Source organism: Triturus cristatus, chromosome 5_2 (assembly GCF_964204655.1).
Source record: "Triturus cristatus chromosome 5_2, aTriCri1.1, whole genome shotgun sequence".
NCBI classification, from domain to species: domain Eukaryota; kingdom Metazoa; phylum Chordata; class Amphibia; order Caudata; family Salamandridae; genus Triturus; species Triturus cristatus.
In genome coordinates, this window is record NC_140588.1 from 311,924,546 (window position 1) to 312,068,724 (window position 144,179).

The window sequence follows — 144,179 nt, forward strand, 5'->3', positions numbered from 1 at the left end:
TGGGGGAGGCCGAGCTCCCTTCGGGTGACCAATCGCGGTCGCCCCGGGTGGGGAGGCTTCCCGTCCCCGGGATGTGTTTGGCCCAGGCCCCCATTGGGTCTGGCTTTGCCTTTCCGGGCCAGGGCTCCAATCTGCCATAAACGATACCACTCATTAGCACGACGTCAAACTTATAGCCCATCTCTTCCAAAACAGTCAGTAGCACCACTGGTGAATCATGCGGTCAGTGTACATGCACAGATGTTATTTTCTTTTTTAAATATTTTTTTATTAGCATTTAAACATGTGTTCAAAAAAAGAGAATCAATAAAGTTACAGAAGCACGGTAAGGAGGCAGTCGGTTTAGCATATCAAGAACATCATAAAAATAACGTTACCGGTGCTTCCTCCAAAACAATATATATTCCCAGTCACAATATCGCTCATCAATACAGTACTACTTAACTGCGTAATTCCCAGTAGATACCGGTTCTTTTCTAATAATCAAGTTATCTAATAGCTCTATTCTCGTGGGGGGCGAATGAGCATCCTTTTTGTCTATTGTTTTTTTTTTTCTATCTGGTTGCCCATAGACATGTCATTGCTGTCTACAGTACCTACTTCTGCAACAAATAATCCAAGAATGTGAACACGACACATCATACCAATTCAAAAAAAAAAATCATAATGAACAAACCTGCAACAAATTCTAAATCCAAACCACCAGAGGTCAGCTCACCTAAGCGTGTGACATTAGTTTAAAGCATCCAATCAAAAGTCGACGGGGGGTGAAAAAGGGGGGGGGGATGCCTCCACCTTGACAGGGAAAAAAGGAAAGAGAGACAGAGTCATGATACCTAACGGAACATCTTTAGCTACCCCTCAGAGTCGGTAGAAGAGGGGATCTGAGTTTGTTCCGGTGTGTGCCGTTGTTCCCACATTCTCACCATATCTGCCCAGGGTTCTGCCAGCGGTTTACGTCGTTTCATAACCCTATCCTCTCGTAACAAGGCTTGTTCCTCCGCTCTGACCCAGCAGGTAACGTCTTCCTCCCAGGTCCCCACTAGCGGGACATGCTGTGATTTCCAACCAAGAGCTATCCATCTACTAGCCTGGATGAGAGCCAGATCTATAAACTTATGGCCCAGTTTTTGCGGCTTAGGTCTCGGAAATAATCCAAGTAGAAAAATCTCTCTAGAGAAGACCTCGTTAAGCATATCTATAACATTAGACCAGTAACCTACCAGCTGTCTGCAAGACCAAATCATATGGTCAAAATCTGCGTCCAATTTTGAGCATCTAGCACAACCCTGATCTTCCCTGCAATATACCACATTTAACCGGTGGGGAGTAAGTTAAGTTCTATGTACAATATTAAATTGAATTAATTTAAAAGCTGCATTTTGGGATATCTTTTTTGGACCACCCAAGATATTTTCCCACCCCTTCTCAGTCAATTGTCTATTTAGTGTGGTCTCCCATCTCTCTAGCAGGCCAGGCAGGGATGGAGGTGTTAGTTCCCTTATTGCCAAGTACAACCATTTCACCAAGTGGCCTGCTGAGCCCAGCGTCAATAGCGCAGGATGAGTGCCTGGTTCATTCTCCGTTACACCCCAAAGCTCTGTCATCGCCCTTCTAATTTTGTGATAGTTTAAAAACTGTCCTGGTGGGAGTTCATGATATTCCAAAAACTCGTTCAATGGCAACAGTTCGCCATCCCTGCAACAGTCCCCAACTGTCTGTATACTCACCTCCTCTGATCCCGCAAGTTGCCTGCCAGGAAGGGGTGGACCTCTTCCCACCTGAGGGACACCTGTGAATGGTATGCTGGGTGCATAGATCAATGTTTCCTTGGAACGTGCTACACATCGATCCCAACAGGTCACCGCCTCGGAGAGCAAAGCCCCCATATTATTACGTTTCTGGTGACAATTAAGCAATCTACGGAGCAGTAACATGCGTAGAGCATCAGGGGTAAGCGATGTTGTAGACAGGTCTCTCCCATCCAACCATCTAGCAAGCCACTGGAGCTGGGCCGCCAGATAGTAACCCTCAAAATCCCGGGGCCCCCAGCCCTCCGTTCGCCAACGGGAGCCGCATGGTCTGCAGCGATATTCTATGCCGGCCACCATCCCACACCAAATCTCGCAGTATCTCATCGAGAGTTTTGAACCATTTTTTAGGCACCACAACCAGCAGGTTGACAAAAGAATACAAAAGTCGTGGCACTATGACCATTTTGGACAGCTCTATCCTAGCCATGACTGGAAGTTTGAGCGTCCGCCAGAAGGCCACATTCGTCCGAAGTGATCTCAGGGCCCCCCCCAGATTGCCGTCAAAAAGATCAGTTTGTGAGTGATTAATCCATATTCCCAGATATCTAAAGGAGACCGGTGTCCATTCTAGGCCAGGTGGGAAATCCTGTGGCCATGGAAGCACAGGCTGCAGCAGGAACACAGAAGTCTTCTGCCTGTTCACGCGCAGCCCAGAGAGTTCTGCAAATTCGTCAAATATGCACATCACAGTATGGATCCCATTGAGGCCATCCCGCAGATATATCAACACATCTTCTGCGAAAAGCGATATTATGTGTTCGGCCTCATCAAGAGGGATCCCCAGACCACTCCCTTCCTGTCGACATCGTACCGCTAATGGTTCCATCGCTAGTCCGAAAATCAGGGGTGACAGAGGACATCCCTGATGAGTGCCTCTATGAATAAAGTACGGGGTCGATATTACGTGGCCAGTACGCACACGGGCCTTAGGCTCTGCGTATAAGAGGCGAATTCACATCCTTCACCCTTCCCCCAGCTGCATCTTACCCATTACTGCTAGTAAAAAGTCCCAGCACAAAGAATCAAATGCTTTTTCTAAATCTATTACTACTACGTCAGCATCAGGGAAATTTCCTATATCGGGGTAGAACATAACGTGATATAGCCGCTGAAGGTTGCCGGATGTAGACCGTGCGGGGATAAAGCCGTTCTGGTCTTCTGTTACCAGAATCCTCATGTGGGGCAAAAGCCTAGTCGCCAGTACCTTACTCAGGATCTTGAAATCCATATTCAACATGGATAATGGTCGAAACTCGGTCAAGTGAGCATGTGTGTTTTTGGTTTTGGGTAGAGGGACCACCAGTGCCTCTCTAATTGTAGGTGGTAGTTGCTGTTCCTGAAGAGCAATGGCATACACCTGTTGTAATTTTGGGGCAAGAATATCCACGAAAGTAGCTTAAAACTTGGCCGGGAGGCCATCAGGTCCCGGTGTTTTTCCTCTAGCCATATCTCTAATTGTCGCTCTAATTTCTCCCGCTTTAACTGGGAGCGCCAACAAGTCTCCAATCTTGTGATCTAAACTTGTCAGTCTCAAGCCCTCAAGATAAGTGAGTAGGTCCTCTTCCAGATTCACCCCCGGCAACCCATACAGCATCTCATAATATATTCAAAATGCAGTGTAATAGCCGTTGGAGAGGACAGTATCTGGTCTTGACCGTCTGTTATACTGGGAATAGGCATACCCCTGCTTTCTGGCTTAATCAGCCAGGCCAACAATCGCCCAGCCTTACCTCCCTTACCAGCCTTACCTCCCTCCATATGTTGGCGTGATCGATAGGTTTTGAGGTCGAATGCCCTCAATCTGTCCCATGTAGCATTATAGAGACTTTTTACATCCGCCAGCCTACCCTGCAAACCAGACCCACCTGCAATCTCTCTATCCAGTGTCAGAATTTGTCTTTCTAAATCGTCCAGTTCCTGGGTCACCATCCACTGGAGCCCCACCTTCTGACCCAAACAGTGTCCCCATACCACCACCTTAAACGCTTCCCATTCTACTAATGGGGAGCTGGCCGTCCCCTGATTCTCCGTAAAATAGTGCACCAGCTCTGCAGACAGTAGCTGTCGGAAACCATCATCCTCTAATAGTCCTGGGTCTAGTCTCCAGAAGGGGATGGGGGTCTTCTCGAGAGTGGGCGAAGAATTGCAGGAGCAAGGGTCTATGATCCGACAATGACCTACCCAAGTATTCAGCCCTCGTTAGCATATCTGACAATGCAGCAGAGCAGAAGAACATGTCCAACCTGGTGTGTAAGTCATACAGGTACGAATAATAGGAATATTCCCTGCGTTGTATATTCTGCAGTCTCCAAATATCCAACAGATCCCAAACTGTTGCCCAATTCCTAAGGCCTTTCGCCGTATTAGCAGCTAAAGTACCCTTCAGTGGAGGAGTCGATCTATCCCCTTCACATCATACACACAATTGAAGTCTCCCCCACCACCAAGTTTCCATTTGAGATTCCAGCCAATTTACCAGATAAACGTTCAAAAAAGGGGAGTTGTTTCCCGTTAGGTGCATACACACAACATATCGACATCTCCTTCCCATTCAACATACCTGAGATTATCACAAACCTCCCGTCCGTGTCAATTATTTTCCGAGTGAGGGAAAATGGAACCCCGGGGCGGATCCATATTAACACGCCTCTCGCAAAGGCTGAATATGTGGTTGCAAATAGCTGTCCCCTCCACCTACGTCAGAGTCTAGTAACCTCTACTTCGGTAAGGTGTGTCTCTTGAAGGAGGACCACATGTGCGACCCTGCGTCTGATATAATTCTGTATCTTATAGCGTTTCAAGGAGGAACCCATACCCCTGATATTCCACGTTAGGAATTTATATTCTTCGACTCGTTCAGCACTGTTAGCCATTATTATATACGGTAACCCCTCGCCACCCTCCCCCCGCCCACCTGCAAAAGCACGCTAGATCCTCTGGTGTTTAACAACAATCCCAACCATAAAACTCCCCAACCCACGAGTGGTCTGACAACCGTCAGCTGCCCAAACTCGCAGTAGAACTGCATAACAATTACCCACAACAGGCAGTTAAGGCACCAGGCTACAGGCACCAGTGCCTACAGGGGAGCGTGGTCTCCTCGTTCGAAGTGTTCAACAGTGTAAGAAGCAGGTAGCCTTCACAGCCTGATGGGCCGTTCCAACCCCGCCCAGACGCGCCCAACCAGAGGCCTGCCCAGCCATTCCCCAACATCATGATACCATACAATGTAGGAAGAAAGATATATCACCAATCACATACGTTCATTTGCCGTTTGAGGGCTTACTACCGGCATGGAGCCACTATCGACTTGGGAGCCATCAGATTCAGAGTTCTCAGTTCCATATTTCGCCTCCGAGTCCCTGTCCATGGAGGTGTCTCTGCTACACATCGTGACGGACACAGCTTTTAGTGCGTCTGCCCTCTCCTGCGCTGTCCTAGAAGGACTCGGTCTAGTTGTGGTCTTACGTCTCTGACGCCTCCGCAGTCGTTACCTCTGGGTTGTTTGTTCGGGTCTACGCTCCGTACTTAGTTTAGAATTACCTTCAGTTCTATAGGCCTCGACCCATTCCCAGGTCGACTTGGGATCTTCACAGAAATGAGTTTTGCCATCGGGCATTATTTTAAGTCTAGCCGGGAACATCAGGGCATACTGGATCCCCTCATCTCGTAGTGCCCGTTTCACTTCCAGAAAGGAGGTACGGTGCCTCTGGACTTCCATTGTGTAATCCGGGAATAGGGACACTTTGTTATTATCCACCATATAGGGCTCCGCTGTACGTGCTCTCTGTAACAGCAGGTCCCTGTCCCAGAAGTGAAGCAATCTGGCTACCACAGCGCGCGGTGGTTACCTAGGAGCCGGTGGCTTCGCCGGCACCCGGTGCGCATGTTCCAGGGTATAGAATTGGGAGAGCCCCTCTGGCGCTACCACCTCTCGGAGCCACTTCTCCAGGTATTGGACCATGTCTGCCCTTCCACTCCTTCCGGAAGCCCAAGGACCCTCACATTATACCTCCTGTTGCGTCCTTCTGCGTCCTCAGCCCGCCTCTCTAATGTCGTAACTCTGGTGGTCAGGTCCCCGACCTGAGCAGCGTGGCCCTGATGCGAAGGAGTGAGCGTTCCCAAGGACTGTTCGGTTTGTTTCACCCTCTCTGAAAGCTTAGCGTGTTCAGCTCTCAGCAACCCCAGGCCCACAGCCACCGTACTGATGTCTTGGTGCACGATCTCCTTTGTGTCGGCGTTAGCTTCTAGGATCTTAGCGAATTGTTGGTGAATGGGAATTTCCGGTTGGTCTCCTCCATCGTCAACCACAACAGTGTCAGTCGCAGTCTCTTCTAGATCCGGGGGAGTTCCCACCTGCTTCCCTCTAGGTTTCCCCATTTGCAGCGCTACTTGGACTCTTGTGGAGGAACGCAAGCGCTGCTCCCCAGGGGGGTTCGCCGCAGACGCCAGTGTCCCCAGGTTCAGCCACTCAGTTATCTGACTAGGGTCACTAGGGCTCCGTGCACTGCAGCCAGGCACCTGCTAAATATGATTGCGCAAAGACTGAGGAATGCCATTCTGTAATATACAGCTGAGAGATTAATATGCATGCAATTAACATACTGTCTGTATATCATTACTATTGCATTGTGCAATTACAATTACATACCATTTGGTATGCCCTTAATGTGACCCTATGTAGATTCTGCTATAAGATTAGCCGCTTTGAGACTGTTTGGAATTTCTCCTGACATGTAGTAAATTCTAAATATAACTTTTTGCAGTGAAACTGTGTATAGTTTTTCCTTGTTCTGTATCTTCTTTTTATTCTGGAGTAATGTACATATTCGTTTTATAAATTGATGACAAATATTTGGATGTTATTCTTTGTGCTTGATAGTTGTATATTCAGCCCCCCTTTTTTGTAGGATGTATATACATACCATACCATTGTAAAGGTTCCTTCGATATGAAAATGCTTCTTGCTTTCTCTTTCTAAGGTGATGGATCTTTCTTATTCTTCTGCTCTTTTAAAAAAGCATCTTACAGATCTCAATGATTTAGATTTTTCTTCTTTAAAATAGATTTTTCTTCTATAACATAGCGCTCGGTTGCATTTGGACCATTTTAAGATGGCGCTTGTGGCCAACAGTCCATGAGCTGACACTACACCGTTACAAGATTGTCGTTTTGTTTGGACGTTGAAGTGCATCCCCCTTTTCTAGGTCCATGGATTAATAACGTGGGACACTATATCGGCAGAGCCCACATTAAACTAGTGTATGCGGACCGTTTGCCCTTACTGCCGATTCAAGGTATTGCCCGGTAAGCATCTATGTTGGCTTTTGACCGATGTTGGAACGCTTTGAACACGTGCTGGATGGTTTGCGGATGCATGCCTGCTCGTATATGCACATATACGAAGGTTGAACCTGATTTAACTTTGAATATACGGCGATTTACTTGCGCCCTACGATTTTATAGGCAGTCCAATCTTGTATATCTGCCACAAGAGCGACATGACTCCCACCTTGTAGTGTGTCTAATAGATGTATGTTGTCTCTCTTTATTTATGCGCCTTCATCGGCAGCAAGCTATTTGTAATTTTGGCCGCATAGCTACAAACATAAACATAAATAGGTTTTCTCTGGCCTTTTTCATAATTTTTCATAATGTCTCTAACACGTGCTGGATAGCTTTCGCATATGTATATATGCGATATTTGAAAGTGATTGAATTCCGACTATATTGCAGCTTACTTCTGTAGGAAGCACCTGTTGTAAGAGCTATGCGACCTTTACTTGATTTTACGTCTCACAGATGTATGTTGTTTATTCTGAGTAATGTTTTTGCCTTTATTGGCAGTAAGACATCTGCTATTGTGGCTACATTGCCATGAATATTAATATGTTTTTTTGGTCTTTCTCTGTTTTTTCAGTTTATGGTTGTGCGCAAGCACATTGGTGTTTTGTTCACCAACCTTTGACACCACTCCTTTAATTACATGGATTGATGCCATTAAACTCAAATAAATTTGGATTCTTTGAGACGGGCTGAAGTTTCCAACTTTTGACTCTTTGAGGCTGGTTGAAGCTATATTCGGCCATTTTATATTCCAGAAGTGTATATAGAACGTTTTTCGTTTCTTTTCCTTTTCCTCACAATAGTTTATTCCTTTCAGTGATTTGATGAAACTGTTTTTGGACCTACTGAAGTAATTAAGGTTGCAATCCTCCGTTTTAATAGGTGACTTTTCCTTTTTATAATCTTTTGACATCTTGGTATATTTTTTATTATGGTTCACTGGGTGCTTACTATGGAGGCAAGCTCAGTTCCAGTGCACGGCTTTTTCTTTCTTCTTTTTTCTTTCTCTTCTCTTCTCTTTAGTGAGCCTTTTCTTTTGAAGGAGCTCACTCTTTACAACTGTAACACATATGTATTTTTCAGATATTGAATGGTTTGTGATGCTCAATGGAATTTTTAGTCCTGAGGATGACTGTGTAATTCTACAGTGGTCGAAACGCCGATGACGCTTTTGTGGCCTAAATCTATGATGGACACATTGATTTTTGTATATGTTGTACCCTTGTTGTAACATATATTGTTTTGTTTGCCACTTGTCTGGTTTGTGATTTATATTGTTTGTTTAAGATTCACAAATAAAGAATCGTAAATGTGTGTGTTCCTAAATGTGGCCCATAATTCGATAATTCCTGACATCATAAATTGACAAAAAGGAAAGTAATGTGCAAAGAGTTAAAGAGAATAATTGGTCATACTTAATTCCAGCTTCTTCTTCGCAGTGGCCTTTGAAGTAAAAAAAACAAAAAGAGATACAGACTTCTCTCAAGGGCTCAAACGCTGTAATTTCTACTGCAGCTGTGTGTATCTTTAAAGAGGACATAAAACTTAAATTCAATCATGTTTAATATAAAATTTCACGAAAGATGGATGAACTGAGAGTTTCTTTAAGTTATTCATTTTTGTTTGAGATTTCTCTTTCGCCCTTGCTAAAAAGAGTAAGGAGACACTGAAACAAAACATAGTAATTGAACACAAGAATGAAATGCATCTTCCATTGAAAGATAGTTTTCACTACAAACATCAACTAAGATGCAAATCCAAGACAAAAGAAAAACCAGAACGCCTCATTACAGAAACTGACATAGGCCATGGTAGATTTGAAAGCAACATTGAAAAGTTTATAACAAAACAAAGTGCATTTCACACAAAAAAAAACCCAACAAGAAACGGCCTCAACGAAAAACAGAATGACATGGAGCTGGTAATCACATAGCACACTCAGCTGAATAAAACTTTGCATTCAAACTCACGCCATATAAAAAACCTCGGGTTTGCACAATGAAATCAACACAGTGCCCACAGTGTAGGATTCTATTTTAAAACTTACTTCAAGCTGTAAAAGCTTTGTCAAACACAAGTACCAAGGCGTCCGTGGTCACTGTGCTTTTCAAACCACTTAGCTCAACAGATGGCTGCATGGCTGCATGCATGACACACACAGCTCAATGGCAACAGTTTTCCATCAGTAAATGGTCACCCTAGAACAGGCGGTTCGAGTAGCATTTTTCACTGGCTACTGTTGAATTTTCCGTTTGGCCCTAAAAACATGTACTAGCGGGAACGCAAGGTATTTGCAACCGTTTTACACCTATTAATAGTGCCTTATTATTAGTCTATTTCCAGAACTTCGTCCTCACTTAAACCACCAGTTTCTAGGTGGTGTTAAATTTGAGCATTTAACCAAGGTGAGCTCTGTTAGCAATTAACACATAATTGTCGTCACTGCAAAAACAGACACAAAAGTCCCGGATTAGTATAGTTTAATTGCTTCGGCTCAACCTTGCACTAAAGTAAAACTGATGGAATCTATTTCCCATGTCATCCAACGGCTCTATAAAGAGCCAAAACAAATCAGACACTGCAGAGGAATACCTGCAAACCCATTCACCACATAGTACACAACACAATGCTGCTGCCCCACTAAAGCGCAAGATTGTAATTGTAATTGCATTGAAATAGTGTTTCAGAGCTATTACCTAGCGCCAAAGCACATTATCGGACAGGAAGCATAGAAAAGCGTGGAATAGGGGTGGGCGGAATTTGCGAAATTAACTTTCGCAAATTATCGCGAAAATGTTTAAAATTATCGCAAACAAGCGGAAATATCGCGAAGATGCGGAAGTTTTTTTCTTGCATGTTCGCGAGATTTTCTGCATGGTTGCGGGTCGCCAACTTACCCATGTGGTTGCTTGCGGGCGCGGCCATCTTGTTTTGAGTTGTCTCACGGTGCATGATCGCGAGAAGAAAGACGTGATCGCGCGACGCATGACGTCATTTCGGGCGCGAACTGTCGCGAGACAGCGCAAATGGCTAAAAACAATACAACATCTCATGGAGAACACGACCGGATCAAGAAAACTTGTCGGCGAACGCAGGGATTCAGGTAAGGCGATCGCGCGCGCGCGAGAATGTATTATTTTACAGCGCGAGCAAGAAACAAATTATCGCCAAGCTGCGGAAACCGGAAATTTTGACATTTTCGCGCTCTCAGCGGAACGCGAAAATGTCAAATTATCGCAATTTCCGCGAACGGAACAAAATTTTCGCCCAGGCCTAGCGTGGAACTGCCTGGTAAAAAGGTGATGTATGCAGTGAGGTCTGTGTGGGAGGGATTTTGGTGTTGGTAGAGTGCGACCACAGTGGTGCTTTTATCCAGTCTTGCTTCCCAATGCATAATAGTGCAGTGGAGGGAAGAGGACTAATAGGGGTATTCATCGGGTCATGTCAGTTACATTTCAGGTCCATTATACTATTTGTGGGTAACAGCCGAAAACTAACTACTCAGATATTGTGCTGGATACAGCAGTCTAGACATGAGGTCTTTATAATATCAGAAGAACTGATGAGGGACAGGCAAGCCACAGGGATGGACTGCATTAAAGTCCATAAAGGAAGCTGTTATTGTAACTAGAGTATTTATAAGGCTTTAAAGTATCTAATTGTAAGGAGGGATGCCAGATTTCTTCATGTACTCTTTGTATGTCTCATGAGTAAGGGACAATGGTTTAGGAGGTCTGATGGTGGCTACCTAGGTATGTAGGTGTTTTCTGTGGTTTGTCTTGTTAGTAAGTAGCTTTAAACATGAATTTTCGATGGGTCACCTCGAGAGGACAAAAGAGACACCCTTGGGCTGCATTGATTACAAGAAGCTAGGGTAAAGGTCTTATCAGTACAGCCAGAATAAGTGTAAGTGCAGTCAAAGGCCTACACTGATTACAGTCAGCCGTGGGAGCACACAATAACAGTCATTTGTCGTGCTTTCCTTGAAACTCACCTCATTTTTGGGTCTGCTTTGGAGCTCTCTTGAGCAGAGTGGACTGTTCTGACCCCATAGTATATATGAACTGGCAATGAATAGCCATTCATGTTAAAAGGGATATGAAGTCTACCCAGGATCAGAGGTGACCCCCCCAATGGTGGGGTTATGCTAAAATAGAGCAAGGAGCTTAAACCTATCGAAGGAATGCATTGAGATTCTCAACAGGAGATGGGGAGAAGGGGTGCAGTTCTAGGAAGGACTCATGGGTGAGAAACAGGTAAAGATTCAGGCCCAAAGTCCCTTCCCATCCCTAATAGGCCCAAACAGGGAAGACACCACTCGAAGACACCTTTAATCTTTCCGATCTTCACCTGGACGCCCTCGCAAAAAGCAGCTAAAAGTAGTCATGTGTAGGTAGGAGTTCAAGATGGCTCTCTTCGTCACTGGAGAGAGACTGGGGCAGCGGGTTACAATTTCACAAATTGCAATGTATGAAATTGTAACTCACAACTAACATACACACACACACACACACAAACACACACACACACACACACACACGTTTTAAAGGGACACTTCTACAATGAGGACAATGACAATGCAGTAGAGGAGACAGTACAAAATGGACTGTGTGCAGAGCAGCTTTTACATGATACAACAGAGTTATTTACATATTAGACGTAGATGTAAAATATATATTTTAGATGAAGATTTAAGTATGATTCAAGTCCGGGGTGTGACCTCGGTGCCAATGATGATGGCCGTCCTGAAGCGGAGCTCCGTGACGGGATGAGGATGCGAACTCTCTCCTGGCGATATCCTGCGTGACTCGGACCTTCCAGCTGCAGGAAACGTTTTATGAAGGTTTACGGCGTATTTTTGAAGTTTTGCCACGTTACTAGGTGAGCGCTAAAGACTCTATTTTTCATGACCTGACGCCGCAATAATACTTGCGGCCGCCATTTTGTTTTTCAAATCGGCTGACAGACGCTCCCCCCATGCTGCGCTCTCTATCCAGTCTTGTGCCTCAAGTAGCCAGAGCGTCTTTAAGGCTATTTTTCAGTTTTATGCCTTACACATCCTTTGGTGGTTAATGGCCTCATACTCTGCCTCATAATGTGACTTTCTCCTTCCCCTCATGTATCCTATAATATATAGCGTTTTCTGGGGAGTAAACTACTACAATTTTGTTTTCTTTTTAGCCTCTGAACTTTTTGGTCTATATTTTTTTTTCTTATCTTGCCTTTTTGCATTCAAGGTGTGCCTGCTTGGTTTATAATTCATGGTAAAACCACACTCCACTCGTGGCACTATTACTCCCTCTAGTTCTACTTCACTAGAAGATTACAATCCTTTTACCATATTGGGAGCCAACATGGATGAATTGGACTCAGGCTCTGCTGCCACAGGAGGTATGTCACCCTCTGTGCCTCGCAATACATCAAAACAATCTTCTAAAATTCCTGCTGCCTCATTGTCTGTAACAGGTAAACGCTTCAAGAAAGACCCACCCTCTCCTTCTAACTCTTCTGCGACAATCTCCATGGAATTGCTGTTGGAGGAAATTCGTGCTCCCAAACCTTATATGGAAGATACAAATACGCGTCTCCAAAATCTTGAGTCCAAATGGTCCGCTACTGACCAAAAGGTTACTCTCATGGAGCAACATGTGGACTCTATTTAGGGTCTGACGAATCAAGTTCCTCCCTTACAGTCGGAGATTTTGGATCTGCAACAACAAGTGGAAAATTTGGAAAACTGTAATAGGCGTCATAATCTGCGCATTTATGGAATTTGCGGAGGGTCTTGAAGGTACGGATCCTCTCTCCTTTTTTCAATCTTTTCTTCCGAAACTTCTGGATCTTCCTGAAACTCCAAAATTGATTATTCAAAGAGTTCACCGCTTGGGTCAAGGTCCAAAAACGTCATCTTTCTCAACGAAACCAAGAGGCGTTATTCTATATTTTTTGGAGTATAATGACCTACTTAAGGTTTTACACGCTGCCAGACTTTAAGGAAAAATCTCTTGGCAAGGTTCCAATTTATTCTTCGCCCAGGACTATGCTAAAGCAACAGCAGACCGAAGGAAGAAATTCTTGGACATGAGACCTGCTCTTCGTAATCTGAATGCTACATATGGTTTGTTTCATCCCTGCCTTATGAAAGTGATTTATAATACCAAGACCATCACCTATGAAGATCCAGCTCACCTACAACACTTCTTGGAGTCCTGCAGAGAAGAAAATATGGAGATTCCTCGTACATCAATGTTTTGATTGTCTTCTTGTTATTTATTATGTAAATGTATTTTAGTCGTATTGCTTCTTTGTTTTTATTGGTTTTTGTTCTACCCCATATAATCAATTTTCTTCTCCATTGTCAGGTGTGGTTTATCGTGGTCCCCTGCTACAAGGTCACCCCTTTTTCCGCCTGGAGGATATTTCCTTTCTCATTTTCGTCCTGGAGTTTCCCGCTTGGTCGTGCCGTCTTCCTTATGTGGCTCCACCAACCCCGTGCTCAGTATATGTTCGTGGTATGTTTTTTTGTCCCTCTTTTGTTCTTCTATTCTCTTCTTTTCTGTATTACTCTCTGCCGATGTCTCTCTCCTCTTTCTCTTTCCTTATTTGCTTTGTTATCGCCCCCTTTCATACATATTTTAATTCACTTTTACATCCGCTTCTTCCTCTCTATTTATTTTATTGCTTCTTTTTCTTTCTTTCCATTATTGATCATCTTTTATTTCATTATAATATATTTTTCCTCCTTTATGTATATTCTTAATGTTGTTTATCTTAGCTTTACCTTATTGAAACAGTTACTTATGTTACATTATTATATTATGCTATACGCAGCTCTAATTACGTTTTCCTTAAATGTTTTATCTACATAGATGTCGTTAAAAATGATATCCTGGAATGTTAAAGGTTTGGGTACCCCCATTAAACATCAACGGGTTTTATCGCATGTTGCTGGATTAAAAGTGGATATAATTTTATTACAAGAAGTACATGTGACAGATAAAGAAATTGCTAAACTTCACCGACAATGGGTAGGTCAGGTTTATGCATCACCGGGTTCGGGCAAATGTAATGGTGTAGCTATCCTTTGCCATAAACGTTTAGATATCCAACTTATACATCAGGATGCAGATTCTGAAGGTAGATGGGTTTCAGTTTTGTTGCTTGTTAATAAAATCCCTCAGACTATTTTTAATTTATATGCACCCACCACCCCTGATAAACTCTTCTGGCCTCAGGTCTTATCTAAACTGATGTTATATTCTGATGATTATTTGATATTGGCGGAGACTGTAATATGAATATGGACCCCTTTATAGATAGATGCTCTAAATCTAAATTTATCCCTTCCTCCATACATGATCAATTTACCTCTACTATAGCTCAAAGATCCCTTGTTGATGCGTGGAGATTATGTCACTCCCCACTCTTTGTGAGTATACTTATTTCTCACCAGTACATTCTTCACAATCCCGTATAGACTATGTATTTATATCTAAAGCCCTTACACAACACATTTCCCTCTCTGACATAGGATCTATATTAATCTCTGATCGTGCTCCTGTATCTTTAGATCTGGACCTACACCCTCCCATTGCAGGAACCAGGAGATGGAGATTTAATAATGCCATTTACTACTGCTTTTCAAAAATTTGCAGAAACTTTCTTTTTAGAAAATGAATCCTCTCATCCCTCCCCTCAATTTATTTGGGACACCTTTAAGGCTGCTTCTAGGGACTTTATTATTTCTTTTGTATTCCAGAAGACTAAGACATTCTCCCAAACCATACAATCAGTTAGTTTACGTATTAAGCAATTGGAACACTCCTACTACTCTACAAAATCCCAATCTATCTTGACTGAACTTGTCCAAGCCAAATTTACTTTTAATGAACTTTCCACTGAATCTGCCAACCTATACTAGCTTAAATCTAGTGCCAAATGTTATAGTGCACAAAATAAAGCTGGTAATCTTCTGGCTAATTATCTCAAAATCAAAAACGAACGTACTAAAATTGAATCCATTTTAACTTCAACTAACACTACAGTTCATAAATATGAGGATATTCTTTTAGAATTTACAAACTTTTATCAAAATCTCTATACTCCTGAATCTCCTTCTCCACTGTCTGATATTGATATTTATTTATCCTCTATCCCTCAACCCTCTTCTTCTCTTAATATAGATTTCTCTTCCTTATACAAAGTTATTCATATTAGTGACATTCTTATCGCTATTCAATCTATTAAAAAAAGGAAAGGCTCCTGTCCAGATGGTTTTACCATTGAATTTTATTCTCACTTTTCCGTACTCCTTTTTCCCAAATTATGTAATTTATTTACGCATTTTATCTCTTCTCAAAACTCAGGAGGATCTTTTCAGGAAGCCCTGAATTTTCTAGCCCAAATGAAAATAAGGACCATACTTTTTGTAGAAATTATAGACCCATTTCTTTAATTCATTTAGATTATAAAAGGTTTGCAAAAATTCGTGCCTTTCGCCTAGACTCATTCTTTCCCCAGTTGATTGGGAAGGAACAATGTGGTTTCATCAAAGGACGTAATTTATCTGATAATACTAGATTCTTTTTTAGTGTCCTAAGTAAATCTAAATCATATAAACATTCATTAGCAGCAATTTCTCCTAAACTGAGAAAAATCCTAACTTTCGGTATTCACAGAAGGCATTTAGGAGTCCTAAAGTTAGGAGTCCTAACTTTATTACTCCTAAACTGAGAAAAATTGTAACTTTAAGACTTTCGGTATTCACAGAAGGCATTTAGGAGTCCTAAAGTTAGGACTCCTAACTTCTGTGAATACTGAAATGAGTAAGTGCCTTCTGTGAATACCAAAATGATAGTAAGTTTAGGATGTTGTCTTAAGTTAGTTCTGTGAATCAGGCCCATAGATTAGATAGAGCCTATGTACATCCGCACACACTTGCTGCGAAGCGAGAAATACTTTGGACACCTGTTACAGAATTCTTAACTACTTCAGCTAAAAAACTATCTTTACATAACCCTTGCATTGAAGAAGTACCCAAACCCCCTTGTATTTTGTAAATACTTTTGTTCTGCTTACCTAATTAATGTTTATATTATTACCATAGAGCAATTTAATGCAGTAGGTTATTTATGCATAAATGTCATGTTTTGACTACATTGACTAATATGGATGTTATATTCTCTCTCCCCTCTTTTTATCTTTCTATCCACCCTTATTTCCTCTTTCTTTTGCGTTTTTTCCTGTTTTTCAAATATTTTACCTGTATTTTTCTACACTTATGTACTATTTTTTGATTACTGTACTATGTTTAATTCCTTAACAAATAAACATCTTTTAAAACTTAAAAGTATGATTCAAGTCCGCGAGTGAATGCACAAACTAAGGGAAAACTGCCACAGTTAGCAACATTTCAACTTTGTCATATAATCAAGGATATATGTCACGACATGACATTTCCTCAAATCATCTCTCAACAACAATACCCACCACATCACATGGCATATGTAGATAATCAGTCAATTGACAGTGTATTCCAGTCAGTCCATGTGCCAAAGTGCACGCATACACAAAAACAGGCAAATAATTTAATTGACTGCACAGATTTAAGTAACAGAGTAACTGTTCAGAATGGAAACATTACAGTCAACCACTCTGCACAGCAAAAACCTAGCAAAGTCAAACCCCCTCGCAGGCGGCCAGTTGCCCTTCCCCCTCCCTTAGTCCTTTTCCAACTACGCCCTTTAACCTCTACACATACCATGGACAACTTGCTTGGTGCCAAAAAAGGTCACAGTTTATTAAAACACGTAAACATTTTATACATTTTGTTTCTCATGGCGATACCTAACTTTTTTGTTGCCTTGTCTTAACGATTTTGACATTGTGGCTGATTCAGTCAATTTGGTTGATATCTGCTTTTCAGACATATCACTTTCTGGAGGAGGCCACAATACCACGGCTACTGTTGCCAAGGAGTTAGGCTTCAACTTGCTACCGACTTGGTGGGTGTCCATCCAGACTTGCCAAGGCCAAAGTGCCATGCCGCTTGCCTTCAGTGCCAACTTGGCCCATACCTGCTCTTCCGGGTCCCTGCTGTGTGGCATCCCAAGGACCCCATGTGAGCATCTCATTTATCCAGCCTGCGGATGAGTTCTACCTCTCGCTCCTTTTTTGGTAGCCCTGCCGTGAGGCATCCCAAGGGCACTGCAGGAGTCTTCCATCTACTCAACCTGTGGCTACTGGCCACTGTTTGCTCCCTCAGTGTCCCTACCATGAGGCATCCCAAAGACACTGCGTGAGCCTTCCATCTACTCCTATCAATTTCTCTTCCTTTACTATCCTTCTAGGTTGTTTTCCCCCACGCTACCTACGGTCTCACCGATCAGAGGGAACTCCCCCCCTGCTCCCCTATGCTCTCCCGTTGCTTATGAGAAACCCATTAGCTCTAACACCCCCACAATGTTTAACAGGAACCTATCCATCCCCACCCCAGTTAAGTGCACACCATCTTCCAGGTGGTAGCCTGGCAACCTAAGATTTATGAAGCCGTGCCTTACAAATCCCCAGCCATTGGCCCTACATATCTTTGTCATCATAATGTATAGATTGTGTCTGGATCTCTCTCTACCGCCCCCAGATCTCTCGCCCCCCTCCAGGACTTCTGTACTATTATTTCCGATAAGATTATTTCTGCGGGGCGCACCAGTTTTGCCAAGACAGCTAAGTCCACCTGCATTTTCATTGGCAGGGCCCTGCTGCCCAGTGCAGCCAGGTTGTTCCCGCCCCTGGTTTGCCACCTCTCCCTAGCGCTTCTTGCACTGCGGGTAGCAGTTGGTCCCATTTCATTCCAGACTGGCCCATCCAGACCACCTCGGTGTCCCGCAGCCAGATCCCAGTGCCTTACTCATCACTGCTATAAATTGGAAACAGCTGAGGAATGTCCCCCCTTCATGCCTCAACAGCGGCCCTTCTCTGACTACGGTTGCCATGTATCTCTGTACCAGGCAACCGGCAGCACGATTTCTCCCTTCTGCAATGCAGTCTGGTCCATCTCCCTTTGCCTGACTGGTCTGTCTTTGACCTTCGCAGCAGGATGTCCATGTGTCCCTCCCCGAACCTAATGTTGGATCGGTGTATGCATGCCGTTCCTGCGTCCCTTGCTGCTGGGGCCACCAGCTCGCTTACCCTGTATGCCCCAAAGAAAGCTAGCGCGAATGCTGCCATGAAAAGTATGGCCTCACTCTCTCATGAGCATAAATCCCCAAGGGCCCCTAGCATTTGCCTCAGTACTTGGAAATTAATGGGCCTTCTTGCTTCTCTACTTGGCTTCTGCATTCTGCCCCACCCCTTCAAGGCCATCCTGCAGTGGAAACCCCTGGCGGGGTCCTGCCCCGATGCCATTTTTGTGTAGTGTGCCACTGCGCTCAAATGGGTCTAGGTCCAAGATTTTGTCCTGCCCGTTTTAAAAGCCCAATCAATGAAACCCAGGACCTCGCCCTGCCCCGCCAGTTGGTCATCAGTGAGCCCAGTAGCTGCAGTAAATGTCGCTCAGCACTTATGGCGTGCTAGCGGTATCCCTAATTCCTGTTCCAGTGTTGTGAAACTCTGCTGGAGGAGGGCGCAATCGCCTGTGTCTGCCTTGCCGACAAATAGGAAATCGGCCAAGTAATGCACCAGACCCCGTAGCCGTCGGAGGGGATGGGATGATTGAGTGGGCTGCTTGCACCCTTCTTTACTCCCTCTGCGGCCTGCGGCCTGCTCCCCTGATTGGGGGAGGCCGAGTTCCCTTCGGGGAGACCAATCGCGGTCGCCCCTTTTTCCCAGGCTTGCGCCCCGGGTGGGGGGGCTTCCCGTCCCCGGGATGTGTTTGGCCCAGGCCCCCATTGGGTCTGGCTTTGCCTTTCCGGGCCTGGGCTCCAATCTGCCATAAACGATACCACTCATTAGCACGACGTCAAACTTATAGCCCATCTCTTCCAAAACAGTCAGTAGCACCACTGGTGAATCATGTGGTCAGTGTACATACACAGATGTTATTTTCTTTTTTTAATATTTTTTTATTAGCATTTAAACATGTGTTCAAAAAAAGAGAATCAATAAAGTTACAGAAGCACGGTAAGGAGGCAGTCCGTTTAGCATATCAAGAACATCATAAAAATAACGTCACCGGTGCTTCCTCCAAAACAATATATATTCTCAGGCACAATACCGCTCATCAATACAGTACTACTTAACTGCGCAATTCCCAGTAGATACCGGTTCTTTTCTAATAATCAAGTTATTTAATAGCTCTATTCCCATGGGGGGTGAATGAGCATCCTTTTTGTCTATAGTTTTTTTTTTCTATCCGGTTGCCCATAGACATGTCATTGCTGTCTACAGTACCTTCTTCTGCAACAAATAATCCAAGAATGTGAACACGACACATCATACCAATTCAAAAAAAAAAATCATAATGAACAAACCTACAACAAATTCTAAATCCAAACCACCAGAGGTCCGCTCACCTAAGCTTGTGACATTAGTTTAAAGCATCCAATCAAAAGTCGACGGGGGTGTGAAAAAGGGGGGGGAGGCCTCCACCTTGACAGGGAAAAAAGGAAGGAGAGACAGAGTCATGATACCTAACGAAACATCTTTAGCTACCCCTCAGAGTCGGTAGAAGAGGGGATCTGGGTTTGTTCCGGTGCGTGCCGTTGTTCTCACATTCTCACCATATCTGCCCAGGGTTCTGCCAGCGGTTTACGTCGTTTCATAACCCTACCCTCTCGTAACAAGGCTTGTTCCTCCGCTCTGACCCAGCGGGTAATGTCTTCCTCCCAGGTCCCCACTAGCGGGGCATGCTGTGATTTCCAACCAAGAGCTATCCATCTCCTAGCCAGGATGAGAGCCAGATCTATAAACCTATGGCCCAGTTTTTGCGGCTTATGTCTCGGAAATAATCCAAGTAGACAAATCTCTGGGGAACATGCCAGGGATCTAGAGAAGACCTCGTTAAGCATATCTATAACATTAGACCAGTAACCTACCAGCTGTCCGCAAGACCAAATCATATGGTCAAAATCTGCGGCCAATTTTGAGCATCTAGCACAACCCTGATATTCCCTGCAATATACAACATTTAACCGGTGTGGAGTAAGTTAAGTTCTATGTACAGTATTAAATTGTATTAATTTAAAAGCTTCATTTCGAGATATATTTTTTGGACCACCCAAGATCTTTTCCCACCCCTTCTCAGTCAATTGTCTATTTAGTGCTGTCTCCCATCTCTCTAGCAAGCCAGGCAGGGATGGAGGTGTTAGTTCCCTTATTGCCAAGTACAACCATTTCACCAAGTGGTCTGCCGAGCCCAGCGTCAATAGTGCAGGATGAGTGCCTGGTTCATTCTCCGCTACACCCCAAAGCTCTGTCATCGCCCTCCTAATTTTGTGATAGTTTAAAAACTGTCCTGGTTGGAGTTCATGATATTCCAAAAACTCGTTCAATGGCGACAGTTCGCCATCCCTGTAGCAGTCCCCAACTGTCTGTATACCCACCTCCTCTGATCCCGCCAGTTGCCTGCCAGGAAGGGGTGGACCTCTTCCCACCTGAGGGACACCTGTGAGTGGTATGCTGGGTACATAGAGCAATGTTTCCTTGGAACATGCTACACATCGATCCCAACAGGTCACCGCCTCGGAGAGCAAAGCCCCCATATTATTACGTTTCTGGTGATGATTAAGCAATCTACGGAGCAGTAACATGCGTAGAGCATATGGGGTAAGCGATGACGTAGACAGATCTCTCCCATCCAACGATCTAGCAAGCCACTGGAGTTGGGCCGCCAGATAGTAACCCTCAAAATCCCGGGGCCCCCAGCCCTCCGTTCGCAAACGGAAGCCGCATGGTCTGCAGCGATACTCTATGCCGGCCACCATCCCACACCAAATCTCGCAGTATCCCATCGAGAGTTTGAACCATTTTTTAAGCACCACAACAAGCAGGTTGTCAAAAAAATACAAAAGTCGTGGCAGTATGACCATTTTGGACAGCGCTATCCTAGCCATGACCAGAAGTTTGAGCGTCCGCCAGAAGGCCACATTCATCCGAAGTGATCTCAGGGCCCCCCCCCAGATTGCCGTCAAAAAGATAAGTTTGTGAGTGATAAATCCGTATCCCCAGATATCTAAAGGAGACCGGTGTCCATTCTAGGCCAGGTGGGAAATCCTGTGGCCATGGAAGCACGGGCTGCAGCGGGAACACAGAAGTCTTCTGCCTGTTCACGCGCAGACCAGAGAGTTCTGCAAATTCATCAAATATGCACATCACAGTATGGATCCCATTGAGGCCATCCCGCAGATATATCAACACATCTTCTGCCCAGCTGCATCTTACACATTACTGCTAGTAAAACGTCCCAGCACAAAGAATCAAATGCTTTTTCTAAATCTATCGCTACTACGACAGCATCAGAGAAATGTCCTATATCGGGGTAGAACATAACGTGATATAGCTGCCGAAGTTTGCCGGATGTGGACCGTGCGGGGATAAAGCCGTTACGGTAGCCCCTCACCACCCTCCCCCCGCCCACCTGCAAAAGCACGCTAGAGCCTCTGGTGTTTAACAACAATCCCAACCATAAATCTCCCCAACCCACGAGTGGTCTGACAACCGTCAGCTGCCCAAACTCGCAGTAGTACTGCATAACAATTACCCACAACAGGCAGTTAAGGCACCAGGCTACAGGCACCAGTGCCTACAGTGGGAGCGTGGTCTCCTCGTTCGAAGTGTTCAACAGTGTAAGAAGCAAGTAGACTTCACAGCCTGATGGGCCGTTCCAACCACGCCCAGACGCGCCCAACCAGAGGCCTGCCCAGCCATTCCCCAACATCATAATACCATACAGTGTAGGAAGAAAGACATATCACCAATCACATAAGTTCATTTGCCGTTTGAGGGGTTACTACCGGCATGGAGCCACTATCGACTCGGGAGCCATCAGATTCAGAGTTCTCAGTTCCATATTTCGCCTCCGAGTCCCTGTCCATGGAGGTGTCTCTGCTACACATCATGACGGACACAGCTTTCATTGCGTCTGCCCTCTCCTGTGCTGTCCTAGAAGGACTCGGTCTAGTTGGGGTCTTACGTCTCTGACGCCCCCGCAGTTGTTACCTCTGGGTTGTTTGTTCGGGTCTACGCTCCGTACTCAGTTTAGAATTGCCCTCAGTTCTATAGGCGTCGACCCATTCCCAGGTCGACTTGGGATCTTCACAGAAATGAGTTTTGCCATCTGGCATTATTTTGAGTCTAGCCGGGAACATCAGGGCATACTGGATCCCCTCATCTCGTAGTGCCAGTTTCCATTCCAGAAAGGAGGTACGGTGCCTCTGGACTTCCATTGTGTAATCCGGGAATAGGGACACTTTGTTATTATCCATCATATAGGGCCCGCTCTACGTGCTCTCTGTAACAGCAGGTCCCTGTCCCAGAAGTGAAGCAATCTGGCTACCACAGCGCGCAGTGGTTTCCTAGGAGCCGGTGGCTTCGCCGACACCCAGTGCGCATGTTCCAGGGTATAGAATTGGGAGAGCCCCTCTGGCGCTACCACCTCTCGGAGCCACTTCTCCAGGTATTGGACCATGTCTGCCCCTTCCACTCCTTCCGGAAGCCCAAGGACCCTCACATTATACCCCCTGTTGCGTCCTTCTGCGTCCTCAGCCCACCTCTCTAATGTCATAACTCTGGTGGTCAGGTCCCCGACCTGAGCAGCGAGGCCCTGATGTGCAGGAGTAAGCGTTCCCAAGGACTGTTCGGTTTGTTTCACCCTCTCTGAAAGCTTAGCGTGTTCAGCTCTCAGCAACCCCAGGCCCACAGCCACCGTACTGATGTCTTGGTGCACGATCTCCTTTGTGTCGGCGATAGCTTCTAGGATCTTAGCGAATTGTTGGTGTATGGGAATTTCCGGTTGGTCTCCTCCATCGTCAACCACAACAGTGTCAGTCGCAGTCTCTTCTAGATCCGGGGGAGGTCCCGCCTGCTTCCCTCTAGGTTTCCCCATTTGCAGCGCTACTTGGACTCTTGTGGAGGAACGCAAGCGCTGCTCCCCAGGGGGGTTCGCCGCAGACGCCAGTGTCCCCAGGTTCTGCCACTCAGTTATCTGACCAGGGTCACTAGGGCTCCGTGCACTGCAGCCAGGCACCTGCTAAGTATGATTGCGCAAAGATTGAGGAATGCCATTCTGTAATATACAGCTGAGAGATTAATATGCATGCGATTAACATACTGTCTGTATATCATTGCTATTGCATTGGGCAATTACACTTACATACCATTTGGTATGCCCTTAATGTGACCCTATGTAGATTCTGCTATAAGATTAGCCGCTTTGAGACTGTTTGAAATTTCTCCTGACATGTAGTAAATTCTAAATATAACGTTTTGCAGCGAAACTGTGTATAGTTTTTCCTTGTTCTGTATCTTCTTTTTATTCTGTGTACATATTCGTTTTATAAATTGATGACAAATATTTGGATGTTATTCTTTGTGCTTGATAGTTGTATATTCAGCCCCCCTTTTTTGTAGGATGGATATACAACCCATACCATTGTAAAGGTTCCTTCGATATGAAAATGCTTCTTGCTTTCTCTTTCTAAGGTGATGGATCTTTCTTATTCTTCTACTCTTTTAAAAAAGCTTCTTACAGATCTCAATGATTTAGATTTTTCTTCTATAACATAGATTTTTCTTCTATAACATAGCGCTTGGTTCCATTTGGACCATTATAAGATGGCGCTTGTGGCCAACAGTCCATGAGCTGACACTACATTGTTACAAGATGGCGCTTGTCGTTTTGTTTGTACGTTGAAATGCAGCCCCCTTTTCTAGGTCCATGGATTAATAACGCGGGACACTATATCGGCAGAGCCCACATTAAACTAGTGTATGCGGACCGTTTGTACTTACTGCCGATTCAAGGTATTGCCCGGTAAGCATCTATGTTGGCATTTGACCGATGTTGGAACGTTTTGAACACGTGCTGGGTGGTTTGCGGATGCATGCCTGCTCGTATATGCACATATACGAAGGTTGAACCTGATTTAACTTTGACTGTACGGCGATTTACTAGCGCCCTACGATTTCATAGGCAGTCCAATCTTGTATATCTGCCACAAGAGCGACATGACTCCCACCTTATAGTGTGTCTAATAGATGTATGTTGTCCCTCTTTATTTATGCGCCTTCATCGGCAGCAAGCTATTTGTTATTTTGGCCGCATAGCTGCAAACATAAACATAAATAGGTTTTCTCTGGCTTTTTTCCTAATTTTTCCTAATGTCTCTAACACGTGCTGGATAGCTTTCGCATATGTATATATGCGATATTTGAAAGTGATTGAATTCCGACTTACTGTAGGAAGCACCTGTTATAAGAGCTATGCGACCTTTACTTGATTTTAGGTCTCACAGATGTATGTTGTTTATCCTGCCTTATGTTTTTGCCTTTATTGGCAGTAAGACAACTGCTATTGTGGCTACATCGCCATGAATATTAATCAGGCCTGGGCGTAGTGGGGCTACGTGGAGCAGCGCGTAGTGTGCCCAAATCTACGCAGACTTGCACGCTCCGCGTAGCCCCACTACGCGCCGCCCGCTTCCCGCCCGCCCTCCTTTTAAAATAATGTAAAGTATGATAAAAAAATGAAATATAATGACTTACCTGCAGCGCGGCGTCTCCGGGGCTCCCTTTTCCTCGTTCACAACTTGTTTTCACAAATGCGCATGCGCGGACGCCCGCGCATGTGCATTTCTTGCGAGAAATGCGCATGCGCGGGCATCCGCGCATGCGCATTTGTGAAAAGAAGTTATCTGCAACGAGGAAGAGGGAGCCCCGGGACGCCGCGCTGCAGGTAAGTCATTATATTTAATTTTTTTATCATACTTTACATTAGTTTAAAAGGAGAGCGGGCGGCAGGCAGCTCTGCTTCACCCTGGCGTGTGCGTAGCGCTGCCTGCTACGCCTACTTCGAAAACTGCAAAGCAGGCAGCGCTACGTACACTCCGTGGGCAAAGCGGAGTACTACGCCCGGGGTTAATATTAATACTTTTTTTGGTCTTTCTCTGTTTTTTCAGTTTATGGTTGTGCGCAAGCACATTGGTGGTTTGTTCACCAACCTTTGATACCACTCCTTTAATTACATGGATTGATGCCATTAAACTCAAACAAATTTGGATTCTTTGAGACGGGCTGAAGTTTCCAACTTTTGACTCTTTGAGGCTGGTTGAAGCTATATCCGCCCATTTTATGTAAATGGCTAAGGGTTTAGGACCCTCTTTTAGTTCCAGAAGTGTATATAGAACGTTTTTCGTTTCTTTTCCTTTTCTTCACAATAGTTTATTCCTTTCAGTGATTTGATGAAACTGTTTTTGGACCTACTGAAGTAATTAAGGATGCAATCCTCCATTTTAATATGTGACTTTTCATTTTTTTATAATCTTTTGACATCGTGGTATATTTTTTATTATGGTTCACTGGGTGCTTACTATGGAGGCAAGCTCAGTGCCAGTGCATAGCTTTTTCTTTCTTCTTTTTTCTTTCTCTTCTCTTCTCTTTAGTGAGCCTTTTCTTTTAAAGGAGCTTACTTTTTACAACTGTGACCCATATGTATTTTTCAGATATTGAATGGTTTGTGACGCTCAATGGAATTTTTAGCCCTGAGGATGACCGTGTAATACTACAGTGGTCGAAACGCCGTTGACGCTTTTGTGGCCTAAATCTATGATGGACACATTGGGCCCGATTCCCAGAATTAACTTAAGACAAAATCCTAAAAGAACTACTTTTGGTATTCACAGAATGCACTTACTACTTTTGGTATTCACAGAATGCACTTACTACTTTTGGTATTCACAGAATGGATTTATGACTACTAACTTTACGTCCGCACTCGGGCCGGAAAACTACCAAAAGCAGTAAGTGCATTCTGTGAATACCAAAATGGTAGTAAGTTTAGGATTTTGTCTTAAGTTAGTTCTGTGAATCGGGCCCATTGATTTTTGTATATGTCGTACCCGTGTTGTAACGTATATTTTTTCGTTTGCCACTTGTCTGGTTTGTGATTTATATTGTTTGTATACCAGCACATTGCTTTGAGCGTTATAGTCTTAATTGTTTTAGACATTGTAATAAATTTACAGCGACTGTTCTTGTACATATGGGTATTTTTACTTTTTTCTTTTTCTTTCTCTTTCCCTTCTTTCACTAATGTATTATTTGCTTAATGTCTGATTTGTATATTTATGTCGTGTATTTTCAAGCAAATTGTCTCTTGAACCTTTTTTAGGAACAGATATTATTGCCCCTGGTTCAAGTGTGTTGGGTTGCCCCTGTTGTTGTTAATGATGCACAAAGACTGAGGCAGGGCAGGGAGCAAACTTGTCATGGAGAATATGTGTATCCCCACAGTCTACTCACATCACGCCAGGCACCTCAAGCAATGGGACAGTCCATCAGGCACCAAAGAAGCAATCTTAGGCCAGTGCCCGACTAGAGATGCTGCAAGTCGGTATAGGTGTCTCAGTCCCAGCCCTCCTCCCCAGCCGGCAGAAACTCACGTGGTCACCTCAGCTGAACCTTAGGTCGCAGGCCCAGCCCCCAGGAGGTCATCCAGCCTCAAATTCCAGCTCAGATCAAGGAAAAGGGGGGTCCATGCACAGTTATTGCCCCCGGAAGATTGACACCAAACGGCAGTCCCACCGGGTGTTTATTAGCCGCCCAGGGGGTCCAGGCAGCACCACTCCTCGCACCGCAACAAGCGTCTCACAACCGGCGCGGGGGTCGTGCAGGCCCAACCCCAGCTCAGAGAGTCAGCACTTGTAGAAATCCCGGAGGAGCCCCCACGTGCCTTCTTCGTCCGTGCCAGGGGACAACTTCAGGCTGAACACATGAGGCCCCGCCTTCTCATGCCGGACCGCATAGCCAGCACCTTACTACCCTGCGGGTGCTATCTCCAGCACTTACCCAGGCAGCATTGCGGTCATCACGGGAGCAGGCTACCAAGCCGCTTCCCGGCCGCACAGACCCTCCACACTGGCAGCCGCCTCCCACCGGGGAGCCAAATCGAGCACTAGGCGGAGCAGTCGGCACTCGCGGTCATCGGCTCTTCGCTCTGCACAGGCTCCTTGGGTTGTCTGCTGCGTCTGAGCAGTCACCCACTCCTCCAAGTGCATTGGTGGGGGGCCCGTAGGGAGACTGGATGGCCGTCTCTCTCCGTGTCGCAGGCTGTCTCTCCCCATCAAGCCACCATTACTGCTACAGCGCCTTCGGGCCTCCCCAGCCTTTCCGTGGTCTCCGACTGCAGTCCAGGGTCAAAGAGGCACCGATGGCCAGCGCACAGGGTCTCACTGGTTTCGCCCCCAGAAAAGCGCCTCCAGGCACGGGCGGAATCACCGGTTCACAGGATTATGGACTAGGCTTATGCGGAGCTCTCGGCTCACGTGTCCGCCATCTTCAGCTGCGAAGCCATGCACCCATGCACAGCTGTTATTAATGTTGGTGACTCCAATGTGTGATGGGATCAGGAGACGGGGAGCTTCATTTTTGGCACCCAATACCTCATTCCTATGTTAAACCACAGAGTGCGGATCATGCTGTAACATGACATAAATACTCATGGAAAATGCCTTCACTGCAGATGAGAGTGGTGGTGCCTATTGGTATTAATCTTTTCATTTAAACACACGACGGAAAACAATCATGATTAAAGGTCAATGGATAAATAGAACTCAACTTTTTGGGAAGTTGCAGGGCAAAGGAAATTGGAGATTGATTTTTTTAAAACATAATTGGTTCCGTATCACCTCAACTAGTTTGGGTGTTTTGCCTAGCCTGCTAGAGAAATATCATTTGCACATATAGTCAAAGAGCACAGGAGTCTTGTAAGAAGCTTATTAGGGTCTAACTTGAAGCCATGAAGAAGATAAAAAAAATTGCTTTGACAAAGACGTCAGTGGGGTACCTATACAAACAAGGATTATGGTAAACCTATCTATCTCAAACAATTGTATTTTATTGTTTTGTATTGTATTGTATTGTGTAGGTATTTATATAACACTGTCGACACCCCTAGGGGGACCTGACGCACTTTATCTCAGTAGTCCGGTTGCTTTATTTATACAAGGCTTCATATCCTTGGCAAAGTTGTGAAGCACCTTGATTTACAAAGGGTTTATGGATGCCCAGCTGTAGGTGTAAATATCACTGAATTGTTTCTACCCGGGGGCAACTAAGGAACAGCCCATTGAAAACATTGTGCAATCAATGGAAAGTATTATATGTTGCCAAAACATGGGCGACAGAGATCAACCAGTTGGAGGTACTGTTAAAGCATCAAGGTGTACTGTATGGTGGCAACCCAGGAAAGAGTGGGAGACAAAGGAGTTCAGGCAAGGTAGGAGGTGAAATGGAGAGGTTCTGACCATAGGCTTATTGAAGCCCCTAAGAGGTCCAGGCAAGGAAGACACCCATAAACCTCTGACTTTCACATGAATTGTCAGGCTGGATACCCCCAGGGGTGGAGAGTTAATAATATGATGGTGCAGAGGTGAGGTTCTGCCCCTACCCAATGCTATCAGGGTATCCCTAGATCCTTCCGGAAAGAGAGGCCACAAGCCTGCCACCCAGTTCCTTTCAGGGACCCCATTCATATGAATAGCCACCTCATACCCTTGAAACCACCTTTGTATGTCATCCCTCTTCTGGTACTCTTTACCTACATTCTTGGGAATGTGCACAATCCTATTGGCCTGCACTGAAGAGTTGCTGCCAGCATCCGTGCTGGATTTGCTTTTCAATTCCAGCTCCTTGATCCCACGCTCATGGTCTAATACCATCCTCTGTGACTCCATCTTGAGCCTCTTAAGCTCTATCTCGTGCCTCCTAGCTTCCTGTCTGTCCTCCAGCTCCTCCGGGAACAAACCACTACTACCTGGCGTGGAGGGATCCCCCCTCCTATAAGCACATCCACCCTAGGAATAGGCTCCTCCGCCTCTCCACTGAGAATACCAGATTGCTCGCTGGCATGTCTGGCTGCTAACCAGGCCCTCTGTGCCTTTTTTAACTCCTTTTTCCTAGTGAGGCCTCTGACTTGGACTTTTAGGTTTTTGGAAATCGCTTTCAACTCCTTCACACTGTAGGATTCCAACCTATCCTCCTCAAAGGCAATTTACATGGATGCAACAGATGATGCTCTCGATTCAGGCATGATGAAGGAGCAAGTTCAAGCTGGCAAGGTCAAATATAGGCCAAAAACAAAAGTATGTGGTACGTAATGCTCTGCGATATGGTAGTAGTGCACACCAATCACTGTAAGTCAAGTGCAAGCGCAAGTCCTATCCTCACCGCTGACAACCAATGTTAGAAATGGGATTTTTGGTTGGCTAGGGCATGTGCCAAAGACGGGCAGAAACCACCACTCTAGTCAGGATAAGGGAGTTGCACTCCTAAAATAACCCCTGCTCACCCCCTTGGTAGCTTGGCACGAGCAGTCAGGCTTATCTTAGAGGCAGTGTGTAAAGCATTTGCATATAACCAACAGTAATACAGTGTAAGCACTACAAAAGGACTCCACACCAGTTTTGAAAAATATCCAATATTTTGATATGCTTAAGACAAGACCAAAGCGATAAAAATCCACAATACAGTACTTAAGAATCTTCAATTATCAAAATATGCTTGAAAAACAGTTCCTGGATGTCGATAGCTCCGTCCAGGGCTATCGCAGCGTCGTGAACAAACAAATCCATACAAGTCTGGCTGACCGCAGCATTGCGGGCCAGCTGTGGTTCGGGAAGACCTGCAAACAGTACCTTTTAGAAATGCAGGGCGTCGGCGACCTCTCGTTGAGCTTCCAAAAGCACGGCGTCTGCAGGTGTCGGTTCCGGAGGTCGGTGCAGGTGTCGTCGGGGCCCTTGAAGTCACACGCGTTGCAGATCGAACTCCTCTCTGATGAAGTCATGAGTGCTGGCGTCGGCGGGCGTCGAGTGCTGCGGTGAAAGTGCAGCGGTGTGGCGTGCGGTGCCCTCAGGTCGCAGTGCGAGCAGCGGCTCAGTGGCGGTGTCCGATGGTGTCGTCGGTGAGACGAGGATCGCGGTGCGAAGTGAATGCGGTGCTCGTCGCGGTGCTGGCAGGTCACGGTGCAAGCAGCGGCGTCATCGTTGCTGAAGTGCTGTCGTCGGCTGACAAACTGGAGTCGATGGCGCCGGCATCGGTAGGCCAAGGCTGCGGTGCGGGATGAGGGCGGTGCGTTGTGTAACTTTACGAGCGGTGCCCTCGAACCACGGTGCAAGCATAGGCATAGATATCGGCATGGAGCATCGTCGTCGGAGATACCAAGGCATCGTTGTGAAGCGAGGCGGTGCAGATGGCGGTGCCCACAGGTCATGGTAGGAGCAGTGGCTCGGTGGAGGCATCAGAAGGTGGCGTCGGTGAGACCGGGTTGCGTTGCGGCATTGCGGAGGTGCCCTCTGTGGTGCCTTCAGGACATAGAGTCAGCAGCTGCATCATAGATGGCATTGGGTTGCTTTTTCCTCTGTCGCAGCATAAAATACACAGTCCCCAGTGCTGAGGGCAGAAGAGCTTGAAGTCTTTGCTGTTTCTGAGACTTCTTGAACAGGGGGCAAGCTCTAACTCAAGCCCTTGGAGAAACTCCCAAAAGTAGATTGCAGAAAGTTCAGTCCAGTCCTTTCACTGCCCAAGACAGAAGCAGCCACTGCAGGCCAACAAAGGAAAGCACACAGTAAAGTGGTAGTTCCTCCTCACAGTTTCTCCAGCTCTTTTCTTGGTAGTCTTCTTGATCCAAAAGAGTTCTAAAGTTCAGGGGTATGGGCCCCAATATTTATATCCCAAAATCCTTTGATCTCTTAGGCAGAGAGTATCTGTGCCCAGCCAGAACCAGTTCAGCCTTCTGTGGTGTGATTTCCTGACAGGAAGTGGAGACGGCATTGTCAGAGGCAGACCAGGCTCTGTGAGATGCGAAAAAATCTCCTCCCCCTTCCCCAATTGCAGCCCAGGTCTATTCAGCCCTTTTCTAACCCACCTAGACTATCTGGAGCCACTCCTGCTCCCTAGCCTTCTGTCATCCAAAACCCAGGCAGGCAATCCACATTCCAGCAGAGGGACATGGGATGACTGAGCAAGAAAATACCTACTTTCTAAAAGTGTTATTTTCAAACACAGAATGTAAAAATCACCTTCACTAAAAGATGCATCTTTAGATTCTGAGTTCAGGCATGCTAATCTTTATTTTCCTACCTAGTTCCCAGGGCCAGTTATGTTTATAAGATGCTATATATAAACTTCCCATTCTGTCCTATGGGGAGCAGGTAGCCTTGCAATAGTGATAAGCGAAATTGGCAGTAATTCCCTATCAGGACATGCTACACACACCAGGGCATGTCCTACCTTTCACATACACTGCACCCTGCCCACAGGTGTACCTTGGGCCTACCTTAGGGGTGGCTGACATGTAAGAAAAGGGAAGGTTAGGGCCTGGTAAGTGGGTTCACTTGCCAAGTCGACATGGCAGTAACAGACTGAGCACAGGCTCTGCAATGGCAGGTCAGAGTCACATTTATGAGCTGTTTGGGTGGGTGGCACAATCAAGTGCTGCATCCCACCAACAGCATTTGATCTACAGGCCCTGGCACATGCAGTGCACTTTACTAGGGATTGACACATAAATCAAATAGGCCAATCATGGAAACACCAATCCATAAAACATTGTACTACAGGAGCACTTGCACTTTATCACTGATCAGCAGTGAAAAAAGTGTGCAGAAACACTAAGCCAGCACAAACGGTGTAAAAACCGTGAGGTCAGAAAGCAAAAACTCAGGGGAAACACGTCAAAAGATGCCAAGTCTAACAGCCACCTTGTAATAGACCATCAATGACAACTTTAGCCATTTATATCCTGACTGGGAGTATGTGGAAAAAGGGGTAACTGAGCTTAACTGCAAACTTTAAATAGGTTTAGACATATTTAAATATTGCCAATTTAGCAGAATAATTGTGAAAACATTGAGGGGGGGCCGGAGGATTTATTTTTTTATAGTGGGGACGCAGCATTAAGACGTTTGAAGACCAATGGTCTACAGGGAATGCACAATGCCCAGATTTCACCCAATCCAGACATGTATTCAGAGACAGGCAGAAGCACAGAATGGTTAAAGTAAGAAAATTCCAACTTTCTAAAAGTGGCATTTTCAGACTTATAGTTTAAAATCTGACTTCACCATCAATTGTGATTTTAAATTGTGAGTCTAGAGACACCAAACTCTAAATATCTATATTTTCCCAATTGGAAATTGCACTTAAAAGATGTTTTAAGGCAATCCCATTATTAACTTATGGGAAAGATAGGCCTTGCAGTATGAATTTACTTGTTTTTTACTACAAGGATATGTAAAACTCAAAGGTGCATGCCCTACCTTTTAAATACATGGCTCTCTATCCATAGGAATGCCTAGGGCCTACCTTAGGGGAGCCTTATAGGTAATAAAAAGTGAAGGACTTGAGCCATGTTTTATGGGGCTACTGAAGTGCAATTACAACTTTTCATATTCTTCATGTAGAAAGTATTTATCAGCAAGGAGAAACACCCTTCTCCTACATGCCCACATATTTAATTTGTGTTTCCTCCCTATTTTAACTGTGGATGCAAATTTGTTCCTGTCCATCTTTTCCTTGCAAAAGTTAGTAAATACCCCTACCTTCTTACATTTAAGTGTTAACCAACTTTCTACGCCTAAGATTACAAAGCAGTTGTGTAATATTGCATGTGAGTAAATCACAATGTGACTAGTAATCACAGGTTTGTGAATACAAAATGCACATTGCACTTATATTTTAGAGCTTATAGTTTAGATGCATAAATGGCTTTTGTGAATGTGCTCTTTTGTGAGTTCCACGCCACTAAGGAGTTAACTCCAAAGAGAGTAGGAATCCTTTGGGAGTAAATCTCTATGCTGTCATTATCCCTATTGTCATATTGTTAACACCCTAATTTCACTGAAACAAGGTCAGATGTACTAAGCATTTTAAGAGACGCAAATGCCCCTAGTAAGTGTTTACAACTGTTAAAATGCTCTATTTCTATGTATTAATCCAATATTAGAGTCAGAAATGTTTTTTGCAACTCCTAAAATTGGGTTTCTAATGGAAACAAATTTAGTATGTGGAAAGGACAAGTTGTAGGTGGCCTTTCCAAATACTGAATCTTTTGCAAGCAAAATATAAAATTTTTACTGACACATCAAATGAGGTGCTAATGCGTTTGCAAAAAGGAAGAGGTTGCCTGGGACCCCTTGCCCTTTGTGAATGCAAGAAAAACAGTTTATTGACAAGAAGGCAGTGGTCCAAGTGACAACAAACAAAAAACTTGTCTTTATGTGCAGCCTCATTTGCTTTAAGATAAACATGTTTCATGAAAAAAAGGTTTTTTATTTAAAAGTAGTCACAGCCATGGGGTTTGCAACTCCAGCAGGCCGCCATGCCTGTGATAGCTTCCAATTGCAGTGAGTCGCAATGTGCAATCTACCTCATTAATGTTCATGAGGTAAGTGAGAATGCAATCCACTACAGTTCCTATCCTAATTTTAAGAACCAATCTAGGTCGGTTCTTATAATTCTTTAATGGTTGCAAAAATACTGGTCGCAAATCCTGACCTGCATTCTGCGACTAGTAACATTACATCTATCCCCAAGCCACATATTCATTCTTAATAAGTTGGGTTACTGGTGCAGCAGGAAGAGGTTTTCTATAGTAGTTTGTAGAGCTGTATATCCTCCGCCAAAGAAAGGAATTTACATTGGCATATAATGTGAGGGACAATGTCTTATTAGGCTAAGAGAAGGCATGTGCACTGTTTTCTGTGTTAAATGGAAAGGATGGAGAGTGTTTGATTCTTCAATGGAAGGAAAGATGCACTGAGGAGCCAGTAGCAGTGTGTGCATCTCTTCATTTTATCTAAATGGTTAAAAATGCACCTCATGCTCTTAATTATTTCAATATTTTATTGACTGGAATGAACCTCCCCCATAAAGCTTGATGCCCAACCATGCAATCATTTTACAGCAGCAGTCCTCCTTTAAAAATGCTGAATGTGCCCTGAGTAGTGAAGAACATTAAGGCCTGGAGGGAAAGCTAGTACAGTTTCTTCTGATCCAGTCCAGGACCTCCAGTCAAAGGAGCTGTAGGTTAGGGAACTTGTACAACATGCCAGCAGAGTTTGGCATACTTCACAAAAACCTTTTTCCAAAACCACAGGGTAAAGAGATACATCACATAACTATTAGCTCTAGTGGATAAACTAGTATTATAATACATTTCAGATTAAGAGTCAATTTAGTTTACTTCATGGTACAACCCATAAACATAGAAAACGCTAGAAACAAAAGAAATAAATAAAAGGGAGATTTGAATTTAAAAACAGCAGCCGGCATCACAACTCTGACGCCTAATAAGCTGTGCTGCAAACAGGCAATGAGATAGAGCACGCTTTTACAGTTGATCTAGAGGCCTTCAGGGTTCTAAAGCTAGCTTCAGATTCCATTTTCCGAAGTCTCTTAGTAGTGGTAAATCCCATTTTTACCCTGGGGCAAAAACAATAAAAAAGATATGCGTCTTGTCTGTGATGCAGTTTACAAAACAAAGGTAGTAGTTTGTATGAAGGAGTCGATTACCCCACAAACAAATAAAAGATTTCAGTGGTAAAATAGCCTTAATATATTAGGATACAAGGTTTTGGGCAGTAAGGGAATGATTTCATTTAAAAATGCATGAAAATTCAGTGTACACTTATGAGACAGAAATGCTCTACTTAAAGAAAGGTGAGGATTTGAAAACTAGTTTTCCTGTGATCAATGCAAAAAGAACAATTGATAGACGAAATGCTGAACAATGTCAAACAGTCACACCCAGTCAGAAACCTGGGCCTAAATCTATTGTTTTTTTGCTCACCAAGCCATTCCAGTTTGGACCCAGCCATATGCAAATCAGCCTTGACCCTGCTCCCTATGAGAAAAGTCCACCTTAAACTGCCAGGCTAGGTCCTCCCTGGAACCACAAACAATTATCCTAGGACCAAGTTGGGGGTATCACCCTTCATCAGCCAGGATAGCTTGAATTCAGTGACTTGATGAGGATGGGACCCACGCCTGGGTGTACCTGTCACTTGGGGTGACAAATGCAAAAAAGAACAATTAATTGATGAAATGCTGAACAATATTTAAAAAATCACCCCAGTCAGAGATCTGGGCCTAATCCATAATGCTTTGCTCCCCAAGCCATTCCAGTTTGGACCCAGCCATTTGCATATCAGCCTTGATCCAGCTCCCCATGGGAACAGTCCAGCCCAAACTGCCAGGCCAGGATCTCCCTGGACCAGAAACAAGCATCCTAGGCTCGGTTTCAGGGTATCACACATCTTCAGCCAGAATAGCTTGAATCCAGTGGCATGGCAAGGACAGGACCCACTTATGAGAATACCCATCCTACTTGGGGCGACGAATGCAAAACAAACAATTCATGGATAGGTTGCTGAACAATATACAATGAACAATGCAAGGGCAGGCTTGTAGACATGTTTTACAGCACAACGTTTTTGGGTGGCACAATGAGTGCTGCAGCCCACTAGTAGCATTTAATTTACAGACAGTAGGTACAGGTAGTACCATAGCATAGAGACTTATAGGTAAACTGAATGTGCTATTTAGGTATATGACAATTTAATCATGTTTAAAATGAAGAGCACTAGCACTTTATCTCTGGTTGGCAGGGGTAAAGTACACAGAGTCCCTGGGCCAGCAAAAACAGGTTCAGCATAGCAAGGTAAAATATCTGGAGGAATACCATGCAAAAGATGCTTTTCTCTAAGAATAATACTATGCTTTTATAATTAATATTGTGAGCCAAACTTGAGAATGAATATCCCAAGACATCCGTTCCAGCATTTATAGAATCTCCATCTCGATGTTCACATTATTTAACCATATATTTCCTCACATTGCTATGATCTTGAGGTTACCACTTCTTGAAGCATAGTAAAGCTCTTGATACTTCTCACCACATGTGTGCAGCCATTACTTTATGCCTCCAAACCAATCTCTGATCAGCTGACCTTCCTGGAACGGTGGTCTAGTGGGAGCCTAGCAGTGGATAGACTGTTCGCTTCATTCTAGTGCCTATAAATCATACCCAATATATCACTATTTTCACATTGTAATTATGCTGCTTCTTTCTACAGCCTTTCATTCTCAAATTAAATGCTATCTCAAAAAGCATCCTCTGTATTGGAAAATCTGGTATGAAAAAGATATCTTTATTTATTTGAGTGTTGAGCAGCACAACCGTCGCATAGTTACATGCATATTTGCCGTAACATTCATTATCGCAGTCCTGAAAATTACCCACAAGTCATGTCAAAGATTACAACTTCTCCTTTTTGAAAGTCATAACCCTGATGCAACTTTACAATACCTAATCTCCACAGGCTCCTCTACTAACCCCACAACCATCTGCATTAACTCACATAACCCCCACTATTGATCCCACCCAACTCCTATTAATTTCATCTACCACAAAGAAACTGGAATTGACTGCATGGAAAAGGCTTAGTTGAGCACACAAAACTAAACCCAATAGCTAACAATAACCAAAAGCACTGGACTAACCACTAACCACAGCTTCTGGCGAAGGGTGCTGTTGGCGGTAAAGTGCTTCAAAGCCTCAGCAGGGGTAGGAAGCACTATATAAATACAATTACAATTTAATGCAATAACATATAACGGCAAGGCAACAAGCCCAAAGACAGGCTGTCTGTTTTGCAATTCCTATTGCTGTCTTCCAACAAGCCTCAAACGATCATGTCGTCAATGTATTGGACTCAATGTATGCCAATGGTAACAAGTTTGGGTTGACCAGGCATGCTGGGCACCACTTTCCTTTGATCAGTAGTTTAACAGGCCTGTATGGTAGTCCAAAAGTAACCTTCAAAAACAACATAGCACAGATTCAATAAAACTCATATAGGCCATGAATTGCCGTCTTTGAGCCCGAAATCACTAAACAAAAAAACAACCTTCTTCGAAATAAATTAGACATCTGCCACTGTTATATGCACAACACTACTCACAGACATCCAGTTTGCTAAGAATTTGCCACCTCAGAAGTGTATTATTCACATTTATCCACACCCACCTGTTTATAGCCACATGGCATCTTAGCCACATAATGTAGAAAGATAACTCAAAAAATTACAAGCCCTGAAGCTGAGGAATGGGCAACCATACCCCCAGTAGAACAAAACAAATGGGAATGTCCTCCTGCAGATGCATCTATGCACATAATGCTTCAAAAAGATTCTTAGCAGAATCATTAAACAATGTATTAGGTCTCTTTTACATTGACAGCCACTATCCATGTGATTTACATCTCAAAAATAGGAAAAATAACCAAATACAATATCAACAGGCCGCTTTGACTCAGGTCAATAAGAATCTCAGAACCGTAAGGGGCTTGGCTCTCGGATGCTGAAAGCACTTTAGGACCATACAAATATTTGGAATGTATTATACAAATGCACTTAATACAATACCATATTGTATCACATTCCTGAAATCACGAGTGATCGAAATTACAACCCCCAATGTGGTTACTTGCAACATCAATGCTTGCATGTTATTTGTTTAGTGAACCATTTAAAGTAAGCACTTGTTTCCTGGCACAACAGTTCAGAGTATGGGGTACACCTGAGCTAAAGCACTTGCAAGGTGCACTTTCCAATACATTGAACCACCCGAAGAGCAGCTCTCTGGGGTGGCTATATATGTTTGGTACATGATGGAGCAAACTGGTCTTATGTATCTCTGGAAACCTCCATATGTGGTCAAATCTGATGTCACCACAGACGTTAAAACAGAATTTAGGCTTTGATCACAAGAGATACAGAAAGTGCAATTGATGGACAGAATGCTAAACAATGTCAAACACTCACCCCTAGTCTGAGATCCGGGCCTGAATCCATCATTGCATTTGCTCTCCACACTATTCCAGTTCATGGGGCCCCATGCACCCTTTTTTAAAACATGGCATTATTTCCCTTCCCCTTTTATGTTTCACATATAGTGTCCTTAACAACAATCGGCACACAGCCCTGAGGACGACCTTAACTAAACCAAAAGGCCCACAAGAATGTCGAAGTGCATCAGCGAAGTTAAGTGTGGCCTGAAGGCATAAATACCTGCAAAAGGCCCATAAAACGTTGTACAAAAACTGAGAGGATTCATACCTCCCAGACTCCTGAATATTTGGAGAATAATGTGCTTTGACCACAGAGGACCTCTATGGTATCTGGAGGATGACCCACTTGGAGGAAAATAATACACCCCCAGTGATATAAATCCATGTTCTGTTAGACACTTTTCTTATTCTATTGATATAAAAAGCACTGTATATATTGAACAGTAATGTTTGTTGATTTCAACAGTATTATGTGAAAAATGTCAATATATGTAATGAAAAGTTATGTAATTTGTGGGAGTATTCAAGTCTCCATTTTGGTTTAAATATCATTTACGTGGTAATGTTTGGACAAAAACAATGCACAAGAAAGTATTTTTGTGCATACGTTTTTTTTTTTTAGCATCACGTTTGCCAGTATGTCTTGATTTTCTTGCGAGTATGGAAGGTATAGAAGTGTGAGGATACACATGAAGAATAACATGAATAATTTTCCAAGGAGTGTTGGTAATAAAAGTCACGGAATTATCACTTAGCCTACACAATCATTATATAAATCCACGGTGGAGGGAGCATTACTTTGTATGCCTACAACTTTTAAAAATTTGCCATTTTCATGCGTAAGTCAAATGTGCATTTCCGCCAGGGTCACCCGATGTGAAGGACATCTAACCTGGGCTTCAATTGGAATTCCATAGAGCATATTATCAAGTCCATTATCGCCGTTTTAGCGGCAGTTTTCTGCCGCTAAAGCGGCGATAATTTTATTGCCTGTCTTGATAATATGCCCCATGGGCTTCTATTGGAATTCTCAAGGGCATATTATCAAGCCCATTATCGCCGCTTTAGCGTCAATTTTCTGTCGCTAAAGCGGCGATAATTTTAACGCCATTTCTTGATAATATGCCCCATTGTTCAGAACATATTGTTGAAAAAACCGCATGCTGGCAATCCTACCAGTAGACTCCTTTTCACTGATCAAACGTAGTATCCTGAGTTCCTTTTTCCTTCATCTCCCCTTGACTGAACCTCATAACAAGCCCCAGGTCCCTGCGGTTCCAGCGGCTGCCGTTCTCCTTATCTGATCTGTGTGGTGTGCACGTTGCCCTGCTATCATGTTAAGTATCACCTCCAATGAGCTTGTCTTACCTCCTCGACACCACCACACGACATTTTTCAAGAGGCAAGCAGTAACCAAAGCCACTTGAGACATTTCCGATTGAAATATAAGCTAGGACTGATGGGCAAAATTGGATTCCTCTCCTCAGGAATTTCCATTGTGTTATTAGGGGCCTCGAATTAATGCCATTTTTATTGCTGTAATCCTAGTATAGTTTGTGATCCTGCAACCATGATAGGTTTTTACTAGTATTAAGGGGGCAACAACAATGACCTGGGTATTCGTATAAGACAGCTCAGAGCTAGGTAAATAAATAAATAAATAGTAAATAGTTATAAGTGCCTCTCTGTAACTTATCTATGAAAAGTTTGAAAACGACTCTAAGAGAAAAATCATGATATTTGATCAAGCTGGTCTTGAAAAAGAAATGCCTGTTGCATGATTGAATTTTTTTAACTAATATTTTAACACAAGAAAAAGGGACCCACGTATGTATGATTGAGAAGGTTGTGAGGATTCCTGGCGGTGTGTTTGTCCATCCAATCAATCAAGCCTCACTTAATTTAAAAGAGGATTTCATGGACTAGTGATTTAAGATAATGTGCAGTTACATCTTGTGTAGGGACGTTAATATCACCATTTATCTATAAGGATTGGCAAAGCCAATAGTCTTTCGTTGGCAGCCAGTTTTTTGGCTTTGCCAATGCTTGTTTTGTTATTGCATAATTTTACTGTTGTAAAAACTGTTGGACCCTAATCAATCTAAAAAAAAATAACCCCTGCATCAAAGCAGAAAAGGTTTTGGTCTCGGAATGCACACATTGTCATAGTAGTCCACGACAATGAAGGGAATTTGTATGTGTTTGGATGTGTGCCTTTGAAAGGGCAGAATATCGTCACTCACAGTGAAATTAGCCAATGGCTGAGGGGCACGGATCCATTGCATTAGCAGCTGGTGTAAGAGAAATATGGTGGGATGTGGGGGCAGCACAGGGGGGGAAGCATAGTGGGTGGCAGCGTGAAGGGGCTGAAATTATTTTAAAAATAAATAAAACTTGCCAGCCGGTCTTCTGCTCGCCGCGCTGCTCCCCGAGATTCTGCTCTGGGCACCGGCTGAAGCTCCCGCATCTCCTGTTGCCAATCCCTACTCTGCTCTCCCCATGAGAGCAGCCTAGGGTTTGGGGAGGGCACACTGGTTTTGTGCTCCTTCTGGAGCTTGGAGCCTGTGCTTGCTGATCTCTCTAGCCAGCAATACAGCTGGGTTGGAGAGATGTCAGTGGTATGACAGTGTGGCCCGCATGAGACGGCCAGCCAAACCATCATGCGCATAGACAGCAGGGCCTACCACTCCTCCTCCCCTGCTGCAGAGCTGTGCCCCCCCCCCCAAGACTCAGGCGCAAGACAAAAAAAAATGATCTGTAGTAAGATCATTTTATTTTTCATTTGCCTCTTCGATTAGTGGGGCGACGCTCCTCTGCCATAACGGAGGAGTTGACCCTGATCCATTGCGTCATGTGTATGCTGTAGAGGGCAGAAGAAAGATTTGAATTACACAATAATATACCAATGAACGAAGAGGCCTGGCTAAAAGGCACTATAAATGAGCATGTTATACATAATATTTTATGAACATCAAATGGTCTTGGCTAATGCCAGACCTAAGCAAGTGGATACTACTGAGGCGGGCTCAGTGATCATTATTTAAATGATCCCCACCTCCCACTTTAGTGAATGGTACAAGGTAAGAGGATCATGTGCTGCCTTCTCTTTTGCAATTCCTCTGCCCGGAGCTCTAGCCAATTATCCTGTTTCGTCTCCCTAAGGGTAGTGTGTAGCCACCAAAGAGGGCAGACCCAGCAAGTTGAGAATGGTGAACGATGTTGATCCCCAGTTCCAAAGTTGAAGGAACCTGGGGCTCATTTACCACATCTGTTCTCAGGCAACAGTGGCAATGTCCAAATTGAAATGCATTTGTGGGCGAGGCAGGGGGGTCTTTAAAGGTTACACTGACAGACAGCATCTATGGTGGTCTCATTGTAAGCTACATTAAGATCTATTGCTTTTTCGAAGCTGAAAGGTTTGGTGCTTTGTTCTGGATGTCTTGGAGGTAGAATATTTCATACCTGGTCAGATCATGTTAAAGTGAACTATCATAATCAGATCTTAAGATTATAAGGTTCCAATTATGACAAGGGAAATGAGTATAGAGAGGAGAAGGTTAAAGGGAGTCTGAAAGACTGTGTCTGAGGAGGTGGAAGAAGTGGTTGTTTGAACTGACTAGACCATCGAAGGTTGAAGTTAAGATCTGAATTCTGTTCTTAATTTTGGAGGTCATTACCTTACCTTGAATGAGCGGCAAGGTATGACTGAAAGAGGTTTCTATGGTGCTTGGTAGTGAGAGTCAGACTCTCAGTGTAGCTGCTAAGGGGTGGCAGGGTCTTTCAGCAGGTCCCCGTTTCTGATTCCTGATTACAGGAGATGTTTTTGTAAAATGTGCATTCTGAGCTTAATTATTTCTAGGCGCTCTCGGATATGATTATCCTGGAAAAGGAGGCATAGTGAAGAAAAGTAATTGCCCAGGGTCTCACAGTTTGGTCCATTTTCTTTAGGTCAGGGCCCGCAAACAGCTTTTGCCTGGAGCCCCACAAAATGTCCTACTGGCCTGGGCTGCTGATCTTATCACAAGAAAGCAGTGTATTCTCTTCTTCTTTCAATGTCTCGGTCTTATAGGTTGGTCTCTCTTGCTGAAGAAATTCTCAGTACAACTCTCCCCTACCCACCGTTTTATGCGGGAATGGCCCTACTGATTATTTTCTTTTTGCTTTGGTCTGAGGGCCACCTGTGATATAGGTACAATCTCTATAAATGAACCCTTCGAGCCATGCTACCACTAGTACCACCATGACATTGAAAGTGTTTGACTTTGGTTTTACAGTGTAGGCTGGACCCACCCTCCAAGAATTTGCAGCAGCACATATGCAGGAAGGAGCATCCAAGTGTGGTGCACATATGATTATATCTTCCCCCTATTGCTTATGTAATAACAGGCACAGCAAGGTTTGTGGATGTCAAAGCCCAACTTGCAAAATACCCTCAGTGCTCCCCCTCCATATTATTGAGCCACGCATCACCGAGTAAAACAAAAACTATATTTGGCAGGGCTTGTGAAGACTTAAGAATATAGGGGCAGATTTATGAGCCCCTTGCGCCACTTTTGCGTCACTTTTAACATGGGAAAAGTGACGCAAAAGTGGCGCAAGGGGCTCATAAATCTGCCCCATAATGTCTTGATATGACTTAGCTAGAACTTGATGTGGTCACAATATCAATTAGCTTTCCTAAATGTTATTTGTGCATTCTCAAAAGAAGGGCTGTTCTTTTGCAGAAGGTAGCTGTAATAATTAAAGAATAAGACCTTGACTGTCTGTAGTAATTTTATAAAACGATCCCCTTGACCTTAAACTCCTTTGTACGCTCCTTACCCTTCAGTTGAACCCTAAAACTGCACTGATTAGAAAGGTATTTGAAGGACTCGTGTAAGTCCTCATATAACTTTCTTTATTGGGCTGCCTTTTTCAGATCATGGAGGCAAGAGTGCTTCAAGAAATTGATAACTTAGGGGCAGATTTCCGAGAAACTGACGCATCTCTGCATTATAGCAGAGATGCGTCAGTTAACTTGTGACGTGCCAAAAAACCCTTGCGCCACCATGGATGCATCAAATTTACAATCCGTTGCACCATGGCTCAAGGATTGACAGATAGGTCATGCATCTTTTGGCGCAAAGGTCACACATTGCTGGAATTGTGTCGCAAGCACGACGCAACTCCAGCAATGCTCAGGGAGGCCTATACTTACTGTGCTGTGTCACTCCTTACGCCTGCTTCAAGCAGGCATAAGGTTTTGACGCAGTGACGTACTAGAAGTGGCACAGTGAAATCTTGAAGATTTCACTGCATCACTTTTATGAGACTTTGCTGCATAGGAACGCCCTTCCTGCATACGTTATACCTGACGCAGGTATAATGTGGCACAGTGCTTTACAGCATGACTCATCTCCCTAGATGCATCTCATTGTAAATGTGTCGCAAGGTAGCGCATTGTTTACGCCGCAGCTGCATCACAAAAGTGACGAAACGGCGGCACAAAAGTGTCACAAGGTGTTTGTAAATCTGCCCCATAATGTTCAACAAGTATTCATGGCATATCTTAGCATAACATGACACAACATAACATAACTGTTAGTAACACGAGTCGTTGTGGCTGTAACATCTGTCTTAAATCTCATAATAAATCCTTTTGGTTTTAAGAAATTATCCTTGCCTTGAAAATATGGTCTAACGACTATATTGTGCTGCATGTGTTTAAGGGGCATCATTTGAAGTACGTGGTTTGAGGTGTGCTTAGCTAAGTTGTGTTTTTGTGCTGAGAAACAGTAATGTAATTTGTTATATTATAGTGTCAGAAGTTGCATTTTATGTCATATTATGCCGCTTTTTATGACGTCTTATTTTACGTTGTGTTGTGTTTTACTATTTAGAAATTCATAAGCAATTATAAACACAGGAGAATCAGAGCAGTGGTAAGCTAGATCAAAGAAAGGACATTGTAGGTATTAGCAGAAGAGAAACTCTGTCTTTGGGTCTGAGCACTAGTCAGGTAAAGCTGTACCCTGTATGTGACACCATTCTGGCTGACCTCTAAAGGCCTGGTATTCGCCCACCCTGTTTTCCCGAGAACACCCAGTAAAATCTCATGAGATTTTGTCCCAATACCAGACAAGCCTCATTCCACAGTCACTGTCAAGCTTTTTCTTTTGCAAGGAGGGAACATGCAAAACTATTCTTGATTGATTGGGAACATTTTGAAGCATTAACAGCTACTTCAGGAAAGAAGTGTCCCGGCGCTAAAAAAGGAAAAGATGGCAGAGAGCACCAATCTGATCCCTTTTGAGAACAGACATGTACTTATTTATTTATTTTATTTTAGGTTTTTTATAGAGCGCGTAGTCACCCAAAAGTATCCCAGCGCTAAACCTCGTGGTCCTGATAGATGAAGGTACGGGGGTGAACAAAGTGTAAGGGAAAAGAAAGGTTTTAAGAGATTTCCTGAAGCGCAGGAGGTTAGGTTCTGATCTAAGTTTCAAGGGGAGCGCGTTCCATTGTTTCGCTGTGTGGACTGAGAAGCGGCGACCTCCTGCGCGGGCCTTTTTTACCCTGGGAACCACAATAAGATTTTCATGGTCCGATCGAAGCGCTCTTGTCGGTCTGTAGGGTGTGATCCAGTTGTTAAGAATTGGTGGGCCCTCGTTGTGAAGCACTTTGTGAGCCAGGCATAGGGCCTTGAATCTCACTCTTTCCCTGATCGGAAGCCAGTGTAGTTTTTTCAGTGCGGGTTTGGCTGATGTTCTGGCTGGGGTATTCGTGAGCAGCCGGGCAGCGGCATTCTGGGTTTTCTGTAGTATTTGGAGAGTGGTTTCCGGGGCTCCTAAGTAAATGGCATTGCTGTAGTCCAACCTGGACACAACTAGGCCTTGGATCAGCAGTAGTCGGGACTGTAAAGGGAGTAGGGAGAGCACCTTTCTACATGATCTTAATAGGCCGTAACAGATGCCGGCCGTTTTCCTTGCCTGCGTTCTGAAGGTGAGGTCTTTCTCTAACCATACTCCCAAACTCTTAACTTCCGTCTTAGGGGCAGGGGGTTCACCCATACAGACGGGCCAGATGTTTGGGGGTAGAATCAGTGTTTTTTGACCTAGGAGAAGGATCTCCGTTTTTGACCCATTTAATTTCAGTGCTGAGTCGCTCATCCATTGATGTATATTGGAGAGGCAGTCATGGAGATTGGAAGGCTCTAGCTTGGGGTGAGAGAGAGTTACCACCAGCTGAGTGTCGTCAGCATAACTGACGATGGTGACTCCAAATGGGGAGACCAACTCCTCCAGTGGGGCCATGTACACGTTAAATAACGTGGGGCTTAGTGATGAGCCCTGTGGCACACCACACCGGAGGGGGATGGCGGGGGAACGGCCTTCACATTCCCAGACTTGGAAAGAGCGTTGGTAGAGAAAGGACGAGAGCCATTTCAGCGCTGTATCTTTCACTCCGATGTTTTCTAGGCGTTGGGTTAAGACCTGGTGGCTGACAGTGTCGAATGCCGCGCTCAAATCCAGGAGGACCACTGCCACTGATCCTCCTGTATCGAGAATTTCTCTGGTCTTCTCCACTGCTGCGAGGAGAGCGGTGTCAGTGCCCTGACCTGGTCGAAAACCCGTCTGTGAGTTCTTGAGGAGATGGTTGGTTTCCAGGAATTGAGACAGTTTTTTATTTACGAGTTTCTCTGCAACCTTACCAATCCAAGGGAGGAGAGAGATTGGTCTGTAATTTGATAGATCCTCAGGGTCTAGTGATGGTTTCTTAAGAAGCCCTTTCACGACCGCCTCCTTCCAACTCGAAGGGACTTCACCTTGGACTAAAGAGGTGTTGATTAGGGCGGTCAGCGGGGGCACTACGGTTTGAGTTATATCTTTGAGAAATCTTATGGGTACTGGGTCACTGGGGGCGCCACTCTTGATTGAAGCAAATGTTGCTGCAACTTCCTCCATGGTGACCGGGCCGAGTGACGCCAGCTGGGGTGTATCGGGTTTCGAAGAGGAATTCCTCTGTAAGGGAGGTAGGTCCTTAATTTTTCCAGTGGTGTCTGGTTTGGCAGCGGGAAGGGAGGCAAGGATTTTTTTAATTTTTTCGTCAAAAAAGGTAGCTAGATTGACACATTTTTTTTCCGCTGCTTTGGGGTCCATAGGTTTTTGTGGGGGGTCAGGGACATGGAGGAGCTCTTTAAGGATAAGGATGGTCTCCTTGGCTGAGCAGGAGGAATTCTTTATTTTTTCCTCGTAAAAGGCACTTTTGGCATTACGAAGTGCTAGTTTGTACGTTTTCATGGACAACTGAAAGGCATCTTTTTCCTTCACAGACTTATTTTTCCTCCAAGTGCGTTCAGTTCTTTTGCACTCCTTCCTTAATGCGTTCAGGGAAGGTGTGTACCATGGAGCTGGGTTGATCCTTTTGATATGTTTAAGGGTGCTGGTTAGTGGGACAAGGCTGTCTAGGGAGTGGGTGAGCCAACCGTTAAATTCTCTATCCGCCGTGTTGGGATCCGAGGAGATAGGTGCGGTGGATTCTCTTAACTTAGCTTCCCATTCCTCTGGTATCAGCTTGTGCCACCGTCTCCCGAGTGTCCTGGTTTTCTGTGTTAGAGCCGGGGTAGTTTGGAGGTGCCAATACATGGGGACCAGTAAGTGGTCTGTCCATGGGAGGGGGGTGGGATCTTGGGTTTTGAGGTTCCTAATATTTGTAAAGATCGGGTCCAAAAGCTGGCCTTTCTCATGGGTAGCTTTTGAGTTCAGAAGATGTAGGTCAACTGATGCAAGATCTGCTAGTAGGTTAGCTGCGGTGTTATCCGCAGAGTCCAAAAAATGCAGATTCAGATCTCCTAGGAGGAGAAAATTGGAGGCAGTAATTGTTTTTAGTGTGATGTGATCCATCAAAGTACCGGAGAATTCCCCTAGTGAGCCTGGCGGTCGGTACACTAGTAGTCCCGACAGTGAGATTGTTGGAGAGATCTGGAAAATGAAGTTGCAGTTTTCACAGTCTTTGACAGTTCCACTGTCGATTCTGCAAGTGAAGTAATCTTTGTGAAGTATTGCTAACCCGCCGCCTCTGCCGACTGGTCTATTCAGAGAGCAAATTTGATAACCTGATGGGACTGCATTAACCATGTCAAAGTCACTGTTTGGTGTCATCCATGTCTCTGTCAGAAACAATATGTCCAGCATAGGATTCTGGACGAAGATATTTATCTCATGAGCATGTCTTACAAGAGACCTGCAGTTCAGAAGGCCGAGTCGAAGTGCTTGGCCGTGTTCCGTTTCCTCTGTCGGATTGCAGAGGGTGCAGCCCGTGAAAGCGGTGTCTTCCTTAAGGATGTACTTACACTGGGGATGTTTATTCGTGTTCCAAGCTCGAAGCGTATCTTGGGTGTAGGTTATGCGCCTTTGAGAGTCGGGCATAGTGTCTAGGCCTAAGGCCGTCTGGGCCCGGACGGGCCCAGACGGGCTTGCCTTTGGCGCGCCTTCGGCGCGCTGACGGCGCGCCCGCTGCGCCCGTCCGCTGCGCGTCCGGAAGTGGCACATACTTATAAGGGGAAAGTGACGTCTGAAGAGGGCGTGGCCTCGTCAAAGGGGGCGTGTCCCTGCTTGGTGCCGAGGACGGCGAGGAAAAAAATAACACTGCTTTGTTTTGCCCGTGTCAGCGATAAAATCCGCTGCGCGGGAGTTACAGATGTCGTGGAGAAAGGTGAGCGAGTTTCAAGAATATTTTTAAAATCACAGGATGAAGTAACAATCAAGGTTAAAATTGCGCTAGCCTAGCTCCCGGCTTCCGCCTCAGGAGACACGAGTGTTGCTAGGGTCGCTTGCATTCAGCGGCGCCTAAATAGTGTGCTCTGGTGGGCGTGGCCTCGTCAAAGGGGGCGTGTCCCTGCTTGGTGCCGAGGACGGCGAGGAAAAGCCTAACACTGCTTTGTTTTGCCCGTGTCAGCGATAAAATCCGCTGCGCGGGAGTTACAGATGTCGTGGAGAAAGGTGAGCGAGTTTCAAGAATATTTTAAAAATCACAGGATGAAGTAACAATCAAGGTTAAAATTGCGCTAGCCTAGCTCCCGGCTTCCGCCTCAGGAGACACGAGTGTTACTCTGGTTCTGTTGGGTGTGCAGGGCAGGTAGTAAGGAGTTCCAGGCATTGGTGGTCATCACAGTACGGGAACAACTAACTAGTCTTGTTATCGTAAACTTAGAGACTATTACCATATACGCATGCTGGAATCTAAGGGCCCATGCAGGCTGGTACACAGTGAATCATGAGGCTGTATAGGTTTTTTGGCCATGATTGTAGAATGTTTGATGGCATAGGCATAGTGCTTTGAAGTGGAATTTTTGTGTGACTGCGAGCCAATGCAATTTGCAAAGTTCACTGGAAATTAACCCTTCTTTAACCCTAAGGTCAGCATCTCTGCTAAGATGTTTAGCAGCTGTAGTCTATGTGGGAGGTATTTGGGTAATCCCAGATATAGAGTGTTACATTCTGGACAAAATAAGAGTCTGCATCAGGTTTTTCCTTGAGGTGTGAAATAAAGTATTTTTCTATCAATCCTAAACAGTGAGAAACTTCTGGAACAAGCAATCTTTAGATGTTCCCTTAAGCAGAGGTTCTTAACCTGTGATCGGGTAAATGTGAATGAATTTGAAATAGGAGGCTAAAAATGGAGTTGGTATCCTCAGATTTATTTGTGGGAGCAGAGCAAAAGCCACAAACAGAATGTTATATGGACAATGAGTAGCCTCAATTGAATTTAGAAACACTCCAACATTCCTGTTAAAATTAAAATTTCGATTTTTTTATGATTGTGAATTAAATAACATATTTAATCAATTGTGTAGTTGTGTGAAGGATGCTTGTTTCTGTATTTTTTGCGTACTGTTTTGTGGTTCAGATCATTTAAAATGCTTGCGCTGAGGTCCCCGGCTTACATTGCTAAATCAGTGAGGGTCCCCAAATCCCAATAACAATTCAGTGGGGGTACCAGGGTTCCAGCAATGATTAAGAGGGGGTCAATAGAAGTCAAAAGGTTAGGAACCACTTCCCAAAAGGATGAATTTTCAGCCAGTATGACTCCTACATTACGAGCCTGGTGAGATGGTGTTGTCAGTAATCCTAGCATTTCAGGCCACCAGTCTTGTGTGCAAGTACCTCCAGTCCCAAACACAATTATTTTAGTTTTTTCATGGTTGATTACAAGGGAGCTTTACCTCATCCAGTCTGCAACTTCATGGAGATACTTCCTGAGATTCCTAGCCATGACCCTTGGTTTGCATCTACTCTGGCAATCAGTGCTTAATGTGTAAATGAATAAGTGCCAGTGCCCAACGCTCTGCTCAGTAGTCCACAGCGTGTGCTGTTAAATCCACCTCACTCCTTTTTAATCAACTACCAGACACTCCCTGCCCCTTTATTTCACTCTTACAGATTCCTGCTTTCTCCTTTTGTGACGTTGTTCCATTTTTCTATTTCTCCGTCTTTCTATTTTCTGCATTCAAGTGTCTGATGAGGAAAAATAGGGGCTGGTTCCCAAAAATGAGTGCAGATGGCCCCACTGGAAACCACCGACTCAAATTAATCACTGCTGACAATCAGTTGTGTATCATCAGCATAGGTGTGGAATGTTATGTTGAATCATTGATTCAGGCAAGTCCACCAGCCGGGACTACGGGAGACCACAGCAGGTTTCTAACGGGTTACTCATCTACACCAAAGTGGGACTACAGATGATACCTCTCCCGAGCCTCGAATCTCTGCCTAGCACTTAAATCTAGTGTTTTTATCGACAGAGTGTCTGTGAGTATGCCGACACAACTGCCACACACCTTAGCACGTGTGTAGGCACTTCACCATTTCACTTGGCGTTTCCACTTTTGCCACTAGCATTTTCACACACCCAGTCCTAAAGAAAGCCCGCTTTATCTACCTTTGGGGCTGAAACATGTAGACCACATTATCTAGCCAACTAGGAGTAACAATACCTCTCTAGTAGTTGCATCACATATTTTTGACTATATCCAGGGCCGCCATTAATAAATACTATAGGCAAGGATTCTCAGAGATATTTTTAATTCACAACACCACACAAATCACACCACACCCGCTCCGCTGTAATCAGGCGTTGTAGCACAACCGGGGGGCATTCAGCCACCCAGTTGGGACCCCAATGATGAAGCATGACACCAACTAGGTTGGTGTGTGAGGGGTCTTTTGAGCAAACCTAATGGTTTCATGTGCTTACCACAATCAGTGATTATCACACATGTACTCAGTGGGTCCGTCCACATTGTTTAGTCAAGTCACAGGTGCCACACAGAGATGAAGAGGGTGGGTCGACATCAGCCTATCTCATCTCCCTCCACCACAGTCAAACTGGGAAGCCAGTGCTCCCATTTACGTTGACAAAGAAGAGTATTAACCTCTTTTAATAGGGAATTTTGGGGCATATTTACAAGGGGATATCGCCTCCAGAACGTCACTTTTAGTGACGTTCTGGTTAAAAGTGACGTTCTGGTGGGGATATCTATCCCCTTCTCCTTATTTACAAAGCAACGTTAAGCCACTTAACATGGCTTAATACCACATTGTAAATAAGGCCCCTTTCCACGCTTCACTTAGCATTGGATGTAGCAGTGTGTGTTCCACTGCAACACCCTTTGCTTTTTGACTGCACCCCTTTGTACAAGTATGAGGCAGCGCCAAAAACTAAGGCCAGGCAAAACCTGCCCTTAGGATGGCGATACAAGGAAAAATAATTATTCTCTCCTCATATGTTGCTCTTTCTGTGTGCTGCATTCTGCGGCACACATAGAAATAGCAATTCGCCTTTCAATATTGTTTATGTGCAGGAAAGTAACCACTGCAGTACAGGCACCCTTGCAACATGGCGCAACGGTGCCGGCGCTGGGCAGTTTTTTTAGCAGCAGCGCTAGAATAAATGCACGCGTGAACAGTATTTTTGTAAATACGGGGCATTCCTACATTTAAAAAATGTCAGAGTGCACGTTACAAATTCCGGCATAACACGCGCTTCGACATTTTATTGTAAATATTCCTCTTTGTTTGGAATTCCCAATGGTAGCTCCATCTCTATTCATGATTCTCTGGGGTCTAACTAGTAATAAGCAGAATTCTATGCAGAGATACTATCTAGTAACGGTAATTCTATACATTGCTTCAAAAGGTTTGTGGAAATAAACAGGTTTTCAAAGCTTGCTAACTGAGGAAGTTTGTCTTCGACGACCCTTGCCCAATCACATTACTGTAATAGTTTATGTCACAGGACATTATTACTGGTTTACAGAACGCAAGCACATAGCCCTCCTGTTTTCCATCAGAGATAATGGATGGTCCAGAAAGCATGTTTTGTTGAGTAATGTGTTCTTAATGGAGCATGTGGCAAAATGCCAATGGCACTTTGAGGAATATGGGTTACTTGTGAATACACGACAATTAAAAAGCATTTCTATAGCTTTCTGATGAGACTGCAAACAAGCCAGCTCATGGCACTGAGCTCGCCAAGGCACATTTCTGTGATTGAATCATGTGTAATATTTAGGCCCACAACACTACCCTTCTGTTGAATTACATGAAGTGCACTTTATTGCCTAATTTTGCACTTGTAATAAAGTGCACACAGGTGGTATTTTACCACTCCTAAGCACTTTGCAAATACCATTACCTTTTTACGTTAAGAATAATTTGCACACCCATGACTTGTCAATAATTGCTGTATTTGCCAAAGTACAGCTTTTCATTGTGTAATCTGTAAAAATAGTTCAATTTCCATATATATTAAATAGCCTTACTTTTTTTTTCTTTTTACAAATTACTCAAGTGAAGAAAGCTGGTCTCTAGCAATTGTGGACACTTTTGAAAAGTATAAGGTGAGATAATGTATGCAGGGTGGGCGTTTTGACGCAAGTAAGCCTTGTAGAAGTGAAGCAGTGAAATCTATGAGATTTCACTGCGTCACTTCTAGGACGCAAATGCGTCAATATCTAACGCCTGCCTCACAGCAGGCATAAAACTGACCCAGGCACATTTGTAATGGGACTTGCCCATGTGAAATACATACGAACAGACAAATTGCATGCTGATGGGGAAAACATCATCATTTACGCTTTGGTACAGATATATTTCCTGAAAATCACCCCTTTTAGTTGCACAGGCCTATTTCCGCCCCTGAAACATTCAGCTTTCCTGAAACGCGGGTCCTCATTTATGGGGATTTGCCGTAGGGCAGCACAGCAAGACACCTTGCTCGACTACCTTACATCAAAATGAAAGGTCAGGAATGCACCCTATTTATCAAATACTGTGCATTGCTGTCCTTTCACCAATGCTGGTGCTGTTTCAGCAGCTCAGCGCCAACGTAGGCACCCCCCCTGTGTTGTCGGCAGGATTGTTTTTGTGAAGGACGGGGCACCTTCCTGCACAAAATCAGTCCTGGGATGTGTTTTCCTCCTTCCGTGTGTCATGCAGAATGCAGTACACATCGAAAGAGGATAAAAACAAACAAAACCATATGCCTCCTCCTGGGGAGGCGTAAAGTTTTGTCACATCCCTAGGCTTACATGGTTTTGTAAACCTGGGGAAGCGTCAAATCCATGGGTGTTGCTCGGGAACACCCTCCGCAACTCCCAAGGAACACCTCCCTAACGCAGAGCAAGGCAACACAGCGATTTGCAGTGCCTTGACTTACTCCATATCAATGAGGTCATTGAAAGCCAAGCAAAGTGGCTTTGCGTGACCTCATAAATATGATTTTATGATTTGCGCCGGCAGAGTGTCACAAAATGTGATGCTACAGTGCGTCAAGGGGCTCATAAATATGCCCCTTAGTATGTAACTCCACCACAGTCTCCAACATGGCAATAAATTGCACATCCCTTTAAGAATTCCAATTTGAGAAACAGAGCATGGCACATTGTTTATGTTTTACAGCGTCATAACACATATGTACATGCTAATTGTTTTTTTTATATCCTATGTTGACAGGTGAGTATCAAATGGACCAGAGTGTAAATATAACTTATGTTCTTTGTTGGCATTACAAATAGGTGTCATAAACGTTAAAATGTTTGACATGGCAATGAAAATCTCAACTGCACGAAAAACGATATCCTGCTGTTCTCGCACTGTATTTTTTAAATGCTAATTCGCCCATCAAGAGATTTTTTTTTCCTACTTTTAAAAACACTTAAGAAACATCAAGACAAGATGTACTTGCACAACATGTACGAGCACATTGGATAACAAAGGCAGCTTACATTCATCATGCCTTGAATTGTTGAACAGATCAAGGGGAGCAAAATCGTTACTTGTTAAATGCCAACAAAGCATTCAATATTTTCAGATAAAATTCTGCCCACAGCAGACTAATGAGAAAAATACCTGGCCACCTGCCAGTAAAGTGATTCACACGTTTACAAGTACAATAGCTGCTCTCTGAAGGAAGTGCTCGGTAAAATCACCTTCACATCATTGCTGTGCTCGGTGGCCTGCTCCAATGTGCAGAGGTAATCGAAGAGGCTTTAGAAGGCACTGTATCACAAAACTACCTGCAAACAAAAAAGTACTGTATGAGAAAAGGGAAGGAGGATTGTGACAGGAGGGAAGGTGCTGGGTTTTTGTGTCAGGATCACTGACAATGTCGATGCAACAAATATCTAAACACAAAAATATCAGAAATTAAATATCAGTTAAATAAATGTACTCCGTATACTTGATTATAAAAACACAAATATCAAGAACACAAATATCGTTGCTAAATTATCAATTTTTACATATTGAAAACAAAAATATTGGAAACAAATATATTGCTACCTTTAAATAAACATAGAATTTGTCAGAAATTTCTATCGACCCAACATTGAGTAGAATATTATTGCCAAAATAATTAAATATTAATTAATAAAACACTAAAAAAATACTTTTCACATAAAACTATTTACCTAAAACTTGTTATACACATATTTCATTTAAATAAAAATAGATTACATAAAAACAAAAAATTACTATTCACCCCAAAAGTTTACAAATCTAGAATATTTTCAATAAACCAACCCTCAGAAAAAATAACCATTAACTACAACCAATTCAACACCAAACTAAATATTACTAAATATACATATATGAATAATTTTATAAACAGAATTATGGAACTATATATTATACATAAATAGTAAAACACAATTTAGTGTTTACCATAGAAGGATTCAACTGATTAAAAGAATTCGAACTATAACAAACCAACCAATGTCATTAAACTATAAACAACTTTAACCAATAATACCAAACAATTAAATCAACAATATAAAAGCCACTATAATTAGAACAACTAAATACTTCAAAAACAACACTGCATGAGGAGGAAACTCTGCCAGATTCTTTCTACAAACCATTCAAGGAGAAATATTGAGTGCCCGATTCACAAAAGTAATCTGAGACAAATTCCTAACTTTACGACTTTCGGTATTAACAAAAGGCATTTAGAAGTTGTACAGCTAGGAATCCTAACTTTACTACCCCTAAAAGCCTTTTGTAAATACCGAAGTCGTAAAGTTAGGATTTTGTCTCCGCTTAGGAGTAGTAAAGTTAGGAATCCTAACTTTAGTACTCCTAAATGCCTTTTGTGAAAGCCGAAAGTCGTAAAGTTAGGATTTAGTCTCAAATTACTTTTGTGATTCGGGCCCAGACATCTTAACAACTACATAACCAAGTAAGCAACACTTATATTTAAACTAAAATGCAATTGTTAACAAACGAAAAAATATAAAATAGCAAAAGATATTAAAACACTTTCCAAATGTTATCTTTTTCCACAGACCGTCTAAAAGAAAAATACTACAACTTGAAAACCAATAAACTGCCAGAAAATATCAACTATCACAAACCAGCAAAAAGAAAGAAGAAACTAAGCATACATAAATAAATAACTAATGATAAACTCACCCAAATAGCAAACAAAAAAAAACTTAACGAACTCAGCCCCTACAAACTATCAGCAAATTACTGTTTAAAATGTAACTTACATTTTCTATTTCAATCAACAGAAACAAAAGCACCTGCTGCACAGTAAAATACCTCCAAGCGAAAAGCTGCAAAACCAAGTTAAACCACTCACCAGAACATACATGCAAGTATACAAAATAGAAGTAAAGGTATTTGTACACATGTTAATGACAAATGTGCTAATGTTTAAAAAAGTAATATATTTATGCTATTACAATACTTAGAGATACAATGACAGAGGGTGCCAAATGTAACACTTCACAGAAAGGAGTGCAGCTACTAAATCACATGGGCTACACCTTTTGCCAAGAAAGTGCATCATCAGAAAGTATAAACTGGAAATGTACTAAATGTTTGTCTAATGCATGCTATGTGAGGGGAACTACAAAGATGATATAGTAATTAATTTAAGAGAGCATGACCACTCCCACAATGTGACCGAAAAAAAGTAGGAGAAATATTACAAGATATAGGAGAGGTAAGCACTAACTCCAAAGGACCCACAGGCAAAATCCTAACGGATATTTTACCTTGAGTCCCTGAGCACATAACAGGGCAACTACCACCTATCCTCACAGTAAAATATTAATTGCTCAAAATAAATAAGCCTCCAGCGATACCCCACTTGCTCCTAGAAGATACCAAGACTGTCATCTATCGGATTTCACCCGTCGAATCCTCAGGATCGATTTGTGGCTCAAGTGGCTCCACCCGTTGATAGCCTCAATTCTGAATGCTATAATAGCACAGAAGATTAAGGTGATCAGGTGAGGGAAGGAAAGGATGGGGACAGCAGGGAGGGAGACCTGAAACAAGAAACAACACCTTGAACTCTGGATAATAACCACCAGCCTAAGGTATACAGAACTTCTCTCTCTCTTATTACCTGTAACAGAAAACAACACAGTCCTGTACAAAAGAGCACACAAGGAATTGTTCTATTCTTTTCTAGCCAAGGTGGTGAAAAGGTTGCTGAAATAAAGAACTAGCCAGTGAATATATATGTACGTTTGATATGGACACATGCACCTGAGTTTGTAACACCATCAAGGACACACACACAATACCCACCAACATAACAATGATACCAAGCATCACAGGGGATGAATCCTAGTAAGACCTCATGACCCCCTGTTATGAAACAGCAATAAAAAAATAAAAACCAGGAGCTGTGAATTTATATGAATCTTTAGATTGCGCTCTTCATGTGCAATGACCAATAATACTTCTTATCCGGTTAAACAATCCCAGTTAGCAGCAATGAATAGAAAGTTTTCTCCAAAGGCAAATACTAACAATGAAATGAAATTGTTAGTTCAAAAGGCACTCCGTGAATTATTGTGGGTAGAGGCAGCATAAGAACTTTCATAGAATAAATTCCCAATCAAGTTCTGGTACTCAGAATTGAAGTGCAGCCCAAAGTTAATTTTGCCGACTGATCAAGTTATCTCATCTCAGCATTTAAATCCCTCCACCTTACAGCACCAGAAGACACTGTTCCTTCACAGCGTGTCTCTACAGAGATCCTGAAGCAAAATAATCTGCCTCGATCTCAACCCGTAAGCCTCTTTTAAGAGTTTCCGGGTTGACGTCTTCACGCACGTTCCTCCTGGTGGAACGCGGAGGTGCACCGTAGGAGTCCTCCTCCCTGAGCATGGCGCCACCAATGACAGAGCCTCTTGCCGGAACGCAGGTAAGAACGGAGGGTAGCCCGAGTCACGCATATGGAAGCGTTAGTTCCGGCACCCCCAGCGGCACCATCGGTAGCCGTAACAGTACATCCCTCCTCCGAGGAATGCTGACATGGGCGAGGTTTGGATGGATATAGTCTGTGAAACGCATGAATGTGAAGCGCATGAATGCCCGAGGCTGGTTCCCATTAGGTCTCCTCAGCCCCATATCCCTTCCAGGATACTAAATACCACATCTTTGTTTCTTTTTTCCGTGACTCTAGGATACCTTTTACCTCATATTCTGGTTCAATATTTACACATATAGGAGGAGGCCGTTTCCTAAGGGTGGTTTATGAAGGCTTGAGCAAGGAGACATGGAACACTGGGTTTATGCATAGTGTTTTAGGCAGGGTTAACATCATGGTAACTGGATTAATGCACCTTTTGATTTTATACAGATCTATGTACTTAGGATTAAAAATACTATATTTCCAAAATCTAAGATTTTTGGTGGATAACCAGACAAAAGACCCTGGTTTATAGTCAGGACAAGGTCTACAGTGTTTGTCAGCTTGACTCTTATACCTTGTCTTGGTCACCTTAAGGTGTTTCCTAGTGTCTTTGATGGCCTTCTGTATGTGTATTACCCTCTGATTAACATCTGGAATCTTAGTGTTTACTCTGGGATGGAGAAAGGGAACTATCGTAGGGTGAAAACCATAGTTACTGTAAAAGGGAGCCATTGATGTGGATTGGTGTCCAGCACCCTTTTATGCCATCTCAGCTACACATATTAAGTCCACCCATGAGTCTGTGCTTTCTTCCACATAACACCTTAGATACTGTTTTAGAGTTTGTTTGAGGTGCTCAGTTTGTCCGTCGATCTGGGGATGGAAACTGGTGGATTTTGCAGAGGCCATATGTAAAGCCTTGCACCAAGTTGTCCAGAACTGAGCGCTGAATTGAGACCCCCTGTCTGAAATTATAGTTCTTGGTAGTCCATGTATACGTACAACATGAACCAGAAGCAAATGGGCCAATTGTCCTGCAGTAGGAACATTAATACAGACTATAAAATGTCCCATTTTCGTTAGACTGTCAACTACGACTAGGATAGCTGAAAACTCTTTATCTGTGGGTAGACCAACAATAAAATCCACGGAAATGGTTTCCCACGGTTCTTCAGGAGTGGGCAGAGCTCATAATAACCCAGCTGGTTTTCCATGATCAGTTTTGGCTACAAGTTGTACAATTGAGAGCGGCTTGTTGGACATCTTTGTGCACTGAGGGCCACCAGAAGCTCCTTAACACTGGGTTTAAGTTTTTTTCCACCCTATTGTTTCCTGCACTGGGTATATGGTGACACCTATTGTTTTGCTTTCGTGGGGACTAATAGCTGGTTGTGACACATAGGTAGTCCTTGTATTATTTTCCATTGGTTGTGCCCTTTTAGCCATTCTTTCCAATAGGGTTTTTTGATTGCTTCTTTTATTTTGTGGAGAAACGCTTCTGTTTGAACAACTCCAATGACCTTAACAGGTTTCAAAATGGAGTGTATTTCTTTCTCTTTTTCGATCAGTACTGAATCCTGTCTTGCGAGGGCATCGGCATTTTTATTCTCTGATCCTGGTCGATAGGTGACCACAAAGTTCTATTCCTCATAGAACAGCATCCATCTCAGTTGTCTTGGGGATAACGTGCGCATAGACCTCATAAACTGTAGGTTGCGATGGTCAGAATACACTATGACCATGTGTTGCGCACCTAGCAAGTAGTGCCTCCATGCTTCAAATGCCCTCTTAATCGCCAATAACTCTTTTTCAGCAACTGTGTAGTTGCATTCTGCTTCATTTAGTCTATGGGACATGTATGCTACCGTATGCATTTGATCGGTGGTTTGGTTCCTTTGAGATAGGATAGCCCCTAAGGCTACGTCAGAGGTGTCAGCTTCGACAATGAAAGATCTTTTTGGATCAGGATGAGCCAGTATGTGAGCGGATGTGAATGCTTCCTTGAGATGCTCAAACGTCTGTTTGGCTTCAACCGACCATTTGAAGGCTGTGTTCTTTCTCAGGAGTTTGGTAATGGGAGACACTACCTTGGAGAACTGATGTATAAATCGCCTATAGAAATTGGTGAAGCCAAGAAAACACTGTACTTCTCGCACCGAGAAAGGGGAGACCTATTCTTTTACGGCCTGGACCTTGTGTATCGCCATTTCTTGTCCTTTAGATGTTAATATAATACTCAAGAATTCAACTTCCTGTACATGAAATATACATTTGCTGATCTTACACTACAACCCATTGTTGCGTAATGCTTGAAGCACAGACTTGACATGTTGGCGATGTATGTGTTCATCAGCAGAAAAAATCAAAATGTCATCTATATACACCACGGCAAAAATATCCAGGAATTCCCTGAGGACGTCGTTGAAAAAGAACTGAAAGGCCGCGGGGGCATTACAAAGCCCAAAGGGCATCACATTGTACTCGAAGAGACCATACCCAGTACGGAAGGCCATCTTCCACTCATCGCCCTCTTTCATGCAGACTAAATGGTATGCCCCTTTGAGGTCCAACCGGGTAAATATCTTGGCTTCTCTCACCTGATCAAGAAGAACAGGGATCAAAGGTAGTGGGTATCGATTTTTTATCGTACAGAGTTGAGAGCTCGAAAGTCAATTAGCGTTCTGAGTTTGCCGTTTTCTTTCGGCGTGAAAAATAAAGGTGATGCTGCAGGGGATTTGGAAGGTTTGATAAATCCATTCAACAAATGTTTATCCAGATATAGCCTGAGGTGTTGGCTTTCGGGCTCAGTGAGAGCATAGATTCGACCACATGGTATTCTCGCCCCTGGGACCAGGTCGGTTTGGCAGTCATATGGTCTGCGAGGTGGTGGCACCTCTGCCTGGCTCTCACAAAAGACATCCTGAAACTTATGATAACAAGAAGGAAGTGTAATTTGCAGCAGTGGCTATGGTATATTTGTTGGCTAAGGCCGTGACTGACAAAGGCAGAGCGATTCCACAATTCTCTTTACACCAGGGGGAATCAAAGCCCCGTGTTCTAAAAACCCAATCTACACTAGGGTTATGTTTAACTAACCATGGCAACCCTACTATGATTCCGTATTGGGGATCCTTGATAACATTGAATCTAATCTCTTCCTTATGAAGACCATCACACACTACTTCTAGGCTTTGTGTATGAAAACAAATGGGACCTGAAACTAAGTCCCTTCCGTCAACCGTACATACTTTTTCAGGTTTCTCTTTTCTTTCTAGCATAACTTGTAACTCTATAGATGTATGTTCATCCATAAAAAGGCCTGTAGCCTCAAAATCAACCATGGCCTTTGTTTCCTTCCACCATGTGTTGGTAAATATGGAAAGAGGTAGAAAGAAATGTTCGTGAGTGGCTGGTTTTAATGTGCTTATAGAAGGGATTGTGATTTTGCCCGAGTTCCCCTTTTCTATTCTTGAGCACTTCAGTTTCCCGCCTTTTTCTCAGTAACATCTGATATAGATTTATTAAATCCTGCTCTAAACTTAGGTTTTACCATGCAGTCTTTAAGAAAATGGCCATTTCACCTGCAATATAGACACAGGTCTTTCTTCTCTGTTCTCTCTCTTCTACAGATAACGAGGCTCGTACCATACCTATTTCCATGGGTTCAGGTGGAGTAGAGGTACTACCTCCTGGTACTCTGCCTTTTTCTCCTCTGAGGTACGTTTCTTCTGTTCTACATTTATCCCCTCTTTGTTCGATTAAACGGTGATCCAATTGCAACGTAAGATTAATTAAATCCGTGCAATTGGAAGGTTGGGTTTTATTTGGGCCAGGACGTCCTTCAATTCGTCCTTCAGTCCTTGGTAAAAAAGGGCCACTCTTTTTTGTTCAAGACATTTTGTTTCAGCGATTAGCCATTGGAAGGAATTAATATACAGCACTAAGTCTCGTGACCCTTGTTTTAATTCCAATAATTCCCAATCGGCTGATAGAGTAGTGGCTCTTTGGTCAAATACCTTTTCGAATTCGACCCGCAACTCATCCCAATCATATAATATCTGGTCGTCCATCTTTACCAATGGTACTGCCCATAAGGCTGCGTCACCTGCCAAGTATGATATCATAAAGGCAACCCTGGCCTGATTAGTAGGGAAGGCTCTGGGATGGCAAATAAAGTGTAACAAAACTTGTGTCAAAAAGGCCTGCACCTTGTTAACGTCTCCATAATATCGTTCTGGGGGTGCTAACGGAATGGGTGTCGGAATCTCAACTGATATAGGGGGGATCGCCTGTGTCCCTCCTCTGTTGGGACACACACCCCCACTGCCAGGGTGGGTAGTGAAGGCATCAAAAGGATTTCTTTGAAACCTGTTAAACTGGTCCTGTAAGACTGCTGTTTCAGCTCTTGAAGCTATTACTTCCTTTTGTACATTAGCTAAGGTTGCTAACACGTCTTCTAAGGTGGCCATCTTTATCCCCGTATCGACCAAGAGAATGATAGATACTTGGGCAGATTATTCTGTCATCTATTGGATTGCTCCTGTCGAATCATCAGATCGATTTGTGGCTTAGGTGGGTCCACCCCTTGATAGCCTCAATTCTGAAAGCTATAATAGCACAGAAGATTAAGGTGATCAAGTGAGGGAAGGAAAGGATGGGGACAGCAGGGAGGGAGACCTGAAACGAGAAACAACACACTATATTCACTGGCTAGTTCTATATTTCAGCAACCTTTTCACCACCGTGGCTAGAAAAGAATAGAACAATTCCTTGTGTGCTCTTTTGTACAGGACGGTGTTGTTTTCTGTTACAGGTAATAAGAGAGAGATTTTCCGTATACCTTAGGCTGGTGAATATTATCCAGAGTTCAAGGTGTTGTTTCTTGTTTCAGGTATCCCTCCCTGCTGTCCCCATCCTTTCCTTCCTCACCTGAGTTTGTAACAAAATCAAGGACACACACACAATACACACCAACATAACAATGATTCCAAGCGTCACAGGGGATGAATCCTGGTAAGACCTCATGACCCCCTGTTCGGAAACTGCAATAAACAAATAAAAAACAGGTGCTGCAAATTTATATGAATCTTTAGATTGCACTCTCCATGTGCAATGACCAATAATACTTCGTATCCGGTCAAACAATCCCAGTTAGCAGCAATGAATAGAAAGTTTTCTCCAAAGGCAAATACTAATAATGAAATGAAATTGTTTGTTCAAAAGGCACTCCGTGAATTATTGTAGGTAGAGGCAGCATAAGAACCTCCATAGAATAAATTCCCATTCAAGTTCTGGTACTCAGAATTGAAGTGCGGCCCAAAGTTAATTTTGCCGACTGATCAAGTTATCTCATCTCAACATTTAAATTCCGCCACCTTACCGCACCAGAAGACATTGTTCCTTCACAGCGTGACTCTACAGCGATCCTGAAGCAAAATGATCTGCCTCGATCTCAACCCGGAAACCTCTTTTAAGAGTTTCCGGGTTGACGTCTTCACGCACGTTCCTCCTGGTGGAACGCGGAGGTGCACTGTAGAAGTCCTCCTCCCTGAGCATGGCGCCACCAATGACAGAGTCTCTTGCCGGAATGCAGGTAAGAACGGAGAGTAGCCCGAGTCACGCATATGGAAGCGCTACTCTCTGCAGCCCCCGGAGCAACATCGGTAGCCGTAACAAAGACATAGATGTAGCTGGACAATTAACAATTACACGTATTGAGGAACCTTCCCTTTTACATGAAAACTAATAGCTGGTTGTGACACATAGGTAGTCCTTGTATTATTTTCTATTGGTTGTGCCCTTTTAGCCATTCTTTCCAATAGGGTTTTAAATACCTAAATAATATAAGAAACAAATTATAATGTTCTATACAGCAAACAACTTAATGAAACGTAGCCAATGTCAAACCTGGATGATGGATGAGACCTTTGAAATGTGTTCAAAACCATTTACCTTACATGGTGACTATCCGAACACAAATATTCCCTTTATATATGCCCTACTCATAAATAAATAAAGCAACAATTTTTCCGAAATCTTGAACCACATAAAACAATGCAACAAATAAGTAGGCCTGTGTGGAGTTCACAAAGCCGCGATATGCAGATCTGTGCAAAGTTGTAAAAATCTCTGCCACACTACGCGGAGTTCCACAAGAGGGCAGAGTTCCCTTGTCATGCCCATTTGCGTAACATTTATGCCATTCGTCAACGCGAAGGGCATTCTCCTCTAGAAATCTCACACACACCGCACCACGCACTGTTTATGGTGATGGGGCATACTTTTTCATCCTTTCTCAATCTATTTAATCCTTGTCTTCTAAAACTTTTTTTCCCTCATTTTAATTATTATCTTACCTTTTGTCCCTGTGGGTGGTATTTTAAGTTTTTTCAACTTTTTGGTGTGTTTTGTTTAGTTTTATACTTTTTTATTTTTTCGCTTTACTTTCTTATTTGGTTACCTTTCTTTTTTTCCATGGCAGAGCAGGGTGCCAAACAAAAGGGCAGCTGTTGCCTTCCTTGCAGAAGGCAATGCTTGGAAAGGGTGCAGCCTGTGCCTTGTTTTCAGAGGTGGAAGTGGCAGCATTGTTGTTTTATGTCCAGCACGACCTATCCTCCACCCTGGCAGCAGGCGCCTGGCCTCGGTCCGGGTACAAACTAACAGAGCGCTGGCAGCATTGGGCGAGGGTGTGCCAGGCAGTGTACCACTGTTCTTGGGTCTGTCGAACCGAGCAGCAGCTGATGCATCGATGGTCCAATGTCATGGACTGAAATCAGGACCTGCTGGACCTGCTAGGATTGGAGGTCACTGGGCTCAGTGAGTAATTATTAATATTATCATTACTTGTGTACTATGCTATTGCTATTGTTTTTCCAAATAGCAAGCATGCTGCATGCACGCAGATAAGTTAAGTTTACAAATATTATGTGATTGTTATTCTAGACAGGTGCATGGCGCTACCTAATCATACTCTTTGGGCGCTCGCTTGGGCTGACTGTGTAAGAAGTAATGCAGAGAAATATTTGTCCTGTCACTAAGATAGTGGTAGTTAGTATTAGTAATTTAGCGGTGCGTGTCCTCTCATTTCAGTTCTTAGAACCTTTTTTTGTAGCTGGTACAGTGGAAAGCAACCAATTTGGTGTATGCATTCATCCATCTATGCATTTAACCCCTCCGCTGCTAGGCCTTTGCCCCCCTGTGCTAAGCCTTTTTTTTGCTATTTGGGGTAGTTAGCGCTTAGGCCCCTGTAACTTTTTGACCACATAAGGTATCCACGCCAAATTTTCGTCCTTTTTTTCCAACATCAAGGGGATTCTAAAGGTATCCGGGGATTTGTGGATTTCCCTGGAGGGGACCAAGAAATTAGCCAAAATACAGGTACATTTTGTTTTTGGGGGGAAAAATTGGAAAAAAGGGCTACAGATGAAAGTGTCTGGTTTTTCCCTGCAAATGGTGTCAAGAAAGGGATTGTAGTCCTGAAATCACCATCCTCCCAGCATTCAGAACAAGCAGACGTTTGTCAGAAGACCAAAAATAATTACACAGTTTTGGCGTTTTGCTGGGACACAGCCTATTTTTGCTATTTTTTGTGCCTTCAACCTCCTTCCAGTTAATGGTAAAAATGGGTATGAAAGCAATGATGGATCCTGGAAAGCTAAGCATTTTTGAAAGGTAGACAAAATTCTGAATTCAGCAAGGAGTCATTTGTGTAGATCCTTCAAGGTTTCTTTATAGAAACTAACTGTTGAATATATGAAAAATTGAAAATTAGTTGAAAAAAATTGCCATTTGTGTCAACGTTTTCACCTTTAACTTCTTATAATTATGACAACTGTTTGTAAGCAATACACCGTTACATCCGCTGAAAACTTCTGGTTGTGGGGATATATAGGACTTGTAGGTTCACCAAGAACCCGACGAACCCAGAGCCAATAACTGCAGTGTCCTGCAATGGCTTTTTATTATGTACCGGGTATATAGCAATTCGTTTGGGAAAATATGTACATGGAAAAATCGGTACGAGAGACACCTATGTGTTTCTGAAATTGGATTAAAATATAGAGTTTAGAAACAGTAGATATTTGCACATTTCTGAAATTGTGAGTACCCATACTAGCATGAGAATTATAGGTCATTTTTCAAAATGACTTATTTTTTACGCATTGTCTTTCATTTGGAAGGCAGATATGCATCAAAAGTCAATAGGTAATAACAGTTGCTCTACAATTCTGTGTTACCCTAAGTCTCCCAATAACAATGGTACCTCACTTGTGTGGGTAGGCCTAGTGCCTGCGACAGGAAACGGCCTAAAACGCAACATGGACATACCACATTTTCACAGTGAAAATGGATAGTTTTTTTGCAAAGGGCTAGCTGTAGATTTTGACCCATAGCTCTGCCGGCACCTAGGGAAACCTAGCAAACCTATACATTTTTGAAAACTAGACACCAAGGGGAATCCAGGATGGGGTGACTTGACTGGCTCTCACCAGCTTCTGTTACCCAGAATCCCTTGCAATTTGTCCAAAAAAACTAATTTTCCTCACATTTCTGTGGTGGAAAGTTCTGGAATCTGGTTGGATCCACAAAATTCCACCAACCCCGCATTCTCCAAAGTCTTCCGAGAAAAATGGTACCTCACTTGTATAGGTAGGCCTAGTGCCGGCGACAGGAAACGGCCCAAAACGCAACGTGGACACAACACATTTGCATGGTGAAAAAAACCCTTTTTTTGCAAAGTGCCTAGCTGTAGATTTTGAACCCTAGCTCTGAAGGCACCGACGTAAATCTAGCAAACCTACACATTTTTTAAAACTAGACACCCAGGGAAATCCAGGATGGGGTGACTTGACTGGCTCTGACCAGGTTCTGTTACCCAGAATCCCTTGCAATCCTCAAAATTTGTAAAAAAAACACATTTTCCTCACATTTCTGTGATGGAAAGTTCTGGAACCTGCGTGGATCCACAAAATTCCACCCACCCCATGTTCCACAAAGTCTTCCAAGAAAAATGGTACCTTACTTGTGTGGGTAAGCCTAGTGCCCGCGACAGGAAATGGCCCAAAACGCAACGTGGACACACCAAAGGGCCTAGCTGTAGATTTTGAACCCTAGCACTGCCGGCATCTAGGTAAACCTAGCAAATCTATACATTATTGAAAACTAGACACCCTGGGTATTCCAGGGAGGTATGGCTTGCGTGGATCCCCCAACATTTTCTTACACAGAATCCCCTGCAAACCTCAAATTTAGCTGAAAAAAATCACCTTTTCCACACATTTTTGTGTGGGAAAGTTGTGACATCTCCGGGCTGACACACATTTCCTACTACCCAGCATTCCCCCAGGTCTCCCGATAAAAATGGTGCCTCACTTGTGTGGGAGGTCTAAGTACCTGTGACAGGCAAGGGCCGAAAACGTAAAGAGGCGACATCAAAATTGCCCATCACAAAACGACCTGGTTATGCAAGGGGGGTCACCTGGGTTTTTGGCCCCGAGCTCGGCGGACAGCTAGGGGAACCTACTAAACCTACACATTTCTGAAAACTAGACACCCTGGGGATTCCAGGGAGGTATGGCTTTGTGTGGATCCCCGAACGTTTCCTTACCCAGAATCCCCTGCAAACCTGAAATTTAGCTTAAACAATCCCCTTTTCCACACATTTTTGTGCGGGAAAGTTGTGGCATCACTGGGCTGACACAAATTTCCTACCACCCAGCGTTCCCCCAGGTCTCCCAATAAAAATGGTGCCTCACTTTTGTGGGAGGCCCAAGTACCCGTGACAGGCAAGGGCCCAAAACTTTTTGAGGTAACATCAAAATTGCCTATCACAAAACGAGCAGGTTTTGTAAGGGGGTCACCTGGGTTTTTGGCATCGTGCTCGGCGGCCAGCTAGGGAAACCTACCAAACCCACACATTTCTTAATACTAGACACCCGGGAGATTATAGGGAGGTATGGCTTGCGTGGATCTCCCAACTTTTTCTCACCCAGAATCCCCTGCAAACCTCAAATTTTGTTGAAAAAATCACTTTTCCCACACATTTTTGTGTGTGTAAGTTGTGGCATCACTGGGCTGACACAAATTTCCTACCACCCAGCGTTCCCCCAGGTCTCCCAATAAAAATGGTACCTCACTCATGCGGGCGGCCCAAGTACCCGCGACAGGCAAGGGCCCAAAACATATTGAGGCGGCATCAAAATTGCCTTTCACAAAATAAGCTGGTTTTGCAAGGGGAGGTCACCTGGGTTTTTGGCCCCGTGCTCAGCGGCCAGCTAGGGAAACCTACCAAACCCACACATTTCTGAAAACTAGACACCCTGGGGATTATAGGGAGGTATGGCTTGCGTGGATCCCCCACATTTTTCTTACCCAGAATCCCCTGCAAACCTCAAATTTAGCTGAAAAAATCACCTTTTCCACACATTTTTGTGTGGGAAAGTTGTGGCATCACCAGGCTGACACAAATTTCCTACCACCCAGCGTTCCCCCAGGTCTCCCAATAAAAATGGTGCCTCACATGTGTGGGAGGCCCATGTACCCATGACAGTCAAGGACTCAAAACATTTTGTGATAGGCAAATTTGATGTCGCCTCAATACGTATTGCCCTCATTGCCCCATCTGCCTCCTTGGGGGGCAGAAAGTCATATTCTTTCTTGGGGGATAGGGTGAGGGTTTTGGCATGCCCATTCTGGGCAGCCCCCACCCCTGGCGCATAAAAAAAAATCCCTGGCGTCTAGGGTGCTTTCTGCCCCCCCAAGGGGGGGCAGAAAGGCTGTCTGGGGAAATTTAATGGGGGGAGCAAAGGCCCTTGCCCAAGGGGCCTCTCCCCCCTCCCTGGTGGCTAGTAGGTGGATCCCTGCTTGGAGATCACCCTCCTGGGGTGATCCCCAAGCACGGATCCACTAGGGAAGGGTACCATTGGAAAGGGGAGATCCTCCCCTTTCCAACGATACCTCTCCCATCTTTTTTGGTGCTCAGGGGCTGAGATAGCCCCACAAACACCGAAACTGAGAAACTGAAACTAGGTTTCAGTTTCGATTTTGGTGCAATGACGTCATTGCAATGAAATACAAAAATATGCCTGGGAAGGTTGGGGAAGCTCTTCCCCACCTCCCTAGGCAAAAAAAGGGAAATTCCTCTGCTGTCTGCAGCAGAGGGATTTCCTGAGCATGTGCTCATGACAGAATGGTTCCGTCATGAGCACACTAGAACTTGTGCTCATGACGGAACCATTCCGTCATGAGCATGGTAGGGGTTAAAGGAAAATGCAGACTTAGTGAATAGGCACATCAAAGTGTGTTGAGCTTGCAAATGAGAGCAGAACAAGCAAACTTAATTCATTGAATTTTACTAGTAATTCCAAAATATAGTTTACTAAATTTGGAATAGGGCTAGGTAGGTTTAGGAAAGTTGGAATAGGATAGGACGGTCAACAATACTACTAGTCGATCTGATTTAGAAAACTTCAATGTTATTGCCATTGCCTTTTCCTGCCCAAAAATATTTTTGGAGAGATTATTTATGTAACTCCAATCTCTTTTTGTCTTTATGTTTTACACCAGCATCCAAGGGCAAGAAGAGGGTTTAGGTGGGTGAGAGAGCAGGAGGTGCCTCCCAGTCCCAAAGTTCCTTGGCCGATGGCTCTGCTGGCCCCAATAAGTCATCCTGTTGTTAACATTAATATTTATTTCTCTAACTTTTACTGCTCCTTATTTTGAATTATTATTTCTACACGTTTCCTATTTTTTTCCAAATCTTCTTCGATCTATCCATTTCTAAATTCCTGTAATCCCTGCATAATCCTATGTACTTATTTTCTTTACTTTTCTTCAAACTGTCTCTGTACTAGTCTGCCTGAAGCTTCCTTTCTTCTGCTTTGTCAGTCAGCTTTTCCTCTCCCCTTATATATTTTGTGGACTGCCTAGTGGTGGTAATGTAAGACTCAGAGAACCCATTGGTGACATACTACTAATCTGCAATGAAGATTACATGCCCAAGTAAGATATTTTTTGCATCTTGAGATGAGAAGTCTTTCTTTTTACTTGCTCATGCTAAATCAGTCAAACGAGAGAGTGGGCCATGGTCATGTTGAACGCCCCAAAGTTGTATGTTAGCTAGGCCCAGTATTATTAGCAGCATTTGGTGAACTGATGACTGTGCACCATGTGTGAAAGGAAGTATGAGGAGGACAGGCCCATTGTATTTGCCAACTGAGACCATATGTCCAGTTGCCCAGTCTTTTTTTTCATAAACTTAGATTCATCAATAACTCTGCCACTCCATTACAGTTTGTCTTGAGGCTTTTCAAAAATTGCCACCAATAAAATGCCCAACCCGATATTTTTGATAGAGGATACTGCGACTGATTTTTAGTGATGTGTGTGGTTGTATTTTGCTATAAAAAAATGGGGGAGGCGTATCTGGCACCTAAAAAATGTGCAATGTTTTTCAAGCTGCACCGACCACCAGTGCCGGGGCCAGCAGTGATGGCGCCAGCCAGTCTCCAGATGCAGCAGCGGCAGGGTGTGAGGCAGTGGCGGGCGGTGGTAAGTCATATTGCTTGGTTATTGACAATTAATGATATACTCACTGCAAGGGCGTACTGTTAACTTGTGAACAGTTGAATACACCCATCTTTATCATATACAGCGGGAGGTGAGTAATGGCTTCTTCTATCTGCAACTCAGCAGACAAAGTTTCTTAAATACCTTTAACTATGATGGGTTGATGGAAAAGAGGGATGGAAGGAAAAAAGATGGGTGAAACGTAATATAATTGGAAGAGAAGGTTGCGTGGGTGAAAGGATGCATATAGGTGGCTGATTGGATGCATGGGTGGGTGAAGGATGTATGAAAGTGTATACGGGTGAAAGAATGCCTGCCTGGGTGGGAGAAACTGTATGGGTGAAAGGATGCCTGCCTGGGTGGGTGAAAGGAATACTCGGGTGGGTTTGATGGGTGAGAGGATGCATTGGTGGGTAAATGTATGTTGGTGAAACGTTTGTTGATTCTGCGAGCCATCTTTGGATGAGTGTATATATGGATGGTTTACAATGGTGAAGACTGGATTGAGATAATGTAAAACTTAAACCGTGAATAGCAAAGCAAAGGGTAAAGAATAATAATACTAGAAGAACAATGCAGTGATGAATGGGAAAGTCCTTGGAATGAAGAAGAAACAAGGGACTAGGGTGCTCCTCTATAGTGGCGTTCTTCTCACCTTTACTTGCTTGGAATGGTTTTATCAAGGTTTTGATTCAAAGGTTTGAGGTGGTATTTTAGACTATTCCCTTGACTCACATTGGTTTTCAAACATGACGTATATAATGTATATTCCTACCTAACCACCCATCATCAATCACCTTCCTCCCTTCTTACCCATGACATTTCGCCATTGACACCCAAGGTGACCTATCGGCTGCATGGTTACATTGCTGGCACTGCATTGTTGGCTGTGCAATGTGCGTCTGACTCAGTTAATGTGTAGGCCAATTTACAAATTTCATGGCAATGCAAAGCATTGTTGTGCTTTCCTTCACTTCCAGTGCCCACTCAGGCACTTCCTAGTACATAACTTCTTTCCTCAGTTTCTTCTGTTCCAGCCTTCCATAAAATTTGGAAAAAAACATTCTTTGCATGCGCCACATTCCTCTAGCCCAGTGATATATTTTATTATAGCTCCCTTAACAGATTACGTCTGTTTACATTTTTTCCTTTCAACAATTGCTGAACAAAGTGACTCACTACTAGCAAAAGCTTAGGCACTTGATGATGATGATCAGTGAAACGTTTAGCTACCCGGCCTAATCCCTCTAACTTACCCACAGTAGAGTAAGTTAATAATTATTTTCCTTATTGTCAAGCAAATCTATTTTATTGGAAAAAAATAATATCAAAGTGTGGTGATGGAGGGTGAGGCAAGGGAGTAAAGTGGACATAAGAGTAAGTGCTTTTGCATTTTGCCGATGTGATAGTCTGTGACGAACCTGCCAAATACAATATCCTGGTCCTTAATCCTTTCCCTGTAATGTAGTGCATTGCTTTTCCCACCGTCTACTTACAGGAAGACAAGAGGATGTCTGTCTGCATGATTGTTTTTATATAGTACCTCATGTAACATATATAATTCATATTAACTATTCATCTGCCTTGTAGTCCGGGTGAAACTGAAAGGCATTTAACATAGCTTGGCCATGATAGGAATAAGATAATTGTCTAGTACAGCTGCTCCCACCAGCAGACAGTAGCAAAGTAACGCAAGTATGTCAAGGGTGCCAGCTGAGCTAGCATGCCTTCACTAATTTAGCTCAACAAGAGAGAGAAGAATACTTGTGTACTCCATAGGGCAGAATTCCTGAAACTCTAATCACATCAAAATCGAATGGCCGGAGGATACCAGCAAATGTACTGCGCCTGTGCTACTATTAAATTCTATGTGTTTAGCTCAGAGCATTGTTTACAATTTATATTTTTTATTTCTTGATATAGCTACACCTGCTGATCCGACTCCTAACAGGCAGTAGATAGCAGCCTGGAATCTGCAGAGAAAACTGGAGGCCATCAGGGCCGATACCAGTGGCTGGTGGTCCTGGAAGAGAAGGAGGAGGTGGCATCAGTGGCTGCAGATGCCCCAGGCCCCAACAAGGCCCCAGTGTCTCCAGTACACTGTGGACGTGGTCCAATGGCAGCCGCCCACCACCATTCCACCACTGGTGCTCCCCTTACTTTTGTGCATTTCAGTGTCTCATTATGCAGAGGCTGGAGTGCATGGAAGCCAGGCAGGAGGAACGGATCGAGAGGCACATGAACACCATTAGGGAGAACCTAACTCATGTTAGTGCCCTCTTCTGCCCCTTTTTTGATCCATTTTTTGGTGGGCAGGACTTGTGAGGAGAGGGTGGGAATGTGGGAGTCAGGGCATTTGGGGGATTATTTTATGGACAATTTCGTTTCTGGACTTTACTTTGGACACTACTTGGGACATTTGTTGGGGACAGGGAGAGAGGTGGGCCAGTTGTGGGTTCAGTTTATATTGATTGGGGAATACATTTTTTATAGTTTTTATTATGATTTAAATCTTTTTGGGGTGTTAATGTTTTTTTTCACACGGCTGCCTTTTTAAAATCTGCTGACAGTGTAACAACAAAATACCATCTGTCTCTCTCCTCCTAGTCTCTAACTATATTAACCCCTAAAGACTAGGGGGTATTTCCATTTTATATAGATTGCAGTTCAACAATCAACCACAGTTCTCTTACCTTATTAGATGAAGCAAGGGCTGCATGGTTTCCCAAGGTGCCATCTTGGTGGTAGCATGCTTGTGCACTAACAGTGAAGGCATCAGAAGTGACGTCTCACTCCCTTCTAGGCGAACTGAAACTATAGGATGACTATTCATCACAGGGAACTAACTAAGTAGAAATACTTTTTTTATTTTATTTTTTAGAGTTTCATATAGCGCGAACTAGACTCGAAGTATCGGGTATCAGAGCACTTTACATGAGCACCAGTTTCATTACAGATGGACACAATCATTTTGTTAGGCACAGGGAGATTAAGTGATTTGCCCAGAATCACAGGATGTTGAGTGTCGTTGCCGAGACTCGAACCCGGTTCCCCAGCTTTGACGTCGAATGCTCTAGCCGTAAGGCTGCATCCTCTCCTCTAAAAATGTTGTTAATCACCAGACTAGACTACTAGACTACTAGTACTCTAGAATTAAGACCGTGGAGAAAATATGATAAGCAATGCTAAATTGAAATAATAAGAACAATGGTGAGCAAGTAAAACTTACAAAATCAAGTCGACTCGAACGATAAAGTGGACAAGGGTACACAATATAGTGCCTGAATGATGATTCTGGCAACGATGTTCCTCTGAAAATATCAAACACTGTTTTTATGCGTGGGTCGGTAAATAATAAACATGGCCAGTGTGGGATATACTTAGAGCTGAAGATCCTCATCCTGCACTTTGTTGGTGTTGCTTTCACCACATCCGCCCCACCAAGTGTGAGATAAATTAATGGTATAAATTACTAAGTCACACCTCAATAAGTCACACAGCCCAGGGGCAAGAGGGCTAGGGTTTGCTGAATGGATGGAAAGGGGGATTTGGGGAAAGGTTTGACAAAGACAAACACTACACATGGGCAACATTCATCTTGGCAATGAGCAGCCGAACATCATAAATCTGTTATGGGAGGAAAAGGAAAAGAATAAATGATTAGTACAGTTAAACAAAACCAAACTGTCCGTCTGCTGTTATAGAGACCAGAGTTACATTATTTATCTAAATGTTCTGTGTTACTGAGCTTTAAAAGATAGCAAATCTATTACAAATTAAATTAAACACCGTCAAGGATCCTTTGCATCATACATCTTGTAATAGATTTGCAGGTATATCATGGCTACTTAATACAAACTCAGTCCCCCTCTCCCCTACTCCCAGGTGCAACTCAGGAGAGGTAACATACTGGCTCTATTGCTGAGCTAAATATATGTATGTCACAAGGTGGCATTGCTTTATACAGTTAGGAATTCCATAGTAGGCAAAATAAATGCAGTGACACCTACCTCCAGAATGGCTGAAGTGTGTAAAAAACGATATCATGGCATCAAATGCCGTACTAAAGATAAGTTAGCACGTAATCACTGTGCTGCCCTGAAAACTGGGGGTGGACCTGAGAGCAAAATTGAGCTTATAGCTATGGAGGAACAAGTTGCGGCTGTAATAGGACCTGACTTGGTTGGTGGGGTACAAGGTCCAGACATTGCTGAGCTTGAGGAAAATGAAGATCATGGTAAAGTATGATATTACAAATATTTCTATGGATGACAGAAAGTACATGGCCAATGCAGTCACAATGAAAATTTGTAATGATCATGGTATTAATTATGTATGTGTATGGTTTATGTGTGCTGGGTAACATTTGAAGGGGTAGGTGACCAAACATTTTGTGCTGAGTTTGAGTTACAAAAGTGATGAAAACCAGGACTAAATGTATTTGTTCATAAGTAACTTACCAGTTCCACACTGAGGGCCTCAATCATGAACCCCTCCGGCACTATTGTGCCACCAGAATGTCCCTTATTTGATGTTCCTGTGGCGCAATGTGCCACTGGCATATTTATATAAGGCCACAATTAGACCTGGCATCATTAGTGTGGGTTTCCTCTGTATTCCTTTACTTTGCCTTGGGCACTTTGCCCCTGCTATTCAGTGCCAAAGGGCAAGTGCTCCCTGTAAATTGTGTTTATGCATTGGTGATTCCATGATTGGAATATTTGATTTACTAGTCAGTCCCTAGTACAGTGCACTGTGTGTGCGCAGGGCCTGTAAATCAAATGCTGCTGGTGGGCCTTCAGCACTGATTGTGCCACCTACATAAGCAGCCTGTAAATGTAACTCAGACCTGCCAATGCAGTGTCTGTGTGCAGTCTAGTACTGCCATGTCAACCTGCCAAGTGCACCCACTTGCCAGTCCCTAACATTTCCTTTTATTACATGTGAGTCACTCCTAAGGAAGGCCCAAGGTACCCCTGTGGGCAGGGTGCCGTGTATGTGAAAGGTAGGACATGTCATGATGTGTGTGGCATGTCCTGATAGTGAAATCCTGCCAATTTTGTTTTTCACTATTAAAAGGCTATCTTTCCCATAGGATAGAATGGGAGTTCATTTATAGCATTTTATAAATATACATTCCCATTGGGACAAGATAGGAAGATAATGTTTGGCATGCCTGAACTCATAATATAAAGATGCAACTTTTAGGGAGGATGATTTTTACATTTTGTGTCTGAAAATACCACTTTTAGAAAGTAGGTATTTTCTTGCTTAGACATCCTGTTGCCTCTGTTAGGTTTGTGTATTGACCGTCTAGCTTTGGAGTGACAGGGGCTGATGATGTGCATTCTGTTCTGACAGCCACTTGGGGGGTGAGGTGCGTCCTGCGTTTCCAGGGTGAGTCAGGGCTGGGTAGAATAGACCTGTGCTGCATTCAGAGTAAGGGAAGGAGATTTCTTTCACACCTGAATGGGCCTGGTCTGCCTTTGACAATGCTGCTTGAGAAATCACTGCACGCCACATCGAGTGCACCCATCTAAGAAGCCCGAGATCACCACACTGATTCTGACGCAGGCACAGCTGTGCGGCTGCACAAACCAACGCATCATGGGACCACGGCAGGAGAAACCGATGCATACCCGATCCTCACAGATCACATCTGGGTGCAACACCTACAAGAACACCGGGCCACAGTAATAAACTTACGCATCACCTCGCTGCACAGTTAGAATCCAACGAATCACCTCCCCTTCAATAAGGAACCGATGCTTAACCACCACTGAGTGGCAGTAAGGCACCACTGCATCACCTCCCCTGGAGTAAGGAACCAATGCATCACCTTCCCTGGGTGTAAGGAACTAAGGCATCACCTTCCCTGCAAAGGTTTTTGTTTGTGCGCGTGATGCATCCAAGGTACTTTGTGTGAAAAGTGCTGCATCTTTAATTTGCTTTGAACAGAAATATTTCTACCTTTTAAAAGTAATATTTTGATTACTGTATTGTGGATTTTTGTAATTTGGTCTTGATTGGTATAGATAAATATGACTTATTTTTCTAAACTGGTGTGGTGTCCATTTGTAGTGTTTTCACTGTATTACTGTATCTGTGCACAAATGCTTTTCACACTGCCTCTGAGATAAGCCTGTCCACTCGTGCCAAGCTACCAAGGGGTTGAGCATGGGTTATTTTAGAAGTGAATCCCCCTTACCCTGACTAGGAACAAAGGCCCCTACTTGGACAAAGGTGCAAGCCATTGCCAACTAGAGAGCCCCATTTCTAACTGCCACATAAAGCCATGTTAAGTTTGGCTTTTTATGGCCTTATAAATATGTGACCCTTCCATGCAGAAAACTGCGTGAAAGGGGCATCCCATGGGTGTTGCTGGGGCTGTTCCCAGTAACATCCGTGGCTTTCTGACACTGTCCCAGATTTACGAAAAATCGTAAGTCTGAGGTAGCACCAAAAACTTACACCTCCCAAGCCGAGTGGTAAGTAGGAGTGGGCGGAATTTGCGAAATCCACTTTCGCAAATTATTGCGAAAATGTTAAAAATTATCGCAAACACGCGGAAATATCGCGAAGCTGCGGAAGTTTTTTTCCCGCATGTTCGCGAGATTTTCTGCATGGTTGCGGCTCGCCAACTTACCCATGCGGTTGCTCGCCGACGCGGCCATCTTGTTTTCAGGTGTCTCGCGGTGCATGATCGTGAGAAGAAATACGTGATTGCGCGACGCATGACGTCACTGCGGGCGCGAACTGTCGCGAGACAGCGCAAATGGCTAAAAACAATACAACATCTCATGGAGAACGCGACCGGATCAAGAAAACTTGTTGGCGAACGCAGGGATTCAGGTAAGGCGAATGTATTATTTTACAGCACGAGCAAGAACCAAATTATCGCAAAGCTGCAGAATGCGGAAATTTTGACATTTTCGCGCTTTCCGCGGAACGCAAAAATGTCAAATTATCGCAACTTCCGCGAACCGAACGAAATTTTAGCCCAGGCCTAGTGGTAAGGGAGGCACAACAAGGAGAAATAACTTTATTTCTCCCCGTTTTTCCTCTTTCTATGTGTGCTGAGTTCTGAAGCACACATAGAAAGAGGAAAAGGCCTTTTGTGATTATTTTTGTGCAGGAAGGTTTACCTTCCTGCACAAAAATAATCATCCCCGCAATGCAGGCACCCTTGCACCATGGTGCAAAGGTGCCTGCGTTGGTGCACGGAAGCCCATTGAGCGGCCGCAGGAATGCACCATATTTAATAGAGAATGGCTCATTCCTGCCCTTTTCTTTTGCCGTAAGGCCTGCTGCACTGTACTACCGCAAAAAACTCATAAATGAGGCCCTTAGTTTAGTGCTGGCAAGTACCCTTTACACTTAGCGCCAAGGGAGTGCTACCTGGGTAGTACATGGGTGTTTCCATGCACCCACCCATTCCTTTTGATGCCAATCCCTATCTAAAAACAAATAATAGACATTGTAAAAAAAGATAATGTCAAGTAATATATTTCTCCTCTCTTCTCTGCATGTTTGCTGCACTGTGTAGTAGTAGGAAAAGTCATAATGTGTGTCTAGGTGCAGTATTCTGTACTGTAAGAGTACCTTTCCAGTACTAAACCTATGGTAGAGTAAGGCACACTCCCTTGCACTACTGTGCAAAGGTGTGTACCAGGCGAAGAACATTCACAATTAGTGCTGGTGCCACGAAGAGGGGAAGAGCGAGCCATAGCACTGTAAAACATGGCTATCTCCTGCTCCCTCCCTGTCACGCAACACAGAGCAGCATCATTTTGCATCTGTGCTGTCTACTCTGATAGTTTTGAACATTGGGCAGAAGTTTTTAAGATGCATCATGGTGCAAGGGTGTCTGCGTGAGCATAGAATACATTTGGTACTTTAATGGATATTTCACAGTTTTAAATAATAAGCCAATGCTACCAATAATAATGTGCAACTTTGTCTGAGTGGGTTACATCAAAAGTCATGGATGGTTGCATAGGATCGCCCATGTACCACCCAAGTAATGCCCCTCCGCGCTAAGTAACGCAAAGCAGTGCTTCGCACTGCTTTGCAATACTTCGAAGGTGCTTTCTTGCGCAAAACAAGTTTAGTGCTGTAAAGTAAATTCCCCCCCAAAATTATTTGCAATAGTTAGCATCACTTTTGAGATGCTAACCCAGCACAAAATGCTTGCAAATATCCCCCTACATTAGTTGGGTGAGATTTTCTATCCCATGATGAAGGTGTTTACAATGTTCAATCTTAATACCATGCACACTGTGTGCATTTCTGTGAACTGGTTATTTTTAAAGCCATATTGAAGGATGAGCTTTCCACCTGAAGTGCAACACATTAATCCTGTTACACTTCACACATTGGCCTCCCCTGGTATGTATACAGATGATAATGGCAACAAATTAGGCCACATTCCCATATGTAAGCACAAACTGTGGATCAGAGAGTATGTTATGCCACAATCATGGCCTTCAGCATGTAGCCTTGAGCATCTGTGCTTCTTTAGCCACACTTGGACAACTTCAACCTTCCTCTAGAGGTGGCACTGCTTCTATGGGCAGACTAAATTCACTCATCTTTAATTTTATGCAACTTGCATATGATTTACTTGTGTATTTGGGGGAAACACACAGCAGGTTCACTAGCTGTAGGACAACATATGTGGTGTAATCATTATAGTTTTGTGTCTTTGACATCAACACATTTGTGATCAATTGGGCCTAAGTCCGCCTTGTTAGTGTTCACTGGTGTGACCTTTGTATTTATTTCTACCTGTGTGTATTGTGTATAAAGATGGGTATGCAGTTCCTAAGGGTTGAGGAGACATATAAGGTCAGCGAGTACTAGGTTCGATATGTAGGTTCAATAAGTTAATCCTATTATTTAAAGTGAGAGGGGGAGACCCCTCTTCGGAACTGGAGCCCTCACACACCCAGCAAGCTAGGTGTCATGCTTCATCATCTGGGCTTGCTCCTCGTCGGGCCGGCGCTGCAATGGCTGACGGGCTCCCATAAATGGGGCTCTTTGCCAGAGATCTTTTGTCCCTGCTGTTTGGTGCAGTGGGGGTGAGGGGCCCAGTAGTGTAGATGTAGTGTAAGTGAGTTAAAACAGGCCAATTATTCCTTGAATTGTATATATTCTGGTAGGTAAATTGCCTGATTAAAAGTCAATAGAGTGGTGTAAAGCTAGGGGTTAAGTGCATAGATGCCTACGTCCTACTCTCATTCGGTCGACATTTTTCTTGCCTCTGTTGTCAGTAAGATCATGGGCAATTCATCAGGACCAGGGTATCAAATCCTATCTACACAAAATGAGAGGGGAAAACCTACCTCCCACATCGTAATACAGTGGGCAATGTCCCACTGAGGTCACGGAACCTAGATCAGAAAAAGGTCAGATATTATAAGAGCTGTACATTTACTCGATATTCATAATGTGCCTTATACTCCTTAGTGACAATAGCACACAACATATTAGAAGGTGTGCATATACAAGTGATGTCTCACGCAGTTATCGTGTCTAGGTGCTGTATATAGTGGAAGGACCAAGCTCTAAGTGTTTTAAAACCAATTACAACATAAAAACATGAGCAAAGCAGCGGTGGAGCATATTGTTGTGTAAATGCTCACCTAAGGGCCTAAATAGTATGGCCTCATCAATTTTCGGCGGAATAAAAGGGACACCAACAGTTCGTGTCCTGTTGAAAGAAAATACAAAAATATAAAGAAAGATAAATGGGGATCGGTAAGTGAATGAATCAGTATCCATCCGTAGGTGCTCACATGGGAACAGTGTTATAACATGGAGGAGGAGAGGAGATATCGAGGTGGATCGCCAATACCCCCTCAGTGTGTCCCACACATAGGCAAGCTCACAAGGGACACAAAACCAACAAGGCGCTCGGTGAGTAGTCATACCTCGGGTGCTGCCTAAAGTGCCAGCACACCAACGGTCATAGAGAGCACCTAGAAATCTCATCCCCCCGAGGCCAATGTAAAATAGCATCAAACACTGTGGGCTTGCGGACGAGTCCCGTTGACACTTACCGGAAATCCAGAGATTGTGTGCAGGCTCACCTACCCTCGCCACCGGAGTCGGGTGGAATGGGCTGTCAAAACTAGTCCCAAGTTATACCACGCCGGTTCCAATGGGGATGGGGTGGGCGGGGCTATGCGTCACATGTTATACATGGCAGTAATTCAAAGAAGGACAACCTTTGTGAATAACGGCGGCCATCTTGGCCTAGTCTTCGTTATGGTGCGGAATGGATTGATAGTAGCCATCTAAAACTGTTGATCGAGTCAAGTGTAAACTCATACATTCTCAATTTGATTGGCCTAGTCTATGTTCTAGTGCGAAATGGACGGAAAGTGGACATCTAAGAATGTTGGTCGAGTCAAGTGTAAACTCATATATTCCCAATGTAATTAGTAATACAGTCCTGTGAAAATATGGCGTTCATATTTGTCACTGAGTGTCCTTGTCTGCTATCATGTAGTCAGTGTGCGCGGAGGTAAGTATCATGTGTGATTCGCGATGGTAATACAACGCAGGACCACTGAGTCCAAAAACGGGCGGCCATCTTAGCTCAGTCTCAGTCATTGTGAATACTATAGGTAAATGGTCGCCATCTTGGACTAAAGTTGAGTTAACTAACACACTATCCAAAACCACTCAGGGTGAGATGGTGATCAGAAATGCCCACTCAAGTACAAAAAGGTATGTGTGCGGGATAACAGCGGGAATCCTGGACCATTCTCGGGTCATTAGAAAGTCACTTCCCCTGTAATAAGTATCGCTTACTCATGCAGACAATCCTTTTCTGCAATTGAAATCACGAGTTGGCTAAACTGGCCCAGGGAATGTCATCATTGAGTCCCCTGCTGTCAGTGGATAGTCTGTGGACCCATCTCTGTACAATCTTGAATAGAGCTTTTTGTGTGATCTGTGGGTGTGCTTCCAATATCAGCCATTTGATGGAATCAGGGGAATGGTTATGGTCCTTGAAATGTGTGTACATCTTGGTCGCAACCCTCTGGCGTCGGATGTTACTCCTGTGCTCTGTGATGCGAATTTTTGCCATCCGTAATGTCATGCCGATATATTGCAGGCCACAAGGGCAGGTGATCATGTATATACAGTGCGTAGTATTGCAATTGGTGTGTCTATTCATTTTCCATTGAAAGGTTTCCGATAAGGACACTTCTTTTGTGGTAATGGTAAAGAGACACACTGTACATGAAACCACACGGGTAGTGGCCGGTGACTGGAGGCAAATCCCAAAGTTGTCTTTGGTCTGTGTGGTGTGTGTGCTTTGGGCGGCTGTTGATCAAGATGTCCTTTAGATTTTTAGTGCCTCTAAATGCAAATCTAGGATCAGGGATCTGTAGGTCACCCGTGTTAAGTATGTTCCAATGTTTTTTAACAATGCATTTTATTCTGTTTGATTCAGGCTTGAATGATGTCACACAGGTCAGGGTGTCGACAAGGGGCTTGGTGTTGACCTCTAGGAGGGCTTCACATGGGTTATTCCTTGCTCTTTTCATGGAAGTACTAATCTGACGTTCTGGGTATCCACGCTCTCTCAGGTTAGTGGCCAAAGTCTGTGCTTCTGATTTATAGTCTGTAATGGAGCTACAGTTCCGTCTAATACGGAGGAACTGGCCCACAGGTAAATTGGCCCTGAGTGATTTAGGATGATAGCTACTGTACAGTAATAAGCTATTCCGGTCTGTAGGTTTTTTATACAGTGTGGTGTTTAATGAACCATTGTCTAGTCTGATGTTAAGATCGAGGAACGGTATGTCAGTGGCTGAGACAGTGTGGGTAAACCTCAGGTATTCATTTTGATTATTCACCCATAGTACGAAGTTCTCACAAGTAGACAGGTCCCCTTTCCAAAAGATGAGGATATCATCAACGAAACGTTTCCATAGTAACAGATTATTCATATATGGATTGTCGGTGTTCCTGATGACCTCGTCCTCAAAGTGTGACATGTACAAACCGGCCACACTAGGGGCGAAGGTACTCTCCATTGAAGTACCTTGTGATTGGTGATACAATTGATCTTTAAACTCCAAAAAGTTTTCTGTTAATGCTACCGTCGCGCATTCCATTATGAAAGTGATCGGGGTTGGGGATGTCCATTCTATTTTACCCAAAGCGGTTTCAATGACTGCTAGCATAGCTTTTTGGGGAATGTTCGTGTATAGAGCCTCCACATCAACTGTCATGAGGTAATCTATATCATTGCTGTTGGGTACTTCCTCTATGATGCGGAGGATGTCGGTGGTGTCTCTCACGTAGGATGGCGTCTGTTTCACTAGAGGTTGAAGAAAGTGATCACAGAATTTAGACAACGGCTCAAGTAGTGAGCCAATGTCTGACACAATAGGGTGTCCTGGGGTGGGCGTGATGCCTTTGTGTATTTTCGGGAGTGTGTAAAAGTATGGTATTCTAGGTTCTTTTGCAATCAGGAAATCAGCCTCTTTTTTATTGATCCATTCATTAGTGACTGCTTCATGGACCATGCTGGTAATCTTAGATGTCAATCTATTAGTGGGGTTGTCTGTTATTGAAGTGTAGTACTTTGTGTTGTGTAGTTTGTTTTAGACATTTTGTGTCATAGTCAGTAGTTGACTGGATGACAGTGGCACCGCCTTTGTCGGCCTGCTTTATGGTGATAGTCACGTCCTCAGCCAGAGATCTGGCAGCCGCCAGTTCTGTTTTAGACAGATTGTGAAATGGTTTGTTGTTGTAGGGGTTTGCCAATTCATTGAGTACGGCTTTTTCAAACGCTAATACTTCTACAGGAATCATACTGTTACCAGGTGTAAATGTAGAAGGGTTACGTAACCCTGTGTCAACCTGATCGTCAGTAAGTCTGTCTTGAAAAAAGGCTTTTAGGCGAACCTTTCTGAAGAAGTTCTGTAATTCACACTGATCTCTGAATTTGTCAATCTTGGGGGTGGGGACAAAACCTAGGCCTTTCTTAAGGACCATTGTTTCTGTCTCAGTAAGTGGTCTGTGTGATAGATTTACTATCAATTCTTCTGACCTCTTGTCTTGCACCTCGTTTCAATGTTGCTTGGAGGTTGTTCCTGCCACTGCACTTGCTTTTGCCCTCCTCTTCTCTGCCCTCTTCCTCTGTCCCAACCTCTGTCTAAAAAAGATGGGTTGCTGTTGTGGAAGAATTGGGGTTGTCCTTGGTGATACATTGGATATTGCCAATAAGGGAGCGGAGGAGCTGGGAAGGACGGGGTATTGAAATATTGATTGGGTCTGTTAAACCTTCTAGAATTATTACTGCCTCCATGTCCAGTGCTGGAGTCGCTGTTAGTGGAACCCCTTCTGTTGTCTGAGCTCTCATCGCTTGAATAACTGGTTTTAACTGAGGTATAATCTGCTTTCAGATAGGGATACACCTTTTCCTTATCAAATTTAGTTATATCTTTCTGAAGTTTAGCAATTTTTTGTTTCATCAAGTAGTCCTTATTCTCGGTTATCTCAGCGTTGATCTCGGCCAACTTGGATTAGTAAGTCGTTAGTTGGATAGTTGTTTTTAAAGCCCCTTCAGCGATCTGTATCCTGATCAACAGGGCGTCTGCAATTCTTTTTGCTGTGGTGATGATTAATACAAGCCAGTCCCTAGTGCACTTCCAAGCAACTAGGGACCATTCTTTTTTAAATGTGGCATCTTCTAGGGGCAGTCTGGGGAAGTTGTTAACCATAAGGCCATTAGGGGCAATATTGGCCCATCAGTATTCAGTCATTAAAGCCCCATGTAGAGTGACTTTAAGCCACTCCTTTTTCATCGATGTGAGGGATGTCCAATCTTCTGATTGGCTCCCAGAGGCTGAGTTGCCATCAGGCCCTAGGAGGGGTGGAGCCCTTAGTATTTCGTCCACTGCTTTGTCATCAAACCTTAATCCCTGATTGTAATCCAATACCTGTGTGTATTGTCATCTGAAGTCCAAAATGTAACTTTTCAAGGACTATTGTTTACTGGCTCATTTGGACATGTAGTTGTATATATATATATGTGGTTACTTTATACAAATTCACAGCTCTCTGTAAGTGATCCTTACACTCCATTTGGTGTTCTTCAAGAACATCATTTTAGCACATTATATGAGTGTGCTTTTGGCACTCTATATTGAGCCATCATATTCCAGCTTATTTACAGACAGTCTGCTGTTTTAGGTGAGACTTTCACCCTCCTTACAGACTGTTGTAATAGCATTTGACATCAGCTGACCATCACTCTGCTGGCATGCAACTGTACACCTCTCCCCCCCTATGGAGTTGTAGATTCTGAATATTTTCAGTTTATATGGGAGGGATCCCATACATATTTGGTGGCAATTGAGACATTATAAAGATAGTATTGTTTGCGTTTGCGTTTCTTGCTTATAGTTCAAATATTTTTATGCCATGCACAGGAATAACTTATCCTGTGGGAGGAATGCATGCATCTATTGCATCTATTTCACCTCCACATTTGCCATTTGCCAGGCACAGTAATTTTTTTATTTACTATCTATAGTGACATATGAATTTGATGGATATGAAATGTGGGTCTTAGCTATGTATACATTGCCCCTACACTCAGATTACTATGCAATCTGAATAGTGAATTGAGCTAAAATAATACTTCCTTATGCAATCTGAATAGTGAATTGAGCTAAAATAATACTTCCACACACCCAATACAATGTGAATGCTTGCTGAAATGGTGACGGACAATAACAATCACCATGGTTTGCACAGACAGTAGATATTTGTTGTGCTTCTGCTGGTAGATCTCCCAGTAAATGGCTCCAGCTCTTTTTGCGCCTGTTTTGTACCTGCGCTATTTTTTCCGCGCTAATCTTTTTTAGCTACTTCGCGTCCCTTTGTGTGACTCTTGTAAATACTTGTGCCTACACGGTTTTGGTGCTTTTTGCATAGGTAACACCCTGAAACACCCATTCTGCATACATTAAATCGACTTTGGCGCAGAGAAAACCTAAACCGTTTGTGCGTCACGCTAACTTTAAAATATGGTGAAAATACATACTTGCGCCTATCTGAAAATGTGTGCAAGGTTTTGTGCCACTTTGCGTCATGAGAGCGCCAGCGCAAACTCTTTGAAAATCTGCCCCCAAATATTGTCCCACGCCCAGTGCAAATGAGTCCATTGCATCCTCCCGGGGGTAATAAACTGACTCCCCATGTATAGGTCCACCCAGCACTTCGCATCCTCCTCCTTTCCATTTTTGTATCAATATGGTGTGCTCTATTTCTACAAAGGGTTTGAGTGCCCATATCAGCATATCTCGTGCATATGGGGCCCTGCGTAGGACTATCATGACCATCCGCTCCCAGACATGGCCAATCTGCCCAACTAAGTAGGGGTGAGTGTTTGGGATTCGGGTCCCGCAAATGAGGAGCTACTTCCACAATAAGGCCACGAGGATACTGTACAGCTCTCTGAAGTATCATTGAGGGATTTCATATAGCGCACACTGCAAGATGTAGAGGAAGCGAGGTAGTACCACCTTTTTTACCATGGTCGTCTTCCCTATCAGTGTTAGGGGGAGGTCTCTCCAGGGCAGACAGATGCGCTCAGTCCAGTAAGCACCTTCCCTATGTTCAAGTTCAAGAATCTTTGTTTCTCAGTGGCTATCCTAATTCCCAAGTAGCGCACCCCCTCCAGACTCCACGGTAGCACAAGATTTGGGAGAAGCACGGGGTCCATTGCCGCAAGTGTTCCAAGCGGCATGAGCAGTGACTTATGGGTATTCACCGAGAGGGCGGATACCTCCACAAAACCCCCCAGTGCTAACAACAGCACCGGTAGTGCCTCAGTTTGTTTCCGCAGGTACACCAGGGCATTGTCTGCATAGAATGAGATTCTGTGCACGGGCCCCCCATCGCAATCCCCCAAGGCACAAGTCTGCACCGCAGCAGCACTGCCAGCGACTCCATTTCCTGCAGTGGCAATAGCGGGCAATCCTGACTCATTGAGCAGCACAACGGGAAGGACGCTGAGACAAAGCCGCCAGTCCGAACTCTGGCTGTTGGCATAGTATACAGTAACTTAAGCCACAAAATGAATTTGGGCCCAAAACCAATTTCCTCCAAGACCTGCCAGACATAACCCCACACAACCGAATTGAAGGCCTGTTCTATATTAAGGAAAGCTAGCGCGCATGGGTCATTCCATAGTACAGGGGCTTGGAAGATATGAAACAATCTACGTAAATTAAACATGGTACTCCTCTTGAGGATGAACCCACACTGATCTTTATGTATGAGAGTAGGCAGGTAGGGACGCATTCAGGATGCCAACAGGCCGCTCAATATTTTTGTATCAACATTCAGCATCAAAAGCAGTCTGCAAGACTTCACTTCATCCACTGCCTTACCCGGTTTGGGCACAAACACTACAGGTGCTTCACGCATAGTATCCGGTCAGCGCCCCAGTCGGTATGCCTCACCAACTACCCCTATTTAACTATCGACCATCAGATCAGCGTATTTATGATAAAATTCTGCAGAGAGGCCGTCGTTCCCTGGTGTTTTAGCTGTCTTCTGATTCATCAGTGAGGCAAGGATCTCTTCTCTACTCAAGTCCGTCTAAAGTGTGCCTATCCTCCGGTCCCAGGCAGGGTAGCTGTAATCCTGCGGAAAAATCCATCCCACTATGGCCCCTCTGCATGGAGTCTCTGTCTGTAGGCCGTGTAAGTATATTTTTCCAGTGCCTGCCAGTCATCAAGTACCAACCCACATATGCGGCGCCACTCTTCCAGTCTAAGGGGGTGTCCGGGAGTGTCTTTTGTATGCAGTTTGAATTCATCTTGTTTTAAGTCTCACATCAACTGTTGCCTCATCCCGTATAATGTATTTATGCAAACTCCCCTAAGTACCACTTTCATTGCTTCCCATTCATGAGTCCTACTGCTTGAATTTTCCCAGTTCTCCTAGAAATAATGGTCAAGAGCCTCCTGGCTTGTGGCCACCAAAGGTGGGTCTGTCAGTGTCTCCGCCCGCACGCGCCACAGTGGCACTGCAGGACGCGTTGTCCTCTTGTCAGCGTAACCAACAGGGGGAAGAGGTCAGAGACATGCCTCGCCAGATACGTCACCCCGCAGGGCAGCAAGGCCAGAGGTCATAAGACAGTAATCTAGTCTACTATATGTACCCACTGCCTGCGTATAGCAAGAAAATATTATAGAATTTGTATGTCTTTCCCTCAGTATGTCCAATAACATAAAATGCAACATCAGTGTCTGTACCTGGGATGTATGTATGAACTTTTGGAGTCTCACAGTCTGATGTTGTTTCTAAAACACAGTTACAGTCACCAGCTAACAGTATGTTATCATTAAGGTATGGGACCTCTGCTCTCATCACCTCAATAAAGAACTTGGACTGTCTACATTTGGAGCTTATACATTTATTATGTAGAGATCCCTCCCATCCAGAACACTGAACAGAATCACAAAATAGCCCTCAGTGTCTACAACGTGACCTCTATCTTGATTAGGGCACTCCATGCAAACCCCGAATACAAGGTAGCATACAATTGATCCCTACATCATTTATGCAGAGTGGAGAGACAGTCTCCCCAGACACGTGTCTCCTGTAAAAAGGCAACCAAAATTTGACATCTCTTGCATTTCTCTGGTTGGACCAATACCATGACATTCCATGTCAGGAACTTAAATGTCATTTCAGCCATTCCAAAGAACCGGCAAGATCAATCCAACATCCAGACAGAGCACCAGACATCACCCCGTCATGTCGTCTTTCATCCACTCACCTGAGCTGTCACCTACCCCACTGTATTGAATCAAGAAATGAACATCCCTTACCTACAACTCCTCCCACCCCATGGGCAGTACCGTCAGCCCGTCCTGTCTTACAACGAGCAACACTAGAACCTGCAGGTACTGCTCCACACTGAACATTATGCTTATGATTAAATCTAACTAGAGATTGAGACAACTGTTTTGCAATGATAGGGGCCAGTGCACCATGACAGGTGCTAAGGGAAGGAAAAGCTCCCCCTCCCAATACCCTGCCACACCCAAATGACCCCTGGTCCCTACATGTTGAGGCTGTGCACCTCAATGCATCTTGTATAGATGAAGTCTCTGTCAGGTCCCCCCGTTGTGCTGTTAAGTACATAAAATCATTGAGACTGAAAAACAACATAGGCATGGATGGCAACTCCCCCATCCAATCCTGTGACATTAAAAGGCGGTTGGACAGGCTCCACAGGACAGGTGTTAAATGGATGTGTCCTTCATCAGGGACCCCACAGAGACTCTCAGCCAAGCCGCCACCTGTCATTCAGCCCGTCTTGCACACACAGCGCACCATACAGCGGTGAGAACATGATTTGCCATCGTCTATGCAGTCCGTGCAGTACTCAGGGCCACTCCGTCTGTCCAGATAGGGTTTTGTGTTGCCGGCAGGGCATCTGTATCAACCAACATTCCATTGGAGCACACCTCTATACGTCCCCGTACGGCTTCAGTCTGTGTGCTCCTCATGACGTGCCTCCTCTGTCACGATGATTTGCATCTAGCCATCTGGGTCTGTGATCTCATTTTCCCCCGAGTCCTGGGATGGGGCCTCTGGCAGTGTGTCCACCCACTCTGAGGCCTCACTAGCTGTGAAGAATAAGTGGACCTTTCCCTGGTAAACCACCCAGAGTTTCGCAGGGAACCTCAGACTGTAGTGTAGATTAAGGTCGTGAAGTCTCCTCTTAATTGAGAAGAATGTTCGCCACTGCTCTTCGACCTTAAGGGGAAGTCTGGAAATATAGGTATCGGGTGGCCCTCAAAGTTCTGTGGGCTCTTCACACGCACTCATTGCAATTTTGTGTTCCACTCTCTGTAGGCGACTCAGGACGGCTGTGGCCAGCTACAAGCAGTCCCATGTCCAGCACCTCAGGGCGTGCACTCCCATGCCTCCAGCAGTCTCATAGGGGTCCCACGAACCTCATGGGGAGATCGTGCTTCCTCAGGTGCCCCCCATCTGCCCTGGCAGCTCTCCTCACTGTCCCTTCGTCTTCTCTCTGCAGAGCTCTGTCTCCAGGCCGGGCAGAGTTCTTGCCACAATGGCAGGTCTGGTACTGCGTCACTAGTTTCTGAGCTCACAAGACGAGGCGGGGGCCATCCTGAGCTCATCTTACAAGCCTCAGCCATGTGAAGGACACAGGGGGGTCCATCCATTCGGGTGGTGCGGTGTACAGCAGGATTATGTCAGATTAGCAGTGTTTAGTGGTGAAGCTCTCTCAAAACGCAACTGCCATCTTTGCCAATCAGGCCACGCACCCCCCAAGGTAAGCTTGAGTGTTATGTTGGTTTTCCAGTTTGGTACAGGATAAGAGTGCCTGCAGATTGAAAACAAAATTGATATTGTAGAATCAATGAGAATGAAAGAAGTTAAACTTCATAAGGAGTGCACCGGGATGACTCAGAGGCAGTAAAAGAGAGAAGAGAAGAATAGTCCTTCTTGCACTCATTCATTTAAGCATGGTGTATGAACAACTAGGTGAGGGCAATTTACAACAAACAAAAATCACAAAAAAGTGGCCCTATGTAACTATCTGTATCAGGCTGATCAAACTCGGAACTGTCATAATGATCATAAATTCATCATAATAAATCATATAACAACAATATGTAGCCTATCAGCACATGTATAATGTGATGATCATTCATGACTATATGTCTGTTACCAGTTACCTTCAACAACAGAACCCCCCACTGAACCACCACTGAGCACACACAGACCCAGAAACATTGCATTTTCCCAATCAAGGAAAATCAATGCACTACTGTCACCACTCACCACCACTACACAGAGTTGGAAAAGGCCAGTTTATGCCACTTTACAGTCATCACCAAATTGGTTGGTTTCAGTGAAGTTGAAAACTTACTTCTTCTGGTGGCAGTTCTCGAATTAGTCTTTTCAACATCCCTGATCTGAGTAAGGTGTCCAACTCCGTGCCAACTGTGTCCTGACTCAAATGCAATATATCAACCTGTAGTACAAGAGAAATATTGAGTCATTTTTTGTGTACTATACAAAGAGGTGTGAAGTGGACCCAGTGAAGAAATCTCGCTAGCTTTCAAACGGGAAGGAAAAAGAAATCACCTTCATGGGAAAAAATTATCGGCCGTTGGTAGGCCACCAACATTGTAAATCATCACAAACACATTTAAGCGTAATAGTTACAGATAAACAAACACCCAGTGTCACTGCCTGCCACCACATGAATGATCTCAACACACTCACAAATAATAATCACTCAGCATGCAATGCATGACATATGCCTGTTCTTCTAATTCAGGTGTGGTCACCGTGACTGTGGTACATTGCAGATCCATTGTTCATGAAGCAGACATTGGCCAGTCTAAATCAAATAATGTGAGTCAGTCCGACTAGGGTTATAATAAGCTAGAAAAGGGTGGATGGTCACGGCCCAGGATTGGCGGCAGGCACACAGTTGTTTGTATCTCTCCATCCAATGTCCTTGAGGGAATTGGGTGGGGGGGATTTCTCCACTGCACACCGTTGCAACTCCAATCGGGTAAAATAATATGTCTAAGAGTAAGACGGTGGGGATAAATTAGTCACACAGACACAAACAAATAAATTAAATAATGTTCCCCTAGCTATATCTTTTCTTTTGTCGTCAAAGAAGGAAAACAGATCAGTAATAGAGACTGAGAGAGAAAGTTCTATGGTTGTTGGCCCAGGCCTAGTAGTCAGGAAAGTAGAGCTCGTCCTCAAACTCTGGTGGTTCACCCAGAAGTAGGTACACTACTTCCATGACCTGAATTTCCTTCATGTTCCTCCTGTCATACTTCAGGTATGTAGTAATCTGGTGGCATAATCTGCTGATTCATTTTAATCATGATTTATCTTTCCACGTTTTGGGGTGAAACCAGTCTTTCGCACTATGACAATAGCTCCAGCAGCACTGCAAACATGCTCAGCAGAGACACTGGCTACTGGGCAAACCAAATAGTTTATTACCAGCCTGCTGAGCACCAGCCATTGGAGTCTCTTCCCATACAAATACACCAATGGGATTTGATCAAGGTAGACCTCTCATGGGTCATCCAGATAGGCATGGACCATCTGCCCAATGGTCATTGGTGCTCCACCTTGCTCAACCTCTTTTGCCTTTGGCTCTGTACTGGACTTAAGCCCTGCCAGTAGAAACCATTCAGCTGCAGATTTTGGGGCAGACGCTCCTGTTCTTGGTGTTGATGGTGTTCTTGTTGTTCGTTTTGGCTGATGTGAGCCAACACCACTGCCCTCAAGCTCTGAACTTGAAGGCTGCTCCGCAGAACTTGTGTCCTGGAGAAGTGGGCCTCTAATTCCCTGCCATTCTTTTTCTAGCTGACTGGCTAGCTCAGCTATCCATGTTGTGTATTTTGCAACATCCCCGTCTGAAAAAGGAATGAAAGTGGACAGCAATGGTTTGTACCGTGGATCAAGAATTGTGGCACAGATGTAATGTTTGGATGACACAATGTCTCTTTGAACCCTTGTATTAACAGGTAAGTGAAGGATCAAGCTCTCCACCAACTCATGCACATCTTTTTTCCTCCACATTTGTGTATATTGCAGACACCTTCTTTAGCTGTTCCTGTAGCTTGTGTAACAACGGGATAGCTTGGCCCATGTTACTGCCCTTCTCGTGTGAACACCTCAAAAGGGAGCAGCAACTCTGTCATGCATTTGAATAGGCCCCATTGGTCCATCTCAATGATCATGCCTTCCACAGTTGCATCCCTTCTTTGCATGACATACTCATTGATTGGTCTGTACTGCACAAACATGCGTTCAAGCATGTAATAAGTCCAGTTCCAACATGTTGGCACCTCCTGTAGGATTGCTTTAACTGGCATTGCATTATCATGCTGAATGACCCTCAACAGTTTCCAGGCTTTAAATGAATAGCTGAAATGAGTGCAGATTCTTCTGCAGGTGGAAAGTAAGTTGCTTACTTGGTCTTCTGTTTTGAGAAAGTCCTGTACAATGATGTTGATACAGTGCGCCAAACATAGGATCCTGAAATAGTCACCATCTGCCATGGCCTTAACTATATCACTGCTATTGTCCGTGGCAACAAATCCAATGTTAAGCCCTCTTGGTCACAGCCATTCAAAGACCTTGTTGTTAAAGTTTCCCAAAATGTTTGCAGCAGTGTGGGATTTCTTCATGGCGAACATGGCTGCTATTGCATGCTTCTGAGCATCATTAAATATCTCAGCAGTGTCAACACCTGCAGATATTTTTCTCTAACCCCCACAAAAGAGATCCAGTGTGCAGTGATGCACATGTAATCAGTGGCTTGGCAACTAGTCCACATGTCAGTTGTCAGGTGGTTAGTGTGAACAGCACTCTGCTGCAAGGCTTGTCCAAGCAAATCAAGCACATCGGGATTTAGCCCTGGAACAGCAACTCTGCCGAAATAGGACCAGCTGGTCGCTACCATTTTGGGAAGATGGCTACCACAAATATTTTTAAAAACACCCCTTCCACAAAAGAAAACCAGAGGAGGTCTGGCGCTAACATTTTAGCCAGCTTTGCCTTGTACAAACGTGCTGTTGGGTGGTTGCGTTCATACTGCCCCTCCTGCCTAAACATGCCAGGAATAGTAGCCTGGATTTTTGTCTTTTCTGGTGCCACTGATGAAGGTGACTTCTTTAGAGCAGACGTTGGGAGGCTCAATATGCGTTTCAGCGGAGCAGTCACTGTGATGTTGCTGATGTGGGCAATACTACTGCACTGCTGGGGAGAGGGCTGCTTTGCATAATGGAAATGTCTTCCTCTTCTTCACCTTCCACCGTGATTGGATCAGATCCCCTGCTCAGCCTTTCACCCTCTTCACCAACAACACTTGCAGTTTTTGGCCGCTAAGGTGTGCCTCCTGCTGGATCATTTGATGCTTTCTCAAATGGGTTGCTTCGTCCCCAGTACCATAGTTTGTACGAAGCTTACCCTGACTAAGACTTGATCTGCAAATGTAGCATATGGCAATGTTCACCTCCTTCTTGATAACCCTAAAGAAGTGCCAAACTGGGGAGGCCAACTTTCTGATGCTGGTGCTACTGCCAATGTCAGATGAACTGGTGGTAGGTGGGTGTTTTGATGTTTGACTCTCTGCAGTACCTACTTCTACTGAGGTGGTTGTGTATGTAGGTCACTGCTGGGACTTTGAAAACATGACAGCTGGTGGTGGTATCTGTGGTGCCACATCCCTCACAGCAAGTTGGGATGGGGTAACGTCAGTCTCCAATGGGGCTAGGCTAACATCCATGATGACTGGCTCTTTGTCATCCTCCTCCTCTACATCTGCACCCATAAGTCTAAGCTTTCGGGAACATTTATTTTCACTAGCTTCTTGGGATTGTCTCACTCTCAGACTGAGATGGGATCCAAGTGGTGTCTAGGTCATCAGAAGGGGGGGCTTGGAAAACAAGATAATGCACTAACCTCCTTTTTCTTGCTGCAGATCTGGAAGACAATGGATCTTCTGAAAGAGCGTCTTCCTCCACTTCCTCAGCATAAAGCTCAATCTCTGGGTGCAGTTCTCAGCTTGCTTCCCTGAGGCTGGTGCGGCAGGCACAGCTTTTGTTTTCGAAAAAGGTCTGGGTCAACATACCAGTTGTGGGAAGCTCCTTCATCTTCTCACTGGCCACTTTCTTGTTACCACCTTTCTTTGGGCCATCTTGAAACTGTCAGTTAGCAGTGGCACTTAGCTTCACAAGTTGAAGAGATGTCCGTGATGTGTGGGTCATTCGTCACGTCATGCACAGGCCTTCTGTCTGGCAGTCCTGTGGATGACGTTGTCTCTTGTGCAACTACAAGAAAAGAAGCAACATCAGTGAAACTTGGCATTGTTGAAGTTCAATTAGTAGTACAAACAAACAATATCATTTAGTGGTTAGATAATTAACAATACAGTGTATCCATTGGTAAAACGGAAAACTACACCAACATGAACTTTCACGGTTCATGCTCAGGAAGAATAAGAAAGAGCAACAGCATACAAATGTAACTGTTTACTTTATGTGCATTGTGTGGGATGTGGCACTCAGGGAGGTGCAGCTGACAAATTACAATGGAATCATTCTTAGACAATAAATGCTGTTGTGCACCTATCACAGACATGGGGTTGGTTCATTGATGCAAACACAAGGATATGAAGGGAACAGTCCAGCCTGTACTCCCAGGCCAGGTCTTCCCTGGACTGGAAACAAGCATCCTGGGACCCGTTTCAGGGTAACACCCCTCATCAGCCAGGCTAGCTTGAATCCAGTGGCAAAGTGAACAAGGGACCACGTCTGGGCATACCCTGCCAAATTAGAGCGAACAAAGCAAACACAAGGAGATGATGGACTGAGTGCTAAAACTTTTCAGACACTCACCCCCAGTCACAGATCTGGGTTGAATCCATCATCGTTCTTGAGCTCACTTCGCCACCCCAGTTTGGACCCAGCCATATGCAAATCAGTCTTGACCCTGTGCTTCATGGGAAATGTCCTGCCCGAACTGCCAGGCCAGGTCCTACCTGGACTGGAAACAAGCATCCTGGGACTGGTTTTGGGGTAACAGCCCTCATCAGCCAGGCTAGCTTGAATCCAGTGGCAAAGTGAGCAAGGGACCCATGTCTGAGCATATCCTGCCAACTTAGGGCGAACAAAGCAAACACAAGGAGATGATGGACAGAATGATAAAACTTTTCAGACACTCATCCCAGTCAAAAATCAGGGTTGAAACCATAATCGTTCTTTAGCTCACTTCGCCACCCCAGTTTGGACCCAGCCATATGCAAATCAGTCTCGACCCTGTGCCTCATGGGAACAGTCCAGCCTGAACTGCCAGGCCAGGTCCTCCCTGGACTGGAAACAAGCATTGTGGGACCAGTTTCAGGGTAGCACCCACATCTCCTTGTGATTGCATTGATTCATTGATGCCAGATTTCTTGAAAATGATTAAATATATATATATATACATATATACATATATACATATATATATATATATAATATATATATATATATATATATATATATATATATATATATATATTACCTACTGGCGGTCGCCAGTAGGTAGTTATAGTTAGGACCCCTTTTCCATAGGAAATCCGCAACATTCTATTTTGAATAACTTTGGCGCCGGTCGACAAATCCTCGCGAATTTCTCAAAATAGGTGGGGCGCTACGCTCCGCTCCTACCCTGAAAGTCTCGGGGGGATTCGTCAAGCGGGGGCTGAGGTAAAAGGGGGGTCCCAAAACGCGTTTTTCCCATGCATTTTTCCATAGGACCTTTAGACAGGGCTACAGCCCGAACGGCTGAACAGAATTACTAGAAATTTGGCAGAGAGGTAGTCCTCAGGTCAAGGAAGTGCCTTTTGTAGGTTTGGTGTAAATCTGTTCAGTAGATTCTGAGAAAATAGCCTTTAAATCAATATATATATCTGAGCCAGCTTACGGTACGCTTACCGTAAGCTTACCGTACGCGTACGGTGGCGTGCGCGAGCGCGATTCTGATTGGCTGTTACATCTAAGTAAACATTCGAATCGGTCGAAACCAGGAAGCGGCGGCCGCCATTTTCTCTCTCGCACTCTGAGGGGGGGGCTGTAAATAAAGGCAAAAAACATATAAAGGGGCTGTTTAGACAGCGCCCATGCACATAGCCATGTTAGTTGAGTCCTCAAAGGCCAAAAACGGTAAATTTTTATTTTTTGAAAATTTCGCCGATTACGCTTACCGTACGCGTACGGTGCGCTTACGCTAAAAATTTTAATAAAAAAAAAAAACACTCTCTGTGCATGGCATATTATTGTCATCACTTACAAATTAAATTTAACAGATTACCTATCACAAGGAAGCGCATAATATGTCCTCCATGTGCGCACGGTGTGTAACGTGGGCACGCGGTGCGCGTAGCGCACTGCGTGCCCACCTTGCGTGTATGGCACTAACTGCGTAAAGTGGGCGCGCGGTGCGCGAAGCGCACCGCGTGCTCACCGTGCGTGCACGGTGCGCGAAGCGCACGGTGCGCGAAGCGCACGGTGCGCGCACGGAACGAACTGCGTTAAGTGGGCGTGCACGCCACGAATGGCGTAAAGTAACTTAGCATTTAAAAAACCGTACAAATTCACTGAAAAAACCATAGGTTTCACACACGTTATAGTTAGGAATTAGCATTTAAAAAACCTTGCAAATTCACTGAAAAAACCATAGGTTTCAGACATGTTATAGTTAGCGGAAATTTTACTGATAAAAAACCAATGAAATTCCCCCTTATAGTTAGTGCAGGCAACTATAACTCACGCGACCGCAATCTTCTGCTGATGCTAATACTGTATTTAGACATTTATTTGCCCATGTCTTCTTCCATACATTTTTAGCTATACATATATTAGAAATATTTTTTTTTCATAAAGACACATATGTCATCAGCAGAAGATGCTGTCGCGTGAGTTATAGTTGCCTGCACTAACTATAACGGGGGAATTTCATTGGTTTTTTATCAGTAAAATTTCCGCTAACTATAACATGTCTGAAACCTATGGTTTTTTCAGTGAATATATATATATATATATATATATATATATATATATATATATATATATATATATATATATATATTATCTACTGGCGGTCGCCAGTAGATAGTTATAGATAGGACCGTGCTTTCATAGGAAATCTCAAAATTCTATTTTGAATAACTTTGGCGCCGGTTGACGAATCTTCGCGAAATTTTCAAAACTAATGGGACGCTCCGCTCAGCTCCTACCCTGAAAGTCTCAGGGGGATTCGTCAAGCGGGGGTCGAGAAAAAAGGGGGGTCCCAAAACACGTTTTCCCCATGCATTTTCCCATAGGACCTTTAGTCGAAGGTACAGCCCGAACGGCTGAACAGAATATATATATATATATATATATAAAGAAATAAATAAGAAATGTGAAAAACATTAACAAATTAATCAAAATTAACAATTAATAAAAAAAAAAGAAAAATTGAAAAACAAAAATTGAAGAAGAAAAGACTACAAAAATTATAAATAAGTAAAGTTATTCTCAAAGATATAATAAGAATTTATTAAACTGCTATCTTATTGCTCAACCATCCATGTAAGCATATAGCAAAGGGCCACACTGGCTGGATGCACAAACTGGCTGCCTGCCATGGCCACATGGTCTGCAACAACAACACTGAGCAAGAAGGCATTGGGAACAAAGAAAAGACATGCATGCCTATGACAAAAGCACACTGGCTGACTAAACAAAATGGCCACAAGCCACATGGTCACAAACAACAAGCAAGAAGGCATGGGAAACAAACTTAATTTAACACATGCAGGTTTATTGGGAAAGCTCACTGCTGGCTACACAAAATGGCCTCCAGCCACATGGCCATTGGTCACAACAACAACAACAAATAGCAAGAAGGCATGGCCACAAACAAAGAACACATGCAGGCCTATGACAAAAGCGGACTGCCTACGCATACTGCCTGCCAGCCAACAGCAACAAGTAGCCAGAGGCCTGGAAAATAATGAGCACATGCAGGCCTATGGACACTGACTATACAAAATGGCCCCTGGCCTCATGGCATGGTGAACAAAGGGAAATGGTGGACTATGGCAACCACACACGACAGACATAGTTAGATAGAGAGAACACAGCATTGATTAATTCACCAATGCCAAAAATGAAAATCAACAGTGCTAACAGCACACATCCTCCAAAGGCATTACCGCACCTATACACTGTTTACAGAATAAAATGAAAAATACCTCAAACAAAACACTTTTTGTATTTTTTAATCCAATGCCATCCATGGCCTACATGATGTTTCAATTTAACAGACATAGCAGTAGTTGTTGTTTTTCATGCACCCATGGATAGCATTGAGCCTTCTGACTGGAAGGCCCATTCCATTGGCAGACTATGCCACATAGTAAATTAAAAGAATACAGCAAATTTATTTTAAAAATTGAGAAAATGTACTAAACTGTGCAACATTTTTCATTTACAGAAGAAGAAAAATCACGTGCAAAACAAATAATAACCAGAAAGACGGCATGGCCACAAACAAAGAACACATGCAGGCCTATGGCAAAAGCACACTGACTGCCTACGCAAAATTGCTGCCAGCCACATGGTCAGAGCAACAACAACCAGCAAGAAGGCATGGCCACAGCAAAGGAGACATGCAGGCCTATGGCAAAAGCACACTGGCTGGCCACACAAAATGGCCACCAGCCACAAGGTCAAAAGCAACAACAAACAGGAGGACGTGAAAAAAAAGAAAACATGCAGGCCTATGGCAGAAGCACACTGGCTGCCTACACAAAATGGCCACCGACCACATGGTCAAACAGCAAGCAAGAAGGCATGCCTATGGCAAAAGCACACAAGCTCCCTACACAAAATGGCCGCCAGCTACATGGTCACAGCAACAAGCCGGAGGCCTCGAAAACTAAGAACACGTGCAGGCCTATGAACACTGACTATACGGAATGGCCCCTGGCCACATGGAGAACAAATTCAAATGGTGGCCAATAGTAAACACATACACAAACACATCGGCCAGACAAAGGAGGCATTGGTAACACAGGAAACACAGCATGAATTCAGCAATGACAACAACAAAAATTAACAAGGCTAAAAAGGTTTACAATAACACACATCCTAAAAAGATATTATCCCGTCTAAACACTGTTTGCAGGAAGAAATGAAGAAAAACAACATGAAATACCACAAATGAAAACCCAATTTTTTTTTTTTAATCCAAATCCATCCAATGATGTTTCAATTCAACAGACACCACACAAACAGTTGTTTCATGCACCCATGACTATCACTTGGCCTACAGGCTGGAAGGCCTATTGGTAGATTAGGCCACATAGTGAATTAAATCAAAATTACAAATGTATTAAAAAATATATGGAGAAAATGTAGTGAACTGTGTTATTACTTACAAAGAAATACCTAGGCCCCTACTGAAACTACACGCCACCCACCACAATACATTTTAAAAATCGATTAAAAGTACAAATCCATCCAGCTGCATGACCCCAATCAAACAAGCAACACCAGTTTTTCAATTTAGATGTAAGTCGAGGGTACCCCCCTGCACTGTGTGCCAGGCAGCATGGGGGGGGGGCTGCCACGGGGTGCATGGTTTTACACCCCCACCCCATTTCTCTATAGGAGCCTGTAGTATGGCCGGTTTATGGCCGTGACACAAGCTTCCATAGAGAAAAGTGAGTATGCGACAAAACAGTGTTTGGTCCTATCGTAATTAGGCCGTCAGAAACGCCAACCTGACGTTGGTGCGTCCCAAGTCCGAGGCAGTGTCGGTCAGAGGCAACTCCAACCAACATCATAATAAGTCCCAAAAAGTGATCCTTCCAGCTCCAGATTCAAATGAAAAGTGACCAGGAGATGGACAATGTACTGGGAGGAGCCCGCTGGACTGGAACATGAAGTTGGAGACTCTGGAGCACTTCCTTCCAGTTGGGAAAAAAGTTATAAAAAAATAGGACTCCACGCACAAAAAAAACAACGCCAGAAGTCCATGTGAGGAGCTTTTTCACTCCAAATCGTCCTTTTGGGAAGATTATGATGCTTCTCGAGAAGAGATTCTTCTCCAGATTGCAGCCGCAGTAGATCCTGCACGTTCAGGATCACATACAGCAGAAAACATGTGCTGGAAGTTGCTGGAGCCCCTGAATAACGTGTTGACACCTGCAAAACCTTGTGGAAGCATGCGGCTAGCCAGCAAATCTTGTGGTGCCCACAAACTGCTCTGAAAATCTTGTGGGCAATTGTTAGCACTCGACAAGTTGCTCATGCAAAAGGACATTTCAAGCGTGCTAACAAAAAAACCCTCTGCTCCATTCTGGAGTGATAATTTTATCAGTAACTCCGCGTTCTCCAAGGAATGCGGAGTTGCTGAATTCCGTAAACTCCGCGAGTGGCGGGAAGTTTCACACCCAGACCTACAAATAACTTACCCCCCAAAAAATATTCGTAGACTTTGAACAAGCCATGACTTAAACTATTCTAAAAATATACCCCCGCATAGATAAACCAGGCTGTTACTATGGGCCTCATTATGAGTTTGGCTGTCAGATGACTATACTGTCAAGGCAGCGGTCCCGAGAAGACCGCTGAGCTGGTGGTCTACCGTCCGCGTATTACGATGTTACTGCTGGGCCAGCGGTTTTGTTTCTGATGGAGAGGAATATTTTTTCATATGTGTCAATGCAGGTGTGTATATGTTGATTGCACAAGTGTTAAATGTACACATGTGCATGCCAAGGTTAAAAAATACTTACTGTGACTACTTTCCCATTGCTGGAGTCCGGACAATATGTGCCCAGTCTAGTCAATGGGTAAATAGTGCAAAATGGACTTACCTTGATATCGGCTCCAACAGAGTTGTTTTCTTCAGGGTCAAGATGCTGCTGTGAAAGGGGAACCTGGAGGAAGGGATCCACGTGGGAGACTGAAGGACTCCTAAGGCACTCCCTTTTGTGTGTTTTTTCAGGGAATGCGTATGAGCCTGGCCGAGTGCCCTTGGGAACTCATGACACCATCATAAGCAGCTGCACAATAGTAAACATTCACACGGCCACACCTGCCGGCCAGTCCTTAATTTGTCAAATACTGCACAGGGCCATGTCATGCATGACTCATTTGACCAATCCAAGCTTTTTTTGTTCCCATAAAAAGTATGGATTTTCTAAGCATTAGTACAACTGCCACAAGGAAACACAAACGGCATGAGGCCATTTGGCAGATATGCAAGAAACATTTCAGTCTGTGGGGTGCTCTTTATAAATGATCAATATAATTCATATGGTTTTAGAGATCGAAGACCCATCAGAAAAACAAAACACGCAAGGAAAGGACACAGCCATAACAAAATATTAAGAGCAGATTAAAATGAGAGCAAAACAGGGAAAGAGAGGAAGAGAGAGAAGGCAAGTGAAAAGGGGAAAGGAAAGGGAGAGAGGAACACATAGAAGGGAAGCGATGAGGGAAAGAGAGAGAGGGTAATCTAAAGAGATGGAGATATAGATATAAAAAGAGGAGAGTGGAGACAAAGTGAAAAGCAAAAGATCGAAAAAAGAGACAGAAGGAGAGCAAAGGAGACAAAGTTAGAGGAAAGGGCAATACCTTTTCTGTTCTATTAATGTAGAAGATCACTATCACATCTCAGTGTGATTGTCCCTGAGAGACAAAGGAGTAGGATGCAGGGCACTAGTCCAAAGAACATAATGGGAGCAATAATTATCATGTGCAATTAACAATGACGTCACAAGAAGTGACGTCATGTTGAATAGTAATCATAGAGAAAAGTGAAAATAAAATGTTTAAGTTTTATTTTTAATAAATCAAGTGCATTTTTCCACGCATCTAAGTGTAATAGAGCTCGAAATGGCTGTAAGTGACGATATTTCAAACAGACATGTAGAACCTGGTAAGGTGATCTGTGATTACCTGTGTAAACTGCTTTTAGTAAATAAACTAAATATGCTGGGTGTGTTTTTCAAATTGTAATTTTCTGTTAATGCATGTTTGTTTCCAACTGGTGTGTTTTTTATCTAGCTTCATAGTACACAAGTGCATCCCATCTGCAGTTAGCAATTCTAGGGATTATGGTGCGAAATTCTCTGTTTCTCAGGTAAGAGATTATAACATAACCCCTTCTGGTCCATTCTCACAAATAGAAGGGGGTGCTGGCAGGACGTGGGGGTTTGAAAAATCCCGAGGTCAGGTTAAACACTTTCAGTGCTTGCAAATGCAAGCAGCTTCAGTGCTGAGGTCAAGGTAACACCTCTCAGCCTGGGTAATGCAGGGAGGTAAGAAAAGTGGCTGTATGACCCACCTTGACAGGATTCAGCCAATGGGAAGCGGGCAACACTGTGGCTTAGCAGCTATAGGAGATGAGGACCTGTTAAAAATCATAAACCTCGCATGTAGCCACGCCGAAAATGTTACAAATTTACACTTGGTGGTGGTGTACAACCACACCTCTTGTAGAAACACAAGTCATCCCCAAAGAATGATGGGGCAGATCTATATTGGAGATGCGCCACTTTTACGCCGCCGTTGCGTCACTTTTGTGACGCAGCGGCGGTGTAAACCCTGCGCCACGTTGCGCCATATTTACATCGTGACGCATCTATGGAGATGCGTCACGATGTAAAGCCCTGCGCCACGTAAAACCTGCGTCAGGTTTCACGTGGGCGTGTCGACAGAGGGGGGGGGGCGTTCCGTCGCAGGAACGCCCCTGAAAAGTGACTCAGTCAAATCTATAAGATTTGACTGAGTCACTTTCCCAACGCTGATGCGCCAAAACCCTGCGCCTGCTTGAAGCAGGCGTAAGGCTTGACGCACCATGTTAGGGATAGGGTAGGTTGGAACAGTGCTGGAGTTGCGTCGCGCTTGCGACGCAACTGAAGCACTGCGCCAACCTTACGCCATCGGATGCGTCACGCATCTGTTTATTCCTGCGCCATGATGCGCCGCATTGTAAATGCGGCGCATCATGTGTGGCGCAAGGGTAAACTTGCGTGACGCATCATTCCTGGCGCATCCTTGCTGATTTGCAGGGATGCACCAGGAAACATAAATCTGCCCCGATGTGTGTGTGTTACAGCAACGCACCCTCTCCTGCGTCACTAATCTCTACAAACTGCAATCGCAAATTGTCACCATCTGTGTGCACTGTTGGGCAATAAATCAAGGACTGATGCTCAAAGTACTGCACTCAGCAGGCATGCGCACTGGCTCCGCCAGCACTGTGCCACTCTGCGCCCGCATGCAACGACCCCTGGCGGCTGATTTACAGGACCTGCAGAGATATACCACAGTCCTTCGAAACCAGTTTCCATGACGCCATCCTGCCACGTGATTTGCTGCTACCTTAAATGACTAATCTTGCCCTAGTACACATAAATCCTGAAATGGGACCCCGTAGCTTGAAACCAGTAAAGTGCTACCAAAGCACGGTGTCTGGTCATCCTATTAAAGCATCCCACGTCACTTGCACATGAAGTACCTGGGCTGTTTGGTGCCGCTCATTTGATGGTCAATATCCCAGCTGCCCCTGCACTTCACGAGCAAATGGTATGCGCTGCAGCCTGCAGAGGTTTTGCAGGGCCAGGTGCCATACTGTCCTATGCCCTTCGGGGTAGCGCAGCACCCCAAACACTGCAGACTGCTCCATGTGCCGTCACCACTGTCTGTATTCTCGAGGGCTCAGGCGGTAATGCAGAAAACTGTGGAAAAATAAGTTGCTTGCTAAGCTAGAGGGGTACAGATTGGCCATCAGGAGCCCAGTACCAAGGTGGGCATAATGCAATATTGTGAAATACAACACTAAGTAGAGGTAAGTGAGCAAAGCCAGAGAACCCAAGGTGGTCCATGACAGGAATGAGTGAGTGATTGAGTGAGTGAGAGTGAGTGAGTGAGTTGCTGAAAAATCCTCAAAGAATTGGGAAAGACATGGAAGATGTCTTCTTGCATGTACAGTGCATGAAGAATTAGAGTGGTAGGAGTGCATGTGTAAAATACACGGCCCACAAATACAACTATTCTTGAGCGCATGTAGACGTGTCAACTAAAGATTTTCTTTAGTTCTGTAACCGGTGAGTACCTGCTTTGAGCTATATGTTAATAAACCTCAGAGCAGCATCCTGAAGCATAGGCTAAATTGCACAGACCCCACAGATGTATAACGGTATGCCTGATTCGGGTAATATTGGGAAGCTTGTGGCTTTTGACAGTGTAGTTACAGGCACGTGAGAACAGAGATGGTCTTCCCATGAAAGTGAAGATACTGCAGGCGGCTCACTCAGTCCGACCAGGTTCACGGCACGTTCTGCATGGTGTTATAATTCATGTCTGTCCTCATGGAATGGAGGCATGGTAAAATGGCGTTTTTACCTATGAAACAACATTCACTCCACCCAAAATGCAGTTCTGATTCTGAAAATATTCCTCAACCTTCTGGTATCTTGAGGTAATTGTTGATAAGGTAGCAATGATGGTGTTTTTTTGTAGTAGAGACACCATAAGGACCATTGGCATGGAACAAGGAAGACTGTCTGCTGTTCAAACTATAACAAGCATTGGCATAGCCAATAGGTCTCGCCTTTGGGACCTTATAAGTGTTTAGCCATGCCTCAGTTGCATAACTAAATACTTATAAGGTCCCAAAAGCAAGACCTATTGGCTATGCCAAGCGGCCGTGCGGCCACGAAAGGGAAGTGATCACGATCGCGATCAAACATCAAAGCGGCCGTGCGGCCGCGAAAGTGAAAGTAATCGCGGTCAAGTGCGGCGCGTGCGCCCGCGCACATGCACTGTAGCTCTAGGCTGGCCTCGTAGCACTTTTTGGAGCCCTTTCAATAAGTCTCGCCAGAACAGCGCATGCGCTGGGTCAGGCGAGACCTAAAAACTGGCATGCATTTTAATTACTTAAATAAACATAAAATATATAGACGATGCAATGTTCAAGTTTTCAGAATCAACATAGATTTATGCTTCAGATGGTTATAGCGCAACACTGATGGAAAAAAGCACGTATGAATTCATATTCTTACGCATATTAATAACGCACATTTTTTCACATTTCGCTGTGTCATCGAATGCGACTCTGAGAAGAAAGTCTATGAGTTGCATTTGGTGTGAGGTTCAGGTCTTCTCTCGTTGTTTTACCAGGACATTGATATATGATGAGCAAAAGAGAAAAGACAGCCCTGCCTCAAAATTAAAAATTAAAATATTTTAAAAAAAGCAACCAAGGGTGTGCATTGGTAATGGCAAGATTGACTAAGGCACATACTGTGATAGGCACAGCAACACCGGAGTCACACAACAAAGACCTTCTATACAGAGATTATGTTTAAATTGCTCTAAATGTGCAGATTTTGCACAGTCATGAGTGTAAGCTGTTGCTATAAACACAATGGTCCCATTAGAGTTTAATTAGAGTTTTCATTGGCTTTTAACGTTATCTTTATTGTATTTATTTTCACGGTATACAGTTACAATACTTTTTGAAAGTATTTTTTCAGCATTATTTTTAACATTTTAACTAAGCAAGAGCTTTTACAAACCATGTCATGAATATTTGTTGAACGACACTGGATGCAACGATTGGCAATTCTGATGTAAAAAAACGAATACAAAAGGTATTTTCTTTCTTTATGTTTTCTCTAAAAGTTACTAACTAATACGAGCACGCTATAGACACTTTAGTTAAGTAACATTCAACATAGAGGTAAATAAGGGCACTTATTATAAGCAATTTGTTTCCTGTACAAATTAATAACACACTGACCACTGAGAAGCAAGTATATGCCTTGCCTGGCACCAACCCGTCTGGAATATCCACCTGCATTGAGATGATGTACTTCCCAGCACCCCTGTCGATCGGTGTCTCTTCACAAATCAACAACTAAACATGTTAAAGTAACATGTGACCGGACTAGATTGATCCAACCCCTTTGGCACTAATATACCTTGACTGTAGACTTCTTAGGCAATAAATCTGTACCATTGATATTTAGGTAGTAAGATGTTGGAAATACCACCTTCAATGTCATTCATGTCTTCACTCACCCTGCACCTGGTGATTGCTATACTTAATTTTAACTGAACCCTACGACTGGTGTTATTCATCATAGCTTTCCAGTCCTGAGAAAGGCCCAAATCAATGGGCCACTAGGTTTTGAAACACGTGTCGGCTCTCAAAAATCACCAACTGTCGAATACATGCTATGAACATGATGAAAACCTCAGATGGAGAATAAAATAAGAAATACATCCAATGAAATAGTACATGAATTTATTCTAGCATATCATATTCACATGAAGAAATAAGAAAACTTTTGGTAATCTTAATAGGAGGACACATTCAACTGCTTTTCACAATTGTTTATAATAGAGGCATGGAAGGTCGAAACCTCGAGTCAGAGTCCTACCTCTAAATAAACAAAAAGAAGGGTCATTATTCTTCAGAGAGAGAGAACTCAGACTGTGCAACTCGAAGATTATAAGTAGATAATACTAATGCTCTCTTTTATGTTAGTGTGGGTGAGTAGTTAGGATTATCAGAGGGTGATGTTAAGCATTTGTTGTACATGCAAAGGTAATGAATAAATCCCAGAACAATTAATAAAATTAATACTTGCTTATATTTATTTTGTAGAACCAGAGAACTTCATCATAGTCAAATAAGTTTTTCAATAAAAATACGTTTCACTTTAAAAAATGGACAGAGTGCAATTTTCAGACTTTACAATGTTAACCTATGGGAGGAAGAAAATATTCAGCATACATAGGGATAACATTGATTTACAAGACCAGTCTTTGAAGGGCAAGGTTCAGTCCAGCATCAACAGTGCACCACCAGCAACACTGGGGCAGCTGGATGCAGGGTGCAAATTTGAGGTAGGTACATAAAAAACTGTCACAGTGGAAACACATTTAGAAATGCAAAAGAACATACATCTGTTAGCAATACAAACAAATTTTGCGACAACACCTGTTACTTGCATGTATGCTCATCATTTAATTGATTGTCCAATTGTTCAGTCAAACAGAGGATCAGTAATTCAACACAGCGCCAAAAGCATCACAGTATCAACATTTTCAAATGTATATAGGTGTAAGGTACGTGATAGGTGCAGGATTTTGGGATTAGTGCAGGGCGTAGTGAGGGAGGGAGGTTGTGAAAAATTTAGGAACATCCACAATTCATTGAAGAACCTAACCTGCCAGTCAAATGGCCACAAAACTAAAATTAAATAACACAGACTAAGACAGCAGTTGTGCATTCACTGACAATCTCCTGTGTTGATTTCCAGCTTTTGACACCATTGGATGAGTGTTTATGCTGATACATTCAGCCTTCCCTTGTCTCATTTTTCGAGCATTGGAATATTACACCTTGGGTGAGTGTTTCTGGTAACTTAGGTTTTATTGACACCCGTTGTTTTTTAAGTATGGTTTTAGTATTCCTCGTCTCTTTTCCTTCTTCCTAGGAGCACTGATTGGCCCCTTCCCAATTTTTCCAGCTTGATATCTGCTGCTGATGCTGGTAATTAATTTTTCATAATTGTTCTCTCTTAATTATAATGGTCCTCCATAGACACACCTCACGGTTTTTTATCTTTGACCTTTGCCCCCAGGTGTAAGCCCTTTCCCTGGTCCTGATGAAGACCCCAACCCCAAGCAAACCAATTTGCTGGCTTTAACAGGGGTCGAAACGTCGACATTTTTCTTTCTTCAATCAACACAGGAGATTGTCAGTGAATGCACAACTGCTGTCTTAGTCTGTGTTATTTAATTTTAGTTTTGTGGCCATTTAACTGGCAGGTTAGGTTCTTCAATGAATTGTGGATGTTCCTAAATTTTTCACAACCTCCCTCCCTCACTACGCCCTGCACTAATCCCAAAATCCTGCACCTATCACGTACCTTACACCTATATACATTTGAAAATGTTGATACTGTGATGCTTTTGGCGCTGTGTTGAATTACTGATCCTCTGTTTGACTGAACAATTGGACAATCAATTAAATGATGAGCATACATGCAAGTAACAGGTGTTGTCGCAAAATTTGTTTGTATTGCTAACAGATGTATGTTCTTTTGCATTTCTAAATGTGTTTCCACCGTGACAGTTTTTTATGTACCTAGTTATACCCGAGTCCAGTGGTCTACCGGGTTACCCCTTTAATACATAACTCGCAAATTTGAGGTAGACACCCAATGCAGCTCAATGTGGTCTGGGACAATCGGTCAGAGGCTGCTTACTAGCAGTGAATTGGGGGTCCAGTCTCCCGGGGTTGAAGCAAGAACTGTACAGGACCCAAGACAGCACCAACACTACATCACCAGCAGCACAGTGGCAGCCAGACGCAGGGTGCCAACACATTGTCGGAGGCCCAATGCCAGGCAATGGAGAACAACCAAATGGACAAAGGGCGGCAGGCTCCGGCCAGGAAGCCAGTTGAAGGAAATTGACAGCCGGGCAGGTACTTTTTGATGCTCTGGGACATAGGGGCACCTTTGATCCTCTTTACCAAGGCCCAGGGCGGACGGGTGCAGGGGTGCCTTCTGGTGCCGGAAACGGCTTACCGAAGCAGGTCGCGCTTAGGGGGGTCTCTGTGCAGAGGCTGCAGGAGACATCGAGGAGTCCAGGAGAGGTCAACTAACAGTGGACTCGGGCTCTGGAGCACTGGGGAACCGTGATGGAATCAGTGTTTTTTTATTTTTCAGCGGGCCACTTGGACTTGGGCCAGAGGCATTGGGTGCAGAGGTGGAACCGGGTCAGGCTTTGCAGTTCTTCAAGTCACAGAGTCCTTTCTTTGAAGATGGTTGCTTGGTGAACAGGTCCACTGTTCTCTGGAGTCTTGATCTTTGTCGAAGGCAGGCAGTCCTCCCAAAGCTTTGGAGGTCACTGGGCTGCAGGACAGGGCGTCATTTGGCACAGGATTATCAAGGGCCTCTAGACAGGCAGGTAAGGCTGGGGCCAAGTCAGTTGGTGTCTGAAGCCTTCTCTGCTGGTGGGACTCTGTAGTGTCCGGCTCATGTCAGGTTATCAGGAACTGAAGTTCAGGGCCCAGGGGGGGCCTCCTAAATACTACATTTAGGGGTGTGTAAAGGGAGTGCCAGTTAGTAGTCAATGGGCTACTTACCTTAAGAGTGACTACACCCTCTAAATGCTCACCCTATGTGGGGAGTGAGCATATCCCTGATCCTTATTGGAGGAGTCCCACCATCATCAAGATGGTGGTCACTGAAAAGTGTACTTCACACCGCCTCCAGACCCTGAGGGGTAGAGTTGGCAATGGGGTCACACCTCCTATTCTTTCTATATTTTCCCACCTGTCTTCCTGACAGATGGGGTTGAGGACAGAAGAGGCCTACTCCCCCCTCTACCGGGAGAGGCTTGGGTCGCATTACAAAGGTGGCAGGGCCTTTGAAGCTCCCCGCTGCCACAGATGTCTTTTACTGACCAGGGGGAGGTGTGAATGCCTCCACCCAAGAAAGGCATTGAGTGCGCAGTAACTCTCCCCATAAGGTCAGAACACTATCTGGTGGTAGCAGGCTGGCTCAGGCCAGTCGGTGACCACACTAAGAATTGGTCGTTTTCAGGCGACCCCTCTAAAGGGTCGTCAGTGTGCACTTTTTAATAAGTATGACACTGGATACAGTGCAGGTTTATTATGCTGAGATGTTTGGTACCAAACATCCCATATTTCAGAGAAGCCGTCATGGAGCTGTGGAGCTTGTAATGATGAGTGTTCAGCCAATGTCCCTGGTCACTTACAATATACATGAATTCACAAGGATATTGCAGGGCCATATCTGCTCATGCAGATATGCTGTCATAGGAGATATAGTGCACCCTGCTTTAGGGCTAAGGACTGCTAGAGGGATGTCTTACCAGTATCTCATGCAGTGTCTATGGGCATGGCACACAGGGATGTGTGCCATGGCGACTCTTTAATTTTGTCTGCACCAAGACTCGCAGGCTGCAGTGGTGAGGGGTCCCTTTGGGTGGCACAATTCGTGCTGCAGCCCTTAGGGACCCTTTTTAACCACAAGGCCCTTGGTACCAGGGATTTCTTTTATGAGGGACATTTATGTGAGCTAGAAGGGTGTCAATTGTGGAAACAAATGGTATAGTTTAGAGAAGGAGATCTGGCACGGGGACCTGGTTGGCAGGAACCCTGTACCCTTCCAATTGAAACTACATCATTTTCAAGAAAAAAAATAGGGGCTAACGATGTCCAAAAGAGGAACTTTCCTACGCCCTACAACGCAGACACCCTTGCGCCATGGCTCAAGGGTCCCTGCATTTGCACATGGCAATCCATTGTGCACCAGCACCAGGGGAAAAGACAGGAATGTACTGCATCTTGCAGATATGGCGCATTCCAGCCCTTTTCTTTTGATGCACGGCAGCACAGCAGGAAGGCTTGCTGTGCGTCACAATATTGTAAATGAGGCCCTCAGTCCGTGAAGCTGTCTTTCGCTGGGTTTAAAAATAGCTGACGGGTGTTTATAGGGAGGCTTCCTCACATCTCCCTATACTGTCTCTCCACTGCTTTGCAGTTGCTTGATCTCTCTTCTCACTCATTTCCCCCACTCTTTCTTCATTCGTCTCTACTGCCTATTTCTGTCTATCGTGTCTTCATCTTTTCCCCTTTACTTTCTTCCCACCCTGACTCATTGACCCTTGCACCCTGTCCTCTGTCTACCTCTCTCTCGCCTCTATCAGAATTCTCTCTCAGCTTGCCTGGGCACAATGACAAGTAGCGAGGAGCCTTTGCGTTGGGCCATATACCTCGGCACTTGCAACAATAAAACAATGCTGCAAGTTTTTACTTTTACTTTCAGCTTAGAGAGGCAGCAGAGGCTTCCTCAAGCTGCCATTTGCATTCCATTGAGAGCTCACCCTTGCTCAGATAGCACCCTGGGCGGAGAGCAATTTTCCACCCTTCCTACAACTGGTGAATAAAATAAAACAGCAGGGGGTCCATTCTGTGTTTACAGGTCATCCACACGTCAAAGCAGCAACTGAACTCTGAGCACAAACTTTTTGGCACCTCCACCACATATCCCTCTCAGAGTAGCTCCACCACACTAATGCCAAGTTGTTGGTGGTGTGAACAGCGGGGTTGGTGTGCGTCAGCAGGGGGTTGAGATGGGGATGGGAGAAGAAGAAAGAGGGTTAATGTGGTGTAAAATAGCACCTACAGCAAGTAAAAAGGATTAAAAGTAGTTCAATTAGAATCATTGGAGTCAAGTAGGGATGCTGCTGTCTGCAGGACTTTAATGCAGACAGCTCTGTGCCCCCCTTTGCAAATTGGCACCCTGGGCCCTGCTCAACCACGCCAAAAACCATCCCAGATTGCACTCATAGTGCAGAGGTGGGTTCAGAGGCCCCTCTCAAGATGGGTAAGTCTGGGGAATGCCACTCACCGTGGGGGCTGCAGACATTTGTTACACTCCTGGGTAGAGCTTGACTGCAACCACCATCCCCATCCCCCACCTCCTACCTTTTCTTAACATCTTTTCCAATTTGTTTGTGTAATTGCTTTCAGCAAGCCTGAGTGAAAGAGTGAAATGCTGGGTTAATGTAAGACAAAAAGCTTGCAGTTCCGCCTGCCGCAACAAAACCAGTGCAGTGAGACTCACCACTATTTAGCTGTCAACATAAATATGGATGGACATATATACAGACATGTTCTGAAGACGGAGGCACACAATTTTGTTAGAAACAACATTTTCAATCCCACTCTGGCATTAATGTACACACATGAACGTTCCTAGACACATGCACTAACATGCACCACAGATATACGTGAGGGCCATAAATAAAACACACACACACAACATAACATACCTATTATTACGAGAACCGGCCATTGACCGTAATGAAGTGTGTAAAAACTGTTCTAACTCCACACGCGCTTTGATAGCAGGGAAGGTTATAAAGCGGACCAAGCCAAATCCAACTGCATTTTTAGTTTTTTGACACACTCGCGCGAAAATACCTAAACACACAACTGCGACTGATCCTCACAATGCAGTGGTCCTCACAGAGATAGTGTTTTTCAGGTTCTGAAAGGGTTATCCCACGCTGTGAGGACCGAGTTGGTACCCACAGTGTTGGTAATACACACAACACAAACACGCGCACACACTGTCTCCCTCTCTCTCTCCGCCTGATGTGAATTGAATGGGGAAGCGCATGCAGTGCGCAGCAGATCACTAAATCTATAACGGGCTCGCAGACAGCTCTCGGTCAGGGGAGACTGCTATGCTACCCTGTAGCCCGAGATCAAATGGAAACTGTAGAACAAGCAGAACAACATAATCAATAACCTGAACACAAAATGCTGTAGGAGAGGATTACAAAACTGTCAATGAGAACTTGTGCTTATTTAATAAGCCCAGATAGTGCTGCCTCAGACCCACAAGACACACGCTTTGCCTCAAATTAAAACGCAAGAGCTGGAAAGATGCAGGGAATCGTTCTGGATGGAAAACACGATGTCCTTGTTGGCAAGGCAGAACCCCAAACAACGACACCAGAGCAAAACACATTACACAGGGGTTTAATTTAAACGAGGTCACGCTTGATCTTTGCTCTCAGAGGTGCTTACAGTCAACTTTAAATGGATTCAAATGATGAGCCGGGCCATTAAGCCGGCTGACTGACTCACTCACTCTCGCTATTAATAAAGAACTCATCTCGGAGATTTTCCGCACGACTCGATGGAGGGCCCGGGTTTGTGCGGACCTCAGCAGCTCGAAGCCTAAATTCATTTCTCGAAAGGCGCAGAATGAGGTATATTAGTGTGGAAACGTGCTTTTCTGTCATTACATTTTTTTCAACCTAACATTTGCATCAGGCTGCATGTATGTGCAACCTTTATCATGCTCACAGGGATTCACACTATGACTGCAGGGTGTATGTCTCTGTGCTGGATGATCATTAGGATTACCAAATAAAAGGGGTTTTGGAAAATAATGCAGAATATGAACTACATTAAAATGAAATGGTAGCGCTTAAAAACGCCTGGCCTCAATGACGTCTTCCTCTTGCATGGTTTGGTTTTCATGATATTAATTTATAGAGAAAATAAATACAGCATTTGCTGAATTTACCTCGAAGTATGGTTTGAACATCATGAATAAGTGATAATAATGTATAAAGCTTGCCATAAAGTTCATTATTCTTTGCAAAGTATTACTTGCACAGAAGGAACATAAAATAACGAGCATTAGCCAATCCAACAGTGTGGCATTGGCCGCTGATCTCTTGGCCATGCTTACTTTGATTGTGAATGTTTTTTGTACCAAGACACATATTGCATGACAACAAGCATCATCTAAAAGCTTATGGGCCTCATTTATGAAAAGTGACGCATCACTGCGTGAAAACAGTGATGCGCCACTTTTCACTGCGCCCTCCCTGCGACTCCAGTGATGCGTCATATTTACAGTATGACGCATCATGTCGCAAGGAGTCACAGATACGTCAGTATTTCTGACGTATCTGTAGGCGCAAAAGTGACGCATCGCTGGAGTGTGTCACAAAAGTGACGCAACTCCAGCAATGTGTCCTTTCACATGGGGCAAGCCCCATGTGAAAGGGCCTGCGTCAGTCTTACGCCTGCTGTGAGGCAGGCGCAAGAAATTGACGCATTTGCACACTAGAAGTGGCGCAGTGAAATCTTGTAGATATCACTGCGTCACTTCTACGACCCTTTGTTGCGTCAAAACGCCCCCCTTGCATACATTATACCTGGCGCAGGTATAATGTGGCGCAGGGGTTTACAAAGTGACGCATCTACCTAGATGCGTCACTTTGTAAATATGGCGCAACATGGCGCATGTTTTATGCCACTGGTGCGTCACAAAAAGTGACGCACCGGCGGCGCAAAAGTGACGCAGGGGCTCATAAATGAGCCCCATAGTATATATGATGGAAAAGCCCACCTTGCGCCAGTAGTTCCTCGCTCTGAAGTGCACTACTTATTTTGCAGATGTGCACATTCGGCAAGGGCAGAGTGCTACCCATCACTCAAAGTCAGGAGGGGCAATGGCTGAAGTTGGCTTACTCAGTGCCCCCTTCTGTATGCTGTGATGGGTGGAAGCAAAATGTGAATGAACTACAGCAGACCAATGTATGAAGTGGGCTTACTAAAAGGCCCTGTAGGCATGTCTACTATATACATTTTTACTAACAAGCATGGGCAAAAACCAACAGGTCTGGCACTTGCCTTCAGCCTTTTGGCTTTGTCAATGCTTGTTTTGTGTTGTCTTGGTTTTTTGAAAAACTGTATTGCTGGTCATATGATAATCTAAAAAAACTGTGCCTAAAAGCAAAAATACTTTTTGTGTCTCTAAAAGCATTTATTGCCTTTATAGTCACTTCACTTAAAGGAACTTAGGGGAGAGGATGTAGCCTTACGGCTGAGCGGTCGACCTCGAAGCTGGGGAACCGGGTTCGAGTCTCGGCAACGACGGTCAACATCCTGTGATAATGGGCAAATCATTTAATCTCCCAGTGTCTGACCAAAATGAATGTGTCCTTGTGTAACAAATCCGGTGCTATCTAAATCGCTCTGATACCCGATATCTTCGGGTCTAGTTTGCGCTACATAAAACTCTAACATTTTTTTTTCAAAAACCTAACTAATTTGTGTGTGGATATGCTTCTTGTGGACAGTGAAGTTAGACAGTGGCTGAGGTGGGCTGACCTATCACCCCATGCTCTATGCTATAGTGGGCATAAGAAGAATGTAAATGACACAATAAAAGGCCAATGGATAAGGAGGGCTGGTTGAAAGCCACTATAAATAAGTACATTTTGCATCAAATTTTAGTAAAATCAAAAATATTTAGCTAATGTCAAACCTAAAAAACAGTTTTTTGCTAATGGCTTATCTAATAACACCAAGTACCCAATTCATTATGTAGACTTTTAAATCAATATCCTATTTAAGCACTCATAGGCCTATTGTTTTCTAAAGCTTTGATGTTGAACTTGTCTAACAGAATGCGAAAGATAGCATCAAATTACTTACCATTCAAAAGACCTGCATTTTCAGTGCTAAATTGGATTGTCTGACATGAAAACCCATGCAAACCTTATTAAATGCAAGCCCTGATTTCTACAGAAGAGGGAAAAGAATTCCGGGGAGATAAAGTAATTTCCACAACATCAGACAGTGGGGCCGAGTGACAAACTGCATTCTGTAGTATGTTTAGAAATACTGTAATAGTATTACTATCATACAATAACATGATCTTCACAAAAACTCCATGTGGAGGTTCTGCCTCCATCACTTCTATCTCGTTTTTTGTGGAGATCTCCACCCCACTGCGGGGTCTCCCCATACATAAGTATTCCTTTTATAAGTGAGGTATAGGACCGAAGTTTAGGGAAGGATGTGCACCCAATCACAAACTAGTAGGCACATTTCTATTTATAAACTGCCCTTCTAATGTTTCTAAAGCCAAAAAGGACCCAAAGCAGTCGTAAATATACTCCAGCTCAGAGCTGGAGTAAATCCAGCACCACACACTGGTACTGCAACACTTTTCTTATAGAAAATAATGGATGTAGGCACTTAAAAATAATATCCTATAGGAAAGAATGTTAAATTCAATTATTTAAGATAGTTAAAATATAAATGAATGTAATTTATTGCAAAAAATGTTGATCTAATTTTTTTAATTTAACTTTAACCTCTTTAGAGTTTAAAAATTAATGTAACATTAATTGTTCTAACATAATGACATTACTTTTAATTAATTCTATGTGTCACCTTTAATAGTGAGCTGGGAATATTCTATATAATTTAAACTTGAGAACAAATTGTAAATTTAATATAATATATTTAAAATAATTACATTTTAAGTATACATTACATTATTAATGCTGTGACATGTTTATTGTGGTCTACATTTAAAATCAATATATAAAAAGAATTTAGATTGATATTTAGTATACAAATATGTTTATACATTTGATTTTCAAGTTTAGTAAAGTTTATTATTTTTTCCATAGAAAGACGTCTGCCAGACAAGCAGATATCTCTCTTTAGTAAATTATAGGGAAAATTGAATGCATTTATTAAACTTGAAACAATTAGTAAACATAATTTATGTTACATAAAAATGCTAATTAAATTATTTTAAATGTAGAACAAAATACACAAATGCTTCAGCACAAACACCTTAATTTTTAACTAAATATTTAATTCATTTTAATACATTACATTTAATGAACTTTATTTTTTTAATATTTAGAAATATCGAATCTGAAGTGAAATGTTTATATTGATATATTATGTGTTACAAAAACAAAACGTTATGTTCGAATTGATGTAAATTTATTAAATTATTATTTAATTAACGTTACATTTATTTTTACATTATTATAAGATAATATTTACTTTTAATTAGATTTACTTTTTAACATTACGTTTATATTTATATCCACAAATGCACAGTAGGCACCCCAGAAGAGATTATGTTTTCCTTTATTTTAATTTTTGCCAGCAACAGGAATGCAAATAACATTTTCCCATGCATTTTCTATAGACTCCTTTAGGCAGGGCAATAGCAAAACTGCTGAACGGAATTACACCAAATTTGTCAGCAAGCTAGACCTTGGTCCAGAAAGCGCACTCTTTGTGATTTAGTGTAAATTCGCTCAGTAGTTTTTTTAGAAATGAAGGGTCAAATATATTTGTATATCTTGGTGGTTGGATACGCAAGAGGCTTGAAAGACTCTTGCAGGAGCACCGGTTTAAAAATATAGTGTTCTGATTGGCCCAGAGAACTTTATTTCTCATAGGCCACTACACCTCCATGGAAGTTAGACTCCATCAGGAGCGAACACTATGAGTGTCTGCCAGCAATATGAGATCAATTTTTCTGGCACCCATTACAGGACACAGGGACTTAGTCCCCTGTCCTAAAGTTTGAGAAAAAATAGTTATCAGGGGTTAGAGCAGGAATACTCTGCCCCCCTAGGCCAAAATACAAAAAAACAGCAATTTTTGCCCACATGCCGCAGGACTCCTGCAAGATCGGGAAAAAACAAAAACATGATGGTGGCTGGGTGGCATTCTTCAGTTATAGTCCCTGGGAGACCACCCCCGGGGCCGCATTGTTCATTGAAGGGGAAAGGGTGAGTGGTCCCCCGGAGCTTTATTTGCCTGCAGGCACCCCGCTTCTTGGGCTCATTCATTGAGCATAGGGAGGAGGAACACGGCCCCCCTCCCCAAACCATATTCAGCTGCAAGGACCTCATTCCCCAGAATCCACAGTCATTTTTAAAGTGGAGGGGGGCTGCGCAACCCCCATTCCCAAGCCTTTAAAAGGCCCTTGGGACCCCATTCCCCATGGCTGTGAGCCTAGCATAAAAGGGAGGTGCAGCCCCTCCTTCCTAAGCAATTAATGGCCGCGACACTTGCTGTGTCCCAGGGACAGCTTTTTATCAAATTGCAGATCTGTCTTTTGATTGATCAAAATGGCCGGTTGGAAGCCCTACTAAGTAGAAGTTAAAAACTCGCCAAAGCCGGATCTGCGATTTGATAAAAAGCTGACTGGGAGCACCGAAACACCACATCGGTGTTAAGAGCGGCTTCATTATCCAGTGTGGTGACCAAATATAAAGCAGACTGAGAGCATCCGAAAACACCACGTGAGAAAAAAGCGGCGGCTCTAATACCAAATGCGGTGACATGCTGCACACATGAAAGAATATATACGCGGCCAACCGAAGTGAGGCATTTTTCCAGTGCCTAATTGAGACACATTTAGTCCTAAATACATCATGTTTGAGAAGCCCAAAAGTGCACCTATAAAGACCTAAGGTTACACCTTGCTTTTAGCCCTGACGAAAATCCCGTAAAGCAAAATCTGGATTGGAAACGCGTCGGCATTTCCTTTCATCAAACGCCACAAAGGGCATTAATGTACTCTGAGGAGGCGTCATCAAATATACCCACAGAGTGTTATATACACATAATTGTTTCCCTTGTGGCAGCAGCTCATTTCAAAAAACAATTCTCTAAAAATTAGAACCTTAGGGACTGCTTTTACATAAATTGTGAAAACAAACTGCTGGTGTAATTGTATAGACCTTTGTTTATAAGTTTTTTGTACATTCGCGTTCAACATAATCACATTGGTATTTTTGATAATATTCACAATTTATATTGATTGTATATGCACTATTGTCTTTGTGTATCAGATATGTATTCAACTCAGACATGTATAAAATGTGCTGCATAAGATGATTCACATGAGAAATAATTGTGATTAAGACACTCAAAAGTGTATGAACTTAAAGTCTTACATTTTTTGACTGCCTAAATAAAAGAGCGGTCTTGAAAATCAAACAGCCAGGTTTTCTCTTTATATAATTTTGAATATGTCCAGCCTGGCGTTGCTTTGGACGAAACCCTTCTGTTTGCACTTTTAGAAATAAGGCATTTTCTTGACCCTTCTATTAGTGTCCTAGGTCATCTGACTTTGAATAGCTCTGATTCTACACATATAGGAATCTGACACTAGGCCTGACATGCTTTTTGTCACCCCCATAGAGTTTGGAGCTTTGACAGGGGAAGACCTTTCCAGAACAAGATGTGAGGTTAAGGCAGGGAATCCCACCCCCAACACAAAGTCTGGCATCATGGATCTCCAGAGCCACTCTTCAGAACACTCCTGGACCTGTAGAAGTTACAGTTGAAAGACTGTCTTGCTCTCTGAGAAGGAAGAATGGAACAGTTTGCCTTAATCCCAGGCTAACCAGAGAGACTTCATGGGTCAGATGGTTGACCTCCTGTGTGAGCTACAGGGACACAACAACCTTAAGAGGTGTCCCAGCAGACTGAATCAGATCCTTCCTGGACCTGCAACTGGACCTGCTTGCGCCCTGCTGGCCTCTTCTAAAGTGTGTCCCTGAACCCCAAGAGGTGTCTCATCAAGTCCTGACCCTTTTCTGGCATCAGAGTGTACTCCTGAAGTAAAAATGAAAATTCTGAGCTTTGGGCTCCTCGCAATTGCAAACAGGCTCGTTCGCCCCAAGACTCTGATGCCTTTGACTTCTAGTGGCACCTGCCCTCAGTGCTGACAGCAACAACCAGTGATGACGACAACACTAGACCTCCATTTTGGGCTACAGCAACCACAACCCAAAACGACCGCCAATATGAAGCTACAGCAATGACCATCCATGATGCCCGACCAGCACTCGAAGCTACAGTAACTGCCATTTGCGATGTCCGGATTGCTTGTCGCGCTACAGCAATGACTGGTCGCAACACTAAATCCTCTCCTTGTGGCCTTCGCCTCCATAAATGGAATGCTTCGCTCCAGACTTTGAAGGTAACTCTTCAGTGGGACAAACTTGGTCCCAGGATCTGACCTATGTTCCATCGCGGTCGGCCTAAACGTGTGACTTTCTGACGATCTTTTGCAACCAAATGACCGTTGCTCTTATACGTGCTATTTCACTAAAAGGTATAACATGCAATAGCTCTAGTTCTACTCATTGGATTTTTGTCATTCTGCTATAATTTTTTTTAATGTACTCTATTTTTCTAATTTGGTTTGAGACTTTTCTTGAGTTGTGTTTTCACTTTATTATTGTTTGTGTGCTACATAAATTCTTTACACATGGCCACTAAGTTAAGCCTGACTGCTTTTGTACCAAGCTACCAGAGGGTTAGGCACATGTTAAATTAGTGACTTTTGTAGCACACCCTGACAAGGATTGTGGTTGTTGACTGACTGCGGCATCCACCAATCTCAACCAATGACACAATTTCGTACAGTAGTACTAGCCATAAGTCATTGCAATTGTCCCGTCCCGCCCTGGCCCTCCATGAGTCCTAGATCCACACCACCTGGTGCACCAACAATAAGTAGGCCCCTATTACCATGAGCCTACACAGCATCCCAGCTCCGGGGAATATTCCTGCACACAAATAAGCTTCTCGCAGGTCTTTGGAAGCAAAAAGTAAACTAACTGGCAGAAAAAACTTTCTTTTAAAAGTTGTTGCTTGCCAATTAATATGCAAGCACTAATCTAAACAGACAGGCAAACTGAATATATAGAAAAACATGATTTTCCCCTGTGGCTCTGTGCAACTGTCATTGCACGATTAAGCATTAATGTAAAGACCAGAAAAACATATGATCTGCCGGCTCCCTGCACCCTGGGAGCTGTGGGTGGATTGTAACTCTGGGAAACCAGTGTAATTTGGGCGGCTGACTCCTCCGTGCCTGATGTATTATGGTGTTCTAAACATGAGGCAGATAAGGCGCATGCTGAGACCAGAGAGAAACACGCTCACCGGAGCTACAAAGTTAACAAGGAGGTAATTTTGTAATAGGGAAATCCTGTTAAGTAGCTAAGAGGTCTTATACTACTACTGCAGTGATTATTATGCAACAGAATGGCTCATGCCGTAAGTAGGCTAGCTTGACATCCTAACTTTATGAGATAAATAAAGTGTGTGCCTTTGTGTTTTATATTAAATCCCTCTCTATAGTGCTTCGGTAATGTATAAGCAAGGCCACTGGAATTATGCGGCAGGAGAGGACCAAATTATGTGGCAGGGTTGAGTAAATTATGCGGCAAGAAAGGTCAGCTTTTGCGGCATATTGTGGGATTCTATTACTTGATATTTTTTTAATTATTAAGACTGTCTGGGTATTAGTTGCAACACATTAGCACCAGTTTAACACCCAAACACAGCAATAAGCTCCGGAAAGGTGACCAGTCAAATGGCTTCCAATGCACACCAACACGTGTCACAGTGTTTCTAGTAAGTTTTGAACTGTTTGACCTAGAAACAAAGGGCCCCATGCATCAACCAAAATACAGTTCGTAAAGGGGCAGATTCTGCAAATCTGCCCCTTTGCGACTCATATTTTTACATTTGGGATGCATTATCCCAAATGCAAAAATCGCAATTTCAGTAATTGCTAAATTTACGATTACTTAAATTGCAATTGCATTTAAGGAATCTCAAATTGCGATTCCTTAAATGCAATGCATTAGCAACAACAAAATTGCGATTTCGCTATAGGAATCGGAAATTACTTTCAATTTCATGTTGATGGTAATTTGCGAAAACTTTGAAAAATGCACTAAAGTGCATTTTTCAAAGTTCCATGTTACACACACACATACCCATGTGCATGTGTGTGCGCAACATGTGGTAAAATGGAAATTTCAAGGGTGCAACAGGGTGTCCTTTTGGCACACTTGCACCCTTGAAATTGCATGAGCAATTTGCGAGTACCTATTGGGTACTCGCAAATTGCGCATGCAGGTCCCATTCATTCCTATGAGCCTTTAGGCCCATAGAAATGAATGGGAAGCCATTCCTTAATTGTGACTCACAAATTGCGAGTCGCAATTAAGAAATGTGTAGGAATCGCAATTTGTTTTGCGATTCCTACATGCATAAGGAATTGCGATTCCTAAATTGCGATTCCTTAAAAATCGCAATTTAGGAATCGCAATTCCTTTCTTTGATGCATGTGGCCAAAAATTATTTTTTGTTAAAATCTGCAGATTATGCAGCAGATGATGGATTATGTGGCAAGTGTGGCAAATCTAGAATTATGTGAAAATATCTGCGGCCACACAATTTCATAATTCCAGTGGCCCTGCTTATAAGTGCTTTGATTTATTATCAATGAACTGAAATTGTCGTTGAAATGCAATGGTTGCTTTCAGTGTGGCAAAAACAGGGCACATATGTGTTGTTTTAACGTGATTAGCGCTTAGCGGGGCACAAGTCCTAAAAAAAGTGGAGTGATTAACCAAGTTAGGCAGTATACAAATTACATTACAGCGTGTGACATCACTGCGAGTAACATCGCATGTGGGGTGGCAGGGAGTGACATCACAAGAAATGTTTCAGGGCCCATGACTTCACTGGAAGTGGCATGACAAGAAGTGACATCAGATTTTAGGACCTCCCACACATGTTTAGCAGGCCCATCATGAGTACTTTTGAGAGCATTACCAGATTTAAAAAATGAAAGCTGTTCAGTTCTTAAACCTATGACTTGAAATCCCTGTCTGAAGAAATTTAAAGCCCAAATGTGGATGAAGTTTGGTGTGTGGTTAGCTACATTTGACAAGCCACTATGTTCTCCAAGCTGGACATACTAAACTTGGCACTGTTTGAAGTTCAGTTCATGAATTGCATTACAAATGCTAGAAACTACAATTGTGAATATCAAAATTATAACATTTATTGACCTACCAGATATCCCATCATTATAAACACTGACAGTTCTAGCAAACTGTGGGCCAGATGTATGGCCATTCCATTTTGCGAGTCACAAATTGCGATGTTTTGCGGCTCGCAATTTGTGACTCGCAAAATGGAATGTACAACAGTGTCTGAGACACTGTTTGCGATTCTCAAATGGGTCGAAAGGGACCTGCCTCATTAATGTTTCACGAGGCAGGTCGCAATTGGCGAACTATTGGGAATGGCCTGCAAACACAGGGATGGTGGCCTTCTGGGGACAGCAGACCCCCATGTCTGTGTTTGATTTTTCAATGAAGCAACTTTTCTTTTTCAAATGCAGCCCGTTTTCCTTAAAAAAAAACAAAATGAAAATGTTTCTTTTTTTTTTTAAGGGCAGGCAATGGTCCCTGGGACCACTGCCTGCTCTTAAAAATATTTTTGCACCCATTCGCAAAGGGGAAAGAGTCCCCTGGGGACCCCTTCCTGTTTGCGAGTGGCTTACCGCCTGCTTGAAGTAGGCGGTAAACTGGTAGTGCTTTTCGATTGCAAATACGGTCACAAAAACAATGGTACATACCATTCTAACTCGCTATTAGGAAGGAGCGCCCTTGACACCCCCTTTCCTAATAGCGACTCGCAAACACTATTTTGCAAGTCACTGACTTGAAAAATAAAGTTTGTACATACCACCACACTTTTTTGCGGTCGCAAACGAGCCGATTTCCAGTTTGCGACCACAAATAATGGTTGTGCATCTGGCCCTGTGACCATTATCAAACAATATGCAAGTTACACACTGCATTTTGTATTTAGAGCATGGTGAACAGTATTCCCCATGAAAAATAGAGTTACTACTGGATATTCTGTGCTTATATGAATTCAGACATTATGGACCATGCTATATTGCCACGGAATGTTTAATCCTAAGAAATTAGTAATTATTGAGAATTTCTACATCACTGAATCCCTAAGATGTGGGTAACAAAATCACTTTAAAAATTCCATGCATCTGGATTCCTGTTATGATGAACAACAGGATCTACCTTGCTAGACTGGGTATCATCTTTATGGTGATGAGCAGTCACCCATCTGTTAAAATATGGCAGTGGATTCCAAAGAGCCAGAGGCTGGCTCATGAGACAAATGAACATTAGTGAAGAAAGACGTGTGTTACTAAGACAGTTTCGTATGGGTGACATTATAGAATTCATGGTGCTGAATCCCCTTTCGCAGTCACTTGAAGTCACTGGTAGTGTGTTTATTGTCCTTAAAATACTTTGCAGTTGTTCAGCAATCTCACTCCCACCATTCTCTAAAATATTCTGATATGAGTTTATAATTAAGAGAGAATCTCCAGTGCAGGCCTTTACACAAACACAAATGACAAACACTCAAAATTAACTCTTGTGCATTTGTTTAAGGGGCCTGACAGGAGGATGTTTCTGCAGCCATTATTGTAGCCAGGTTTCTTAGGTACATGCACAGCCAGCACTTTCAGAGCATGCATAAATTGCCTGTGCATTCTCTGTGGGTGCAACTCCTTCAGCTCTAAGGCATCTTACAATGTCCTAAGAAAAAATTAAAATAATACGGGAAGTAGATTTCTGAATTCAAGAATCAAGTGATTGACATCAAAAGAGAAAAATATAAAACAAAGGGGGGATTACTTAATCCCTAAAGGCTTAAATATGATAAGCAAAATACTGACAGAGTGGTGAACTGGTCATTTAGCTGTTTGTGGTAAAGGTATACTACTACTACAGAGACCTCTGTGTTGCATGCAGATATGTTTGAATCACAGCCATCTCAATATTTTATCATTGTGGAAAATTGATGTAATTAAAACCTCGAAGTTGAATGAGGAACATTTAAAGTTTTGAGGTACCTGCATTCATTTGAGTGAGACCCTCGTTACTGCAGAGTAGAATGCTGAAACCTTTCAGACAGATCAGTGGTAAAAGCACGGGGCACAAAGTGAGCATCCTTGCCATGTTTGAAACCATCCAGCAAACTTGCAGAGATTGTTAAATGGATTATGACGCCAAGGGAGCAGAAATATATAGCCTAACACTCCTGATTCAGCAGAAGATGACTCACGTTTCTGTTAGCTACACGTAAAATATTGTTGCCATTTAGCAGTGTAAAACTTCCTTCACCCATTGATTGTACAAACTAACTTCACCACCAAACACTACCATGTGCAACACATTTCCATGTAGATTTGATTGCTTTACCTGCCTGTGCCTCAAACGGTCCACCCTCCTATGAGATTTATGCTCACCCAGTCATTCACACCACTTAATGTGTCTGTGGTGGTCACCTGCACTCATTTTAGGATATTGGGGCTCATTTCCCACCAACAGACATGACCCAGAGTAAGAGAGAAATACAGAAAGAGAAAACAGAAGGAGAAAGAAAGATAGAAAAACAATGATGAAGTTAGAAAAGTAGATTAAATAATCATTTGCAAGAATATGATAAAGTCAAAGCAAGTGTAGGGTAGTGTAAGAAAAAAGTGATATCAATCAATCAAACATAGGCTTCTAAAGCATGACTTCTCATCCATAAGGGTCTCAAGGCGCTGGAGGCGGGGGGAGGGGGAGCTGCAAGTCCATCGAGGTGCTGTTGTTCAGCCAAAGAGCATGGTCTTGATGTCCTTCCTGAATTGAGGAAGTAATGGTGATTGCCTGAGGTGGAGAGGCAGGTCTTTGTTGCGAGGAAGGAGAAGGATCTTCCTCTGGCTGTGGTCTTGTGGATACTAGGGACGGTAGCCAGGACCTGTTGGGCAGAGCGGAGGTCTTCAGTGGGTACGTTGAATGCGAAGCGGTGGTTAAGGTATGCCGATCCCCTGTTGTGTAGGGCTTTGTAGCCGTGTGTGAGGAGCTTGAAGGTGATTCTTTTGTTGACTCGGAGCCAGTGGTTGTTTCTTGGCTGGTGATGTGGTTGCAGCAGGCGATGTTGAAGATGAGTCTGGCAGAGGTGTTCTGGATGTTCTACAGTTTCTTGAGGAGTTTCTGGGTGATGCCTGAGTAGAGTGCTTTGCCGTAGTGGATTCTGCTGCTGAAGAGTGCGTGGGTGACCGTCTTTCTAGACTCAGTGGGGATCAATTTGATGATCTTTTGGAGCAGGCATAGGGTGTGAAAACAGGATGACGAGACAGCGTTGCTCTGGCAGCTCATAGTGAGCGAGGAGTTCAGGATGATGCTGTGGCTCTGTGAGTGGTCTGTGGGTGTGGGGGAGGTTACAAGTGTTATGGGCCACCAGGAGTCATAGTAAACACAAGCAGATGATGGACGGAGCACTTAAACTTTTCAGACACTCACCCCCAGTCACAGATCTGAGTTGAATCCATCATCGTTCTTTAGCTCACTTTGCCAGCCCAGTTCAGACCCAGCCATATGCGAATTAGTCTTGACCCTGTGCCTCATGGGAACAATCTAGCCCGAACTCCCAAGCCAGGTCCTCCCTGGATTTGAAACAAGCATCCTGGGACAGGTTTCACGGTAACACCCCTCATCAGCCAGGTTAACTTGAATCCAGTAGCAAAGTGAGCAAGGGACCTATGTCTGTGCATACCCTGCCAACTAGGAGTCATCCCAGGAGGAGGGGGTGAAGCCCATGATGAGGACTTTAGTGTTCTCTAAGTTGAGCTTGAGGCAGATGTTCTTCATCCAGGCGGTGACAGCCTTCATCCCGTAGTGAAAGTTGTTCTTGGCGACTGTTGGTTCATTGCTGAGGTAGGTAACCAGCTGGGTGCTGTTGGCGTAGGAGACGATGTTGAGTCTGTGGCTCCTGATGATGGCTACGAGAAGAGCCATGTAGATGTTGAAAACCGTGGGGCTCAGAGAGGAGCCCTGAGGCACTCCACAGCTGATCTCTGTGGGTTCCGAGAGGAACGGAGGTAGTCTGACTCTCAGTGTTTGGCTGGTGAGGAAGGAGCAGATCCATTCCAGGGCTTTGTCGTGGATGCCGGCGTCGTGGAGTCTTGTGCATAGGGTGCGGTGAGAGATGGTATTGAAGGCAGCCGAGATGTCCAGGAGGATGAGGGCTGTCGTTTTGCCACAGTCAAGGAAGGTGTGGATGTCATCTGTGGCAGCAAGGAGGGCGGTCTCTGTGCTGTGCTTGCTTCGGATTTTTTATTACAACAAGGGGTCAGGCCTATACTTACATCCAAACTAGGACACAATATAACTAGAAAAGTAGAGAGTGTTTTGGATGTGTACTAAATATTGATACCTTCAAAAATAACCACCTTTCATCATTAAGTGGTTATGGTGCTTTTATTCCACCTTTTCTTATTTCATTCAAAGTACAAACATGTTAGACATTTGATTCATTTCATAGAAAAAGATACTGTACAATACTATTGGAAACAAATGAAAAATGACATAATACACATTTCAAAGAGAAACACATCAAAAAACAGACAAATGTGTACAAAACACTATATAACGGACAACAGACCAGTCCTTATTTGTAAGGCAGTGCAAACAATTAATACTTATTAAGAATGCGACATGCCAGTTACAACTAGATCACACAAAGGTTACAACAGGCAGAATGTCCTGTTTGTATACGGAACATTCCATACGCTGGTACTGGCTGTTACTAGCTGAGAGGGGTCGACGAGTTTCTGAACCCAATTCATTTTGGGGGTTCTCCTCAGGACCAGAACAAGGTCAGACATAATTACGGTGGAGGAATCAGTTATTGCCTTTGGTTTGGTCGCAAGTGTCGAATACAGGATTGGAAAGTTTGCTCCTGTGAGTGATTTGGTCTCAACGGTGATTATTATTTTCTATTCCAGATGATGTGGCGAATATTCCACTGTGCTTATTTGGAATAAACCGGTAGTCAGTGGGGCGGCATTGAAGAAACCAAGCACTTGTAAGTTGCCTCAATTCGATAGTACGATCTGAAACTCACTTTACCGAGTGTAGCTATAGCGTGATTTTTGTAGCCGTTGTGTGATTTGCAAACAGCAAAGTCCGCGCCTTAATCTACGGGTTGATCTATAGCGTTTCTCCCTTGCCGAGTCTCTCCAGCATCACTGGAATGCTTCGGAAGCCAGATTGGGAGATGTCCAGGATGTGGTTTGCTTCGATGAACTCAGAAAGTTGGGCGTTGATGGCCTTCTCGATTACCTTGGCTGTGAAAGGGAGAAGCGAGATAGGTCTGAAGTTTTTGAGGTCAGTCTGGTCGGCAGAGGGTTTCTTCAGCAAAGGGTTGATCTCTGCATGTTTCCAGTCTTCCTGGAAGGTGGCGAAGTTGATGGAGTAGTTGGTGGTGCAGCAGAGATCGGGGGCGATGGTGATGCCTGCTCTGTTGAAGATATGATGCAGACAGGGATCCGAGGGCACTCCGGAGTGGATGCTTTTCATGATCTTGATGGTGTTGTCTTCTGTGAGGGGTCCAGCTGTGTAGGGTCTGTTGGGAGCCGGCGTCAGAGAGTGAGGTTGGGAGGGCTTGGGTATCGAGGCTGTCAAAGCTTTTGTATATCTCCCTGATCTTGCTGGGGAAATAGGTGCTGAGGTTGTTGCAGAGGTCTTGGGAAGTTAGGATGTTTGCTGTCTCTGTGCTGTGTCTTTGACCATGGCGAAAAGCTCCCTGCTGTTTTGAGTCATTGGCGTTGATCCTTTCTTGTAGGGCTGCTTTCTTTGTTGTTCTAATGACAGTGACTGCGGTCTTGAAGGCTCAGTAGTCTTCTGGGGTCTTACTGCTCCTCCATCTCTTCTCGAGGCATCTACAGGTGTGTCTGAACTCATGAAGAGCAGGGGAGAACCAGCTGGCTTTCTTGGAGTGTCGTTTGCTTGGGACTTTCTGCAGGGGGGACAAAATGTCGGCACAGTCGGAGATCCATCGGTGGAGGTTGTGTCCTGTGGTGTTGGCATCTGTGGATGTCGGTGGAGGGGTTTTGCTGAGGGCGGTGGTGATCTGTTCTTCAGTGACCTTGTTCCAGCTTCTGCAAGGGTAGCGGTGGCCGTGGTGGTGTACTGTGGGTTTGGTGAAGGCAAAGTGGATGCAGCGGTGGTCAGTCCACTGGAGCTCAATGGTGCGGCTGAAGGTGATATTGTCACAGGCGTAGAAGATGGGGTCGCACGTGTGTCCTGCTGAGTGGGTTGGGGATGTGACCATTTGTTTAAGTCCAGCGGTGGCGTGGTTCTCCAGCAGGGATGAGGTGTTTTTGTCATTGGGGTTGTCCAGGTGAAAGTTGAAGTAGCCGAGAAGGATGTAGTCTGTGGAGGTGAGAGCGTGGGGTGTGATTAAGTCGATGATGGAATATCAGCCTTGGCATTCAGCAATGGGACTCTAAGAAAACATTTAGGGCTCTGCATTTATATTTTCATAAATTACACCCTGCCCCCAAAAGGTTGTGTCCTTCTCATTTAACAACAGACATCTCTCATGTTCTTATTCTATTTATAACTATATCTAAACCACCCTCACATTCATTGGTGTACTGGAATGACAGTTCCCCCTTGAATTAGTACAACTTGAATACCCACACAAAGAATGGACCATATATTTCACATTAAGAGGTATAAGGTCTGTTGCATCCACCCTAGTCCAGGAGCATGCAAATAAATATGCCACACAAAGAGCTCTGGATTATACATCTTTATTCCTCTGTATCTAATCACGTTCTGTTCTCTGATTACATCATAACCATTATTAACCACACCTTAACACCTACCAACCAGTTACGTACTTCCTTTACTGAGTTTGTCCGGAATAGCAAGAGTCATAGCACACAGTCTCACAACGCAACATCTTCCCCTTTGTTAAATGAAAAGTACAAATAACATATTACATTACATTTCTTCGATGAGTCGTCGAGGCGCTAGCACTAATCAACTAGATCAAGTGGTGAGAAGTGGTGGAGATAAACTCTGTTCATGCACCTATAGTACAGGTTCTGATGTTTGATCTGGACTGGTATGAAGGACGGCCTCTTCTGTTAGTGTAGGAACTGACAATCACAAGGGTAGGTGCTTGAAATGTGATGAGTCCGGTGTGATGGACTGCCTGGGACAATGTGCTGTCATCATATGTCCTTTCCACATCACAACTCTCAGAGGATCGACAGTGAATGGAATGTCTGTTTTCCGCTTTCACTTCTGCTTGACCGGAACTATGTCACCTTCTTTGAAGACTGTCTCTTGGGCTCTCAAACCCCAATCAGCTTACATCTTCATATTGCCCTTTCGAGAAGCGTTGGTGATCCGAACTTTGTCAGCATTCAATGAATGCTCTACTGTCCATTGACTGGAGTCATGCCACTGGAGTCAAACTATCCTGGCTGATATGGGGTGAAACCCCAAATCCAGTCCTAGGATGCTTGTTTCCAGTCCAGGAATGACGTGGCCTGGCAGTTCAGGCTGGACTGTTCCCATTGGGCTCAGAGTCAAGACTGATTTGCATATGGCTGGGTTCAAACTGGAATGGCATGGGGAGCAAATAAATGATGAATGTAGGCCCAGATCTCTGTACTAGGGTGAATGTACGACATTGTTCTGCATTCTGTCCATCAAGTGTTCTTTTTACTACTGTCCATTGAGGCACTTTGGTTCCGATGGCTCTCCCAAATAGCAAGGTGGTGGGACTTTCACCTGTAGTGGAGTGAGGAATTTAATGATAAGCGTGGAGGGCTCAACACAGGGCTTGTTTTAATTCAATCCCTCCATTAATGCTTGTTGGATTACTCTTTTAAGTGTAATAATAAATTGTTTCATGAAACCATTTGGTTGGGGACATAGAGGTGTAAACTTTTGATGCTCGATGTTCATTCTGATTACGAATTCTCTGAACTCTTTGTTGTTGAATGGTAGTCCAATATCATCTTTGAGTATGGCGGGGATACCCCACGCTGCAAAGATGTTGTCCAGATGCTCAATGACCTTATTATGGGTGGTTGACGATAGATCCTCTATCAAATGTAAATGTAAATACACATCAATGACTACTATGAGGTGATGTCCGTTTCTAGGGACCCAAAGAAATCAACTGCATTCCTTTCTCAGGCCGTCTTAGGAAGGTCAAACATGGTTAATGGATGTTCTGTCACTTTGAGGGAAGACAGGTGCAAAGATCACACTTTTAGTTCCCTCTCAATTTGCTTGTGTAAGCACAGAAACCACGCTCGGTCTCTCAGAGCTCTTTTGGTAGCTACAATGCCCTAATGTCCTTCATAGGCAAGTTCAATGACCTGTTGTCTTAGGCTCTTAGGTATGACAATTCTTGAACCTCTCAATACAATACACTCTTTGGTCACAGTCAGTGCATTCCGTCCATTTTAAAATGTTTGTAATTTAACACCATCATCAAAAGGTCGAACACTCTTTTTTCCAGGATTGAGTCACAATGAAGTCTCTGAGGGTTTGCATATTCTTGTCAGCATTAGTGACCTCAATAATTTGTTTGATTGATATGGCTGCTAGCATTCTGCACTTCACAATGAAGTTAAGGTACTCCTCAGCTGCTTTGGATGTCGAACTGTGACGATGTAACAGTACTCATGAAAAATAATCAACAGGGTTCTGGTCTTTACCCAGCTTGTGAAGAATTGCATGATCATAATCTTGCAGTCTACACCCCATGTCTCAAAACAAGAGGGTGTCTTGCATTTGGGATTTCTGCAGATGGCAATTAGCACTTGACGGTCTGTTATGTTCTGTCGTAAAATAACATAGCTTTCTTAATGTCTCTTCATATAATTGTAAATCCTTATTGCTCCTGCCTTTAGAGTATGCTGCTAGGTTGCTTTTTTATGAGTCAAGTTCCAAATCTCAAGAGAGTACTCCAAACCCCTCACACTGTATCGTAGGAATACCTTACAGGACTGAGATATGGGACATGACTCGTAGAAAAGTGACCTTGCAGCATACACTAAAGGCGGGCACAATAAGGATTTACAAATCTATGAAGAGACATTAAGAAAGCTATGTTATTTTACGACAGAACCAGCCCTGAAGAAGTCCCCTCATTGTAACGAAACACGTGTTGGCTGTTTCTATGTGGAATATACGTTACGCAACAATAAACTTGTTGATTCCTGTCCTTCAACTGAACCAACATTGATCAAGAAAATGTAGTCTATATTACTCAATTTACTATATTTGGACTTATTTTCTGAGTGCTTGGGTACTATGTTCTTATAGTATTATATACTAGCATGTTTTAGGCACCTATGGTAGTAGGGTGCTATTATACCTTTACAGCACCATTTATATTTGTGTGAAAATGATAAAAACTTGGTATACATTCCCTATACTGTGTGGATTCAGATGTGAGGTCTTCTAAACCCCTACTACTTCTCTTAAAATGTTATTGTCGACGTTCGGCATCAGATTGAACTTGACTTCCAACGCTTCCTTGATTAGATGGCGCGATACTTTGTCTACCTCTTCTAGGGCATCTATGAAATCATTCAATGTCTCAATTCATGTAGTCCATCTGGTGCCAATATTCTGCTTTGGGGTGGTGTTGAATGGTGTTGGTGGTTTCAGAAATGCAGCAGAACCGTACTTCGTGCTTCTTTCAGCAGCCATTGAAACATTTCACTAGTTTTGATGCACTGGATGCCACTTACCATTTTGTATGCATCGGCAGCTCAGTCAGCTTGTTTGTGACACTTGATTCAGGGCTGTGTGGCACTTCCCTCAAGGGTGCTGCTAAGTACTTTATACTTTCATACCTAGTTGTCACTGCTTTCAGTATTTATTTGGCATGGATAATGGCTCTGTGTTTTAATCTGGCTCAGTATCTCTTCTCTTGGCTTATATGGGCTTGAGCGGTGCTTTGATTCCACACACACCACATTCTAACTGCTTCGCATCGAGTTGGGCGCTCATGGCACAAACAAGGATTTTGCAGTAGCGCTGCAAGAGAGCAGTCTCGTTTCTTTGGGGAAGATATCCTGCACTTGTCCCCAGTTATAGCATCCTGCTCAGGTTAGCAGCATGCAAATTAATACACCACACACAGAGCTCTGAATTGTACATCTTTATTCCTTCCTCATACAATCATGGTATCTTCTCTGATTTCTTCATAACCATTATTACCCACACCTTAACAACTCCCAACCAATTACGTGCTTCCTGTACGGAATCAGCCCAGAACCTCAAGGGTCCTAGCACACATAGACTCATGAGACTACAAGCTCAATATCAAAATAAGTGTAAATTACCCTTAATCCATGGCAGAAAAGGGAATGGTAATAAAGTTAGCTCACAAGAAAAAGACACATGTATTTCCTGTCTGAACTAGCACTTTCATGAAAATATTGGACTTCAAGAGGAAATATCGGCAGTCTGCATAGAAAAACTACCCACGTGTGGAGATGTAGGAACAGTGAGAGACACCATAAACTACAGACAGTAATCAGAATCTACATTAGACTACACTCTGTAATAAGAACTTTGCACACCAAATGCATCTTACACTGCCAGCATGGTGCACAGGAGAAGGTCTACTTGTTTGCAGTAGCACTGATGTGTTGGCACACCTGTTCACTGTAACTTTATCCTGAAGGACCCACCTTTATATAAAACCACATTATCTTTCATCTCATACAAAGCATAAATCAGAATTACATTGGCCTGCCAGACCTAAGAGAACTTTAACAGCAATGCCAACCTGTGTTTCTCAAACTCTGCAGCATCATTGCAATAGGTAGGGATGAGATGGTCAAAGAAAAGACCAGCCATACCCAGGCAGGGTAACAACTTGGCACACTGTAACACAGCCATATTTAACACTTTTGATCTTCCAGAACTATATTTTAAAAAAACTGTCTTCCTTTAAGGCATGTGTTGGGACTGAAATGTCCTTCACATAGTGATGGATGTGCACCCAACTGTATTGAGGTCTGGATCCCAAACGCTGATTATTCCTGTCAGGAGCGAACGCGGATCTTGGGTGTGTGCCATGACTAAGACCTGTGTCACCGATTGTGGCCATTTTGGACAAGAATAGGCACCAAAATCACTACCCTCATAGTGGCAAAAGGCCACTGTTTTTGCCGGGAGTTAAGGAGCACTAGCACAGTCGTGTCAGCATACCGTGTAGTGCTCAATAGGAGTGAACAGGTCCTTTTTATCAGTGTCAATGGAGTGAGACCTACAGACTCACTAATTTTAACATTCTGCTGATGCGTGCTTAACTCACACTTGAAGTGCTGTGCAATGCATGTGTGGTATATACGTGCTGAGAGGATATGTGCCTGAGTGATACAATACATCATCAAAGATTCTGGGTTCCATTTTTGGAGACCCATGGCTGAATGGAGAAACATGAGAGAGGAAGCAGCAGAATCCCGCCCCAGACAGACTTGTATTGCTCCATTCCAGTAAGTTGGGTGGAGCACACTGGAGGAAGTGAGAGCCAGGTTCTTCAGTACTCTTCAACGTGTGCTCTTTGATTCAGAGAGAGATCACTCGGAAGGGGCCTAGGCACATCTCAGGAAGGAGATGGGGCTGCTAAGAGAAATATAAAAACTAGGGCTTAGACCCTGGGGTAACCTTTTGGTGCACATATCACTATAGCCATCATCCAGGTGTGAAACTCTTTTTCTTGAGTAGAAGTAGCTCTTATAAAAGATGAATTTAGATAGTTCTGCACAAAACTGAAAAAACTGGGTAAAGCTGGAGCAAGCAGAATTATTCGAGACAGCCCTTAGTTGAAGGCAAAAATGTACACTTGCAGGGGAGAACGACCTTCACAACGAGGTCATTACACCACGGTATGTTTACATCACGGGCATTACAAAGCAAGTCGTTACAACGACTTGTGCTGGATGGCGCTCTAAGCTAGGAATAGTATGATTTACTATTCCAACACCTTCCCTACTGTAACGTAGGCTGGAGTTGGTATAGTAATTCATACTATTGCTAAATCCAGCGCCCTCCAGCGCAAGTCGTTGTAACGACTTGCGTTGTAAGGAACGTGATGTAAAATACCGTGTTGTGAATGTATGCGTAGTAACATCATACATGCCTTGCAGGACATATGAAACAAGAAATGAGCACATGATTTCTACAAGCTGGCAAATAATTGTGCATCAATCTGTAGTTCAGACTAAACGTGAAATGATCTATTCAAGTTGGCAAGGGTAACATACGTACATTGGCCTATGCACTTTCATACGCATACAGCAGTTAGTAGAAGCTGAACTGGGGCTTAGCTCTGAGTTGTAGGCAGATAACACTTTTGAGTGATTTAATTGACTATCATCTTGTTCCATGTATAATAAGAATCTAGGTATTATAGAGGATGCACTGACAACTAACTCATATGTGGCTTCTGCTTGTAGCTCACACTCCAACCAAATGCACCAAGAATCAAGGAAACAACATTAATCTTTGATGTAAAAAAGGGGAATGAAAGAGATGTCCTTTAAGTGGCTGAAAGCATAAAAGCTGGGATCAGTCCCAGCTTCCATACTTTACTAAATTGTGAGATCCTTGGCAAATCTCTATCTTGTGTTAAATTTTGTGGACTCTAATGTTGCTCTAGGTATAATAATAATCTATGCCACATATAAGGTGCATATTGCAAACGAACCGCAATTGGCGTCTGCCTGCCACAAATGCTCTAACCTCATACACCATGAATTAAAGACAAAGCATTAACCTTTGGTTTAAAACAGGAGAAATAAAGTGATGCTCATCTAGGGGCAGAGTTACATATTGTGAAAGATGAAACCCTGGCTCAACCTTGGCTTTTCCACTTGACCAAATGTTTTCATCCTAGACAAATCTTTCTCTTGTGTTTGATTTAATACGCTATTTTGTTGCTCCATGCAAATAAGAATCTAGGCCACACATATGGTGCTCAGGATAATTGACTTGCCTCTTAGTTCATTAACAGCACTGTTGTCAGGAGAGGGTGTGGGCATGAATGTTTCTAAATTCACACTAAATTCAACATATCACTTTCAGTATATGCCTGTCAATCCAGTGATATAATTTGAAATACTATGGTTAATGTTTGAAATTAGGTCTCTATTTGGCAGAGGTTTGCACCTTGTCCAAGTAGGGACCACAAACCTAGTCAGAATAAGTCAAACACAAAACCTAAATTAACCTGTGGGCACCCTCTGGTAGCTTGGCACAGAGCAGTTGGACTTACCCTAAGACGCAACGGGTAAAGAATTTGTGCAACACTTTAAATTACAGTGACACAGTGAAAACACCACAAAAACACCACACACCAGTTAGGAAAACAGGGAATATTTATCTGAGTAAAAGAAGACCAAACTGACAAGAATCCAATAAGTAGAACTCGAGATATACATTTTTGAAGATTAAATCCCAAAACAGTGCTTAGATTTCAATAGCGCTAAAATGTTACTTGAGGTTGTGCTAGACTGGGGTAAATCCAAAGTTCAGGCTGACTGCGATGGAGGGCAGGCCAGGTACAGGACTCAGACAGGTCCTGCTGAAGAAATACCTGGGCTGTAACAAGTGTCGATGTCAAGAGCCTGATGCGTCGTTGTCAAGCTGCCCAAAGGGATTCCCGCATTGTTGTTGACCTCCGTTGAACTTCAGGTGCTGCGTAGTCATCGAGCGGCTTTGGTGGTAGGATCGCTGTTGTCGCTGAGCCGCACAGACCATCATCGTCGAGCTACTTTGGCGGTTAGATTGCCGTCGTCGGTAAGCCTCGTCAGTGGTAGAAACGCTGTTGTTGAGCCACTGCTGCGTCGATGTTGAAGGGCAATGTGTCGGTACTGATCAGCGCACAATCACAGATGCGTCGACATCGATGTAGAAAAGCTGCCAAAAAACCACTTCTGGGTCCCTAGGACTGGAGTTGACACTTTAGGCAAGGGAGGACTCACAGTTGTAGCTTGAGCAGGCTTGAAGGAAGTCTTTGATGGCCTTCAGACTTCAAGAATAGGAGGCAAGTTAGCAAGATCTTTGAGACATGGGTGTCCGCAGGGGGGGGCGAGGAGGGGCACTTGCCCCCCCCTGGATCGCCAGTCCATCCGGTGCGGAGCGTACTGGGGGTGACATGGATGGTGCGGCGCCGGCGGCCGGGCGCCATTATTTTTGGTAACACTGGCTCTCCTGCAGTGTTGTGTCTGACATGCAGGAGGCATGAACTCAGAACTATGATCATAATGCCTCATGCTCAGTGCTCCGATTGCCACAGGCAGCATGTCCATAGAAGACATGGCTGAGTACTGTCTATAATGGTGCAGACTTTCGGATGCTACCGAATGGAAAACTTTGCAGCAAAACGTTGGCATAAGTTGAATGAAATACGTGAAATTGGACATATTTGGAAGGTTCCGCTATTTTAGTTTTGGCAGGCGATGACAGCCAGACTGCACCCCAGGGGGACAGCATGAGCGCCCCTCGCTTGTTCAGAGATGCTCAAGTCTGACTGCGAGAGCCATGAAAGACAGCTCAGAAGGCTCAGTACGTGCTGCGGGGCCACTTGTATCTTGTAGACCACAGATTTTATAAATGCTTGATAAAGTGACTGCCACTAAGGCACTCATTATGAACTGGACTGACGTTGGTGCAGATATACCGGGTGCCGGAATCTATATCACCATCTGGTAACTCCACATGAAAGTCCAGCTATTACGAGTTTTTTTCTGCCGAAATAGGGAATTAATGCTCGGACCCTGTCACCCTGAGTTACCAGGTGCTTAACTGAGAAGTTTTAAAACCACTGACACTTTGCAAAGTGTCAGCGGGGAGACGGAGTACCTACACGGTCTTGGGGGCTGAGGCAGGGGGTGGGGCAGAGGTGCTTGTGCCTGTCTGAGGAGAGCTTTGCTCCCCCCATAAAGCTGTCGGGGTTGGGTTGCCTAAAGCCCCTGTCCTGTAGGACTGGTGTTACCGGGCCTGGAACTATGGGGTTTAGAGGTTTCAGATTCGATCATTCCCCCTTAGTTATCGCTCCAATTGAAGTATCTCAACTAGTATTGATAGTCTTAATGGGGTAATTAAATGTTTTGTTGAATCACAAACAGTAGTAAATTCATGCTGTTGTGCGCAATTTCACACTGCCATCCTGTGAATGATGTCACAATAGAGCTTCAAACCTTCACAGACATCATCAAGCAAATGAACATTCTGGCATTCCTGCGGTTGCTGATTGTTAGAGGTGTTGCAGTGGGTAAACAGGAGTGCTTTTTCTTCTCCTTTAATATTGCACAATCACGAAGAACTCTTAGTATGAGAAATAACCTACAATCATATTCATAAGGCTGTTAAAAAATCTGTCTCGACCGACCCACCCGTTAGACAAATGGGTAGAAGGTTCTTGGGTCCTCAGTGAATTATGAATAGGAGTTGCCAGATTGGGCTGTTTCCCGCACAAATGGGTGACATTTTTTCCATTTGTGCAGGAAAAAACTAGCCTGGTGGGATGCGGAAAGTTGGGCGACATATGCCCATGTGTGTGCAAAAATAGTGGATCATGCGGAGACAACAGAGAATCTGATGGCCTGCCCCCAAGAGAGAAAGGACCAATCATCGTGCAAGGGGCAGGCCTATCATCATTTTTTTTTTTACTTTTTCATTTGCCTCTCTTGGCGCTGGCGCGCAGCGTACTTGGAGTGCTGTGATCTGTCTGGAGCTCAAGAGAGGGAGTCCCAAGTGTCAAGGCAGGGCTGGATTGACTACCCTGCAGCCTGCTTCTGTTGTGCGTGGGTATCCCTTGGTGCCCAGCAGGTGTTTTAAGGTGAGATTATGTACGAAGTGTCCACTTTTTCTGCGCTGCTGCTGTCAGCTGCACCCTCTTCCTTTTATTCCCTCTCTTTCTGCTCTCTCTCTCAGCTCCTTGGAGAACCTGTGCAGGGATGTAGATAGCTGGTCCACTCCTTATCACTCCCAGGCAAGAAGCAGCAGGCCTACACAGCAAAGCAAGTAGCAAAGTGGCAGTCCATCCTGTAGCACGTCAATCAGCTGGCAGCATGCCATCACAGCAATGCAGCTAGAAAAGTGGCAGTCCCTCCTACAGCAATGCATCTCTTCTTCCTGGCATAATCTCTTTGATTCCAGCAAAGTTCTGATTCGGTGGTGCCAGGGGTCCAGTACATATACCCACATGTGCCTTTGAAGAGGGGGAGACTACTTTAAATAGGCCTTTGAAGATCCCAAGGCCCCTGCCTTTTTTGCCCTGGCCCCAGACTCACTGAAGGGGGGTATGCAGCTCTTTCTATGGGGACAGGCACAGCCCTAATCAGACGCAAGCGTCAGCTCCTCCCTCCCAATCAATCTCAGGAAGGCCCATCAGCCTGGTGATGGGCCATGAGGATGCAAAGGTCATACTCCAGCACCCTTTGTGTGTGACTGTCTAGAGGGAATGCACAAAGCACAGCTTTCACCCAACCCAGACGTGCATTCAGAGACAGGCAGAGGCGCAGAATGGTTAAAGTAAGAAAATGGCAACTTTCAAAAAGTGGCATTTTCAGACTTACATTTTAAAATCCAACTTCACCATAATTTGTGATTTTAAATTGTGAGTTCAGAGACACCAAACTCCAAATCTCCATCTTTTCCCAATGGGAAATTACACTTAAAAGATGTTTTAAGGCAATCCCAATGTTAATCTATGGGAGAGATAGGCCTTGCAGTAGTGAAAAACGAATTTAACAGTTTTTCACTAACAGGACATGTAAAGCTCAAAAGTACACGTTGTACCTTTTAAATACACTGAACCCTGTATATTGGGCTGCCTAGGGACTATCTTAGGGGTGACTTGTGTGTAATAAAAGGGAAGATTTGAGCCTGGCAAGTAAATTAACTTGCAAGGTTGAAATGGTAGTTTAAACTGCATGCTCAGGCTCAGCAGTGGCAGGCCTGAGCCAGGTTGAAAGGGCTAGTGAGTGAGTGGCACAATCAGTGCTTCAGGCCCACTAGCAGCCTTTAGTTCACTGGCCTGGGGCACATACTGTGCACTTTACTAGGGCCTTGCAAGTAAATTAAATATGCCAATTTTAGATAAGTCAATGTTCCCATATTTTGAGTACAGAGCATATGCACTTTATCACTGGCTAGCAGTGGTAACGTGCGCAGAATCCTAAAGCCAACAAAAACGAATTTAGGGGAAAGGGGAAGAGGAAGGCAAAACATATGGGGGTGACCTTGCAGAAAGGGCCATTTCCAACAGTTAAGCTTATCTGAGTTTTAACGAAATACACATTTTTTAATTGTGAAGCGACTTTGCATATTTTGTTGCATGAATTACTTGCCAATTTTATAGCTCTGCTCATTCACGAGCTCTCCTGTTAATTTGTTAGCTTGCCCACTTCTAAAGAAGTTAGCATTTGAAAGCAAGGCTCAGGCAAGGGTGATTGTAATGCTACTAAGGAGATGCCACGACACAGTAGTACCATTTTGCCAAAAGATAAGATGCAGTATTTCTTTTGCATTGGAATGTGGTGAATTCTGGCTTGCTTAGTAGTACTTACTAGGGGGCATATCAATAACAACCGGCGATAATTATCGCTAAGCGCACTTAGCGCTAGGATAATTATCGCCGGCTAGCGTGGATTTTTATCGCTGAGATAGCGTGCTATTAGCACCGCTTATCTCAAAAGCGATAAAAATCCTCACGCTAACTGCCTAACGTGAGATTATCGCTGGAAACCCAGCGATAATCTCACGTTAGCTTGTTGATAGGGACTCACAAACTTAGCCACCTTCCATAGGATATTATGGCTAAGTCAGTCCTGAAGCAGGCGTAAGGAAAGTAGCGATAACAGGGGTTATCGCTACTTTTCCTGCCGCTATGCTTCATAGCGTGGGGCTTGATGATAGGAGAAATGTCGCTTAGCGACATTTCTCCTGTCATGTCAGGTCAGGAATGCCCACTTTGCATCTCATTAGAGATGCACAGCTGGGCGTTAGGAATCCCGACGCTAGAGCAAGGTTTCACACGTTAGCGTGCCCTTGCTAATTAGGCGATAAAATGATCGCCGCTTTTCGGCCGAAAACGGCCGCAAAAACGGCGATAATTTATTATCGCCTCCTTGTAAATATGCCCCCAAGATCTGTAAAGAAGGCCTGAGGACATCTGACTCCTCTCCGCCAGCATTCTCCACCTGGTTTCTTTCTTCCTCGCTCTGCTCATATGCAGAGTTTGCTCCAGCCCCAACAGAAGGCAAGCCCAGGAGGGTTAAGGCAGGTGAAGGGGGCTCCGGAACAAAAACACCAACATTCCAGCTGCTTACCATTTTAAATGGTTAAAATTAATGTTGATCTTCCAGCTTCCTGGCCGCTGCATTCTGGGAAAATCACAGGGTGGAAATGTTTCTATGTTCTTCCTTCTGATTTCTTCCATGCTTCTGAAAGTGGGCATGCCCGGAAAAATCACAGGCTGTACATGAGGTAGGCTTGTAATGATTTTCCAGTCTTGCTACTGCCCTGTGTGTGACCCTTACAGCAATGCTGGAATTTGAAAATCTTCACTCCAGGAACCCATAAATTGGGGATCAAGGTGTGGCAATGAAAATGGGATGAAACCTGCATTTTAAATTTGTATATGGGATTAAGGTAGAGATATTTGTGTGTCCAGTAAATCTCATGGAATAATAATAATGGTAAGATTACTAAAGTGGTTAAGGCATTTGCTGGAGAGTTCTGTGTTTTATCTAGCCATAGTTTTGACTTAAAGTAGCATCGAGGGTTAATGTGTCTCCTGCAAAGCCCATTGTGTAATGTCCAGATTATGTATTTTCATTCTATGTAGAAAGTATGTTTGTTACGGCTTTTAGCACAGAGATCCTTTTGTAATTTGCAGTTCATGAATTGCAATCTTTAGAATGAAGCGCAGCGAGCTTTAACGGATGATTTGTGACAACTACACCTTGTATTCATCATCAGTGGAGAAGTGTGGCTCAATGATTAGAGCGGCAGACCCTGATGCAGAGGTCTAGCCCAGGACCAGAGTTCAATTCCCTGCCTCGGCGGGTCTTGGGCTCAAAAAATTCCATGGACCTGATAATTCTCGCCTCGGTGCCTATTCCAATCATGGAGTCCCACTCTGCAACTCTGGGCAATAGCTTGCTTAATCTCCACAACGGCCCCCACAACGCTAAGGATGCCTGGCCTCCACCTTGGGGGTGCCCAGGAGTGGATGCCTCACAGGGAAAGCCAGGATGGATTCCACAGCGGTATTTGTACAAGCGCCTTGAGACCCTTGCGGGTGAGTAGTGCGCTATACAAGTATCAAATTTACATTTACATTTACATTCTAATATGTAAGACATCCTGTACCTTGAGTTACACACTTGTATGATTTATTTTCAATGTATAATATGTGCATGCAACGCAAAGTGCTCTTACACAGGCAAGAATAGCGCTATATAAAAAGTAAATAAATAAATGTTGTGGTATTTAAATTGTTTTTTGTGTCACTACTCATACAGACTGATACATCAGACATTCTAGTGCTGCATATGTCTTTTGTACAGAGATTGACGACAGCCAAAAGATTGCTTCCAAATTGTTGTTTCTCTTAAGTACTAGTCAAGTGATAACTAGGCCTGGGCGGTGTTCTTCTATGAAGAACTCCGCAAAGTGCTGAAAAAACTCAGCAGCGCTCTGCAGAGTTGCATGAGCGGCAGAGTGAGGTAAGTCATGCTACTTGTGCTGATTTTTATCACCAGGAGTTTGTCCCACACTGTAAAATCCATGGTAATGGCACCACGTGCAGCGCAAGAGAGTGCTGCTTCTTTCTGATGCTCGAGTAGATGTTCTACTCGAGCAGCAGCTTCCTCAATGCGAGCAGCAGCTTTCTCATTGCGAGTTGTAGCGACCTGCCGTGACCGCCTGCATTGAGAAATCTCACCTGGAGGTGGTCTAGCGTACGATTTTTCTCACTCGCGCTTGCCAAGCTACACAACAGGGAAAACTCAATTTCGCTGAGTTTTTCAGAATGCAGCGCGTGTAGTGGGGAAAACTCTACAAACTCCTCCGGCGAATCAGAATTCATCACCAAACCCTAATGATAACAAGCTGCGTGTCTTTGTTTCCCCTCCATTTCTCTAGCATCTTAGTGTAAGGCTCCAGATAGCTCCCAGTCAGAGTCCTACTCAAACAAAACAAGGGCTGATGGTCCTTTCAATCATGACTTTGTCTTGTGCCCAGCTGGAGGTAAAAATAGGAAAGCCCATCACCCCCTACACGTTGCTGTTCAGAACAGAAAGTATGCAGGCACTGCTGAATGTGCGTGGTATTTGGAAATGACACTAAGACAACTTCAGCATATGTCACTGGGGGCCAACTTCTTGGCAGGGGTCCGGTGTCCACTCTTTTAAAATAGTGGGTGCATGCCGTCCTCCCACGTGTACCCCGACTTGTGCCCTGGATCCTAACTTCACAAGGGAAGGGGCTTGATGTTGCGCTTTCCAATCTTATTTTAGGCTTCACTAGGTGGCAACTGCTTCACGCTCAGAGCTACACCTTTGCAAGATGCCTTCTAGGAAATTGAAAGTGAATAAATGGGGCTTTTCCATTTTTGTTGATTGGTTTTATGCAGAAATGTCAGGAAAGGCATTAAGCAATCCCTTGTCAGCAAGGCAGGCATGCTATGCTTAAAATATACAAGTCTGGTGTAATACTCACTGGGAGAATAGATCCAGGCAGCCTAATAAAAGCATTTGGAATAGATTTCCAGAGGTCCAACCACATTTTGACACGCGAGTAATTGTAAAGGGCATATGTTCAGGAATATAAATTGCATATTACGTAGGTGGAAAATAGGTGGAAAATAACAATTTTAACATGTTTGTTTGGGCAATGTACACTTTGAGAAATGTCTCTTAGGAGTGTGACAGTTGTTAATAAAACTAAATATGCATGTGAACACTTACTGTTGGACATGATCCTTCTTAGGGGGATTTCCCTGAAATGTTTTGCTTTTTCTCCTCCTGGTTTTTGCCATCTCTTTTCATGACCTTAGGACTCTGGCCACGTTCCCACTGTACTGCAGCAAGAAAGTGCATGCTCCCTTCCTACACATGCCAGGAAGGGGTGCTTACTTGATTATTTTAGGTGTTGGACCTGTGAAGTGCCCTGTAAAAAGGTACACCACATACCCAGAGCGGGTACTGTACTGGCTAATAGTGGGATGCAGCACTAATTGAGCCACCCACCTGACTAGCCTTTCAAACATGTACCATGGTCAGGTGAACCTTTTTTACTCATTAGCCAACCTGAGGGGGCCTTTCACTGCCACCAGACAGTAAGTCCTGAGGGATGAAGCTTTGGGTAGGTGAGTGGCTGGGCAGGGACACCTGAGTGTTAGCTACCCAGGTAGAGAAGAACCTCCATGTGAGTATTCCCTACCTAGGGGTCTGCTCTCCCCATGGACACCTCCCAGGTTTTGCTGATTCTCTTGTTGTGGCCTTAAGCCTGGGGCACTTTTCCACTGTAAATATAGTGCGAGGGTGTGTGCACCCTTCCTACCCATGTTAGAAAGTGGTGCTTACATGATGTCTGTAAAACAGGTCACCAGGCTGCCATTGCCGATTGGCACCAATGATGTGCCTAAACATGTGTCCATTCTGTCAATGCAGGCCAGTCTGCACACTTGCACCTATGGTGTTTCTAAACATGTGTCGAGACATTACAGGTCTGTGTGTGCGCAATTGCGCTTCTGCTCAGGCTGGTCTTTTAAATCACTAGCCATCCTGAATGGACCTTACACTACCACTAGAGCACCCAGAGGGTACGTCTGAAGGTGTGAAGCAAGTAGTAGGTGAAAGGCCTGGCAGGGACACATGTGTGTTCCCTGCCCAGGTAGTGAGGAATACACATGTGTGTTTTCACTACCTATGAGGTTTGCTCTTCCCATAGGCTAACATGTGGAAATGGTTGAACTTACTTAAGACTGCAATATTGGAGCCTCCTCCTGTTTCCTATAATTGGATTCAGAATGACAAACCCTTTCCTGTGGTAATAGTGGTTTTGTCATTACAGGCTTATAAATGCCTCTTCTATAAAGTGGATATTTCTATACTCTAAAACTCTTTATGTGCCTTTTATCTGGACTCCAGTCCACACTAGAGGCTGTAGGAGCACATCTGGGAGTTCCCCCGCGACAGCTATAAAGCATTGGACATGCAACTGGAACAGCAGACCTCTGCCATTTGTGGACCTAGCTGGATAGACTGGAGTAAGAGGTTTTCACACTTGGCGTCTGGAGCCAGATCATGGCCCAACTAAAGATTAAGATCTACATTCCATGGCCTCATAACAGACAGGACTGAAATTTAGGGGAGACATCAGTGGTTCAAAGGAAGGCCCTTTGAACCACCCCCAACTTCAAAGGCACATGACAGTATAACCACTGGTACCATACTTCAGCAGGGGAGAGATACATTTGTGGGGACGTGGGACCAGAGAACCTGGAACTGCATAGTGCACACTGCCAGAGGAATCTTTTGAACACAAGGAGAATTATTGCCATTAAAAGGGACCGCTCGTCCTTCCTAAATAGTGGCAGGCCTGAGCTGACTATCTGCTGCTGTGTGGCACCTTGAAGTGTGCTCTCCAAAGTCTTGTTGGCTTGCCTTATGGTATTTCGGAGATCTCAAGGACAACAAAGATCTCTACGAGGGAGCCACACCATCTATTGGTGACACCTGGAGAGTGGTGCCCTCTTAAGTGCCCACATTGTCTGCTGGATCGCAACTGGTAGCGTGGAACTAAGAATTGTGCCTGGAGACCGGATTGCCTTGTGCCAAGCCCCAGAAATCATGCCTGCATTTAAGGTGTGTGGCCCCTGCATTGTGGGGACCTCGACACTCATAGGCATCTTTTTCGTGGTGAGTGGGTTATACA